Consider the following 144,179-nt stretch of genomic DNA (forward strand, 5'->3'; position numbering starts at 1 on the left):
ATCATGTTTCAATTGTGCTTTAAACAGAAACATTCATATCGGATGCGCTTTCTCGTGTCAAATAACCTATTGTTGATGTTATTTGCCCAAGCTTTCTGCTTATATGGTAATAAAACTTTACAAATGCACTTGTGATGGTGGCTTGTATAAATTTCTAATTTTAGTAAAACGCATGTTCATTCTGTCAACAGATTTTTCTATTATCGGTTATCGATTATTGATTATTGATACTCATCGAAAACATTCCGATACAATACCAATCTAAGAACATGGCCAGGCATATGAAGTACGTTTGTGTGAAATGTCAAAAATAATCAGCCAAGCTATTAGGGAGTCCATAGTGACACACACTCTATGCGCTATATATATATATAGAGAGAGAGAGAGAAAGAGAGAGAAAGAGAGAGAGGAAGAGAGAGAAGGGGTGATATTGCTTTTTAAAATGATATGAACCTAATTTCTTTCACTTACCTATGAATAAAAATTGCTCAAGGAAATTTGCAAAAGTGTAGCCCAAAATATAAGTCCGCTCATCTCCTCGCTAGATGGTTTAAACCACTAGCAATTCTAAAAATTTAGCTATCGAGGAATATGACTTTCCGAACTATTTTCCAAACAGTATTTCCTTTTTACTTAATTCTTTATTGTCTTATATTTATCTTTATTTTTTTTTATGCATCCATTTAAAAAGATTTTTCTTCTTCTCTGTGGATTTGAAATGTTTCCTTGCCTTTTATCCACCAAATCGCAAGTTTTAGGTAATTTTTTTCTTCAATTTCTCTAGCCTAATCTTTTTTTCTATTCCGTTTCTATTAACATATTCCTTCGAGGAAGATTCTCATCATCCGTTTTCTATTTATTTTGTAGCTTATTTGCAATACTTTTACCAGCTTAGCTTTATTTATCCTTTTTTTTTTCTGATTTCGCCAACTTTTGTATTTATATTTTTGCAACTTTTACAAAAATATATTTTCGCAATATTCAATCTTCCGGTTTATATTTGATAATTTTCGAGCTATTCAGTTAGTTAGCTTTTTTAAATATTGTTGCTATAGTTATTATTTTAACCCGATAGTCGCAATCTCTGTCCTCCCAATCTTATCATCGTCAACATAATGATTATTCCACCAACCATGAAATAAATCGATGTCAAATATCGAATTATTGCTGCTACCATAATGTCGGCTATATATTCCATCATCGTCATCATCATAATCATACCATCGAATTCTTTTATTTTAATGTATATTAAATGTACAACTTGTGTCAACGTATTTATCTTATTTCTTCTATACTTTTATCTCACGTATATTTTTCTTTTATTTCTTTCTGTTTGTCACAAAAACATACATCACAAACATGAACACAGAAATCAAACAAAAAATTATAAATAAATTGACGACTAACATCACCATTTTTTAATCGCATTTTTTTCTTCTCATCAATTGTTTTACATTTTTCGTTTCATTCTTCGATTTTTTTCATTCCTCTCTCTCCATCCTTTTTTGTAAGATTTTTTTAATATTATTTTCTCCCATTCCTGCCCTCAACATCGTCATATACCACTTATTATAGCCCAACCAATTCCAGTGATGTGTTGTTTTATTTTGTTTTAGCGTAATATCAAGGAATTATCCAAATCGTGAAACTTAAACTTGCTCGTCTGCAGCTAGGCCGGATTTTTATCTGGTCATTGAACCGGTACCGGGATTGTATGCACTCATATTCATTGCTGATTATTCCCCTTGACTTACTTCACGTCACTCAGATAGAGGGAGCCACTTTAACAAGAATCCGGCCAAATGCCCCTTTGTTGCTGACAACTGAAATTGCAGAAAAAAAAAAACGAAAGTAAAAAAAAAAAATGAATACAAATAATGGATAAAAAAATTAAGATGAATCAAAACCGACACGAAGAAAAAAAGTTGATAAAGCATAAAAATAAAATGCAAATATGACTGTAAGAAAAAAACTGTTAAAGTAAATAAAATAGACAAAAAAATCGTTATTCTTATAGTGACATCCACGAGTGCGTCGCGAGCAACTACATTTCCTGTTTTGCTTTTATGTCAGTCAATACGTAATTATATACCTGTCAATGCATATTAATGCGTATGTTTGGTTTGAGTTAGTTGGTTTACATCATTTCAACCTAGTTTGCTTCGTTTATTACAGAAATTCAATACCTATATATAGAAATTTATAAAATCCTTTCGCTATTTTCCATTTAAAACAATTTAAAACATTTGAATTCGATTATTTAAGCATTATTTTAGTTCCATATGAAAAATATTAGCATAAATATCATAAGTAAAAAGCAAAATTATATCAGATTGTTTTTATTAATTTTGCTTCGTATTAAACATTTGATTTCATAAATAAACACTTTCTTATATCTTGTGCTGTAAAATCCAAATTTAACAATTATTTTTATTAAATTTGTAAATTTTCAATATTTTTTTAATATAAAATAGTAAAAATGAAAAATAACGAAAGCGTATATGTGAAGCAAGTGATGAGAGATTAGCTTTACAAACAAGTACATGAGGAGCAGTTTCGTATTTTTCATGATACTCATAACACCATATAAGTTCTTGGTTTTTACTGCTCCTCTTCTTCCGTTTCGCCCGCATAATATATAGTCGGAAAAAGTTGAAATGTTAGAAAACATGATTAGTTTCTTATATATATATATATATATATATATATATATATATATATATATATATATGCTTTAAATCTCGTTAAAATCAGATATAAATATTTGAAAATTAAAAGGATTTTGAATGGGCCACGTAAATATTCGACACATAGATCATCTATATAGCTATAAAAACAGAGATGTGTGTGCCACAGACGATTTCTGATTGGTTAATCCAATAATCACATCTCCTAAAAAACTATGGTTCCTACGTTCTTAAATTTACCATAAAATATTATGCTCTTATTTATTGTCCATCTTGGAAGGGTCTATTTTTTCCTAACTTGCCATTTACAAACTACAAAATTACTAAACTTACACCAGCCATCACACTCCAACCTCCGACACCACGTCCGCCATTCTGGCGCTAGCCGCACACACGTACACACAACACAAAAACAAACGCTGTCCTCCAAAGGACAGACTATTAGTACTACTACCCAGCATCATCATCATCATTGGCGGTCACTCGTGTCCGAGTAAGACTGTCCTCCGTTGTGGCTTCTGTGGGTCCTCAGGTGAGCATAGAGCCCAATCCTAGACCCAATTTGTCTTGTGCAATTTGGGCAGATAAAGGTAGTGATGGTGGGGTGGGGTTGGGTGTGTCTGGTTAATAATCTGTCCTTTCTGTGCTTGCGTTTATCCTCAGCAGCTTGATTTAGGTCACTACTATAAAGCGCAGCACCTTTGTGGACAGCGCTCCTCCATGCCAACCTGTTCCCAGCCACGTCCTCCCATGTATCAAGGTCCATGTGAAACCGCTTTAGATTTGCTTTGATGTTGTCCTTATAGCTCATCTTTTGGCCACCCTGGGCACGCTTTCCCTCAACAAGCTGAGAGTAGAAAATCTGTTTTGGGAGGCGGAGATCCGGCATTCGGACAACATGGCCAGTCCATCTGAGCTGGCGTTGAGCAACAGTAGCGGTGATAGTGGGAATGTCAGCCTCACTCAGGACGCTGGTGTTGGTGCGTCGGTCCTTCCAACTAATTCTGAGGATTTTTCGGAGGCATCTTTGGTGGTACGTCTCCAGGGTTTTTACGTGCCTCCTGTATGTGGTCCAAGTCTCCGATCCATAGAGAAGAGTGGGCAGCAAGACAGCTTTATATACCATGATTTTGGTCTTTGCCAGAAGGTCACGGTTCTCAAATACTCTCTTCCTTAGTCTTGAGAAAGCCCCACTGGCACAGCTGAGACGGTGTTGTATTTCATCATCTATGTTGGCTTTTGATGATAGGATGCTGCCTAGGTATGGGAAGTGGTCCACATTTTCCAGTCTAGCGTTGTCGATGGAGATGTTTGGGGGTGAGACTGGAGTACTGTTTGGTGGTGATTGATGGAGGATTTGGGTTTTTTTATATTAATTGTTAGTCCTAGCTGTTTGTACGCCCTCGTGAAGGCAACCAGTGTACACTGTAGGTCCTCTTCTGAGAGGGCTACAAGGGCGTTATCGTCTGCATACTGTAGCTCCATAATGGATATGGTGTTCGTTCGACCTTTGGCCCTAAATCTGTTGATGTTAAAAAGTCGCCCGTCAGTTCTGTACATAATCCGAACTCCATGGGGAAGATGTTTGTCCGTGAGATGGAGGATAGCAGTAATGAAGATGGAGAACAGGGTTGGGGCAATGACACATCCCTGTTTCACTCCCGTGTCAACCCTGAAGGGCTCTGTTTCATCTCCACTACTACTGAGGACTGTAGCTGACATATTGTCATGTAGCAGTCTCAGTACCCGAATGTACCTCTCTGGGTATCCAAACCTTGCAAGAACCAGCCAAAGGGCTTGACGGTTCACAGAGTCAAAGGCTTTAGTAAGGTCTATAAAAGCCATGTATAATGGTAAATTTTGCTCCCTGCACTTTTCTTGGAGTTGAGGAGCAGTGAAGATCATGTCCATCGTGCCTCTATTTGGTCGAACACCACTTTGGGACTCGGGAAGGATGGTTTCTGCAAGGGGTGTAAGCCTGTTGGCCAAAACCCGATCTAGGGCTTTCCCTGTGGTAGAGAGGAGAGAAATGCCCCCTCCCTGGATCGCCACCTTGTCGTGGTGGAGAACCTTGTGTGTTCCGATGAACCTGAGAGCGATGCCGTCCGGAGCCTAGGCTTCTGGTAGGGCCACCCATGGCGGTAAGGTTGAAGGGGAGGTTCCAGACAAAGAGTGATCCAAAAGACCTCAACGGCTTATGCGGCGGATGATGACAATAATGACACAACGGCACTGAAGGCGGATGAAGGCTGCAACAGAAGAGAGTCTCCAGTCGTCGTGGTTCTCCATGCCATTGGAATCAGGCCCTCCTCTGCCAAGGGGCCGTGTGGTGGCTGCAGGCGCATCAGTCTCCCCACGTTAAAAGACATCACGCGCAGGCGTTCTCCCGAAAGGGAACACATCCTACTCTACATCATGGATGGAAAAGTCTTGTGACAGTTTTAGTCATTAAGCTCCCGGACTGAGGCAGAGAGAGCTCTCCCTTAATTCCCGGATAGAAAATGTCCTGTGGCGACCAGGAAGTGGTGACGGGAGCAGGAGAGTGTAGTCTGGCAGCTCCTAGCTGCAACCTGGCACATAGGCGGTGGGTGCCAGATTCAGTCGCTAACCTCACGGACCGAGGCAGAAAGAGTTTTTCGGCAGCTGCATCCATGACTGAGCAGCCCTGTTTAGGATCCACTCTGCTCACCCCAGTAGGGGAGGAGGGTTAGAAAAAGTACCCCTAAAAATAGCCTGCCTCAAAAAAACCCGTCTGGACTACCGCATCCAGAGGGATCACCACCACGCGGTCGGAAAAAGAAAGAAAACTTATGCCTATATTTTGGAACCTGGAATGTGAGGACCCTCATGGACAACAAAACAAGTGATCGACCCGAAAGAAGAACTGCCATTATCTCAAGAGAGCTAAGGAGGTTCCAGATTGACATAGCTGCGCTCTCTGAAACCCGACTGGCTGACGACGGGCAGCTGAGGGAGGAGAAAGGCGGGTACACCTTCTTTTGGAAAGGAAGGCCTGCAGAAGAGCCGCGTATCCATGGCGTGGGCTTTGCTATAAAGAACAGCCTCATCCGCCACCTCAATGAGCCCCCTGTTGGCATCAACGAACGTCTAATGACCATGCGCCTGATGCTTGCGGGCAGCCAAATGGCCACTGTGATTAGTGCGTATGCTCCAACACTTGATGCACATGATGAAATAAAGGAGACCTTTTATGCTGACCTTGACACCATTTTATCCGGGGCCCCCAAGGGGGACAAGATAATCCTACTTGGGGATTTCAATGCCAGAGTGGGACGAGACCATCAGCACTGGAGAGGAACGCTTGGAAGAGAAGGAGTTGGGAACATTAACTCAAATGGTACACTCCTACTGACAAAGTGCTCAGAACATAACCTGATCATCACGAACACACTTTTCCGACAAAAAAACGCATTCAAAACATCATGGATGCACCCTCGAAGTAAAATCAGGCACCTCATTGACTATGTCATTGTCCGTGCCAAACACCGCTGTGATGTGCTGAACACCAGGGCAATGACCAGTACAGACAATTGTTGGACCGACCACCGTCTTATTCGCTCCATCATGTCTATCCATTTAATGCGGAAGCAAAGGATGCAAAAAAGACAGAGCCGACCAAAGCTCAACATCGAGCAGCTGGGCGATATCACCTACCAACAACACCTCCAGGCGGCTCTTAGCGCGGACCTGCCCAAGCAGTATCCGCATGATGCTGAAGAGCACTGGGACAAGCTGTCTTCTGCCATCATGGACTCCAGTATAAGCATCCTAGGGCAGAAAAAGCGGAAACATCAGGATTGGTACGATAAAAACGATACTGAAATCCAACAGCTTATAGACACCAAGAGGCAAAATTTTATCACCTGGCAGAATAACATCAATTGCAAGGTTAAAAGAGCTGCCCATGCCAAGGCTAAAGCGGCTGTCCAATCGACAGTCAGGAAGCTGAAGAACCTCTGGTGGATGAAGAAGGCTCAGGAGATCCAGCAGTTTGCTGACTCTGGGGACACCAGAAGATTCTTTGAAGCCACAAAAGTGGTATACGGCCCCAGCTACCGTTCTCTGACCCCCCTTCGGTCTAAGGATGGGCTCACGCTGCTGAAAGGAAAGGGAGAAATAACAAATAGATGGAAAGAGCATTACGAGGATCTTCTGAACAGGGACACCACTCCAGAGATGGAGGCCCTTGAAAAACTCCCCCAACAGCCCATAATTGAGAGCATGGGAGAACCACCCAGTCTGGAAGAGGTGCGGGATGCAATTAGGAAGATGAAAAACAATAAGGCGGCTGGTTCTGATGGCATCCCAGCAGAAATCCTGAAGAAAGGCGGGCCTGATCTTCTCAGACACATCCATGCCCTGCTGCTCAAAATATGGGAACAAGAGAAAATCCCTGCACAACTTAGAGATGCCCTAGTGGTCTCCATCTTTAAGAAGGGAGACAAGGCAAACTGTGGGAACTACCGGGGCATTTCTCTCCTCTCTACTACCCAGCACACACGCACACACGCACACATACACACGTTCACTACCATCCTTGTGTACGTCACGTTGTTATGGCAACCAAGCCCGTTCCCGTTTATCCATTCATTTGCTTATACTTTCTTTTACTACATTTTTTATTTATTTTTTTATTTATTAAAGGTAAGAGAGTAATTCGGGTATGCATACTAAACTGTTAACCGTTAGTTTGCGTGTTCGATCCTGATCGATTCTACTTTTTTTTTAAATTCTATTTGTTTATTGAATCCTATTCGAAGCGGGGAGGGGCTATACCTTTTCCTTCCACCTCCCCCAAAGGGTGGGTTCCTAACGGAAGGGCGTCCGATCCTCCACCCACCTACGGGCAAGCAGTGGGAACTGGCCACCATCCTCCCACCAAAAGGGGAAGCCTGGCATTTTCTCACCCGAAAGGGGGGAGCTTGGCAGTTTCTCCCCCCAAAGGAGGGAGCCGGTGTCCCCCCAAGGGTTGGGGGCGAAGAGGCCAGGAAGAGGTGACTTTTTTCTTTGAGGGGGGGAGAAGCCTCCAGGCACCCTCCTCCCTGAAGGTGGGGTTGGGAATTATCTCTCCCTGAAGGGGGGAGGCCGGCACCAAGCATGTAAATCCAGAGGGGTGACTTTTTTTGTTACCATTCGGAGTGGGAAGGGGGCCGATCACCCAGGCAACGCCGGGTAACCCCTGCTAGTAACATATAGATTTGAAACCACTTCCATTGCCTTCTCCAGAGAATTTTATACGTGTGATTTAAATGCTATGCAAATATGATTTACTAGGATGTAGGTAGATAGATAGATTTCGAACATCCCATTTATAAATACATTGTTCATGTATCTTGTATGCCATAGTTTCGTTTTGCGTGTTACTGATGCGCATAACTGATAGATTTAAGTCACCAGTAAAACTAAAAATTAAATCCAAAACTAAGAAGGAAATGGATACGTTATTATTATTGGCGGATTTGGAAACTTTTTTCCTTTCTTATTTCATTTATTAAAATTTATTTAAAAAAAGATTTGCCATTTTTAAAAAATTATATTTATTTTTGTTTACTAAAACTATTCTTAATTCCATTAACATCATTATTTACAGCAGATAGACATTCAAAACATCATCTAAAACTGGAATATGCCATTTTTAAGTAGAACAGATATATAGGCACCGCCAAAACTGGGGGGGCAGGTCAGTACTTTTTGACGGACCGTCTTTTTAAAAATCTACCAAAAATCAGGTAATTATCCGATCAATACGAAATTTTCAGCGATTATTAGGAGAAGAATGAACTTTATAACAGTGTACTTATTTTTCATAAACGATATTTATATATATATTTTTTTTTGCTTACAAAACCCCCCCTTGTTTTGAAGTGGGAACAAATATGCTTAAAATAATCATCTGAAACTGAAATCAACATATTGTGTTGTTGTAAGGGACAGAATTATAGATTTAAAAAAAAAAAAAAAAAAAAAATTGTTTGCATACCTTATTTTGACGTCTGAATATCAGAACTTCGATTGTGTTTAATTATCCCGCTTTTGAGTTTTGAAGTGTGAAATTCGGTGAATATGTTAAGTAAAATAATTAATTTAAGTTAAGCAAAAAAAAAAAAAAAATTTTTTAATATTTATACGAAAAAAGCTATTTTAAAATTTTTGATAAATAAATTAACAATTTTTTTTTAGCGAGCCGAATAATGCATGACCATTATTAAACAGGGCATGCTTTGAATAATCGATACCAAAAAAAAAAATTCGATAAATATTGTGCCCTTTGTGTTAAAAATAGCATCATTTTTTTCGATCCCGTTTGAAAACGTTTGCCGCCTTTCGACTACGGTGGACCAAACGCGCTGAAATAATTTTTTTTTATTCAGCTTTAAATTGCCCCCCCCCATTTTGGGGAGCCTGCCCCCCACACACATACACATTAAAAACCAAACGCATACAAATGGTCACCCATCTGGTACTGGCCAGCCTCAGCTTAATAATACATTGAAATTTTCGTCACTGAAAAATAAGTTTTTTTTGGCCTGTTTGGTCTTCCATAGTTTTCTCATCATCAAAAGAAAACGTAAACAGATTCGATCTGAACTCTACGTAAACGCGAAATATTTGGTTACCTATATGAATAAGTGGAATTATTTGAAATTCAGGTACTTATATTATAATATTTTTGCATATTCTCTTAGAAAATCATCCTAAATCTTAGTTAGACAATAAATAAATTAATTAATTATTTCAAAAACCCTTTTTTTTAAATATTTAAGTACGTTTTTTGTGCAAGACAAAAAATGTCAATTGTTAACTTTTTGGGAAAATTTAACATTTAAAATTGAATTAAAAATAGTAGGAAAAGTTTTACATTATTCTGTTTTCTATATGATAAAATTCAGGGTTTTATCTTTCTGGAAAAAAAAAGTTACTCAGAAATAATGGATTTTAATAAATGTAATTTCGTTTTAAAAAACAACAACAACTTGATTTTGCGGCCATTTTTGGCGGTGCCTACAGATATACGTATGGCATCCCCTATAATATCACAGGAAATAAAGTGTTTTATAAAACTTTTAAAACATTAATCTTTAATGTAAGATTTATGAGTTAAATTTCTTTAAGTAGGATTTATGAGTTAAATGTCCTTATTGATAATTGTCTTTACCTTATTTTTTTCATTAGCTCCTTTGGCGTGTGATCTCTTTGTAAAAAGGGTAGTGAGTTTCGATAGAGGTATAATACTATTTCGTTCTTGAAATGAACAAGCTGAATAATATCGGTGACATAAAATATATAAGATACTAGCTGGCCGCGTGGCGTTGCCCGGTTGTAGAATACGCTTAAACATTATATTTTAATTTATGCAGATTGTGTATGTATTATTATAGAATCAATCCTCTATTGATTATTATATATTACGAGGAATAATTTGGCTGGCGGACTTATCCGCAAAATACAAACAAAAAGTAAAAAAAAAAATTATGATAGTCCTTCATGTTTGTTTACAATACCACGTCAGCTGATATTTGAGATTGACGATGAATGCCATGGAAAAATCACTTCTGATTAATGTTTAGTTTTAAAATATGCGAACAAAAATAATTTGCGCTGATTTTAAATGATAGCTCTTCTTTAATCCTAAATTGAACTCATTGATAAGAAAAATAAACATACCCGAGCTTGAAGAGGGGATCATTCAATCTGTAGTCGAATGCTCTACCACTGAGCTATATTTCTAGATGACAATAAATCTCTTTATTTTAATAAAAAATTATTTGCTCCGAGCGTATTATTTCCCTTGGCCGGTGTAACATAAAATATTTCCCTGTAAAAAATCTTAAAATAAGAAATAAGATGGACTATATTTAAGATCGGATTTTTTTTTTCGATTTTCGATATTTATCGGGTGAATGTCTGTATAAAACATATCTAAGAACACTGTCAGATATATAAATTATTTTTTGTGCGAAATTTGCAAAAGATAGGCTCAGCCGTTTCAGGACATCACACACAAAGAGATTTTTATATAATAGTAGATATTTTAATTCACATTAATAGTTTCTATTGCTATTCATTTATTTATTAATGAGTGGTGTAAATCTCATTAAGATCAGATAATTCTCTAATTGTGGGTGTTTTTGTTGCTTTTTCAATCAGAAGTATATATTTTAGAGAGTTAAGGAGTTAATTAGCTAGACTTTCGATTGCTGTCTCTAACGATATATATATATTTATTATATACAATCTCTCACATTCTGAAAATCCTATCATAAGTTGCTCGCTTCGTTAGCATTGCTGGATGGCATCGTCCTTTCGAGTTAAAATTCCTACTTGTGAGACATCAGCTTGGGGTTCTTAGCTGGTTAGATGACCGCGTCCCTTGTTGAGACGAAGTAGGTTCATTTCACAGTCGGATTTCGGCGCGGTTTGCTTGATCTGTGTTGGTTAATTGAAATTCTTGTGTGCAGGGCGTTTGCTCAGTTTGTAGAGTGCTTGCCTTGCATGCAAGAGGCTCGGGTTTCGAATCCTGAGTTCGAATGTGTCTAACTGATGAGCCCAAATGAGGGAGAAACTCGAGTCTTGGACTTCCGGTTCTTTGACTGTCATGGCTCTTGTGGGCTGCGACGTTGTTTGGCTGTGGAATTCATTATATACAATCTCTCACATTCTGAAAATCCTATCATAAGTTGCTCGCTTGGTTAGCATTGCTGGATGGCATCGTCCTTTCGAGTTAAAGTTGTTTGGCTGTGGAATTTATTATATATATATATATATATATATATATATATATATACTTGACTAGAAGTTTATAATACCCAACGGTGTCCAATTGGGCAATCACACAGACACCTTTGTGTGAACGTGTACATAAGTATAAATCTGCATTCATATTAGTATGGACTTGAATAGAAATATGACTAAAACGAATATAAAATATTTTCATGTATTATCTATATATTAATACGCTTATCCAACGTCCAGTGTCACAAAAAATCATCATCGCAAACTTTAATTAATGAGAAACGAATTACCTCCCGCATTCATGCATGGTTTGGCGATTATTTTACTAAGAATATAATCCCAGGCTTTATACCTTCCTTTTTATTAGAGTAGATGGGGGATAGGAGAGTAGGGGGTAAACCTCCGGTGATGACGTCATTCCTCTTCACATTATGGTGGTAGGTGTGTTACGACTTGAGGTTATCTACACATGACTTGACGATTGTTTTAATGACAATATCCCCCTTCCTCTTTATTAGAGTAGATGGGTGATAGGGGAGCAGACAGGGAGGTAAACTTCTGGTGATGATTTCCTTTCTCTTCAAATTATTATGTTAGGTTATTAGTACACTTACATTTACTTTTATATGTAACCTTCGATAAAAATTGGAGTCTAAAGAGGGCGAAATATGCGAAAGATACAATCAGTTGCACTTTTCGCTTATTGTTTTTGGCAAAATGACATTTTACCGTTATTTATGATTTCTTAGCATCATATTTTGTAATTACATCACATTATTATATTTTCCACGGCTACGTCGGGACACGGTTCTTGCTAATTTCTTCGTAGTATTTTTTTTTTTTTACTTTCTACGTATTTTTTATTAAAATTATCAACTGTTTGCTTTAAAAATTCGTTAATATCTTATGTGTGCTTTCTAGTATTTGTTTTAACGGGTCGCTTCATATTTGTCTTTGTTTTGGCGTATTTCTCATTTTTCGTCCGAAATGTTAGTCTAAGCAATGATATTAATGTTATATAGTTTCAAATTGTAGCCTTGAATTAAAATGTTTCCATGTCTGAAAGTTTTCTCGTTATATCCCGTTTTCAGAGTTGGGTCATACATGAATGAAAACACATAATCATACATCTGCTTATCCTTCCTAAAATGTGTTCAAACTCTAATTTCTGAGATCTTTCCAACTGTTCAAAAAAGTCATTTCATGCATCAAACCAGTACTGTTAAATACAAATGAGTTTTATTAGCATTGGTCTTAGTTTCAAATCACTGACTTGTGGAATGAGGAGACGGAGACAAACAATCACTGTTAAGTAATATCTTATCAGCACATTTTTAAAACTAGGTGTTCACACTTCTGGTGCTTCTAAGATCTTCTGATTTCTCTCACTGACACTCTTTTTTGGGTCATGTAATGTCACCTCAGTTTCTGTCAATAATGTTAACCCTGAATTCAGCAAGTTGACCCTGATTCAACTCTCATTACCTGTTATTTTGAACAAATTTTTATAATATCGGGTTTAATCGACCGATATTTAACAGTGCAATAGTGAATGTGCCGTAGTTACTGACGCGCACTACGGACTCATAGTGTTAGGGCTTAGTTAAATATTTCATCTTGCCTATAAAAACATTGGAAAACGTTATGCCATGCCTTCTCTGAATACTTTATTCAATAATAAAGCTACAGAAACCAATGCCTACACATGAACAAAACTTCTGTAGAAATTATCCGGATACACATTAATTTCATCCACACTGATTAGATATGCCAAATGCGAAATAATAATAGCACTTGAACTTTTATGGTGAACATTTTTTATTCATGTTGCATATTCAATAGACTGTCAAAACATGAACATCACTTCTATGCAATGTATATATTAAACATCTGCTCTATTTATTTAATTAAACTAACCTTTGTGTATACGTATGTATACAGACATAAGCAATATCTTATATATCATGCATAAGTAATTCTCTTCTTATTTTATGTGCCATTATAGCTTTCAAACCCATATGATCTGTTTTGACTGCTATATTTATTGATATGTGTTCATTTGTTCGCTTGAATAGATGTTGCATTTTTTTTTGGGGGGGGGGAATAACAGCTTCTAAAACATTCTTCCACGCAAGAAGTTGGATGCATCTACTTTCGCTAAAAACCAATTCACCGAGAATATTTTTTTATAGTCATTAGATAGTTGTAGCTCCGTAATTATTTTATTTTCTATACTATTCTCTCTTGCTTTCTCTGCGATTTTAGTCTGAATACGTCCCATAATAATGACCGGAATTGTAGTCCTTACCGAAAACAAAGAAATGTTTACAATATAGGTCGGGCGGTTATGAATTCTATAACGCAAAATAAAAAATAGCAATGTAATATATTAATATTTACTTTCCAGGAATACCCAACAATAGCTGCTCGATAATCGCTTGGCTTATTACAACAAGATAATTCAATTTTCTTTATTTTTCCTCTTTTTTAAGCATTATTTTACATATTTATTTTTTTTATTTGCGGGTTGTTTCCTCATCTTCATGGTTGTTGTTTTACGACGTTTCGACCAACTATTCCTCTGGTGGTTAACCGCTACGGAATAGGAATACTGAACCTCTTAACTGTATCATCAGTAATTACTGCCTTCCAAAGTGGTTGTCGTCTTATCGCGTTTTGGGCCAACTACTTCTCTGGCGGGTTTTGGGTAGGTTTTAAACCGCTATCTTCAGATAATACACACCTGGAACAGTAGAGATTCATAGCCACAGGCCCCGAAGGTGAGACGACAACTACTATGGAAAGCAATAATCACTAAGGATACAGTTAAGAAATTCAGCATTCTTATCCTGCCGTGGTTAACTATTTGACAAAGTCCAGAGGAATAGTTGGTCAAAACGTCGTGTAACAACAATTATGAAAACGATGATAACAATAAAGACGAGGATAACAATGAAGACGCAAATAAATAAATATACACATTCCTCATCGTAAAAGAATTTCAATAATAAAATATTATTTCATGTATAATTACCAACTTAACTGCCCAATAAAAACCTATTGTAACGTATTATGACATTAAAATAACCACAAAGCTATGTAAAACTTCAATAAAAAAAATAGAGTAGAACCATTGGTTTTCGTATCTTGGGAATTTTATCTTCTAAGAGGCGTTTTTTTTACGTAAATCTTCTAATTCGTTCCAGGCTCTATGAAAACACTCATTCAATTTTATAATAAGGGTAAACAAGAATGAAGTAGTGCCAAATAGTACTTACGCCGTCAATACCTTTACTTGCTATTTATTTATTTTTTTACTTTCTTTGATATCCAAATATAATTTCTATTTAATAAAAAACGACTGAGAGAGATATGACATAATTTTCAATCGCTATTTAAATCTTTTTCATAAGGTTATGATCTTAATCAAATGTATGCACACGCAGGTGCGAAGACAAAAAAAAGAGTCAAAATGAAATGGATAATTTACTTTCTTACAGATAATTTGCAATTTCTAAGAAAACAATAATAATCTCCTTTGTCCCCACAAGATTCTCAGTTGGTATACGATAAAAATTAAAACAGATAATTCTCACACATCGACTGACACGTTTTTATCCTTTTATAGGTTGAAATATTTACTTTCATTTTATCATATTATAGGTTAACACAGTTTCTTGAATTTTATAATTTCACGTTTCCTATCTTTTTCTAATTTATAGTTTGACACTGTTACTTTCTTTTTATAATCTTATAGATTGGCACGTTCTCTTTCTTTTTGTCATTTTATAGGTGACACGCTTTCTTTCTTTTTATAATTTTATAGGTTTTTTTTACTATTTCTGCCTTTTTATAATCTAATAGGTTATCACTGATTCTTTCTTTTTATAAGTTCATAGGTTGACACGTTTTCTTGCATTTTATAATTTTATAAGTTTACACGTTTTCTTTCTTATAATAATAGTGGACACGTTTTCTTGCATTTTATAATTTTATAGGTTGACACTATCGTTTTCTTTTTATAATTTTACACGTCGACACTCTTGTTTACTTTTTTTTTATTTTATAGGTTGGAATTTTTTTTTTGTATTTTTATAAGTTTTTTAGTTTAGCACGTTTTCTTTCGTTTTATAATTTTATAGGTTAACACGTTTTCTTCCATTTTATAATTTTATAAGTTTACATGTTATAATTCCAGAGGTGGACACGTTTTCTGTATTTTTCTAATTATATAGGTTGACGCGTTCTCTTGCATTTTATAATTTATAGGTTGATACGCTTTATATCTTTTTTTAAATTTAATTTTTAAATTTAAATTTATTTTTTTTTACTTATTTACATATATAATTCATATCTTACGCCTATAACGCAATTTTAACTGCTTGCTGAATATTATAAGGCTAATCTAATGCCTAGATAAGATAGATAACATACATATTTCATTTGGAAAGTTAATAACAATGTATGTTAGTAAATGGAATGCTATTTTGATTGAAATATAACTTAGCATAGCGCATCTAACATGATTAATATTATTTCATTATCAAAATACTTCCTTAAAACAGGTTAAAATTAGAGAGTATTTATTTACTTTAGATTACGGCTACATAACATCGAAATAATGGTTCTCGTCGGATTATTAAGGTTAAGCAGCGTTCAGTTGTGTGAGTGCTTAGATAGTAAAGAGCTTAAAGATTTTAGGCACCATAGTTGGGAAATGAAAATGGATGTAACATCACTTTCTCAAATACTATTAGGAAGTACAGGGTGGAAATCATTTTTCTTTTTCTTTTCTTTTTTTTGCAGACAATCTACTAGTTGGCCAGTTATGTACAAATCTCAAGAGCGATAGGAGCCTTCCATCATGTCTGAAAGTGACACAATATTTAACGAGCAAGATCAAAGATAGCCGCCCTACATTTCATTCTGTCTATCGATCCAAGTTATGACAACAGGAACATTGCTAGCTCCCTCAAAATGCAAATCTGGATAACAGAAATGTGTTTCCAGTCACGGTTCTGGTGTTTGGTGTGGTTTCAAGTGAGGGCCACATCATACCACCTCACATCTTCAAAGTCGGCTTGAAAGTCATCACTAAAGTGTACTTGGATGTGCTGAAGAGTGTGGCGATCCTCTGGTTCAAACAACTGGCCACTGGTAGATCTTGGTTGTGGCAGCAAGACTCGATGCCGGCCACTCGTCTAGGAGACCTAGGCTTGGCTTCAGAAGGAGTGCTACAACTTTGTATCCTTCTCTCACTTTCCCTCTCCTTCCGCGACCTGAACCCGTTAGACTACTTCGTTTTGTCATATGTCGAGAACATCAATAACAGAACCCTACTACAACACCAAAGCCCTTGATCGTTGCCATTCGCCGAGTATTCGCCGGACTCCTGCCGGTGTTTGTGGAAAAGTCATGCTCCCAGTTCCGGACACGTATCGAGACTGTAGATTGAGACTGAAGGCCGCTACATTGAATAGATTACAGCTCTACTACATAATCAAGTTACTTTAATTGTTTCTTTCATTAACAGTCTTAAAATAAAGTTGTGGGTGTTCATTTCTTTAAGGGGACAATGTTATCGTTCCTCTGTAAGTAAAACCACCTTTTTCTTTCTAGAAAGGTATGAAATAAGAAGATATATGGGGCTATAAAATCTGGCAGAGCAACTATTGTAGAAAAGAGTAAACTTTGAAACTATTGCTGCTAATGGCTTCCTTGGATTTCTCATTGTCAGTTAATTGGAGCAATATCAAATAAGAAATGCGTTTGGTTATTGTGCAATCATTTTTAATATTAACTTCCATAGTTGACCGAACGCATTCAGAGTTTATCCAAGAAACCATGTATAAGGATAAAAACAGCACTGCATAAGAAAGAATCATTATTTATTACACGGAAAAAATGCAATCTTTATAAAATCATCGCAAATGTTTCTGACTTACAATTAAAAGGAAAACAAACGAAACGACTAAAAATATTTGGTAACTAGCATGGCACCCAGCTTTGTCCGGTCGTAAAATACACAAGCATATTATATTCAAATTAATACAGATTTCTGATTTTTATAAACAGAAATACTGTGCGTATTAAATGTAACGTTAAATTTAATAAAGAAAATGAAGTAAAAACTAAATAAAACTGAGATGTGCATGCGAGTATTGTTTTTTATTAAAAAAAATTCACTTCTTGTAAGTAAAAAAAAAAACACTCGAGCCGAGATCCATACCAAAATCTAAAGACAGTGAATCAAATATGATAACCATTAGGACAGTTCGGCACGATATTTAAAAAGTGTTTTCAAAGCTACTTACTCTTCACATAAGTAGTCTGTCATGTGAACGATTCAAGCATACGTATTCGTGAAACAGTTAATAAACAGATAAAAATTCGATGACCCTTCACGTAACAACTTTTTAATTTTGACCTCTTAGCTGGCATTTTTTTGTTTATTTTGGGGGGGGGGAGGAATGACAACAGATTATAAAGTTTTCTACATATCTGAATACCCTATATACCAAATTTCAAGTACGTAGATAAAAAATTCGTTTATATCGGTTTAGAATTGTCCTTACACACATTCTCACTTTTATAACTTTATATATAGATTGTTACTTTGGAAGATAAAACAGTTTTAATCAGGACTTATTTAGGCAATTTCATCAATTACGTCTTTGTCGAAACAGAATTTTTATATATTATTTAATTTGAATTCATTATTGAGATGAGTATTATTTATCAATTTATTTATTTATTGCGGGCCATTGTCCTCATCTTTCTTAGATATTGTTTCACAACGTTTCGGCTAACTATTCCTCTGGCCTTCGGCAGGTGGTAACCGCGACGGGATATGAATTCCCAATCTCCTAACTGCATTCTCATCAATTAGTGGCATCCATAGTTGTTGTTGTCTCAACACGTTTCGGCCAAGTAAGCCTCTTATAGGCTTTGGATAGGATTGGAACCACTATCTTCAGACAATTCTTACCTTGAACCGTATAGATTCAACGTCTCTAACAACTGCGCCACGGGCCTTGAAGAGGCGATCAAGGTTGGATTTTTTGGTCTTATAAATCCACGTTTATTTTTATCTGATCTTTCATGGTCGGGTCCGTAGCGAATGGTATATATATATTATTTAAATTAGAATTCATTATTAAGATGAGTATTATTTATTTATTTATTTATTTATTTATTGCGAACTATTATCCTCATCTTTCTTAGATGTTGTTTCACGAAGTTTCGGCCAACTATTCCTCTGGCCTTCGTCAGGTGGTAACCGCGATGGGATAGGAACTCCGAATCTCCTAACTGCATTCTCAGCAATTACTGTCATCCATAGCTGTTGTTGTCTCACCAGGTTTTGGCCAAGTAAGCCTCTGGCCAGCTTTGGGTAGGATTGAAACCACTATCTTTAGACAATTCTCACCTTGGATTTATAAGACGTGGATTTATAAGACCAAAAACTCCAACCTTGATCGGCCTTCGGAGCCCATGGCGCAGTTGATAGAGACGTTGAATCTCTACGGTTCCAGCTTACCTGGCCAAAAATGGTGAAACGACAACAACTATGGAAGACAGTAATTGCTAAGAATGTAGTTAGAAGATTCGGAGTTCCTATCCCGTCGCGGTTAACACCTGATGAAGGAATAGTTGGCCGAAACGTCGTGAAACAACATCTAAGAAAGATGAAGATAATAGTCCGCAATAACTAAATAAATTAAGAAGAGTTTTTATATGAAGTTATAATACCTCACGTTCTGTTAAATTTCATTATCCAAAGTAATAAAAAAGACAGAACGGAAATCAAAGAAAAAGACACGAAATTTCGGTCAAACGAGTCAAATACATTTAAAAGATTTTCTCAAATGAAATGAACATCCACGTGAAAAGAAAGATGAAAGGAATGGTCTTAACTATTTGTAGCATAAGTTACTAACAGTTTTAACGTTTACCAGTAGTAAATGCCATCCTCCATCTTTCGATCCGCTCTGCTCGGCTACTTTTCATAGTAACAACCAATGTTGGTGATAATTATTTTTTTTAATGATGGCCAAGTTTATTATTGTTTAGTTACCAGGAATTTTTACACATCATTATTGCTCACTGGTAATAAGATCTGGTGTTATTGAGAGATTGAGTGTCAATAAACTTAATTTTTCTAAAACTCTTCGCCTCGAAAACTGTTGCCAATAAAGTTGATTATCATAAGATTTCATAGGTCATTGATTTCTTACTGCACACGACTGTTATTATTATTATTATTATTATTATTATTATTATTATTATTATTATTATTATTATTATTATTATTATTATCTATATATTAATACGATAGCGTGTGTGTTCTTTTGTGCGTCACGTTTACCGGCAAATTTGATTGGTTGAGATTTAATTCCTGAATATACATTAATTACAGAATACACTTACGTACGCTTCAGTCAGCATTCTATTAGCGTGTTCTCACCGTTATATATTTTTTGATTCTATAAAATTTAGGGTTTTATCTTTCAAAAGTTGTTAAGAAATAATTGATTTTAAGTTATTCCGTAATAAAAAAAAAAACGATAACACAAATCTCTCAGCCGGCGGGGACAAAAATTGAGGAGTTATTTGTTTTGTTTTTTTTTTCATTGTTTATTTTTTTTACATTTATTTATTGAGAGAGAGAGCGAGAAAGAGACGCTGATGGCTTCGTTCATTAAAATATTATTGCTGCTACTACAACTAATTGCTATTACATGTAAACAAAAGGCAATATGCTTATCTGTTATGGAACCGTGAACTTACCAACACGTTATTAGCGAAACAAAACTGGATTTGTACATAAAATATTTTTTATAAAAGGATGAAATCTAATATATATATATATATATATATATATATATATATATATATATACATATCATATATATATATACAATAAATGATAGTTCTTTTTCTAAATAAATTATTTTTATTACAACATTGTTTTAACAAAAATAGTTTCATGAAAAATATTTTAATCTTCACCGCTACATTTGTTTTTAATTCTATAAAATTTAGGGTTTCATCTGTCAAAAGTTGTTAAGAAATAATTGATTTTAAGTTATTTCGCAATAAAAAACGAGAACACAAACCTCTCGACCGGCGGGAAGAAAAATTGGGCAGATATTTGGTTTTTGTTTTTCATTGTTTATTTTTTTACATTTGTTTATTGAGAGAGAGAAAGGGGATAGAGAGACGCTGATGTCTTCGTTAATTAAAATATTATTGCTACTTATTGCTATTTATATGTAAGCAAAAACCAAGAAGCCTATCTGTTATGAAACCTCGAACTTAGCGACACGTTATTAAATGACAGTTCTTTTTTCTAAATAAATTATGTGTATTAAAACATTGTTTTAACTAAAATAGTTTAATGAAAAACTGTTTTTGGTACATAAAATATTTTAATCTATATATTAATACGATTGCGTGTTTGTTATTTTCTGTATTAGATTTATTTTTTTTTCTTCCGGGTGTCTGTCGTTTAATTGTTGTACCTCTCCATTTCTTGTAATAAATAATTTTACCAATAATTCTTCATCAGTTTGGGTTTCAGTTTCGATTATAGCTGAAAGAACTCGTTATATATATATATATATATATATATATATATATATATATATATATATATATATATATATATATATATATATATATACATTCTTTTTTTCTTCATGAATTTTGGTTTCGGTTTCGATTCAAGCTGATGCACCCAAGCCATATGGATATATTTTTCCTTTTGAAATCACAAGCTTACAATATATAAGAATGGATCGAAAATTGACTCTTAGACTAATATATACGAAATCTGAATAAATTAAAATATTACATTTAAGCATCTTTTACGACCAGAATATGCCGGGCATCCATGCTAGCTTGGATATATACTTCTGCAGTTTTAACAAAATAACTGCAATAATATCAGGGTGTCTCCATTTACGCTGAACAACCACAAAAATGCCAACATCAATATATTACATATGAAAGAGTCCACTGTGGAATTTCCACAGGTCCCGCTAGTCTATATATTAATACGATAGTGTGTGTGTTCTTTTGTGTCACGCTCACATACGGGTCGTTTAATTATGAAATTCCATTAAAACAACAAAAAAATTAGTGTCGCTGTTGAGGCAAAGCTAATAAAAATGATTTGTTCTTCTTGGCCTGTTGGCCGTTCCTCAGATGCTACATTTCAATTTCTTCTCTCTCAGTGGAGGAGAAATCCGTTACGACTAAGACCATTTTTTGTTCCTTTTCTTCACGTTAAAAACGACCCTGCTGTCTAAATCTGTCCCGTGGGGAAGCATTGTAAATAGGTACTATATTTAATGTAACAAAGTTTTAATATTAATAAAGGGATTTCCGATTTAATTACAAAATGCCATGGAAATATACCTTCTGATTAATTATAAAATGCACTGGAAATGTATCTTCTGATTAATTATAAGATGCCCTGAAAAATATCCCTTCTGATTTTTTTTTGCTTACTTGCCTTCCCACGAGGGCAGAGTTTGACATGAGGTCGGTTACAAATTTGGGAGACATTACTTTATTTAATGTATATTTATAACAGTGGGGTGGGGAATATGAAGTCAGCCTCGGAAACGGATGAAACAGTTTACTATTCAGAAATTACATTATTTCACGTATATTTTTAGCAGTAGGTTGGAGATATAAAGTCAGTCCCAGAAATGGCTGAAACATTTTACGATTTAAACATTACTTTATATTATGGATATTTTTAATAGTGGGGTGGCGGACATGAAGTCAGTCTCGGGTTTGAATAAGATAAGTGCAAATATATACTAGCAGAAAGCGTCGCCCGGTATTGAATGATATAGGTGGAAAACATATAGTAGGAGAACACCCAGTTTCGCCCGGGATTGAATGAGATAGGTGAAAGATATATACTAGCAGAATATGTGGTGTCACCCGATATTGGATATGATAGGTGCAACATATATACTATGAGAATACCCAAAATTGATTGATATGTTTGTAATGAAATAATCAGCCCAGGCAATATATCAAGGTTACTATTTAAGTAAGAGGGGCAACATGGTGGGTTAAAGTTTTGAAAATTATTGTCGAAATTAGTAATATATCCAAAATTATGAAAAATGATTAAATGTGAGTTTATTGATTGGTGTGTTTGTAATGAAATAATCAGCCCAGACAATATATCAAAGTTATTATGTTAGTAAGAGAGGGTGATAAGGACGGTTTAAATTATGAAAAATGATTTTCGAATTTATTAAAATATCCAAGAATTATGAAAAATTATAATATGTGATTTAATGCATTAGTGTGTTTGCAATGAAATAATCAGACAAGACAATATATAAAAGTTATTATTTTAGTAAAGGGGGCGATAATGTGGGTTAAAATGATGAAAAATGATTGTCGAAATTAGTAATATATCCAAGAATTATGAAAAATGATACAATGTGAGTTAATTGATTGGTGTGTTTGAAATGAAATTGTCAACCCAGATTATATATCGAAGTTATTATTTAAGTAGTGGGTTGTTAATACTGTGGGTTAAATATATTAAAAGTGATTGTCGAAATTAGTAACATAATCGAGAATTATAAAAATTGATAGAATGTGAGTTAATAAATAGTTGCGTTTTTTTATAAAATAATCAGGCCAGACGATATATAAAAGTTATTTTTTAATAAAAAAAGGGGGGATAAGTATGGTTTAAATTATAAAAAATGATTGTCGAAATTAGGAACATTATCAAGAATTACAAAAAATGATAAAATGTGAGTTAATTGATTAGTGTGTTTATAAAAAAAATAATCAGCTCAGACAATATATCAAAGTAATTATGTTATTTAGAGAGGGCGATAAGGATGGTTTAAATTATAAAAAAATGATTGTCGAAATTAGTTACATATCCAAGAATCATGAAAAATAATATGTGATTTAATTCATTAGTGTGTTTGCAATGAAATAATCAGACCAGACAATATATAAAAGTTATTATTTTAGTTACTAAAAGGCGATGATGTCGGTGAAAATGATAAAAAATTATTATAGAAATTCGTAACATATCCACGAATTATAAAAAATTATGAAATGTGAGTTAATTGATTGGTGGGTGTAATGAAAAAATCAGGCCAGATAATATATCAAAGCTATTATTTTAGTAAGGGTTTAAGCTATAAGGTGTGTTTAACTTATAAAAAATGATTGTCGAAATTAGTAACATATCCAAGAATTATGAAAAACGATAAAATGTGAGTTAATTGATTGGTGTGTTTGTAATAAAATAATCTACCTAGACAATATATTAAAGCTATTATTTTAGTAAGGTGTGCGATATGTTAAGTTTAAATGATGACAAATTCTTGTCGAAATTAGTAACATATCCAATAATTATGAAAAATTATGAAATGTGAATTAATTGATAGTTATGTTTTTTATGAAATAATCAGCCCTTACAATATATCAAATCTTTTATTTTAGTAAGGGGAGAGGCGATATGTGGGTTAAAATTATGATAAATTATTGTCGAACATAGTAAAATATTCAATAATTATGAAAAATAGTGAAATTTGAGTTAATTGACGAGTGTGTTTATAATGAAATAATCAGCCAGGGAAATATATCAAAGTTATTATTTTAGCAAAGGGGTGGTGCAGTTTTAATAAAAGGGCTAGAATAATATGATTGTGCCTTCCTCCATGCTGAACAGAACACCCACAGAATGCCGAGCAACAATATATTACATATGAAAAATGTCGCTGTGGAATTTCCACAGGTCCCGCTAGTTATTATTATTATTATTATTATTATTATTATTATTATTATTATGATTATTAGTAGTAGTAGTAGTAGTAGTAGTAGTAGTAGTAGTAGCAGCAGTAGTAGTAGTAGTATTGGCTCACAAGGATCTTTCACAGAAGTCATCAGAGACCTCTTCTTGAAACCGGCCTGTGGTGTTGCCTGGAAGCTGAGTGACAACAAGTCTCTCTAGATTTCCAGTACTCTCCACCTCTTTCGATAGTATTTGAAAATAACTTTTGCATTATCGCAACAGCTGCTTTCCATTGATTTCTTATTTGCAGCAGCTATCGGTCTTCACAGGAATTTGAGTGTCAATAAGCCTCCCCAAGGTCACAATTCTCTTTGTACTTATCTAGCGGAGATCTAGTCAGTGCTCTCTCCTCGGTCTTTCCCTTTTCCTTGACTCTACTTGGCTGTTTGGTCTCTTTTCTTTTTTTTTTGAGGGGGGGGGGCAGTGATGTGGTAATGGGGGACGGGGTGGGGTTAGAGAACTTATAGATATGTGGCTTTAATGTTCTTGGTTCTATATTTCGTTTCATGTTTTGCCTCTGCAGCAGTTTTTCTGGTCTGCGCTCGTTGCTTATATGTGTTAGTCTCCACATTGGAAAGTTTTTCATTAAGATTTCAGCTGTTTTCATTATTGGTGTTCGTTGTATTTCTCCAGTCATTCCTTTGATTCCAATTTCTACCATTTTTTTTTCAAAGTTTTTCGGTATTGTTCCTAGTTCTCCTACTATTATAAGTATTATTTTGATTTTCTTCATTTTCCATATCCGTTTCAGTTCTCTGGCTAGCTCTGTGTATTTGCTTCGTTTCTCCTTTCTTGGATATTCATCCTATGGTCGGCTGGAACCGCAAAGTCGGTGATTTGACAGGATTTTTCTTTCTTGTTAATTATTACGACATCCGGTCTTCTTGCTTGAATGGTTTTATCAGTTTGTATGCCCAGGTCCCATAGGATTTATTTGGATTTTCGTTTTCAAGTACTGTTGCCGGCTGATGTTTGTACCACTTGTCTGTGCGTTCGAGATGCAGTTGTTTCCATTATTCCTTCCCACCGTCGTGCCTGTTCTTGTATTCATTTTGGGCCAGCTTGCTGCATTCACTTACTATATGGTCTATCGTTTCGTCTCTTTGTCCACAGAGTCTGCATTTGCTGTTTTCTTGTGCTCTGTCCATTTTTGCTTTGATGTGGTTGGTTCTTATCGAGTTATCTTGCTCTGCGGTTATTAGGGATTCAATTTCTGGGCTTATGTGTCCTTTTCGCATCCATGTCCAAGTGTTTTCGTTATTTTTATCTCTTGTCATCCTTATGAATCTTCCATGTAGTTGTTTTTCTTCCCATTTTTCTTTTCTCGTTTTATCCTGTATCTCTCTGTTTTCTCTTTTATCAATTTTTTCCGTGTCTCTCGCTACCATAATTATCCTTTCTGTGTTTTGCTTTATGTGTTTTTCTAATTCTTTTTTTGTGTAATGCACACAGTCCTCTATACAAATTAGTTCTCTTCCTCCTTCTTTCCTTTTCACGTAGAGTCGGTCACCGTCGTCATTTGGGTGCAGTGCATTGTGCATGGTCATGAGGTTCCTGGTATTCTGGTCGAGCTGTCTCAGTTCTTCTTTTCATTCACCCTATGAATGGTTACTAGTGTGATACTGCCCATGTGTTTATACCTTTTATTAGGTTTCTGCTGTACAATTTTGTTTCTAGAAGTTTTTTTTTGTTATCCTGAGGTATTTTTTCCGATTCGTTCTTTCATTTCTGTGGCTTTGATGGTGTCTGCTTCTATAAGTCCCAAGTATTTATATGTGTCTTGGGCCTTCATCTCCGTTTTGTAAAGTATTCCCATACCTTCTGTTGTTTCCCTTTTTCTCTTTCTTATAACTAGTAATGCACACTTTTCAATACCAAACTCGATTTGGATATCCTGGCTGAAGATACTGGTAGTATTTATTAGTGTCTCTAGATCATTTTCGGTCCTTGTAAAAAAAGTTTCAGGTCGTCCATGTACATCAGGTGGTTTATTTTTTCTTCTGTATTAGAGAACTTTATCCAGCTTGGCACTTTCTCAGTATATTGTTCAGGGGCATCATGGATATGATGAACAGCAATGGTGATAGTGACTCTCCTTGGAAGATGCCTCTTTGTATGTTCATTTCTGTTATGTGTTGTTAATTAGCTGTTAATTCCAGTCTCCATGCTCTCATTGATTTTTTTTCACGTTGCTGATCCTGCTTGCATGTTATTATCCAAACTTGCGGGATCCCATCGTATGCCTTTTTCTAGTCGATCCACGCCATGGCTAAATTTTTTCTTTCTTTTTCCTACTTTAGGATAATTTGATCTATGCATAGCAGATCATGTGCTCCTCTTTTACCTTTCTGGCATCCTTTTCGTTCCTTTGGAAGAATCCCACGATTATTCAGGGAGTAGTAGATTTGTCTCCTCAGGTGTTCTGTCAGTATTTTCCAAATAGTGGGTAAGCACGTGATAGGCCTATAGTTGCTGGGGGCGGTGCCTTTCTCTTTGTCTTTCTGTATCAGTGTAGTTCTGCCTTTTGTCATCCAGTCTTGTACGTTTGTTTCCTATATACATCTTCTCATATTTTGGGCTAGTTTTTCATGTAGGGTTGAAAATGTTTTGAACCAGTATGCATGTATCCCGTCGTGTCCTGATCCTCTCCGGTTTGCCATTTTTCCATATGGTTTTCTTTATGGTTTCCTTGCTGATTTCATTCAATGTTCCTTCTTCGATTTGTTGTAGCTCTTCTTCCATGTACTTCAGCCATTCGGCATTTCTGTTGTGTTCCTGTCGTTCTTCCCATATCTTACTTCAATAGAGTTTATTATTATTATTATTACTATTATTATTATTATTATTATTATTATTATTATTATTATTATTATTATTTATGTTATTTATGTTATTATTATTAGAAATATAATTATAACCGGCCCGCTGATAATATTAATCACTTAGATTCTAATATATAATGTATTAAGAGGTTTATAGCTAATAAGTATAGCATATTCTATAGGTAAATTGGGTGGGATCATCTTTTAGGACAAAAGCAATATTATGCAGAAATGAAGTCGACTTATGACATAAACACGTTTTTCGCACTAATGTATCACTGTGTTACACGGACTGTCAGACGTCCAGTCTAAAAATGTGGTTAACGCTCATATGAAAATCGTCTACTCTACACCCATAAGCATCTCTAGAAGTGCATAATCAATTATCACCCTCGATAAAATATTTATCAAAAGACTATTTTCAAATAACCAGGTTTCTATCACCATAAGACACGAAAAATCAAAATGGATTTTTGATTTTTGGCAAGCATTAATGAACATTTCTAAATAAAAAAAATATATAAAGAATATTGAATCATTGACATGAATAGAATCGTTAGAATGGGATGTTTGCCATAGAGATTTATGAATAATATGATTTTCAATGTCTATTTTTGCTGTCAGTGATGAATATTGATAGATCTAAAGAGGTTATACATGAACGAATACAGATTAAAATAAGCTGTTTGTATCTTCGGCAGATTCTCTGTTAATCATTTTAGTTTCAGTGTCCAGTTTCATATAAAATGATCCATTACAGGTTCATATGATTTATAATTCACTGATGTACGCCTCTGTCTGGATATTGTTTATCATCTAATCCTTCATTAATGCGCTGAGAACGATCAATTGTGTACTCATTCGTTTTTTACAAAAATATGTGAATTATAGCGACATTTAACATTTTTGAACTATTTTCCTTATCAACATCGTTTCTCTTAATATTACTGTAAATGCTCGTGGACAGAACGGAATTACTCGACATCATAGAATGTCATTTTGTTTTGTTTAATTCAACGTTATATAATATTACATTATACGTTATATATATATATATATATATATATATATATATATATATATATATACAATGCGTATCAAATTATTAATGAGGTTATATTTTTTAAATATTTAAGGAACGAGTGAATAAAATCCATGAAACTTTGAAAAAGTGCTTACAATACTATTCAGCTACACCAGTCAAAAAATAAAAGTATTTAAAGCAGTATTAGCGAAACTATGGAAGAAGATAGGAATATCTGTTGATTCCAGTGTGTCAAGTTATTAATGAGGTTGAGAAAAAAAACACAATATACCTATAATTTATTGATTGAAATAATTTTCAAACATTAAATGAACTTTAAAAAATGCTTAGAACACAATAACTACATAGCAATTTCTACATTGATATAATTAGTAAGGTATATGCGACCCTTTTTTATAAATGACTTGTAAAAGACGTTGGTCCACAAAATTAGTCAAATTTGTGATTTCGTCAACAGTTATTTCTCGCGATACTTCTTGGAGAATATCCCACAACTCATTTTGCTCTTAAATTGGCGTCCACCTGCAGAGAAGCGTCGCTTCATGATATTCCAAAGATTCTCAATTGGGTTAAAATCTGGTGAATTCGCAGGCAACTCCATTTTCCGTAGCCCAGAGAACCCCAGTTGTTGCAAATACTCTTTGCTTTTATTTGCTGCATGCGAGAGAGAATTATCCTGCATAAAAAATAATGTTTCTTCTGTACGTCAACCTTTGCTTCTTCAACCATGCTTCCAAGTGCTTCTTTCAGAAAAGCTATGTAAGCATTTGACGCCATTTTCCCGCCTTCTGGGACTGTCCATGGGCCAACTAAAGTATTTCCGATAATCCCAGCCAATATCATTATCCAACTACCATCTTGTTGGCGCCTAAAACGCTGATGAAGACTCATCCCTTGCTCCAGCCATCTGGGCCATCAAGAGTGCCACGCACTTCATCCCTGAACAAAATTTTGGAAAAATTCGTTTTCATTTTGTCCTCTTCCCATTTCAACCGATGTTGTATGTGATGTTGCTTTAATGGAGGTTTTGTAACATGCTTCACAGTGTTTGCTACTTCTTTCACAAAGCGACATCGAGTACTTTTTGAGGCATTCCTCAATCCAGCTTATTTAAAGACTTCTCGACTTGTCTGCCCAGGGTTCTTAATAACTTCATGTTAAATTTGGAGTAGAGAACGGCGTGAAACAACTCTAGTTTTACCTTTATCAGCTCTCTTATGCATCTTTGTAGGGTCCTTGACAATGTTCTTTACAGTTTGATTGTACCTTCCGATCATTTTCGATATTTCAAGGGTAGTTTTACCTTTTGCTAACTGTTCTGTAATAGTACTCTTTTCAGAACTACTCAAACCACCTTTACGGCCCATTTTATTGACGAAACAACAAACTGCCTTGTTAATAATTTGACACACCTCAAATATCGTGGATTCAGCAATTACGATGACTATTCGTTTATATTGCGCGGAACAGTACGAAAATTTTACAATACGCGCAGCTCAGTATTGCCAACGTTTCCGAAACTTTTGATACAAAACTACGGGTAAGTTTCTGAAACTGGTAAAAAAATGTTATCTCGTTAATAATTTGACACGCAGAATATATATATATATATATATATATATATATATATATATATATATATATATATATATATTGCATTTAAAATGAAATCATAGATTGCATTAAAGGATACATGAAATACATTATTTTTCAACATAAACAAGAGAAAAATATATGATGGATGAGGGAGAAGGAAAGGGCGGAGAGGAGGGCGGAAAATGAGAGCAGAGGAAAGAAAGATCGAGCGGGTGAAAGATATAGATTTTAATATAAAAATGTTACACACCCTACATAACTCCTGTTTTGTATTTTAATAGCCCAGGGTAACGTCAGGTAACACTGCCGTCCTTATGTAAGACAAATATCTAACTATCATAGTATATAGTAGTTCTGTTTATATTGAGACGGGCACGTAATCTTTATTATAATAGCACTATCAAATATATTCCCTGTTCACTCACATAATTTTATTTGCTTCGATGCATATTCTTATTAAGTTTGAGTAAATAATAATGTAAATTTATTTTTTAATCTCAGTTAAAGTATTTATAAAAAGAAAATCACTTCTTTTCAGTAAAAATTTTTAAAATTGATCAGAAAAAGTTTTGCGACAACAAAGCAAAATTGCGTAAATTTTTGTGTCTCATTTTTTTAGGATATAAATCTAAGCGTAACATGTTGCATGATTGTTTATTTGTTTTTGTCCTAATATTTATTTTTTCAAACATATTTTAGAAAATCTCGTCTGAGATAGTTTTCTTTCAGAATAAATTTCTTCAAAAATAGTGTTAAGATTCATTGGAGAAGGTACGACCGGATACGGTTAAAATGCATTTACGTAAAGTCATTTTACATCATTTGCAGCTTAATTTAATAGCAAACATGTTAAACATGTTCACCCTGAACTTCAGAATTATAGCATTCGCCTTAAGAGTATTCTAAGAGGTGGGGGCATACTTATTTTTAAAAGAGGTCTCTGATGGGAATGTGATTTCTCTCAGAACTCTCTCAACTCAGTTATATGAAATCTAACTCTCCTTTAAATCAGAGTAAAAAGATTAACGACATGGTTAGATTTTTCTCCTACAATAATTGGATCTTAATTCAAAACAGAAAAAAAATATTTGTATGCCAATAACTTTAAACAATTAAGATTTGCTTTCTAGTTTTTCGCTATAATAATGTTTTTTATTACATTTTGAGAAGTTAGCAGTGCAAACCTTTTTGATCTGTAATGAAATCACCGAGCGAGCATGTCGCATCTATTCATGTGTATTTGTTTAACAATTCATCTTAGCGTTTAATTTTACTGCGTAATCATCAGAGCATCTTCGCACATATAGTAGAATAGTAGACGCACTTTCCTGTCATATTGTGCGGTGTTTTGCCAATCTGTTCACGATTTGCAAAAAGAAAAGGCTTAACATCGCTGCTGAACTGATTAAATACAGGTTTTTTGTTTGTTTGTTTTTTGATTGGGAATTTTTTCCTAAAATGCTCGGTATACATTAGGATCTCTTCTGGTGATGTAAGAAAACCAGCGCTTTTTTTTTCTTTGCATCGTTGATACTGTCATTTCAAAATGCAACTGTTTTTGTTTGTTTGTTTTTTGTTTTGTTTTGCTTATTCTACAGAGATCAAGATGGGACATATAACAAAATTAACTCAATTCTTAAAGTGCGCGTACATTTTGTTTTCTACGTTGATATCTACTAATGAAGTTTAATACCACAAATTAAAAATGTTCTTAGTCCATCACTTATATTTATTGTTCAATGTATTTTTCACATAGTTTTACCAAGTTGATGAGGTTTTCATAATATTGAAGTATTGCATAGTTCTACTTGGGTTCGAAATATGTTCTCCGACAAATATTCTAGCCAGTACTTGTTTTGTTTCTGATTATTTTAGATGAGCATTAGTGAATCGTATTATTTGGATTCTTCACTGTTTTCGTCTTGAATGGCATTTGCACAACGTTTCGACCATCTCCATCTTGTCGAACTGTCGAACTTGTTGCTTTTACTCGATGTTGGTGGGATAATATATACAGTAATAAGTAAACAATAACAATAATATATATATGTATATATATATATATATATAGAGAGAGAGAGAGAGAGAGAGAGATACGTATATGTATATATATGTATATGTACAGATATATGTATGCATATATATACATATATATATACATATATATATATATATATATATATATATATATATATATAGTAATAATAATTAGTAATAATAGCGATATTTACAATTTACAACTAGATATCAAATAGGTTTAAGGATCTCAAAATTCCTACTAGAACTATCCGCAAGTATGCGCGGCACAGAATACTTGAAAAAATCAATTGTAAAAGTTATATTTTCATGAAAGCTTAGTGTGGTTGACCGGAAAATATAATTTTGAATTACTTCGGACCTTTATTCAGCTATGGCTGACAGAACGAGAGCATGCTATCTCCGTGAAGTAAATGATTGATTTCGTTTGAAAATCCATCCAGAATACGTAGTTTGACAAAATAAACCTGAAGAAAGTTGGAGGTTACATTGACCGAAAGGTTGTGAAAATGACACTCAAGATGAGTGCAATAGTTTAAAAAATCCAAATAAGACATATTTATTATTTGCGTTAAATAACCGTTTCTTTCTCTAGTGCAGTCAAATAATCATCATTATTTATAGTTTAGAAAAGCAAATTCCATTCCGGTTGTATTTTGTTAGACGCATTGTATTCCGATATGTTTTGTATTCTGCTCGCCTTTTCCCACACATTGCGAGTTTGCGCAGAAATTTTCTATTTGCTTGAGAAGTTAAATTTCTATAATCGTTCTGATCATTTTCCACAAAACCATTCCTTTTAAGAATTAGCTCCGTTCTGCCTGAAGGGAAACTATGGATTTCTAGGAATATTTAGCAAGAGACAAGGGGTAGAAAAAGAATACTGTTAAGTGGTAACTATAGAGAAAGGAAGCGAGAGAGAACGAGTAATATAGAACGAGAGAGAGGGAGGTATGAATGAGAGGAGTGAAATCACCGATTGCAACACGTTTGTCGATTGTGGGAACGTCTGTTATCTCTTATCTTTCTTCCTTGTTGCGCAGGATCAACAGGTTCCGGATATAAAGCCGATCGTTCATACTTGATTGGCCAAAGGAGCCATATGACAAATGAATATGGAAGGGACTGATGGGGGGATAATCAAGGGAGCTTGCACTAAAACGACCAGACGGCATAGACACGCACACGTATATACACATGCATACATGCATACATGAACATATAACCGTGTATCTGTAGAAATCTACTTAAAACACATATCCACAAGAACGTATACATACACATGCGCACAAACACACGCATGAGTAAAACCGTGCACGCATACAGGCAAACACGTGTGCATGTATACGGCTACGCACTTCTGCAAGTACCCTCCCCCATAAACACGCTTAGAGACTCAGAGTCACATTTATGCACACATACATATTTTACATACAGACGAACTCGTATGCATACGGTACAGATATAGACCTGTAGATTGTAACTACAACATACAACATACAAAATACAACATACAAAATACAACATACATACATACATACATGCATACATACATACATACATACATGCATAGAAATATGGAAATGCACATACATACATGGATGTTCACAATACACACACACTTAATATTCTTAAACGATAACATATAAGTACTTCATTCATGAAGTCGTAAACTAAAGAAAGACTCGCACGCATGTCGTCACTCATACATATATGTAAACTGCAGCCCTTCAACTAAATTCTTATAAATCCCGGAAGAATGAAATCAGCTTTGTACTTATTTCGACATGCATTTAGAAATGCGGGGTTTGTGCCTTTTATCTTTGGTACCAGCAATGTTAAGCGCAAAAGCAAATTAATTTCATGGTCATAATTCCATTATTTGAATGCTGATACCAAACCTATTTTGGCATTCTTTCCAGCCATGGTGAAACTTATTTAGCATCACATAGTAAACCATTATACTATATTCAGGGCCATATTGAATTTTACATTATAGCACACACTTCCTTTTTTAAACAGTAGAATTGAGTTAATTCGCCTTATGAACACAGCGTCCGAATCAAACTCCCATTTACTCTATTTGGAACTTATATTGTAGGAAAAACTTTGAATCTATATAGGTTAAATGGCTGCTGAGTCTAAAATAGTTTTATGTCATAATTTTTTTCGATAGGAGTTGTGTTAGCTATTGCACAACCTTTGAATAGGCCACAAAAAAAAACGAAAAATTACCAATTTTAAAGAAGAGATATCATGATTAATAAAGAAATTTCATTGAATCATTTATTCAATTATTATCAATTAGTCAATTATCATTCGCTTCACCATTATTTAGTCAAACGTATATGCATATGTGTATCAATCTTGACTCAAGTATTTAGTCTACGGGCCTATCGATTTTCTTTTAAAAATATTTTTTTAAAATCTTATTCAAAATCGTAATTTATTAAATGTTTAGATTTTTGTATGAACTGATTACATGTTCAGTTTAAGAAAATATACTTGTTTCATGCCATTGCAGCTGAAAAGAGCCTGGCCAGCCCTCGCTCGCCATGACTGGCTGAAACTTGTTTTCAAACGTGTAAGTAAATAGTGTATGTGTAAAAATATTATTAGTGAGCAATTTTATATAAATACTGAGAGTATTTTTTAAATATTTATCATGTAAACGGAATTACTAATACATATCTAGTAATCTCTCTCTCATATATATATATATATATATATATATATATATATATATATATATATATATATATATAGAGAGAGAGAGAGAGAGAGAGAGAGAGAGAGGCAGACAGACAGACAGACAGACAGACAGACAGACAGACAGAGGAAGAGAGAGCATGTGTCTTTAGACAGCATTTTTTTATTCGCACAAACATTATTAAACATAACAGAAACCCACTGCTTGATTCTTGGAATTGGTGTTTAGATTTTAAAAGAACTAATGAATATTCCATAAGTGTCACGAGTACTTTTGATTCTTCGTCGAATTGTCTAAAATAAAATAAATGAAAAACGTCTAAAGAATTAATTTAAAAAAAACAAGCGTATATAATATTGTTGAACGAAAAAATAAACAGTTATAGTTCCAGAATAATATACATATATATATGTATATATATATGTATATATATATGTATATATATATATATATATATTCAAGTTGTTTGCATATGTATAGATATGCACACATGAACACAGGCATATAAGCATACACCCATATACATATATATCCAAGCACTTAACCGGTTTCAAGTTGGAGTTTTCCTTCTCGTAGATGAATGACCGATCATGGCTGACGAGTTCCATCTATCCTTGCTAGTATACCCATAGTTGGGGGCTGGTTCGTGGGCACCAGAGTATATCCATACGCCGATAGGTCTGCATGCAGCATGTCTGAGGGCCAGCTTCCTCTAAGTCCCTTGTGTTCCAGCCTGGGGCCGCGAGGTACCCAAATTCTCGTGTGTTGCCATTCTGAGGCAACATATAGGACTTGGCTGTTGCTAGAGACGACGACGACGACGACGACGACGATGATGATGATGATGATGCATTTCACACATTATTTTAAAAATGAATAAGCATATATATCCGACGAAGACTAAATTCCCCAGGCTTGCGTTGAAAACGTTTGGAATTTTTTTTGTCTTGGATTTATATGTATATGTGTGTATGTGTATATGTATATGTATGTGCATGTTTTTTTGTTGTTGTTTTTTACATGGATTTCACCACATATCAAGGACCAATGGCCACTCGGGGATAAGGGTTATTGTGTGTACAGTAATCAATGGGATTGGAGAATTGATAAGGTGTCATTACTTAGGGGGGCGGTTCATCAGGAATTTGTTTGTGTTGGGCTTGAAGACATCCAGGTTGAAGTCGGGAGGGAAACAAGCAAGCGTAACAGAGTTCCACAGGCGTGCAGTTCTAAGAAAGAAGCTTTGTTCATGGAATCCACGTTTTGATTTAGGAACAGATAAGGAGTGGGGAAAATTATTGACGGTGGTTTCAGCTAGTCGGGTGTTTTTTGAAAAAGATTGGCGAGGGGGGACCAGAGAATGGAGCTCAGACGAGCACTTGCCATGGAAATAACGATAGAACAAAGACAAGCTCGCTACATCTCTTCTGTGGAAAAGAGGTTGCAGGGAAGAGAAAAGGGCATCCCCCACCAAGCCACGAAGTCTATTTTGTACTCTGTCAAGGCAGGATAGGCTGTTTTTAGAAGCTACTGCCAGATGTGGCACCAGTACTCCATCCTTGGACGGACTTGGATTTTATATAGATAGAGAATTGCATCAGTAGTGAGATATCTTCTGGAGCGGTAGAAGGATCCCACCATTTTCCCAGCGACCTTGGCCACAGACTTGATGTATGTGTTCCATTTAAGATCAGGAGTAAAGGTCAAACCCAGAAGCTTATCAAAACATGGGGCCTCCCCTAGATGAGAGCCATCCATTTCAATTGATGCCAGATGGGGATCAGAGCGTTTATGATGTAGAGATAGGAGCTTGGTCTTAGATGCATTAAATGTAACCAGCCAGCTCTTTCCCCCACTGTACCACGCGCTCAAGATCAGAGGAGAGAGAATCAGAGAGAACATCATCATTTTCGACCTTTGATGTGTTGCCATAGATGGTCGTGTCATCAGCATAGCTGTCAACGAATGATTTTAGTACATTGATGTAGATCAGGAAGAGAGTTGGCCCAGTATGGACCCTTGAGGGACTCCAGCATTAATACTGTGGGCCTCTGATTTCTGCCCACCAACCACTACTCTTATGAGCCTATCAGGGAGAAAAGGTTTAATGATCGAGAAAACATTTCCAGTTATACCATAGCTGGAAATCTTGTGTAGTAGGCCTTTATGCCAAACCTTATCAAAGGCCTTTGATATGTCAAGAGCAATTGCCCTAGAAATGAAGCCTTTGTCGAGAGATTCGCTAATCCTATGAGATATAACCGTTAGCACATCTGTGGTAGATCTAGCAGAACGGAAACCATATTGCGTGTCGCTAAGAAGGTTATTTCTGCTGAGGTGGTTGACTACTTCTCTATTTATTGTGTATTCCAGCAACTTACTCATGGTCTGTACTGAGAGGGAGATGACTTATCACCTGAATTCTTAAATACAGGGAATACTGATTAGGTTTTCCAGGGTGTTGGGAAGCACTTCTCCTTAAGGCAACGCTTAAACAGTTTGGTAAGTATGGGGGCAAGTTCTGGTTGTAATTTTTTTAACACTATAATTGGAATACCGTGAGGACCAGTTGCTTTACTGGAGTCAAGGTTCTTGATTAGCTTGGCGACCTCACGCACAGATATTTGTATGTTGCATAGCGTGTTGTCTGTTATAGGAGGGAATACGGGGAGTTGATGGCCTTCGTCGCACAGGGTAGAATTTGCCGCAAAGTTTTTGGCAAATAGTCTGGCCTTGTCGGATGCTGTCGAGATGACCTCTGGTCCATTGATAATGGTTGGGATAGAACGCACACTTCTGTTCAGGATCCTATTTGCTATTTGCCAGAACTGGTGGGAACCAAGCCGCTGATCAGCTACTTTGGATTTAACGGATTGAGCATATAGTTAGTTCTCTTGCATTTTTTATTACTCTTTTACAGTGGTTACTGGCGGCTCTGAAAGAAGCTTTAGTTTCAGTGCATCTATTACGTTGGTAGCTATGGAAAAAGTGATTTTTGTGTGTGATGGCAGCAGCACATTCAGGGGAGAACCATGGCTGGCTGTTAGGTTTTTTGTCGGAATTTTTTTGATGGTATGAATTGGTCTATGCCTACAAGTAACCATGCGGTCAGATATGATACTATAGAGGACACATCTTTTTTAAACATGGAATGGAGGTAGATTAGATATGAATGTACGGAAGCTATCCCAGTCCGCCATAGAGTATCGGTATGTGTACATGCATACGCAAACAACTTGAACCTCTAGGAGAAATGTATCCACAGTTTTTGTTAAGATATGCACCTAATAGACGGAAAACTCTGATGTAAAACCTGAGGTATATTGTTCACTGTATCTGTGGCAAACATCTGCACTAATACTTTGTTATCATTATTTCCAAAAAGTTGGGTTGATGCTTTCGCAACTTAAAACAAATCATTGTATGGTAGTTTCTCAACTAAACAATTTTTTTCGGTTTCAGTCTCAATCTCATTTGATCAAGTCTGTTGGCGAAAGAGCAAAGGTGACGGGAACACATTTACTCACAATATCCAGAGGTAAAAAGCAACGAATATAAAAATATATAATTATATAATTATATATTAAATTTGCCCTTGTTTTATGTCGTCACATTCGTTTGTGTGGTTTTAAGCTTGATTGGGATTAGTAAGTATGATATTCTAGCAATTAGATATACTGGTTTGTGTTTGTGCTGGTTTATCTGTTTTGTGGTATTTCTCTTTTCGAATTGAAATGCGGAAATTACTGAACTAAATATTGAATTATAAACGACTCACTGAAATAGAATTGATATTCCGTCTTTATTTGGAAAAGTGCCTTTAAATTTATGGAATTTATTTCAAAAAGAATCATTTACTTTAGGGGTAAGTGTATTTATCTTTGTAATCAAGTCTCGTAAATTATTTAAAAGGAACATGGTTTAATTGAATATAATGACAAGTTTTATGTAATATTCCAAGTTTTGATACAAACATAGAGACGCCAAACTAACTTTATAGCAAGTATAGATATCGCGTAGCAAAATAATAGACAAATTGTCCTTGTAAATTTGTCCTTTTGCATTTTTTTTTAATAATTTGGCCGGAAGCTATTTTAGTATTCGATGAAAACAATGAAATGAAAAAGATACAATTTAGAAGACGTTTTATTGGAATGCTAATCAGAGCTGACAATCAATCAGTTTTGAAAGCAGAGATTGATATCTCGATTCCGTTTCGTTGGCTAATTTCCCACGTTCATCAATGGAAATGGTCGCTTGTGTTCGGGTTGAGGTCTCCACGTGGTCTGGCTAAAATTTAACGATCACTTTGAGAGAAGGACATCAAAAGCAAAAAAGGTCGCAATTTATAGCGACCACATGTCAAAACCCACCCTTTACAGAAAAAAAAAATGACTGCCGAATGCTGGAGATAAAGAATTATGCCGAAAGTTTAATACACGCTATCCCTCCTCTCATAGAAAACCAGGATATATAATGTTGTCGCTTATAAACAATATTTGAGATTTCGACATTGTTCAAAGAAGCCGATTTCAAAAAGGAAATTTATTATAACATATAAAGATAAAAAGGGATAAGTATTTTAAACAGATGATATATAATCTATTATTCATTAGTCTATATTTTACCCTACTCCGGTTTTGTAGACACACACATGCATAGGCTGCAATGTAATGGCTTTCTGCTAAAATTAATCTCCCGGTTTTCACAATAGCATTCTCACTGGCAGATTCAAAAGTTAAAACAAGTAAATGAAATTCCTTTCAACCCCTTTCGGGAGGGGGGTCTCTAAAATCAATTTATTCATTGTCTATCCTTTCTGCGTTTTCTTCTTTTTCTGTATTTAAAAAAAAAAAAATTATTCAATTTTCACCCCAAACAAGGCACAGTGCCACTTTGAAGCAGAGGGCTACTTTCAGTGACTTAATTAGCAAGGGCATTATGAATGGAGATGAGTAGAAAGATGTTTGTTCACATTACACTTGAACTTTTGCATATCAGTACAGTTGGGAAAGCAGAATCCCGGAAGGGAGTTCTAAAGACCTGCAGTTCTGGGGAAGAAACTATTGGAGTAAAAGGCTTTCTTGCACATAGGGATCTCTACTGTAAAGGGATGAGACTTAGTAGCTTGTCGGGTTTGTCGGGAGTAGTTACGTCGAGGGGATACAAGTGTTTGCAGTTCGTCAGAGCATTCACCATTCACCTGTATTCTCTTTTTCTGCTTTTGTCAACTATCTCCCATTCCTTATTCGTTTGGAATGCTATTTCCGATATGAAGATACCATTTTATTTGTTAAAGATGTTTTTCTGAAAACGGGATATAATATAATAATATACTAAAACATAATATAACTCAAATAGTCTTTAGTACATAAATAGATTTTCTAGCCATTTCTTTTTTAGCATTATATCAAATATGTTTCCTTTCTTTCTAAATACCTACCCTCTTACAACTGTTCGTGTCATGCTGTCTAATAGTCTTTGGCATAGAAATGTTTATGATTATCAGTAGTAGTCGTAATTATAATAAGACTACCAGTAGCAGTATCAAACATATTGCATCTTAAGGGTGCGTTATGCCAAGTTTGGTCTCTTATGTTTTGTGCTTATGGTTTTAATTTTAGCAGTAGTAGTTAAATTTTTATTATTATTATTATTATTATTATTATTTTATTATTATTATTTTATTATTTTATTATTATTATTATTATTATTATTATTATTATTATTATTATTATTATTATTATTATTACACTAATACTACCGATATAATACTAATAATCACTTTTGTGTGATATAAATCAAATCTTCACATTATCCGAATTTATTTCGAAACAACTTTTTTAACAGTCATGGAAAAAAATGCAAAAGCCATATTTTCTTCGAGTAAAAACGTAGAATAAAAATGTAATTTTAACTACTATTTGTAAAAAATACCGCCATGTTTGTATCGAATGTTTCTACTATAAAACGTTGATGGTTGCTAAAATTTGAAAACACCATTGATTATGAATTCTCATAAGTTCGGAAACGAAGCTGTAACCCGGAAATATCTACTCAAGAACGTGTCAAAGACTGATGGTAAGTGCTTACCAATATGTACATAATTAAGAAAAACGCGCTTCCGTCGTTCGATAAAAACGACTTCAGGTTCAAGAAATGCCTATTTATGGATTTAAGCATTCTTATGTCTGCAGTCTCTTTAAACTCCTGTTTGATGTTTAATAGACGCATGGCGAATCAAACGTTACGCTACGTTCCCTTTACACAGCGATGGTTTTATCTTATTGACGATAATTCTACTGCTTAACGAGACGAGTGATTTGACTATGTCCTATAAGGACTTTATTAAGCAAAAGTAAAACGCTTTTATCTTCTCTTCTTCTCTTCTCTTCTATTCTTTTCTTTCTATCTGCTATCTTCTATCTTCTCTTCTCTTCTCTTCTATCTACTCTTCTTCTATCTATCTATATAAATAAAATGAAGTCATTTTCCGCTCTGAGTTTGACCTTACTAGGATTAAAACTCAAGACATTTCATGTAAATGTAATATGCACAAACTGCGGCACATTATATGAGGTGTGTTATAGGCCTATTACCTCTACATTTGCTAGATAATCGTAAATTTCTATATTTTTTCGGGCGAGAGTTCACTGCCAAAACCTGTAAGAATCAATGGAAGTTGTAAAATCTTTTCTCTCTATTTAATTCCTCCTTTGCCTGCTCCCCATTTACACCGCCGCTTCATCTTTCACGAGGAACCAAAAACGAACGCACACCGATTTCGGGTTTTGCATTTGCATACAAAAACTGAAATGCTTCCTATTGCAAAAAACGCACCACGCCTAATTATACATTGCTTATTTACACTTTATTTCGAAACATTACTACACTAGGAAAAAAAAAGGTTCTCTCCTTTTCTGAGTGATTCCTTTTCTTTTCCTTTTTTTTTTTCATTAACATATAATATATCGTTTCCTTTACATTTAGTTTCGTTTCGTTTCGTTCCGTTCAATGCTTTCTTTTTCTGTCCCCATTTCTCCGATTACAGAGTTAAATATTATTTTCCCCGTTATCGCAGTATAACATGTAAAATGTCAAATTTTCACGTAAAGCGATTACGAACATATCAATCTCGATTACTAACAAATCATTTTATGAGGGCTTTAAAATATTTACCAACTCGGATCGAGAAATACTACATTTAATAATGTAAACAATGCAATTCTATATGCATCTCTAAAAACCTCAGTGTCGTTTTACTGCGTTTTGTATGCTTTAATACCGTTTCTTTCATGTTCCCATTTTTCCGATTTCATTGCGATTGTTACCATCGTTACGCTATAAGTCCTAGCAAAATGAATTTCATTATCGATGCTATTTTTTGCACAAACAAGGTGCAATATTTACTACATTACCTTAGGACTTTACTAATTATCTTTGAATTATACCAAGAAAACTTAGATTTATCGCTAACTGGATTTTTACATTGGATTTAGTGAACTTCTACATTGAACTGCATTGGTAAGCTCGCTGTAAATTGCGTGGACAAATTATAATTTTAAAACAAGAATTTCGTTATGCAAGCAACATCGGATTTTTATAAAATACTTGTTTCTTTCTTTTTCTTACAAATACTTTTTTGGATACGTTTTTTTTTTTCTTATAAAAGCAAATTGGAAAGGTCAACAACAAATACATTTTACTGGGTGGGTTGTTTTTTTTCATTTTTTTATTCTTTGTTTTAACTGCAATCGTTCTCCAGTTAATACTGTTTTATTTTTTTTTATTTCATGCTTCGGCCATAACTTTTTCCTTGGCCCCACGTGTGCACAGACTTTCTTTCACTTACGGGAAATTTGGTCCTTAATCTTTCAATTCCTATTTCAGTCACCTAAATTACTTAGTGTGACAGGAGTTTAGGAATTTACTGCCAAACCTAATTATTATTATAATGAAATATTATGAATATTATTAAACTATGTTAGGCAACATTTGCATAGAATGAAATGCTTTACAGTTGTGGTAAAAATGCAATGGAAATCAACTTTTCTTTCCTTTTTCAATTCGGTACATTGTTACATTATGCCAAACTCATCGTTCAAATTACACATGTCAACTTCATTAGGTTTTCGGGGACGCTGACAAGATTAGGGGTGTCTATTCCGAACACCGTTCTTATCATAGGGAGGTTTGTGGTGTCTATTTCGAGACCCGTTTCATTGGAAAAATGACATGACATATTCATCATGGTTTAAACTGGGCGAGCGCAATTTGACAACCAAATAAAAGAATAAAAGCAACATTGGATTTTTATGAAATAGTTTTCTTTTTTTTTGTGTTTTTTTTTCCGAACAAATAAATATTTGGAAACGTTAATTTGAATTAATACAACTTTGAAAGGTCAACAACAAATTAATTTAAATGATTGTTGTTTTCTTTTTTAATGGGGAAGTGGGTTGTTTTTTTTATTTATTTATTGTTTTAACGGCAATCGTTCTACAGTTTAAATTTAACCAGGATTTGCACAAAAGGTGCGTCAAATAAAATGGCATCTCCAATTTCGGCAATAAAGTGTAGAAGCAGCGTTATTCTTTGCATTGTATTCGTTGGGGGGCACAATTTAAAAAAAAACTTTCCCTTACTGTCACCTATTTACACTGTTAATATAAAGCATTCATCTTTTCTTTTTATAATAAAAAAATCCGTTTGCAAAAAGAAACGTTTACTGCCAATTTTCTTTTTAAAAAAAAGTGTAACTTTTTCTGAAAAAAAAGCGTTCCCTTAACAATTTATGGTATAAAAATAATCTTTTTGGGAGGAAAAAAATTGCAGAAAATATTAAAAGTAAATAAACAATAAAAAATGTTATTTTTCTTGAGGAATGTGTTCCATTTTAACAAACTGAATCACAACAACGCGTGGCCGGGTACAGCTAGTTAAAAATCAATAAAAACACAGAAAAAAGAAGGAATCCATTCTTAAAATGTCTTCATTTAATCTGCACATTGAACGATGGAAAAACTATTTTTAAATTAACTAACAGACCGACAAAAATGCTATTGCAAACGAACTTTACTTTTTTTCTGCGACTATAGACATAAATCCTAGGCACATATTCAAATCTGTAGTCACAACTGACAGCAATGCGCAAACGACTTAGCACTCTAATTTATAAAACATGTGATTCTTAAAGATGTACCCGTAACCAGCTGGGTCACAACCACTCGAATGATTATTTTACTTTGAATTCATTCGAAAATTCATTAACTTGACATATCTTTAAAATATTTTTCATGTGTTACTAAAAAAGCCACTACTTCTATTATAATCCTTCGTCTCAGTGTTCACTTTCTTCTTCTCTTTCTTTGTTCTTCTTTTTCTTCCTCTTTTTTCTTCTTCTTCTTCTCCTGATTTTTATTATTATTATTATTATTATTATTATTATTATTATTATTATTACGTCTTCCTGGATTTCCACCAGTCTCGACAAAATCATTGCAAATTACTGTCCATTATTTCAACATCTGTTCAACATCTGCTTACCATTCAATTTTTGCTAGTAGTGACTGTTCATATTGTCTGAGATGTGTGCGAAAATAAATCTCCCCAGACTCCTAATACACTCCCGAACACATCTAGTGTAGGTCCTGTTGGTGCTACCTCACCCTAATAATTTTATTCCCTTTGACACTCACGAAAGTTTTGTATGTACTTACTGGAGCATGTGCCACCATGTGCTTGTGTATATGATTGTTAATTTTGTGTGTTCTTATGTGGAGGTTAGGGTTAGGGTTAGGGTTATGTGGAGGTAGATTGATTGGATTTATTGCAGTTTTCACATCCTTGATGCCGTTTGACGCTTTTTCTATGTGTGTTTAGCTTTTCTTATTTTAAATCATAACTAGCGTGTTACTGTTCGTGAGTTATTTTATTCAAGGATTTTCAAAATTTTGGCTGTTGTCGTCATTACCATTCTTTGCATTTATTCCATTTTTCCTTTTTCCCAGATTTTTCGGAACTGTTCTTAGTTCTCTTACAATTATTGATATTATATTGCTTTTCTTAATGCCTCATATTCTTTTTCTGAAAGTCCCATGTATTTGCTTCCTTGTATTTGCGTCTATGTTTTAACCCTAAGTAAATACATTGGGATGGCGAAATCTACTATTTGTCATTTATTTCTCCGTTCGTTTCTCCTAAATCTGTTTGTATCTGTATGTCTCAGAGTATTTTATGATATTCATTTCCAATAAAGTCTTCGTTTTCTCTTTGTACCATTTGTTCGAATATTCAAAATGTCAATAGTCTGCATCGTTTCCAGTGTATTGCCTTAGTTACGCAGTCATGTCTCTATCTTTTTTTTTATTCTTTTGGGGATAATTTACTGCACTCGCCCATTATGTGTTTATATTTACTGTTTTCCTCGCAGTTGTATATTTTAATAAACTACACAATAAGTGCCAGACTTCGTATATACGTAGAGCCACTATTAAATAAATCAATATGATTTTCATAAAGTACTAACCTTCAAATGGCATATGCCAAAATTTGATCTCGAACAGATTATTATTTTTACAATTACAATTACTTAAATAAAACTACTGTTGCAGATTTTAAAAGCAATGGCAAAATCTGAAATTTCCCGTGTGGATAAAGCATTACTTCTTGCTGTGTAAACACAGTTCAAACAAGGCAATGGCTTGATAAGTGATATTCTTACTCAACTTATTGAAAAAGAAATGTTAAGCGGTGATACGCTGAATTTAGATTGATGTTTGTGTATATCTTTCTATCAAAATTGCTTAAGTATTCATTCGCTTTCTTAAGTTTCTACAACATAATTTTTTAAAGATTTATTTTTGTTCTCTTTTCCAATCTTTTTTAAAAATTCTAATTGATTTAAAGATAGCTGAACCCATGATTCCAAGATATTTATAAGTACAAAGTACCCTATCTCCTCTTCTCTTAGTTAAATAAAACTAAAATATATTTGCGCATCTATTTCGTGTTATAAAATTATATAGAAAAATAAAGAACTAAACGTAAATCAACTTACATTAGATATTATAATGGATTAAAATTTATTGACACACACTACAGAGTGATAGACCCAACTTCAAAATCAACTACTACTATTAATGATATTACGAGAGAAATTACCTGGTGAAAATAAAAGAAAACTATTTAAAAGATCATGAATATAGATATTAAAAGTTATTATATGAGACAGCGAACAGTTAAAAAAAACAACAAATAATTATATGATATTTACAAAAAATATTCTATAAAAATAGTATAAATATATTGCAATATGCATGAAGAGCAATACAGGAAAATATTATCTATATATCTGTTATTATATATAAGGAACTTTGTATGTGTGCATGTGAATGAGTCGGTGATTTCCTTATAGGCTCGGAAACGGCAGTTCTGATTATTTTGAAATTTCACACAATTGTACTTTATGTGTGTTGAGGGTGTTCTTACGTAGATTTTGTATCAAAATGCACCCGATAAGTATCGATAATCGAAAAATTCTGATTAAAAAAATTCCGATTTTCATCAAAATTAACACTTTTATAAAACCTAACATCACAAGTTGTTGTGTCGTCGAACAACAGTGAAAATAAGAACAATCAAGTCGAAGTTCGGTTAAGGAACAAGTGTATTAACAATAATGTACAAAGTTAGGAAAGCGTGTATATCTGCTGGGCACTCGGGTAGCAGTTTAAGTGCAGTCGCATCTCTTTTACTGGTGTTGGAATCACTAGCGCTATTTATAGTGCTAATCGGTGTAAATTCCTCTGTTCAAGGAAGGCCGGTATGACGTTCCCCTTTGAAAATATCCCGTCTGAGATTAATAACGTTTTTGTTTTTGGTTCACCCTAATCAATTCTGTTGATATTCGTTTTCTGTTTGATCTTCTGTTTTCAGGAGCTGCCTCTGGTATGGGTACCTGAAAAGTATCAAACACTCTGTCCATGATGTCCTCCTCGGTCGATATGGTTACCTCACTGTTCCAGTATCTTTTCCGAATTTGGTTAGTGTGACATTTGTGCACGGAGTCTGGTCCCTTAATCATTTAGACCATATTGCCTATTTGTTTCTCAACAATGCCGAACTCCCAGAAAGTCTTATTATTTTTGTGAATCTTGTAGAAGACACTTTCGCCAACTTTATACCATTTTCTTTTGTTTTTTATCGGATTTTTAGGTTTGGCCTATACTGGTTTGGTTACAACTTGTGAAAAATCAATCTAACCTTGCGTCCGAACATAACGTCAGCAGGTGTCTTCGACATTTCGATGTTTGCATTGGAAGTGACTATGTAGACTTGTAAAAACTGTTGTATTGACTTATCCGTCGGCGACCCACTAGCTTTTTTGGGAGCTCTCTGGAATGTGTCAACGAATTCTCTGCTTGTCCATTACTTCTTGGGTGGTATGGCGGAATAATTATATGCTCGATTAGAAGATCCTCGCAAAAACGTTTAAATTCGGTAGACGTAAATTGCGTTCCAAAGTCTGTAACAATGCAGTATGCTACTCCAAACCTAGCAAATAGTTTATACAGGAAGTTGATAGTTACCTCGGGTGTGAAATTCTTACATTTTAATACTTCCGGCCATTTAGATAGGTTGTCTACAACAATGAGATAGTAGAATCCATCTAGCGGTCCTGCAAAATCTAAATGAATCCTATACCAAGGTCGGTCGGGTTTTGCCCACGATCCGAATTGGGTCGGAGGGGCTTTCATAACTAATGAGCATCCTCTACACTTCCTGGGTTTTACTTCTATGTCCTTATCCATGTTTGGCCGATAAACGAAAGAGCGCATAAGGCTTTTCATTCTTGATATACATAGATGTCCTACATGGAATTCCTTGAGCATTCTTTTCTGTAATGTCCCAGGAATTACGAGCCTGTCGCTATATAATAGGACGTTATCGCAAATTGAATAAATTTCTTCATCCATTTCGTTATTGTTGATCCTTTCTTTCGTGCATATAATCAATTCGTCCATCTCTGCCTTAATCTCATCAAACGTTCCTCGAAGTTCTCTAATTGTGTAACATAACGTATTTTTTTACTTAAACTTCCGCTTGAATGGCTGCTATTCCTATATCTTCCAATGGTTCTGTCTGCTTAGGTATTAACCTCGATAACCCGTCTGCATGACCACATTCTTTAGATGGTACATGCTCCATTTGAAAATTGTAATTCAGAAGTATGGTACCCCATCTTTGGAGTCTATTCGCCGTATGTTGTGGTAGTCCCTTTTTCGATCCAAAAATCGTTAATAATGGTTTGTGGTCTATTTGTAACAGAAATTGCCTATCGTGCAGGAAACGATGAAAATTCTTTACCGCAAATATAATGCTTAGCGCCTCTTTTTCAATTTGTGAATAGTTCTTTTCGGCTGGCAAAAGTGATCGGGATGAATGTGTTATGGGTTTCACTTTTCCATCATCCATTTTGTGTAAAATGCATGCTCCTATGCAATAGGAGCTGGCATCGCTTGCGACTATAATTTCACACTTGGGACTATAATGTGCCAGAAGCAAGTAAGATGTTACAGTCTCTTTAATTTCTCGAAATGCTTCTTCGCACTCTTGCGTCCAGACCCATTTTTGGTCTTTCTTTAACAGTTAATTTAAAGGCGACCTTAGTTTACGCATATTTGGCACAAATACATTGTAGTAATTTGCCAAAACTAAGAAACTTTGTAAAGACAATATTTTCTGGGGCAAGCATATTCTTTATTGTACTCAATCTATCTGGATTTGTCCCAAGTATTTTATTTTCTCCATGAAAAATGTACATTTTTCCTGTTTTACTTTAAATCCATAATCCTGGATCCTTTTGAATACTTGGTTTACATGAGCTTTGCGTTGTTCTTTGCTAGCGCTTTTCATTAACACGTCGTCCAGGTACCCTACTGCGGTATCCAACTCATTTAACATAATGTCCATAATTTGCTGAAAAATCGCAGGGGCGACTTTGACCCCCAAAAGGAAGTCGGTTAAACTTGTACAATCCCTTATGGGTATTAATACATAGCAGCTTTGAAACATTCCTCATCGACTGGAACTTGTAAGTACACGTCACTGAGGTCGATTTTAGAAAAATATTTCCCTCCACTCAGTTTCGAAATATATCTTCAGGGTTCAGAAGAGGATAATGGTGATCTTGTAATGCCCTGTTTAAGCCTCTCACGAAGTCGGCGCAAGCCCAAATCTCCTTAATCTTCTTTTTGATGTAAACCGTTGGTGCAGCCCACTCACTGTGATCAATTTTTCCGATTACATCCATGTTTTCGAGTCTTTCTAATTCACCGTCTATCTGTTCTATAGCGGCATATAGAATATTTCTTTTCTTTCTGAACACTGGCTGTTCAGTTACTTTTATGTCAAATTTTGCTACCGCTTTTGTACACCTTCCCAAACCGCCTGAAAATACGTCTGAGAAATTCTCTTTTAACTCCCTCTTAAGTTTTTCTGCCTCCACATTCGAATCCTCAACCTTTTGGCAAAATGAGCATAAAGGCAGATCCCATAGTCTAAACTTTTCGAACAGATCAGTTCCAAAGAGGCTATTTGATTTTCGCATTACAAAAAGTTCTTGGTTTTTCGGCCCTGTTCTGGAAAAAGATATTCGTTAATAATTCTCCTTCGAAGGTAATTTTTCGCCACTGACGCTTCTCGCCGTTTTATGTGATTTAATCATAGTGGGTCTCCCAATCCTCTTCCATGTCTGTACATTAATAATGGAAATATCAGACCCACTATCAAGCTGTAGTCTTACTGTCTTTTTAAACATTTTGACCTATACATATTTCCGGATATTTTGTTCATCAGGTTCAATTTTCGTAAGTTTAATGGATGTCTTTCTACCAGATTTTTTTCTACAATGCGATGCTTTATGCCCTTTCTGGTACCAGTTATCACATTGTTTGAATTTATAGAGACATTCATTTTACCAATGTTTATTTCCACCCATCCAACATGGTCCAGGTGGATCTTTTCCCTGTTTCTTTCTCTGCTTATTTTTTTAAGTCGAATTTTTCTTTTGATGAATCTTTTTAATATGCGACACTCAAATTTCATCTGTGTCACGACTGTCTTGTTTCCACGCAATAAACCGTTCACAGTCTTCCGCTAAGTTTTGTAGTTTTAAATTCGGTTCGTTTTCGAGTTTATTTAAAGCACGACGCCTGATTTCAGCGTCTTTATTTAAGACCAGCCCTTGCACAAATATTAAACATTTAAAATTATCTACTGATAATTCCTCCAGTTTAAAATCGTCGCAATGCTTGTTCACTATACTTGCATAAGTAGTGTAGTCGTCTTTCTCTCTTCTAGTAGCATTCATGCATTTATATCGGCCATGGAAAAGAGACGTTTTTACAGAAAACAGTTCTGTAAGTAGCGTAACTGTTTCTTGGAAGTTCAACTCACTGGTCTATTTTTTGGGAAAATAAAATTCACGAACTTTGTATGCTCGGCTGTTCCCAATTTCCTTAACAAAAGCCTAACTTTTTGTCGCGTCTGACCAGGTACTACAATCCGATATAAAAATATCCTCATATTGTCTATAGTACTGGACGAAAGTGACATCGTCTTCTGGATTATAATTGCAATTTTCAATTATGGCCCACACAGCTGTTTGAGAAAATGCGTTATGATTATCGTCCGCTTTAGTTAACTGTGTCGCCTCCAGAATTTTTCTTTGTTCCTCCTGTGTTTTCATCAATATTTCCTCGAAGTGTTTCTGTTGTTGAAGCATTTTTTTCAAATGCTTGTTTAAATCTCTCTTCTCTTTCTACTTGTTGAATTTTCTGCTTTTGCAACGCGAGATTTTGCTCTGTCTGGAATTGGAACAATTCCAACAGTTAATCTTTGAATTTCAAATCCATCATAGGAATTCAGTTTACAATTTACGCTTGTATTAAAGAAATATTCCTTAGTAAAAAAAAATATACCAAGTTTTCTTTCCCAATTCTTTCGTTTGAACAACAACAGTTTAGCAGTCCTTTTGTAAGTTAATTTGTTGAACGCTATATTTCTAGTCTTACTAGAAACAATACAGCGAAATAACATTGGTTTAACATTTTGTATTTGCACGTGTTTTTATGTAGCAAAAATAAAATCCGTTGCTTTAAATATCCGACGAATTCGTATGGGACACTTTTAGTTTTTTTGTTGGTTTTTTTTTGTTTGTTTTTTCTGCCCTCTTTGCCTTTTGCAAAAAAATGACTTGATTCTTTACGTGTTTGCTAAGCACAAATGACCTACGCGAATAATTATTTTTCACGGTCTGTCTCTTTTTCTCTTGACAAAGTCAACCGTGTTTTCTTTTTTTTTTTCAAATCCCAGATGTTATCGAAATAACTATAAGCTTGCACGGTATTTGCTAGTTGGTTTTGGACATTTAACTTTGCAGAAGAAAATTCTTACCGTAGGAAAAATGGCTTCTGGTAAAGAAAAATAAACCCTTTTTCCCTTTCTAAAACATTCGGTAAGTGTGTTCAATTATTGAATAATTGTCAACATTCGCGTTTTTCGCTGTAGATTTTGGTAGCAAGTTTTTTTGTTCCGTCGCCAAATTACTATTGTAGTAATTAATTCGCTGTTAATCCTTGCGTATCCAATATCTGTTGACATGAAGGAGGTGTTTTGCCGTAAAGATTTTACGAATCTTTATTTCAATCACTTTTGGTGATTCTCTGCAGTGATGGTTGTTTCGATTCCTTATCGCCAATCTGTTGTGTCGTAGAACAACAGTGAAAATAAGAACAATCAAGTCGAGGTTCGGTTAAGGAACAAGTGTATTAACAATAATGTACAAAGATAGAAAAACGTCTATATCTGCTGGGCACTCGGCTAGCAGTTGAAGTGCAGTCGCATCTCTCTCACCGGTGTTGGAGTTACTAGCGCTATTTATAGCGCTAATCGGTGTAAATTCCTCTGTTCAAGGAAGGTCGATGTAACACAAGTGCATTTGAGAAAATTTATCACCGCACAAGCATAAAGGCCTTATCTGTAAACTCAACTGCAGATTCTTTTATAAGACAGGAGTGCGTCTGAAATGAATAGTTTTGTTTAGAGCACAATTGTACCATAATACTTGACTTTTATACGTTTATATTTAATTTAAGTAATTTAATGTAACACTAATTTCAGAAAATTAAAAATTTGTGCTTTGAAAAGGTAGGGGAACGTTCGAAATTAATGTTTCTGTTTAGAACATGATATGTATAACTAAAAGCCAGTTATTCATTGAAAATGCAAGTAGAAACGTGTATGGTCAGCATTAGAATATTTATGGATGATTAGTATTCAACTTTTAGTGGCTTTGCTATATACGTTCACAATCCCTTATAAGTATTTATCAGGTCGGTACAAAAGTTTTTGCCGATTTAAAATTCCATCTAGAACAAGAAAAGCCCTTTGTTTTTGAACAGCTTTATCTATAACAATATCGACCTTTGCTCTCTATAACTTTATTTCATCTGTCAATGAGCTTATGAATGCCTCTCTTGTAAAATTCATTAGGTTTTGATGTGAAATATAAATCTAACTCATGTTCCATATCCTCTTACCTAAAGCCATCCTAACTGCTTTGTAATTCTCGAAATAAGTGAGAATGTGAGCGAGATAGGCCAGAAAAATGGTAGGATGGGGTAAGATTTCCCAACTAAATTCGCTTGAAAGATATTTGGTCAGAATCGCAGTGAGAAAACGAAAATTATGAGGTTGGAAGATGACTTTTTTATGGTGAAATTCGTTTTCGTGTATAAAAACATGAATGATTTAAGTTTTTTTTTAATGAAATATTATTCAATCATCATGGTGATATATTTAATAATAACGCAATGCATGAAATAATATACAATGGTTTTAAATACCTCGAAATGTTTTGCACCGACTTCGTGGATTAAATTGTTTTGAAGCGTTGTAAAATTTTGCTTGGTATATGAAATCTCAAAATGAAATTTTAATACAGTTCACAATACCAGATTTTTGCAACAAATTAAATTGTATTAAATTGTAAAATGTTGGAATAATTAAACAAATTATTAATTTCATAAGATAAAAATGAAAATAATCTAATGATTGGTGACGTTCATTTACTAAATATTGATTGACTTAATAGTATAACCCTAACCCAAACTCAACTGATTAGCTATTCTTAACGCAGATATAATTTTATCCTGCTTTAATGTTATATATAGTTTACTGCTGCACAGAAAAGGAACTGACAAATTAAGTTTGATTAGACATTCCGATAATATTGATCCGAATCATTCTGAGACTATAGTCGTGGTTTGTCGAATATACTCAGACGTCCAGGAATAGATGACAACGAGTAAATGCCATTGGGAAAGCACACACTGTATAATATTAACTTCTGCGAAGGTTCAGGCGTCTCTCAGAAGAATCGCCGGACGGTCTCCTCTTGACAAATTTAATATCCCCACGAAGGACTATGATTGAATTCAACCGTATTCATGCAAATTTTACACCAAATATTCATTTGTGTATAATTTTATTCGACTTGAATAATTATTCTAATTTTCGTGCTCTCATTTCTTTCTGTTGTTCTCTTCACACATGTACACACACGTGTGTGCGTGTGTGTATATGTGTGAAGAATGTGTGTGTACATGTGTGAAGAATGTGTGTGTGTACATCTGTTGCTCTCTTCACACACACACACACACACGTGTGTGCGTGTGTGTGTGTGTGTGTGTGTGTGCGTGTATGTGTGTGTGTGTGAAGAGAACAACAGAAAGAAATGAGAACACGAAAATTGCTGGCCCGTTGTCATAACTTTGATCGGTAGAGAACAAGAGTTGTACAGCGGCGCATCTCCAATTTCGCTCGTTGAACATTGTGTCACTTTCAGACATGATAGAAAGCCCCTATCGGTCTTGGGATTTGTACACAACTGGCCAACTAGTAGATGGTCTTCAAAAAAAAGCAAACAAAAATAAAACAGTTTTCATCAAACAGAAATATAATCACGTCATGTTTACTAGGGCAAGAATTTTATCGTCCCACTCTGTAGAATGTGTATGCGCGTGTATATGCTTGAGAGAGAGAGAGAGAGAGAGAGAGAGAGAAAGAGAGAGAGAACGAGAAAGCTAGAAATAGAGAGAAATAAAAGTAAAGGAATATATATGTGCACATACACACACTTTTCGTGTTCTCATTTCTTTCTGTTGTTCTCTTCACACATACACGCACACACACATACACACGCACACACACACATACGCACACACACATACACACACACGTATGTGTGTGCGTGTATGTGTGAAGAGAACAACAGAAAAACAATGAGAACACGAAAAATGTGTGTATGAGCACATATATATTCCTTTACTTTTATTTCTCTCTATTTCCAGCTTTCTCGTTCTCTCTCTCTTTCTCTCTCTCTCTCTTTCTCTCTCTCTCTCTCTCTCTCTCTCTCTCTCTCAAGCATATACACGCGCATACACATTCTACAGAGTGGAACGATAAAATTCTTGCCCTAGTAAACACGACGTGATTATATTTCTGTTTGATGAAAACTGTTTTATTTTTGTTTGCTTTTTTTTTTTTTTGCAGACCATCTACTAGTTGGCCAGTTGTGTACAAATCCCAAGATCGATAGGGGATTTCTATCATGTCTGAAAGTGAAACAATGTTCACCGAGCGAGACCGGAGATGCGCCGCTGTACAACTCTTGTTCTCTACCGATCAAAGTTATGACAACAGGACTATTGTCAGCACTCTCTTAAATGAAAATTCGGACGGTTCAACGCTTGAGGGCACAACTCAACACATCGGCCGACCCTTTCGAGGTGGTGAAGCGGACGCCCAATACCGAAGACACCGTCAGGAAGACCCGGACAAAGGAGTTCATCGAAAAGGTCCAGGTAATATTTGATGAATTTTACCAGCGGCGTATTCGGCAAATTGCTAAAAATGTAGGCGTCTCGTCCACAACTGTGAATGCATTTGTGACGGAGGACATGACTGAGAAGACAATGAACTTCAGGCTAATCAAGTCCGTCAGGTTGCTCAAAAAACTTATGCATCCCAAGAAGCCAAACATGCTATGTTTTTTTGTTTTTATTTTTTGTTGTTTTTTTTTTTTCAGATAAAATAATCTTCTGCCAGGTCCAGGTGCACAACAACCACAACCATCGCTGGATTGGCACGTATAACAGGATGCTCCCAGGATGATGAAAACAAAGATTTCGGGCACAGTTATGGTCTTTGGTGTGGTTTCAAGCAAGGGCCATATCTTGCCCCCTCCCATCTTCGAAGTTGGCTTGAAAGGCAACACTAAAGTATGCTTGGATGTGCTGAAGAGTGTGGTGATCACCTGGTGCAATCAGGTGGCCGCTGGCAGACTCTGGTTGTGGCAGCAAGACTCGACGCCGGCCCACAAGTCTAAAGGGACCAAGGCTTGGTTTCATAAAGAGTCGTAAAACTTTTTACCTTTCTCCTACTTGTCCGATCCACACCCGACCTGAATGCGCTAGACTACTTCGTTTTGTCATACCTCGAGAACATCAATAACATGACTTCCCACAACACCAACGTCAGCCTGATCGGCGCCGTCTGACGAGTATTCGTCGAGCTTGCGCCGGCGCTTTTAGAAAAGGCATGCCCTCTGTTTCGAACCCTTATCGAGACGGTGATTGAGGCTAAAGGTGGCTACATCAAACAGCTCTACTACTTCTTCAATAAAGTTTTTAAATAAAACTGTAGTTGTTTTCTTTAGGGCGACAATTTTATCGTTCCACCCTGTAGATAACCCGCGTCCAAAAATGGATAAGATTTCTTTCCTCAACAGAAAAGTTTCGCACTATGTATGGCCCTTTTCCTAGGTTAAAATGAAAATATAGTTAATTCAATTTTTTTATCAAAATATATTTTATAATTTTACCTTGAAAAAATGTCTACAATTTAAAACGTATGTTTCAGGGGGGGGGTCTTAAGAAATTACAATACAATCCTTAATTGGTGTGTAGTGTCAGGGAACTAAATGTAAGTAAATTCTGTAATATTTGAAATTTTAAATGATATACTGACCCTTAAAACACATTAATGTACAAAAAAACTAAAATTTAGACCTATGTTTATTATTCATTGTCTAATACCGTTTGTAAAATTTTTTAAAATATCGTAGATATCTAAAATTTCATGAAGACCTTTAACCTAGTTTTATCGCAGTTTCAGAAATTCCAACTAAAATGAATACAGTCTACAGTACGATCCCTTGCATCTTACACATACGTTCTAAATTTCATAATGATCGATTCATTATTTTAGGAGTGATTTCTACATTTATCGATGTCAAATTAGGTGTGTGTGTGTGTGTGTGCGCGCGCGTGCGTTTATATATTTTATGTATAGGCTTCACCTCTAAACTGATTAACTGAGCATTATGAATTTTGGAAAACTGCTGTTAGACGTAAAAGTGTGTAATGTGAACTATTTTTAGTTTGATTTCGCTTATTCAAAGGAGCTAAGACAGGGTGAAATCCCTTCCTGAAATCTAAAATATCTCTGATTCCTGGAATTATTTTACAATAGGTATTAGGCGTCAATTAATAAATCTACACAAAATTTTCGTTTTTATTTTAACTGCCTAGGGTGGGTATATTTCTAGTGTATGTTCATGAGAAATATGACATTATTTCTAGTTATGCAGACAACTCTCCATTGTGTTGTGTTTGACTTTGTTTTTTATGAACAGACATGAAATTTTCAGTATAATAAACAACATATTTTTTTAAAATATGACTTTGTCTCGGTTACGACGAAACACTAACATATATTGTATAAATATGACGTTATATATTTAAGTACTGTTACGGAGTTTGGTTAGCAGATAGGAACTAATTACCTATTACAATAATATGTAATATACCGAGAGATATGACGTAGTTTCGGTTATAAACACGCACTAAATTTGCATTTATAATGATAAGAGAGCAAGTGCATTTGTTCTTTAATCTATGGCCTTTCTTTCACTTGGACGACGTTCGTCCGTTTTTTATAGAATTTAATTTACTTTTTTTTAAGCTCAAAACTTTCCTGAATATTTCTGTTTCTTTTCCTTCATTTGAATAACGTTTATTTGGTTATCTTTACGATTACTGTTTCCACGTCACTTTTGGTTGCTTCTCTCCGTATTATTATCTCTGCGTTGTTATCTCCATGAATGTTTTTAATAATAACGTCATTATTTAGAAAACTCTTTCTGAACATAGAAAGTTGCCTTTCTTTACCTCTTCTGTACTTGTAACATATCTGGTGATAACGGTGGAAAGCGAGTACATGAAGTAGTTAAATATGCAATTTACACAGCTAAGCTTGAAGAATTTTAAAATATACAGTTTTGACACAAATGAATACAAATTAAATATTTGAAACAAAGAATGGAATTTACAAACAATAAAAATAAACACTACCAACACCGGCTGATCTAAAACGTCGAAAGGGATCAAAATTTAAAGGGCAAAGGTCACAGCTATATGTAACGACCGAATCGAATTAGAGAGAGAGTTGGGAAGTGAATGACGGAATATTCAATCATGTAAAGCTTAGCCAGGAAAACTTAGCAGTGCGTCCGCAATCCCGATGGCGTTAGAAAACTGTAACAAAAGTTGTACCTGTTTTTGTTTGCCATCTTTACTTTACCATCATTGTCCAATATTGAAGCAGTTAATACGTGCAAATATATACAGCCACGTACGCTCCAATATTGAGTATTTAGATGAGTACTCTTTGGAAGTTTGAGAATTTAATGTAAGAATTCCCTTCTCGAACTTCTCAATACCACACATATATACCTGTGTGCATGAGTGTATATAATAAATTTTTTTATGAACGTATATTATGTACATGTATTACAAATATGTATAATTGTCCTTACTTTTCCTTGTTAACAACATATTATCCTATTTACTAGACTTTTTCTTCTGCAGTCAATTTGAAATATACATATCTATCTATCTATCTATCTATCTATCTATCTATCTATCTATATATATATATATATATATATATATATATATATATATATATGATAAGCAGTTTGCTATTGATAGCATATTTTGATTTCAATTTAAATATTTTAGCCATTTATAACGTGTATATTAGTATGCTTATCATTTTAGACGAAAGCCCACACACTTGCATAAATGTACATAGATTATAACCAAGTATTTCAGTCACTTATGGTTTCAAAGCTACGTGACAGAATAGTACCGAATATGGCATATAGTGTGCACGAGATGCTGGGTGTATCATTTAGATTACAAGTGATAATATTCACATCAATGGTACTGCTAATACAATATAGGCATAAGCTCGTAAACGATCTGACAGAATTATAGCAAATCTGATGCACTGCTTTATCTGACGTATTATGAAGAGATAATACAATTAACGACGCTATTTTTAATACGATTACTAATATTATTATTACTACTAGTAGTAGTAGTACTACTACTACTACTAATAATAATAATAATGATGATGATGATAATAATAATAATAATAATAATAATAATAATAATAATAATAATAATAATAATATTTTTAAAAAAAGCTTCCATTTCCAAGACATTCTTTAGATTTAGAGCAATTAATATTAAATCATTTTGCTCTAGAAGATGAATAAAGCGCTTTTATTAGTTTTAAGCGATTACTTATTGTTTTAGAACGTTGCCGGAACATTCTTAAAATAAGAGAATGGCCCGAAAATGATTGTCATTTCACGGTTAATTTATATACGAGACTAATCTCCTACTCTAAATTTAAAAATATTTTTTGTTTAGACAAATTTTCGAAGGTGTTTACACATAATCACCTAAAATGTAGAATTTCATTTAGGGGTGATTATGCTGAAGATGTTAATGTACAAATTTGCCGTTATCATTAGTAGCATTGCGATTATTTTTATTTGTCTTATTTTTAATTTACAGTGAAACTAATTTACTAAAGATTTGTAATATTGAGAAGTAATAATCGACCTATTCTTTACAATAAGAATAAAGGCATGAATAGAGGGAATGCATAGAATAGTTGATAAAACCTACCTAAGTTAAGAATAGTTATCTAAATGGTAACATTATTATTTAGAAAGTTATAGTAAATATTGGGTGGGCGCTTAGCTAACTGTCTGTTCTTATGGCGTCGTCTTATTTTGCACACCAATCTTTGACTATTTTCAATTATTTATCAAAGAATTTAAGTAGCATGTAATTAGCTAACGAACGATTAATGCAAATCATCTTTGTATTTAAAAAAAATGAATTGATTTTTAGTTTTCTCATTATTTTAAATTAATTATTTAAGAAAAATTGCTTAAAATGTTTGTTCGTTTTAGGGGCATTTTTATGCTTGCAACATATATGCTGAGAATACATGGTGTTTTACAGCAATTTAAAAATTTAAAGAAAAGCAATGAACCGCTAGTTAAATATTCATAAATTTTTGAAGTAATGGAATCAAAAATTTAGAACAGAATAGGTAATTGTATGGGGATCGGGGGAAAAATTGGAATTGTTCCATTTGTAATATACAGAGTGACCCACTTAAAAGTAACCCAGAAAATGTAGTAGAGAGGATGAACATTCTTTTATTGTTTAAATTATCTGTAGCATTGTTTAAATTACGTGTAGATGTTATAAAAGATGTTGGAAGTGCTCCCCGTTGACATCCATGCATTTATGGGGACGATTAACAACGTTTGCAGATACTGCTGTGGATCTTCTCTGTTGATTTTTCTGATAGCGTTGGCAATGTTCTCCTTTAGTTGGTCTAGATTGTGAGGATTATTTACATAAACCTTTTGTTTTAAAGTCCCCCAAAGATAAAAATCACATGATGACAAGTCCGTGTTTGCTTATTGTTCTCTCTTCCGTAAACAAGTCATGTATTCGTGTTAGTGATCTGTGAGACGTGTGGTATGTAGCGCCATCATGTTGGAAAAAAAATGCATTTTGTCTTTTGGTATCAATTGGTCGTTGGAGAAAGATTAGAGAGATATCGGACTACATTTAAGTGGGCTGCTTAATCTGAAAAAAAAACTTGATTAGAGAAAGATTAGAGAGATCGGCCTACTTTTAAGTGGATCATCCTGTATATATATATATATATATATATATATATATATATATATATATATGTGTGTGTGTGTGTGTGTGTGTGTGTGTGTGTGTGAGAGAGAGAGAGAGAGAGATAAGTGTGTGCGAAAGAGAGAAATTGTCATTTGTTATACATAAATAGAGAGGATTTGAATGTCCATTAGACATTGTCTTCGAGATGTTTTGTACAGAGGTTTGTCAGGAGAACCTAGCATATGGATACTTCCCCAACTTGTGAAACATGGCCAGATCAAAGTAGCATAGTATTCGAAGTAATATTCACTCGTTGTGGCTTATACTACGATATAGTACACCTTCTCCAAGACCAGATGAAGGCAGTTGGGGAGAGGAAAATTAATACTCTTACTTTTTATTAACTCAACTTTTGAAATGTAAATGATACTTTAGTTGCACACTCGGATATATATATATATATATATATATATATATATATATATATATATATATATATATATATATATATATATATATATAAAACTAAAATTACCTCATAACGATGTATGTAACCCACTTTCCGGTTTATGACCTGCGCACTGAAATATTAACGTTATTATTTCGAAATTATTATTTAACATGGGAAGAGTGGGGTTTGAAATAAATTAAACGTAATACAGAAATGAACTATGTAAAAAAAAGCAGACAGTATTAACAATTGTTTATTTGGATAATTTAAACGCGAAAAAAAAGAACAATTGAGACGCTAAAATATTGACGTTATTATTTCGAAATTATTATTTAACATGGGAAGAGTGGGGTTTAAACTAAACAAAAAACAAAAGAACATTTGGGACGCTGATTAACGTTATTATTTCGAAATTATTATTTAACATGGAAAGAGTGAGGTTTAAAATAATTTAAACGTAATACAGAAATGAATGATGTAAAAAAAAAGCAGATATATCAAAATTTGAATTTAACTTTAAGTATTATGGTATCTGTTCAGTACACATTTACCTATAAGTATGGCAAACAAGTTATAATTCAATGGCTGTAAATTATTTAAAAAAAAAAATCAATTAAAATTAACAGAAAGACTCATAGAAATCTATCTATATTCTTTTTTCATTTTAATATACTTTCATAGAAATGTTTCTGTTATGTCAAAAAAAGAACTATTTTCTTTACGTCACAAGTGTCACGCTCATACATGAATTCCATAGCTAATATAACATACTGACCCAACAGGTCAGGGTAGTATATATATATATATATATATATATATATATATATATATATATATATATATATATATATATTTTATATATATATATATATATACATATATTGTGTGTGTGTGCTGTTTACTTGTTTTTGTTAGTGATACTTTTTTAATGAATTCAATTATTTATACGAAAGTGCAGTTTACCTAAATGCGAGTTGGGAATAATTTCCCCTTTAATCAATTTGTAGTCTCAAATGGGGAGCGGTATATGTATTGTTTTAAAAATATAATTATCCACTGACGTGTTTCGTCTACGACTCATCTGATGAATCGTACACGACGAGACACGTGTCATGCGATAATTATATTTTAAAAACAATATATATATATATATATATATATATATATATATATATATATATATATATATATATATATATATATATATAACTCAAATCGTCTGGTTTAAGTGTTGAAACTGTCCATCTGGTTTACGACTTCCGATTTGAATAATTCTGTGCGTGCGTAAATAAATAAAAACGAAGCCATAAATATCGTTTTTAATCGGATATTTGCAGAGTGTGTTCTTTCTTATTTTATGTATTTTGAATAGATTAATGCATTTTATTTTTCTGCACTCCTTACACAAACAAAACGAATATAAATAAATAATGCCGAAAATAATTTTTATAAATTGATTTGGTTACAAATAAATAAAATCATTCACTTTAAATGATTTTTTTTTTTACATTTCAAATAATAAAACGCACAAATACTCTATCGGCATTATACGAATTGTTCTTTTCCTTATTTCATTTTTCCTTTTCTGTATATTATTTTTTAAGAATTCTAATATTAACAAAACGATATAAAACCCAAGAAAATAGAAAACAATGTACGTTTATAGCGTCCCAAATTTTGGAAACGATTATTTCGATTGTATTTTCATTACAAGTATAAATCGTTTGCAAACAAAAAATCAAAACAAATGTTTTTCTAATGTAAAACAAACAAACAAACAAACAAAAAGAACTACTTGTTCAATTTACATTTCTTCAAAAGATATTTGATATTTTCCAACCTGACCCAGCGTAGTTTGTCTCCTAAAATAAATCAAAATCTACATTTTTTGCTAATACATTTCAACGGTATTTAAAGATAATATAAAATAATTGTTTCTTTCAATTAATAAAAATTTAAAATTTTATGAGGATCACTTTCCTACATAAATTTAACGTAAAATGATCACACACTTCTTGACCATTCAGCTGTGAAAAAGACATGTAATCATTCGATTTTTTTCAATTTCAGTGGTGGGGTGGGAGAGCAAAACAGGAAACATGGTGGAGGGTCATAAGTGCCAAACATTTTTTAAATTCGTAGAAACACTTCAAAACGTGTAAGGGGAGACTTTTCATTTTTGTTTTTAAGATTTGACTTTAAATAATCCACATCTTCAGTTTCTAGCGAATAAATGTTCCCACGTTGACATCAAACTGTGCACTTATTGTCTCTATAGACATACAACGGTTCTTATTCATGAAATTCTTTATTTGGTCAATCAACTCTGGTGTTCTGACTTCGTTTCTCCTCCCACACCTCTCATCATCTTTTACAGACTCCTGGCCTTCCTTGAATCTTTTAAGTCACTTAAAAAACGACGCTTCATTCATGCATGGTTGTCCAAAATTATTCTGAAGCATTCCATACGTTTCTGTCACATTTTTCCAAGTTTAAAAAAGAATCTTATTTTGGATCCTTCTTTTAAAATGTCTTCAGGAGCTGGTTAAATTTTTGAAATTTACCAGCTATGACAATCAGGCTTTATAGGATGTATTCCAATTAATGCTGTTCCTGTTCAATTGAATGTGAAATCATAAGATTGGTCAGTCATCTTATAAGATGCATAGCAATAACATACTGTCTTCTCAAGAGTTTACGACAATTTTAAATGCTTGTAGAAAAAAGTCTGGAAACTTTGACAGCGCCTCGTACATATACAATATAGAATTTTATAGTTCAGTGTTAAGTTTACAACAGATATTATAGACATGTTTATGTATATGTAAGTTTATTAGTGTGGGTGTGTGTATAATTTATTAAACTATATCATTTTTAATGAAAAGCGAATTCACAAACTAGCGAAAAAAAAAACTGATGTCTTTTATTTGCCTCAAACTCTATTCAATAACAATGTAAGCAAATTAAATCTCACCCCGGAATAAACTTGTCGTTCATTTCAAAGAATGTTCGTTCTTAGTTTAAACGCATTAGATTAGCAGTCAAAAAGTATAGTAAGAAATCCCTGTTCATCTTCAGTTATCTTGTCACAAACTCAAGTCTCAATCAGTTTCTTTATTTTTTCTTAATTCGTTTTTCATGTTTTGCATTTCTGTTTTTAAAGACAGAATGTCAAAAATTATTGACGTTCAACATTTTTCATACTAACCTGATCATATGATAGAAAACACTTTCGTTATAGTTTTCAGTTTTGAAGTCGATAATTATAGCCGTTCGAGACAATGCAGGCCTTTAAAATACAGGGAATGAAATCACTGAATTATGAATAATGTTTTGCAAATGTATCCTGTGTATCAAAAACTGCTTTACTTCTTTACATGTGCGAGTGTGCCATTCGATGTGGCAATATGTGGCTGCCTATTTTCTTACTTTAATCTGGTTTAAATTTATTAAAATTTATTTAAATCTACCGTGAGAGAACGTATTGTTATCATTCTTAAGTCAGTAATTCTTTGCCCAATTTGAGGTTTCTTGATAATGGACAAAAACATATCTTTAATTTGATTGGCCCAATTTCTATTAAGCCTCTCTCTCTCACACAGACTTCATGTTTCTAATCTCAGTCTTTTCTATTATTATTACTATTATTATTATTATTATTAGTAGTAGTAGTAGTAGTAGTAGTGGTAGTATTGTTATTATTGTTGTTGTTATTACTATTGTTATTATTATCATTATTATCATTATTATTATCATTATCATTATTATTATTGTTGTTGTTATTGCCATTACTACTACTACTACTACTATTATTATCATTATTATTATTATTGCTTTTGTTGTTATTGTTATTGTTATTGACATTATTATTACTACTACTATTATTATCATTATTATTGTTGTTGTTGTTATTGTTATTGTTATTGACATTATTACTACTACTATTATTATTATTATTATTATTACTGTTGCTATTGTTATTGACATTATTATTATTACTACTACTACTACTACCACTATTATTATTATTGTTGTTGTTATTGTTATTGTCATTACTACTTCTACTACTACTACTATTATTATCATTATTATTGTTGTTGTTGTTGTTATTGTTATTGTTATTGACATTATTACTACTACTTATACTATTATTATTATTATTATTTTTGTTGTTATTGTTATTGAGATTATTATTACTACTACTACTATTATTATTATTATTGTTGTTGTTGTTTTTATTATTATTGTTATTGACATTACTACTACTACTACTACTACTATTATTATTATTGTTGTTGTTGTTGTTATTATTATTGACATTATTATTACTACTACTACTACTATTATTATTATTATTATTTTTATTGTTGTTGTTATTGTTATTGACATTATTATTACTACTACTACTACTATTATTATTATTATTATTATTATTATTATTATTATTATTATTATTATTGCACGTATACTTCAAATTTCTCGAGTTTATTCTCTGCTCCCTTTATTATAGGTTGCAGTTGGTCGAGGAGTATTCACAAATTCGTGGTTTTATAACTCTTCAAAATACAGATTCTCATTCCAGTAGCCGCTTGCCAAGAACTGCAGGCTTGTGGAACTCTCTTCTTACTCACTGTCTTCCTCAGACCAATCTTTTAAGACTGAAGTTAATCTCATATATTTGAAATAATCATTTTTTTTTTAACTTTTTATATCGTTCCTGAAGCGACTTCTATTTAAAAGCAAACTTGCATTGTGTATTTTACACTCTATTAACCTTTCTCCAGTTCATCTGTTTAAAAGCATATAAATCGTGTTAGGATTCTTTAACGCCGAAATAAAACGCGTATTGTAAATGAGTCAACGTATACTATGAATTGAATGCATGTTGCGATATTATACATACCTGTGAGTAATTGGAAGTTCATACCGCTCTCGACAGAATTACTACTCAATTAACCATACGAGATCTATTTGGATTTGAAATTGATATAACCTCCTGGGCCGGGACACTATTTTAAGGCATGTGAGAGTCAGAATGGATGTAAGGAACAGGGTTAAACCGTTCTGGTTCACTAATTAATGGTGAGATGGCAATGTTTTACTATCTGTGAGATGAAAATAGGGAAGCTAAACATGCTAACACATATCTTTCAAATTTGTCCGATGAGAGACATAGCAAAACGAGATAATCTTTCATCGTGCTTATGTATTAACTGCCAATTCACGTGCAGACAGAACTAATGCCATACCACTATGACACGATTATCGTTTGTTCTGATTGGTTAGTAAAATGATAAAAGATGTTCAAAAAGTAGTTAATATCAGCGAAGAAACGAATACAAAGTGGAAGAGAGAACGATACTGATTACTTAAGCATCATTCTCTCTTTCTCATTTCCTCCTCTGCGCACTTTTTCTTTATGTAAGAAAGTAGGATTATTTTTACGTTACTCGCTTTAAAATGTACTCTTTTATGTCACAACAGGCATATTGTACTTGATGCGAAAGAAGTCACTGTGATAGAAGCTAGATTTATAGGGAACGACTTTTGCGAGGAGTTTTACATTACATTTTAAATTTCGCTGATTGGCACGGTTGGAGAATGAGGAAGAAAATTCTTAATGTTAGTAATTTATCGAAAGAATCAATCAGAATAGAAAGTCTCCGGCATCTAGAGCGCTCTACAATTAAATCTGAGTTTTTATTGTTAGTTGAGTCAATAGAAGGTTAGGGTTAGCTGTATCACATTTACCAATAATGTTATCCCTATCTTTTTAATTAAAAAATTTAAATAATAAAGAAAATATAACAAAGATGTTGTTTCTGTAACCAATACTACGTCACAAATCTAAAATATCATTTATATCCTCACATATGTATTTTAAAATATTGAGAACATCTATACGCGTTCCATGTGTTTGGACTTCAACAATAAACCAAGAAAATATTAATTGAAGTTCAACTGAATCTTATTTACAGATAGACTAAAACCTAGAATATTTTTAGACAAGTATGGTTGATCTAGATCGAACTGAAAAGCAATTAATTGTCACAAATCAGACACAAAGTTGGTATTTTTCGTAGAAGTGAGTCTCCAAAAAAATATCATTAATTGTTGAGAATAGGGTAGAATGACTAAACATTAGTATCCTGGTAGGATAAAAAGCAAAATAATTTTCATAAAAATCAGGCCTCGTCCAATATCGGACAATAGTTGATAACGTTTGTATGGATATTCTATACTAAAAGAAACAGTTGCATTATTCCAAACTTCACTTGAGTTTAGCAAGAAGTACAGTATGATTAAAACAGAGATATATAACCGCGAAAAATATCTCGGTGTGTCTTCGCTATGGCAACGTCTCTGGAAAGGCGGTTACGTCCTGGCACGGCACAACAGCAGTCCAGTTTTTAAACACAATATGACAAAATCGTTTACGGGGAGAGTGACATGGTGTATCCGTGTCGTAAGAACGTTTATGAAACACCTACTATGTCATGAGCACGACAACCAGCTTCAAGGAAGAATAAACGATGAAACACTAGTAACACAGAAAGAATTGTGTCATGTTTTTCTTTCTCCTAGTTACATCATCCAAACTTTCTCTACCCTACGATTTAATACCTAGTACATAGTAAATGAAAGATATATGAATACATAATTATTCTATTAATTCGCTTACCTTTTATCTCGTCTCAAGACCTCAAGCAATTGCGTTCACGTATATACTAATACTAGGTTTAAACGAATCCTTCTAACTATGGGTAGCTTAACAACTGGAACTCATTAAATTGTTTCCAAAGGGAATTGTGTTTCAGCATTAAATATCCGGGAACGCTTGATATGTTGTTAAACATAATCAATCAACCGAGATTAATTAAATGTGATCATTGTCATTTGATATTAAATAAGCTAAAAGAGTTAATAGATTGTCGAGTAAATAAATAAATTAATCAACCAATCGTTTTCAATTGTTTCTGCGTTTGAACATTAAGGGTTTATACGCTGTAAAACAAATAAATTAACCTTATTCTTTATTGGGATTAAACTTAAAATTTGTTTGCATGGATTTAAAAATTGAAAAAATGTCATTTACATCGAATATCAAAAGTTGTTTAGTTGGGTAAAGTTTTACATGACGAATAATTTTCGTGAGTCACCCTATTCCAGAAGCAAACAACACAATGTTAGGTAGGTAGTTTTTGTTTTACGGCATATAAACCTTTTTCGGGTTATTTATTATTCACCATCGGATATAATTTTAGGTCATATCCAGGACCAACAACACAATGTTAGTAACATTTAATCATTGCTCGCAAATGATTTCTATTCACGAATATAAAAACGGGCGTTCTTTTGTTTTATTTACTCTTGTTCGCTTCAAAAAAGGCATATTGCCTCTTTAATATAAGGAATCACAAATTGAGAACATGTCTATGGGGAACAGTGTGAGGAGATGTGTGATATGTTTATATTACATTTAAACTTCTGCACGTTAATACAAACAGAGAAACAGGAAACAAAGATGAACTTTGAAAGTCTAGCAGTTCGAAGTAAAAAAAACTGTTAGCGTAGAAGGTTTTCCGACATCTAGAAATCTCTGCAGTGAAGGTGTATGATTTTGCTGTTAGACGGGCTTGGTTGGTGTATTTACATCGAGAGTTTACAAGTGCAATGAGTTCATCAGAAAACATTTCATTAATATACTTGTACAACAGACGCGGGGAAGCAACATTGCGGCGATAGAATGTGGGTTAGAACTTAGTTGCTAGTGCTTGACCTATTAGATTAGGAACTCTTTTTGGACTCTGTCTAAAAGAGAGAAAGACTAGGGGTCCATGCACCAGCAAAGATGTGGTAATAATACTCAACGCATGGGCTAATATCGACTTGGTAGAAATACAGGATATACTCAGACGTGAGTAATTTTCTACGACCCTTACCCTAACCCTAACCCTAACACCTGGTTGCACCAGGGGATAACCACACTTCAACATATCCAGGTACACTTTGGTGTTGACTTTCAAGCCGACTTCGAAGATGTGAGGTGGTATGATATAGCCCTCACTTAAAATCACACTAAAGACCATAACCGTGGCCGGAAGCTTTGTTTTCATTATCTTGTGCACTACCGTGTTATTTGTGGCAATCCAGCGATGCATTTTGAGGATGCTGGCAATGGTCCTGTTGTCATAACTGTAGACTCGGTAGAAAGCATGAATTGTACAACTCGCTCGCTGAACATTGTGTCATTTTCAGATATGATAGAAGGCTCCTATCGCTTTTGGGATTAGTACACAACTGGTCTTCAACAAAGAATGAAAATCGGTTTTCATCAAAGGAAACCGAATTGTTTCGTCTTTCTGGGGCGAAAATTTTGTCGTTCCACCCTGTATGATCCCATTTAACTTCGGATTGAAGGTCGATTTAAAATTTTTCTGCCATCACCTTAGATATGTGTACATACGTTTTTTCTTGATGCCTATTATTCAGCGTTGTATCATCAGCATTATGCAACGTTGTCCCTTTCTTCCGATATTCCGATACATGCGTGTGTTATCCAAGGAGACACAGCACATAAAAGATACCCACTTGGCACGTGCGTCTCTACAAACGTAAAAGTTAAAATGTTGAATATTAAAAGCATTGTCCATGTACTTTTTAGAAGACGTAACATACCATCTTAATTATGACATTGTTTCGCTGCTCGGTTTTTCTTTATTCGTTAATTTAAATGAAAGAAAAAAACAATCTTTATATCGACATGCTATTTATGCTCTCGACTTCAGACAATCAATCTGCTTTGTAAAGGCAATTCGCTGTTGCACGCAAAAGTGTGTTGGTTTCTCTTTTAATGTACGATTTTCTCTTCTGTGTGTCTTCAGCCAACTCTGTTACGTATAAATAACTGCATGATAAATAGAAACCGATGAATGCTACACATATAGCTGTCGAGGAATATATTTAATAGTTGCACCCTCTACGTCATTGCATTGTGTACAGCGATAGTAACAAAGAATCGCCAGGGTGAAGTGTTCAATAGTGATTCTAGAATGTCGCTTTTCATGATGTGTCGACATCATATAAATTGTTTTTAAAGACAGTTTATGCAAAGAGTCTTTTACCTTTGACAGTTTCTCTCCAAGAATTGTCTCTCTTGTGACGCGATCGTTTCCATGTTCAGCATCACCAATGGCATGAAAGAGGGAGAATACCCAGCCTAACAAAAAATGGCGAGTATTCTAGAATTTTGTGTCGAATAAAGTAATACTTTATTCTTACACGTCTTTGTGCACTGAGTACGTGAAAATATTATGCCACTTTAAGCTTAAGCATATGAAAAAAATGACCATTCACGTGCTGAAAACGAATATATAAGTAGAAATTAAAATTATAACAATCGACACATTTCCCCTGTATAAAAAAGGTCATATATTTGCATAACTTAAAATCATAAAACGGAATGTGTAGCAACATAAAAAGTAATTCCACAATTCCTATAGATTATGTGAATAGCGTTTTTTTTTTAGGCGGGCAGTTTGAATTTTATTGTGTAAACAACATGCATCAGTGATTTGTTTCCTTCTGGCTTCTTTCTAATTAAAGATATCTTGTTCTTTTTTATAACAACACTTGTAAGCGTTATTAATACCAAACAGCAACGATTTAATAGGGCTTTAACCATCCTATTATTTACAATATACATGCATACATGTATTATACCGCCAACCCACCCTTCGGGAGTCAGCAACTATACAAAAACCGGGTAGCTATATCTCTCTCACTGTCTCTCTCTCTCTCTCTCTCTCTCTCTCTCTCTCTCTCTCTCTCTCTCTGTCGATTCACTAAAATAAAATAAAAACCTATGTGCTCATTTACTACGTCTCCTTATCAGTCAGTGATGCATGTCCCTGCACACGTATTTCTAACTCGACGTCCAATGGAAAATTCCACTTTGTACTTAATGTTGACGTTACGTGAAAATCGCCAACCTTTTCCCTATTTTTGTTCACTCGCATCTAAGCATTGCTACATATTTTAAGATGAATTTTTATTCGTAAGTATTCTCTCCCGCAAAAAGTGGTCGATATACTTAAAGAAGAACGTGTCGCTTGGGGGAGGTCAAGCAAATAAAGAAAGTAGATTGATTTCATAGGCCAATTTTTCATACGGCTGCAAATTTATATTTACAATGCTTGGTCGAGCATTATCATGCGGAATTTTTCTCTGTTAATCTTAGACGGACACGTAGTCTACAGTTTTTTATGTACACAGCCGACTTACTGACAATACTTCCTTGTTCGTGGTGCTGGGGTGAATTAGTGCTACTTTTTTATTACCATAAGCTTAAATGACTTTAGTTCCTCGGCCTTCCTTTTTCCAGACGGCCGTGATTCTAATACAATTTATACTTCTGATGTATCATATCTTCTTTTGTAGCTATACATATCAGGTGTAAGTAGGTTAACATATGTCCGTAATAAACTGCATAAATACGTGTTTCATAGTAATTTATGAATTCGAATTCATATTTTGTCAAAATAATCACATGTTAAAGTATCCTTCTTTACAAATGAATTATGTTATTTTTTGTGACATTCTCTTTTTTTAAATATTGTTAAATTGTAACATTGTATATTGAATACAATCAAAATAGTCAAAATAGTTACAGTGTAATATGTGTGTTCCCTTGGAAAATAGAAATAAAAGCTCTATTATATTTTGCTGTGTTTGTCTGTCTGTTCGGAAATTTCATTTAAAGCAAAGCGTTATACTAAGAGCAAACATAACGATTCATGAGAACTTTGATGGTGATATAAATTTTGTTTTAGAGAGTTTTATACAATTCTGGTTACATCCATATTTTTATTTCAAAATATTTTATCAAAAACTTTTAAATTGAAAATTATATAAACGAAACAAAAATTAAGAATGAAAAAATAAAAATATTGAAGTTACCGAAGAAACGGGGATTACATAATGATTCTTTTTCATTTTCGAGAGACATCGAGCGTATTTACTTGTATGGTATACCATACAAGCAAATACGCTCGATAATTTCTTTATTTAACATTGACAATTAGCTAATAATTATTATTATTTTCCTTTTCTTTTCACATGTCCCCCTTTCTGTACGGCTTATATGTAGTAAATGTCCCGAAGCAAAGTGTTTGGTAACATAACAGACGAACAGGATGACTAAAAGGTGTATGTCGTTTTTATTGTCGTGTGTCTACAAGATCTATGGTGCTTAGAAAATCCTAAGAAGTTAAATTGTGTCACAACACTTCACTGAGCACAACTAGCATTTTACATTTGACGTAAACGTGTATTCACGCTTTATTATTATTATTATTATTATTATTATTATTATTATTAATAATAATAATAATAATAATAATGATAATGTTTTTGTTATAAACGACGTTTATATACTTGACCTGACAATAATCAATATTATAAGAATAAAATAATCTCTTCTATTCCCAACGCTCTTCTTTTTCTTACAATTGATAGAGTACAGTTTAGTAGGGTGTGGGAGAAAGAAATTGCAAGCATTATAATCAGGTGATTTATGTCACCTTTCTGATAGAACAATCCCATTGGACGAAGGCACCAAAAGCCATGGGATTACGCCACAACAATGCGTCTTGCTCGCAACCTCCGACGCATTAGTGGAGCACCGCTTATGACAAGTACAATTCACGTTCAGCAGTTATCTCCCTTCCCGTACGAAGACACTTGACGAACTGTCAGCTTGGATCGAGGCCGGCGTTCTCGCGAGAAATAATCGCAATAAAAGGTCATTAGATGAAGACGTCTTCTTTCGATTGACTTTGTTATTCTTGTCTATAACGGAACTTTTCCACGGTGTCGGGCAGGTCGTATTAACCCGTGAAACAGAAAAACTGAAGTAATTCTGCTGTTAACTTCACAACATTAATACTCTCATTGGAATCTTAGTTTGTAGAGGTGCAGGTGATTTAGGTAGATCGAATTTTGAACTACATTATTAATAAATGCAATATGATGCTTTGTAACTTGTAGTTACTTCAAATTTTACAATTCAATGGAATTTTGTATTATTTAAGTTATTCAGACTATTGTTCTCGTCTTGAGCATTATTCTCACAATGTTCTTTCCATCAGCCACGATCAGGGTAGAAGTCTTCAGTAATTCGCAATGATATTCTTAGTGTCGCTCGCACCGAAGATTGAACTTTGCTCCGCCAGAAGAGTATCACTTAGGAATGGATTTTACCGAGTACTTTATCTGTTACACAACGATGCTACTCCCGTGGATAAAATATGTGGGTTCCCTTCGAAATTCCATATACATTCCTGAGTTTGACAGAAATATTCCTGAGTTCGACCTAAAGGTTATCGGAGATTACATCAGCCAAAACGTTGTTAAAATAACACTGAAATTAAGAACTGTAGTTCTAATGACCGAAATGATCCAAATTATCAACCCTTAGCTCATCTTCTGGCAAAAGCATCATCTGCATTCGCGCCGGACATACATGTACATACATTATATACAGTAGAATCACTTGACAGGCCGATTCTCGTTAGATCACCGAAGTTAAGCAGCGTTGAGTCTGGCCAGTTCCAGGCGCCCCATATAGGAGCTCGGCGAAACTTCTAGCAGCTTCTATATCTCAAATGACCTCCCACTATCCTGACCATGGTCTGCTGCTGGATCAGGTTGTTACGGACACGAGAATGACGAAAGCTCTGCGCAGACATACTTCACATAAAAAAAGCTCCCACCCCGTGTCATCTATCATCTTTGGAAGATTAGATGGTCCTCGTCAGTCTGACGAATGAATAGACACAACATAACGAGTAAAGACGATATTTTACTTTATATTATTTTAATTATAACTTGAAAATCATAAAAACTGAAACATTTAAGATTTATGTCTGGAAACAGGGTTATATCGGGGTTCTCATTCTAGTAATCTATATATTTTTGAATAAAAAAATATGTTATTAACATGTTATGTTTATAAGTTCTTGGGAAATTTAGCAGTTTCTGTTTAATAAAATAATGCACTTTCCTATTGCATGTACTTCGTCTAATTAAAAAGGAAATTGCTGTGTTTTTCATAAATTTTGGATAGAATTCTGGCTCTACAATGACGCATGCTAACGCGACCTGAAACTGACAGGCATCCTCCCGGGCAGCTGGGAGCGGCTGGCAGATGATCGCGACACCTAACGGAATGCTATACGATAGGGTGTGAGGAGAGGAGAACATTAATATGGTACTAGAGGACAGGAGACGATGCAGAAAACAACGCCAAAAAGACTGCAGACCCCAGCATTCTATTCTCCTTTCCTGTACCTATGCGGCAGAGATTACCATTCCTGAATAGGGCTCCAGAGCCGAAGAGGCGCAAAGACAATCCGCTAAAACACCAAAATGCACGTCATTATCTTTCAAAAGAGAAGATTGTTAACTTACATTCACTCAAATGATAATGACATTGAAGGATTTGGTGCAAGTCCTGATTTCATAAAACCCTAGCTACTAGAAATGTACCGAAGTTTATTTAAAAAAGAAAGCATTTAATGAGCCTTCTAGTAATATATGCCTTTCTTTCCCAAAATACATCGTGCAATTCTAATCATTTTAATTACTACACAGATGTGAGATAATGTAACCGTGTGTTATATTATGTCAAACCAAAATCTAAACAAATGTCAGATGACTTGAAAAAAAAACAAATTTACCATCAAAATTCACAAATGTATTAGTTCATATTCTCACATTCTTCTTTTCTTAAAGTTGTGAACATTTGAATATAAATATCACACACATACACTTTCTTTACATCCTCTCTCTTTCTCTCTTTTTGTATGCGTGGCTGTTTCTCAAGCAACAAAACTCATTTCGCATTATTGCACCAGATTCGTTCACGTTTCCAGCTATTCAATATTCATTTTGTGGTGGTCTTATCATTTTCCCCATATATGGATTTAGAAGTGCTCCCAGTCTGTTGCGTTTAAATGTACTGTTTTTTTTTTATCTTTCTTCTATTTATGTATTCGTAGATTTGGATTTCATTGTTTTCAAAAATATTCTTTTGTTTTATTGTTGCGATTTACGGTTGTATCTTACTTCTTTTGCTTCAGATCTTCACGGTTCTTGTTTATTATTATTTGTCATTTATATTTTCTGACATATTCTATCGTGTTGTTTAATTTATATTTCTTTAGTTTTCATTTTGTAGATTTCATTTAGTTTCCCAGCCTAGTTTTCCATTATTATTAATTTCCTATTATTATTAATTTGCCATTATTATTATTATTATTATTTCACACATCAGGATTTCTCACATAGGTCATTATAAGAGATTGCTCATCGACAAAGACCGGAGGTGTTTCCTAGAGTCTGTGTGACAATAGGTCACCCAAGATTTCCAGTAATCCTCACCTTTTTCGACGAGCTTTGCAAATAAATTTGCGTTATCGCAACAGCCGCTTACCATTGATTTCTCGCTGACAATGACCGTGGTCTTCACTTGAATTTGAATGGAAATAAGCTTTCTTAACACCCTAACTCACTTCGCACTAATCCAGTGAAGATCTGGTAAGTACTTTCTCGGTCTTTCCGTCCTCCGTGATCCTTCAACTATTTGATCTATTGCCAGACGATATTGGCACTATACTTTTTTCAATTTTTTCCTTTTGGCGGATGAGACGAGGAATATGAGTAAGGGGAGGTAAGGGAGATTGGAAGTGAAAGGGGATGGGAAAGAGAAGGGGATTGGAAGGTAACGAGATGGGAAGGGGGAATGTGAAGGGGAAGATGGAAAGGGAGTAGTACAAATTCGCAGCTTCTGTTTTCTTGATTTTCCTTTTGTTTTACTTCTTTTGTCATTTTTGTAGATTAAGTTCCGAAATCGAGGGTTTTCTTTAAGATTGCGCTGTTTTTAACATTACTGTCCGATGCATAGACTGAGCATATTCCGATTTCCATGTTATCTGGGACTATTCCTAATTTTCTATACAATCTTCTGGATCCATATTTCTTTTAGTTCTCTGGCAAGTTCAACATATTTGTCTCGTTTTGCTATCTCTTTGCTCCTCAGGCTGTGGTTTACTGGGACGGCAAAATCTACAATTTGACAGGTTCTTTCTTTCTTGTTAATCATTATGCCATCCGACCTTCTAACTTAGACGGGTTTATCTATTTGTATCTTCATATCCCAAAGGATTTTGTGGTTTTCATTTTCCAGTATATTCTCCGGCTTGTGTTTCTACCATTTGTCTGCATGTTCGAGATGCAATCGTCTACGTAACCTACAGTGCACTGCCTTTCCCATGCGGTTGTGTCTGCCTTGTATTCTTCTTTGGCTAATTTGCTGCATTCGTTTATTATGTGGTTCATCATTTCGTCTTCTTTCCACAAAGTATACATTTACTGTTTTGCTGTATTTTATCTATTTTAGCTTTAATGTGATTCGTTCTAATCGCGTAGTCATGTGAAGTTTTCGATAGAGATTATGTTTCTCTGTCCATGTGTCCTTTCCTTAGCTATGTTCAAGTGTTTACGTGATTCTCGTCTTTTGTCATTCTTAGGAATTGTCCATGAAACGCTTTTTCTTCCCACTTTTCTTTTCTTGTTTGTGGCTTTGGTGATCAATTTGGCTTATGTACTTTTCCATGTATTTTATTATTATCTATATATTATTATAAGTATTCACTTCGGCCGTTATCATGCTGTGTATCCCTAAAAAAGGAAAGTGGAATATTCCAAATAAACCTTGTCACCGCTTGAAAAAACAAACAAAAAAGTTGTTGTCGCTCTTAAGGCAAAGATAATAAAATGATTTGTTCTCTTTGGCCTTTTGGCCAAAATCAAAGTGTAGTATCTGTTCTTCAGATGTTACATTTCAATTTATTGTTCTCTCTCAGTTGAGGAGAAATCCTCATGATTGAGACAATTTGTGTTTCTTTTCTCTGCGTTAAAAAAACAACCCTGGTGTCTAAATCTGTACCGTGGGGAAGCATTGTAAATAGGTACTATATTTAATGTAACAAAATTTTTATATTACAAAATTAACTGGGAAAGGGAATTTCAGATGTAATTATAAGATTCCCTGGAAATGTCCATTCTTATTAATTATAAGATGCCTTGGAAAATGTCTGATTATATTTTTTGTTTACTTGCCTCCACGTGAGGGCTAAGTTAAACATGAGGTTGGTTTTAAATTTGGAGGTAAACTAACTCCCCAAAAGGGGCACTCTGGTCAGTTAGAGAAATAAAACTTTTATCAGTAATTAAGGATTTCTCCTCCATTAACCGAGACCAAAAATGAGGGGGATTAAAGTCACTGGAATGCTTCGACTGATACTACACTCAGAAATTAATTTGGAAGTAATGGTTGCGTAATCCTAACCGTGTTAATGTTTTTATGTATTAATTTCGAACAGCTATTGAAACAGTTTATGATTTAAACATTACTTCATTTCAAGTATATTTTTAACAATGGGGTGGGTGATATGAAGTTAGCCCCGAAAATGGCTGAAACCGTTTACGCATTAAACATTACTTGATCCGCTGTATATGTTTAACAGTGGGGTGGGGGATATTAAATCAGTCCCGGAAATGGCTAAAACAGTTTACGATTTAAACATTACAGTATTTCATGTATTATTTTAACAGTGGGGTGGGGATATGAAATCAGTCCCGGAAATGGCTAAAACAGTTTACGATTTAGACATTACTTTATTTCATGTATATTTTTAACAGTGGTTTGGGGATATAAAGTCAGTCCAGGACATGGCTGAAACAGTTTACGATTTAAACATTACTTTATTTCATGTATATTTTTAACAATGGGGTGGAGGACATGAAGTCAGTCCCGGGAATAGATATATACTAGCAGAATCCCCAGCGTCGCTCAGGATTGAATGCGCTAGGTGGAAAACTTATTGTAGCAGAATCCCCAGCGTCGTGTTTGTAATGAAATAATCAGTCCAGACAACATATAAAAGTTATCATTTTAGTAAGGGGAGGCAATAATGTGGTTTAAAATTATGAAAAATGATTGTCGAAATTAATAACATATCCAAGAGTCATGAAAAATGATAAAATGTGAGTTAATTGATTGATGTGTTAGTAATGAAAAAATCAGCCAAGGCAATATATCAAAGTTATCATTTTAGTAAGGGGAAGGGCGATATAATTTTAACAAAAGGATTAGAATAATATGATGGTGTTTTCATTCATGCTGAACGCCCACAGAATGCCCAGCATCAATATACTACGTATGAAAAATGCCGCTATGGAATTTCCAAAGGTCCCGCTTGTTGTTGTTATTATTATTATTATTATTATTATTATTATTATTATTATTATTATTATTTACTCGTAAAAATGTGTACATTTGTGCGTGGTCATAGTCGTCGTCGTCGCCGTGGAAAACTGCATGGCATTATTTTGGGACTATTTGAACTAATACGAAAGACAAGAAAAGAGAAGCGTCTGTTTCTCTCCGGAGAGGCTTTCCGTATGGAAAGGATTTGTTTATTTTATTTACTCGTAGAGGCGTGTAAATTTGTGCCTCAACCATCTACTGTTTATGGATGATTTGCAAATATTCGGTAGAAATGAAAAGGAAATAGAGAGACTGGTAAACTTGTAGGGGCATACTCAGAAGACATTGGGATGGAGTTTGGGATTAGTAAATGCGCGGTGCTGGTGATGAAAAGAGGAGTAAAGGTTCATTCGAATGGAATAGTGCTGCCAAATCGAGAAATCATAAAAGAAATAGAAGATACAGGGTATAAGTATTTGGGAGTGTTGGAGGGTGTAGGCATAATGAACAGAGAAATGAAAGAAAAAGTCAGGAAGGAGTATCTTAGAAGAGTGAAACTAATTGCAAAGTCGAAACTGTATGGAGGAAACCTAATAAAAGCAGTAAATGCACGGCCACTGTTTTGAGATACAGTGCGGAAAATTTAGAATAGTCTGACAAGGATTTGCATGCGATAGATATCAAAACAAGAAACGTTTTAGCAATGTTTGGTATATTTCACATTCAAAGTAGCGTAGCAAGGCAGTATCAAAAGAGGAAAAACAGTGGAAGAGGATTGAAAAGGTTAAAAGATTGTGCTAGAACCGAGGAGATGTCGTTGAAGGAGCATGTGGTTAGAAGTAAGGAATAGACGATTAAGGTTGTGGCCAATGAAATGGAGGCATGTGAGACCAAGGCTGATTATGTGAAACGTATGGATAGAAAAAGGGCAGAGGAACTGGTTAGGAAGAAAATGCATGGAAGGTTCTTCCAGGATATAGCAGAAGTGACTGATGAAAGATCATGGCAATAGCTTAGAGCTGGGTATCTCGCTAAGAGTAGTGAAGCTTTTGTTTGTGCAGCACAAGAGCAGGCATTAGGAACACGATTGTTCAAAAAAGTGGTTCTAGGAGAGGAAGTTGCTGTGGAATGCCGGTTTTTGGTAAGACATCAAAGCCAATTGTGCACTTTGCAGCAGGATGTAGTGGACTGGGCCAGAGAGAGTATCGCAAAAGACACGATCGCATGGAACTCCGGATATATTGGGAGGTGTGTAAGAGGGTTGGGGTGAAGTGTGCTGGAAAATGGTTTGAGGAGGTACCTGTTGAAGTGAGAACAAGTGAGGATGGCAAGGTAGAGGTATGGTGGGACAAAAGTATCATAACGACCAAGCACTTGGAACATAATTGTCCGGATTTCGTCGTCATTGACAAGGTCTCAAAAAAATTGGAAGATTGTAGACTTTTCAGTATTCTGGGACAGGAATATGAGAGAGAAGGAGAATGAGAAGTGGAGCAATTATGCTCCATTGGCCTTGGAGATAAGGCGTATACGCGGTGTTAAAACACAAATAATCCCGGTCGTAGTTGGTACACTAGGAGTAGTATCAAGTCGTATGCACAATTGAAAAAACTACAAATTCCCGATGTTTTAGGTGGCTTTCAAACCTCTGCAATTGTAAGTACCACCAACATCCTTAGAAAAACCCTTGATCTTTGAAGCTGCTGATTTGGAGCCGGGATTGAGGGAAATCCTCTGGAAATGAATCCCCTCCCTTTCCAGAGAGACGTTGCTAAACGAAATCAGAATTATTATTATTATTATTATTATTATTATTATTATTATTATTATTATTATTATTATTGTTCTTGTTTTTGTCATTTTTATTATTATGCATTTTGAGTTCTCATACCATATCTATTGATTTCTTCATGATAAAACGCCATGGATTTTCCCTGAAAGTGATAACAAATCTTCGCGATATTTCAATACTCATTCTTTTATTTCTGTTGTACCTCACTTCGTGATTTCTTCTTGATAACAACGGGTGTTTTCCCTGGAAAATATATGATAGCATTGCATTAAATTTCACATAAAACCAATTGGATGCTGAATGTAATAATATTATGAATATTAATGATGCTGCTTTAATAAACATCAAGAATCCTCTCTACTAAAAATATTACTTCGAACTGTTTGATGCTAGTAATACATATTTCATCAATATAAACGTATATACATGTTTATAAATCGAGAAATAAGAATTAATTTCAATATTATTCCTTAACCAAATAAAAAAGCTCTATACAATCAAATAGGAAATAAAGCTTTTTATAGAAGAACGCAATTTTAGACCATAAATTATAATTTACTAGAAATTATTGTTCGACAGTATATTCAAAAAGAAATATTAAGATTTCCTTAATACGCGGAGTTTCAAAGAATGTGTTCTTGTCATCATAGGAAAGACATTAGCAAATTATTATATTGAAACTATGAACTTGCTGGTACTGGCATAAATTGAAACTGCATTATACGAAAACTAAGCTTATATGCAAAACAGTTAATGTAAACCGACATCTCACCCATCTCCCCTAAACACAGTCCCAAATAATAGCCTCTATATGCAATATGCCGTGTTTGGATTGAAATTGAATAAAATAAAATAAAAAAGAAAAAGGAAAACGCTTTGCATAATCTTTATGTTGCCACTCTGAAGGGATGATGCAAAACAGTTTGTGGATAATATATAGTATTTAAGATAGTTATAAGAAGTTTTCAACTTTAGCGTCGTAGGTTGTTATGCACTATCTGTATTTATGCGCTTGTCTCAATATACATAAAACTGAATTATTTTTCATTTCCCTTTATAATTCTTTATATCTTAGAAGTTGAATAACGGAACTAATTATCACTTAATATACTGATTATTGCGTAAACACGAAATATTGCTGTCTGGAGGTAAAATAAATAATTAATTATAAAATTATATATATATATATATATATATATATATATATATATATATATATATATATATATATATATATATATATATATATATATATATATATATATATAATAAAACATCACAGGAGAAATATTGCCTTCAATATCGTAACAATTAACTTCAGTAAATTATATAGCGTTACTCCGTAGGAGATCTAATATCCATTACATTAATTAATGACTAATCCTAATCATAATCAACCACTGTACCGAGGAGGAAAAACTTTTAAAAAAAATACTACAACCTGAAGTAATATTACATGAACGAAAAAGAAATACAGATTTCTAACATCATCTGGCACATCCAAATGTCAGTAAATAATCTTTGCATTTATTTTATTACCTTAAAATAAGCTATGCGTATGTAATCATGAAAATCAAACTAAATATGTGAACCACACAAGTGACTTTAACCTGTAGAACTTGACCTTTTTTTATATATTAGATGTATTTGTTTTAGTTTTGTCTCCTCAAACAACCAGGAGATCTTATATCCAAATTGAAACCTCCATTTAAAAAAGAATGACTTTACAAGCATTTACAAGTTGCCTTAAATAAAATATAAATGAGTTGCCTTTGTCTTTCTGTTGATCCGGTAAACACAGCCTTATTCCATGATCAAACGTCACGTTCTCGACTATAATATTACCAGGAATCCAATACTGGTATTAATTTTGTATCATGGAACTTGATAATAATAGACTTAAACTGTGTACGTTTCGGACATTCATAAACTGTCAAGGTTTAGAAGGTAAAATAGGAAGTAAAATACTAATACGGGGTTCATGGCAAAGAGAAAGAACACATGAAGTTCATTAATTTGAGAAAATCGCTGGTGATGCCTATTCTGAATCTGTGTTATCGATTTTCTTTGGGTATTAAGTAAGACTAATAATACCAAACCAACAGTGACAATAGGAGTGTAAGCATAGAATGTACATAAGTGAAACCAACACACCCTTTTTAGGTTGTATAGTTACACAGAAAGATCAAAATCAGTGTGAGCAAAGAATGTCTAGAAGGTATGGTTGGAGGGTGCGAGAATATGGTTGATAACGTACGTTCATAAAATTTCAGATAAATTACGTAAGTAAACAATGTATAGTGGAGAAAGTCGCCTTGAAAACAGTTAATCTCTGGTACTTCCGTGTAAGACATTCGCCGAAACAACTCATCTTTCTGTTACAACTGCAAAGAAATGTATATTTTACCGCTCTATACGAAATCTTCATAACAAATTTATTTCCGCTAACTTTCGCCCTGTGAAACATCATACCACAAGATTGCTTCCCAGTAAGCTACAACATGGTCTTCTTCAAATCCAATGTTGTTAAATACATAAAACAACTCCATAAGGAATCCAATTATGTTCATACCACTCGTTATTTACTATCGTTTCATAATAATTTTAAATCACTCAAATGACAATCTCAAATGGCTTTTAGCCTTCATATATGTGGTGATTCATTTGTTAAAAAACAGACATGATAGATCGTATTCTTTAGTACGTGAAAAAAAGTTTGATGAATTAACCTGATGCATTACGTAAATGGTTATCTACACTTTATTTCAACCGCATATGACTGTTAAGTAATATGTAACGCTATGCCACTCCCATAGCATTGTTTTGCAAGTGGCATTTTCTTCCTTACCACAGCAGGAAAGTTTGATATAAGGTCAAAAGGTGGAAGAGAGAGGTCAGCACCCCTGAAGAAGAAGAAGCACTCTTGCTTATTAAAAATTGTCCTGCAGCCCTGTCGGAAATAAAGTTACTCCCCTCAAAATAACAGAAGTAACGCTTGGGAGGATGAACCTCCTTGAACTACACAAGACATCAACCGTTCCTCCGTCAATAGGGAAAAGGTAATTTCAAAAATGCCTATTTACCCTGTTGGCTTTGGGGCCGATAGGTTTAGCTATAACAATCCGAAGTTCGTAAACTTGTATGACCTCTTGGAAACATCTTCATTTAAAAAATCGAATTTTCCAAACACCATTTAAAATATCACTTGAATATCATTTTTAAATTGCCGTTTTCAAAATATAATTTTCCTCTGCTTCCATTTGAGACATTTTTCATTATCAAATTGTCAATTTGAAATTCATGATTTTAATGTATGTTCATCCTTAATTTTCCGCGTCTATTTCAAACTAATCGGTTGCGGCGAGAGATGGACATGTTTTCAGAACGTGTGTAGCAACAGGCTCGTTCAGACCTCACCCATCCCTTCCACAACAATATATTAGGAATGGTCTTAATATTCAATGGGACGTTATGCACCATTCATACGCGTCGAACCAAGAGAAAAATATTGAAAAGATCAAGGAAACCACGAGGGAAGGGCTGCAATATTTAATGGCTCGTCAAAGGGCCGCGTATATTTATACCATGCCATATAAATAAACCGCACATAACTACAGCAAATGGATTCAAGCACCACTATCATAAACAGAAACAACGACACTTGTAATAATAACGAATTATATAAATAGCAAAAGGAACAACAATAGAAAACAGAAAATAAGGAAATTTATGACAATGGTATACTCTATAAATAACGTCACTCTATATATAATGTATCCAAGAAAATTTTAACCGTTTTTTAATATATCGAAATTCTTTGTTCGAAAAGAAACGGGACTGCGTGCGCTACGCGAACTATGGACGAAAGAGAATGATCTGGTTCTGCCATCATGTATCCTTTCATTTACACTTATGAAAACCTTTTTCGACCACAGATAACCATTAATAACACCATATTTGAGAACTTATTGTTCAAACTTCTCGGATGTATGTTCACTAGCAACATGAATTGGAACAAATACAATGATGACATTACAAAGGATACTCTAAAGAAGGTGGACTCTTTCTACAGTGCTATAAAATCACTTATACCTTAGAGTATCTTGCATCGATATAAAGTAACCATTAGCGCATGAATGTCGTATTAGTGCCACATCTATTATTATTATTATTATTATTGTTATTGCCACATCTATTATTATTATTGCCACATCTATTATTATTATTATTATTATTATTATTGCCACATCTATTATTATTATTATTATTATTATTATTATTATTGCCACATATATTATTATTATTATTATTATTATTGCCACATCTATTATTATTATTATTATTATTATTGTTATTGCCACATCTATTATTATTATTTCCACATCTATTATTATTATTATTATTATTATTATTACTATTATTATTATTGTTATTATTATTATTATTATTGCCACATCTATTATTATTATTATTTCCACATCTATTATTATTATTATTATTATTATTATTATTATTATCATCATTATTATTATTATTATTATTATTGCCACATCTATTATTATTATTATTTCCACATCTATTATTATTATTATTATTATTATTATTATTATTATTATTATTATTATTATTATTGCCACATCTATTATTATTATTATTGACTCACAGGGAGCTTTCACACAAGTCAACAAACGATCGGTTTGGAGACCTGTGGTGTTCTCTGGAAGCTGAGTGACAACAAGTCTCCCCAGACGTCCCGCTCTCTCCACTTCCTTCGATAGCACTTGCAGATAAATCTGCGTCATCGCAGCCTCATACAATTGATTTCTCGCTGGTAGTGGCCATTGGTTTATACTGGAATTTGAGTGGCACTAAGCCTCCCCACGATCCCAGTTCTCTTCGTGCTTGTCCAGCGGAGGTCTGGCCAGCGCTCTCTTCTCGGTCTTTCCATCCTCCTTGACCCTTCTCGGATCTTTGGTATCTATGGGGGGCGGTGATGAGACAATGGGACGAATGCATGATGGTGGTGTAGAACTTGTTGATATGCAGCCTCGGCGTTCTTCATTCCCTGTAATGCTTCTTTGTTATATTGTCTTGTGTTATTCCCCACATACTAGGGTTTTTCTTAATATTTCAGCCGTTTTCTTTATCGTTAGGCGTTGTATTTTTGTAGTTATTCCTCTGATTCCAATTTCTGCCATTCTTTTTTCAAAGTTTTTCGGAATTGTTCCTAGTTCTCCTACTATTACCGGTACTATTTTGATTTTCTTCGTCATCCAAATCCCTTTTAACTCTCTGATTATCTCTGTGTATTTGCTTCGTTTTTCCTTTTCTTTCATACTCACCCTGTGGTCAACTGGGACAGAAAAGTCTACGAATTGACAAGATTTTTCTTTCTTGTTAATTATTACGACATCTGGTCTTCTTGCCTGGATGGGTTTGTCCGTCTGTATGTAGGATTTTGTGATTCTCGTTTTCGAGTGCTGTTGCGGGTTTATGCTTGTACCATTTGTCTGTACGCTCAAAATGCAGTCGTTTGCATAATTCCCAGTGCACCGCCCTCCCCACTTGGTCATGCCTGTTTTTGTATTCCATTTGGGCCAGTTTGCTGCATTCATTTACTATATGGTTCATCTTTCTGTCCACATCGTCTGCATTTGCTGTTTTCTTGTGTTTTATCGATCCTTGCTTTGATATGGTTGGTTCTTATCGAGTTATCTTGTGCTGCAGTTATTAGAGATTCAGTTTCACGGTTTATATGTCCTTTCCGCATCCATGTCCAGGTGTTTTCGTTATTCTCATCTTTTGTCATTCTTATGAATCTTCCGTGGAGTTATTTCTCTTCCCATTTCTCTTTTCTCGTTTTGTCGTTTGTCTCTCTGTTTTCTGTTTTGTTGTTTTTTTCGGTGTCTCTCGCTGCCATAATTATCCTTTCAGTGTTTTGCATTATGTATTTTTCTAGTTATTTTTTCGTATCCTTCGCACAGTCTTCTGTACAGATCAGTCCTCTCCCGCCCCTTTCCTTTTCACGTAGAGTCTGTCAGTATCGTCCTTTGGGTGTAGTGCATTATACATGGTCATGAGTTTCCTGGTTTTCTGGTCGAACTGTCTCAGTTCTTCTTTTGTCCATCCTATAAACGGTCCAAAGTATCTTACTAACGATACTGCCCATGTATTTATACCTTTTATTAGGTTTCTGCTATATAATTTCGTTTCCAGGAGATTTTTGTTCTCCTGAGGTATTCCTTTCTAATTTTCTCTTTCATTTCTGTTGCTCTGATGGTGTCCGCTTCCAGAATTCCCAAGTATTTATAGTCGTCTTGTTTCCTTAGTGCCCTCATTTCTGTTTGTTTGGTAGTTCCATGCCTTCTGTAGTTTCCAGTTTTCACTTTCTTATAACTAGTTGTGCGCACATTTCCATTCCAAATTCCATCTGGATATCTTGGCTGAAGATTCTGGTAGTTTTGATTAGTGTCTATAGCTCTTTTTCGGTCCTTGCAAAAAGTTTCATATCGTCCATGTACATCAGGTGGTTCATTTTTTTCCTGTGTATTGGAGAACTTGTATCCGGCTTGGCACTTTCTCAGAATACTGTTCAAGGGCATCATGGCTATGATGAACAGTAGCGGTGATAGTGAGTCTCCTTGAAAGATTCCTCTTTGTATGTTAATTTCTGTTATGTGTTGTCAATCTACTGTCAATTCCAGTCATGTTTTCATTGCATTTTCTATTACATTAGTGATCCCGCTTAGTATTTTATACATTTTTAGGCATTCTATTATCCATGCTTGGGGGATCCTGTCGTATGCTTTTTTGTAGTCGATCCATGCCATGACTAAATTCGTTCTCCTCCTTTTTACCTCCTTTAGGATCTTTTGATCTATATATAACAAGTCATGTGTTCCTCTTTTTCCTTTTTGGCATCCTTTCTGCTCCTCGGGTATGAGTCGACGGTTATTCAGGGAGTGGTATATTTGTTCCCTCAGTTGCGCTGTCAGTATCTTCCACATAGTTGGTAAGCACGTGATTGACCTATAGTTGCTAGGGACGGTTCTTTTCTCTGTGTCCTTCTGTAGCAGTGTGGTTCTGCCTTTTGTCATCCATTATCTGGTACGCTTGCTTCCTGTATACATTTTCTCAGGTTTGGGCTAGTCTTTCATGTAAGGTTGTGAATTTTTTGAACCAGTATGCATGTATCCCGTCGTACCCTGGTGCTCTCCAGTTTGCCATTTTTCCTATGGTTTTCTTTAGGATTTCCTTGTTGATTTCATTCACTGTTCCTTCTATTTGTTCTAATTCTTCTTTTATGTCTTTCAGCCATTCGACATTTCTATTGTGATCTTGTAGCTCTTCCCATATTTTACTCCAGTAGAGTTTTGTTTCTGTCGGATTTGGTTGTTCTATTTTTGTGTTTCTTCCGTTCACATTTTGGTAGAATTGGCTTTCATTAGTTTCAAATGCTTTGTTTGGTTTGCATTGTTCAGATTTATATCTATATCGTCTCAATCTCGCTTCTTTTGCTTTACATTTCCAATATTCCGTTTTCTCCACATTGCTTTCTTCCTGTTGATTTTTTTTGCTTCTTTTTTATGTTTGTGTATTTGGGTTTCTAGTCCCATCAAGGTTTTGTCGGTCCGCTTGTCCCCGGTTGTTTTTCTGATTTGAGATTCATACTTACCATTTTGGCGCCCGCGTAAATTAGGTTGTTTAAGTCTGTGATTGTATTTGCTGGGATATGTGGGAGGAGCTTGTTAACCTTCTCTGTATTATTATTATTATTATTATTATTATTATTATTATTATTATTATTATTGCCACATCTATTATTATTATTATTATTATTATTATTGCCACATCTACTATTATTATTAATATTATTATTATTATTATTATTATAGCCACATCTATTATTATTATTATAGCAACATCTATTATTATTATTATTATTATTATTATTGCCACATCTATTATTATCATTATTATTATTATTGTCACATCTACTATTATTATTATTATTATTATTATTATTATTATTATTATTATAGCCACATCTATTATTATTATAGCAACATCTATTATTATTATTATTATTATTATTATTATTATTGCCACATCTATTATTATCATTATTATTATTATTATTGCCACATCTACTACTATTATTATTATTATTATTATTATTATTATTATTATTATTATTATTATTATTATAGCCATATCTATTATTATTATTACTATAGCAACATCTATTATTATTATTATTATTATTATTATTATAGCTATATATTTTATTATTATTATTATAGCCACATCTATTATTATTATTATAGCAACATCTATTATTATTATTATTATTATTATATCCACATCTATTATTATTATTAATATTATAGCAACATCTATTATTATTATTATTTTATTATTATTATTATTATTATTATTATTATTATTATTATAGCAACATCTATTATTATTATTATTATTGCCACATCTATTATTATTATTACTGACACATCTATTATCATTATTATTATTATAATTATTATTATTGACACATCTATTATTATTATTATTATTATTATTATTATTGACACATCTATTATTATTATTATTATTATTATTATTATTATTATTATTATTATCATTATTATTATTATTATTATTATAGCAACATCTATTATTATTATTATTATTGCCACATCTATTATTATTATTATTATTATTATTATCATTATCATTATTATTATTATTATTATTATTATTATCATTATTATTATTATTATAACGTTAAAGCTGGCATACGAAGGATGACAAACTGGAAGGAACCTGGTCCAGATGGAGTTATGGGCTTCTGGTTTAAACAGTTCCAGTGCCTTTATCCACCTATAGCTAGGGTTGGAGAGTCGGGAGATCTCCCTGAAGTGCTTGTGAAGGGAAGAACAACACTGATTAGGAAAGATCCTACAAAAGGAACAGATGCCAATAATTATAGACCAATTACATGTCTGCCAATGATGCGGAGAAAATTTATGAACATCTAGAGAGTAATGGTGTTTTTCATGACGAACAAAATTGGTGCCGGAAAGGCTCGATAGGTACTAAAGAGCAACTACTAATTGATAAAGCAATAATGCAGGATGCGAAGAAGAAGAAGAAAAATCTGAGCGTAGCATGGATCGATTACAGAAAGGCTTATGACATGGTTCCTCATTCATGGATACGTGAAATACTATAATGTATGATGAAGGTTGCTGAGATTGTGGTAGGGCTTTTGGAGAAAAGTATGGCTCGATGGAAAACGGTGCTGACAGCAAACAGAGAGGAGATGGGGCAGGTTGGCATTAAACGTGGGATATTTCAAGGAGATTCGTTATCGCCACTTCTTTTTGTAATGATGCCACTGAGCACCCTCTTTAAGAGAGAAAAACTGGGGTATATCTTTGGATCTGGCGACAGACGCCTCAACCATCTACTGTTTATGGATGATTTGCAAATATTCGATAGAAATGAAAATGACATGGAAAGTCTGGTAGAACTTGTGGGGACATACTCAGAAGACATTGGGATGGAGTTTGGGATTAGTAAATGTGTGGTGCTGGTGATGAAAAGAGGAGTAAAGGTTCATTCGAATGGAATAGTGCTTCCAAATGGAGAAATCATGACAGAAATAGAAGATACAGGATATAAGCATTTAGGAATGCTGGAGGGTGTAGGCATCATGAACAGAGAAATGAAAAAAAAAGTCAGGAAGGAGTATCTTAGAAGAGTGAAACTAATTGCAAAGCCGAAACTATGGAGGAAACCTAATGAAAGCAGTAAATGCATGGCCAGTGTTTTGAGATACAGTGCGGGAATTTTAGAATGGTCTGACAAGGATTTGCATGCTATGGATATAAAAACAAGAAAAGTTTTAGCAATGTTTGGTATATTTCACATTCGAAGTAGCGTAGCAAGGCTGTATCAAAAGAGGAAAAACAGTGGAAGAGGATTGAAAAGGTTAAAAGATTGTGTTAGAACCGAGGAGATGTCATTGAAGGAGCATGTGGTTAGAAGTGGGGAGTAGACGATTAAGGATGTGGCCAATTAAATGGAGGTATATGAGACCAAGGCTGATTATGTGAAACGTATGGATAGAAAAAGGGCAGAGGAACTGGCTAGGAAGAAAATGCATGGAAGGTTCTTCCAGGATATAGCAGAAGTGACTGATCATGGCAATAGCTTAGAGCTGGATATCTCGCTAAGAGTAGTGAAGCTTTTGTTTGTGCAGCACAAGAGCAGGCATTAGAAACACGATTGTTCAAAAAAGTGGTTTTACGAGAGGATGTTGCTGCAGAATACTAGATTTGTGGTAAGACCTCAGAATCAATTGCGCACCTTGCAGCAGGGTGTGGTGGACTGGCCCAGAGAGACTACCGCAAAAGACACGATCGCATGGGACTCCGGATATATTGGGAGGTGTGTAAGAGGGTTGGGGTGAAGTGTGCTGGAAGATGGCTTGAGGACGTGCCTGATGAAGTAAGAACAAGTGAGGATGGTAATGTAGAGGTATGGTGGAACAAAAGTATCATAACGACCAAGCACTTGGAACATAATCGTCCGGATTTCGTCGTCATTGACAAGGTCTCAAAAAACTGGCAGATTGTATTCTTCTCAGTAACCTGGGACATGAATATGAGAGAGAAGGAGAATGAGAAGTGGAACAATTATGCTCAATTGGCCTGGGAGATAAGGCGTATACACGAGGTTAAAACACAAATAATCCCGGTCGTAGTTGGTACACTAGGAGTAGTATCAAGTCGTCTAGAAGGACAATTGAAAAAACTACAAATCTCCTGTGCAATTATAGGTACCACCAACATCCTTAGGAAAACCCTTGATCTTTGAAGCTTCTGGTTTGAAGCCGGGATTAAGTGAAATCCTTTGGAAATGAATCCCATCCCTTTCCAGAGAGACATTCATAAGTGAAATCAGAATTATTATTGCCACATCTATTATTATTATTATTATTATTATTATTATTATTATTATTATTATTATTATTATTATTATTATTGTCACATCTATTATTATTATTATTATTATTATTATTATTATTGCCACATCTATTATTATTATTATTATTATTATTATTGCCACATCTATTATTATTATTATTATTATTATTATTATTATTGCCACATCTATTATTATTATTATTATTATTATTATTATTATTGCCACATCTATTATTATTTTATTATTATTATTATTATTATTATTATTGTTCTTACATCTATTATTATTATTATTATTATTATTATTATTATTATTATTGCCACATCTAGGCTAATGCAATTATCACCATTGCAATTTCTTTAAAAAAGTGTCTTCAATCTATTAAGTCAAGAATTATCAACCAAACCTTAACCATTGTTTCATAGCAATAATATCATATGTCCGTGTCTGTTTTACAAGTACTTTAAGGGAATGTCTCTCACGAATTCATTGCATTGTTCCCCCTCCACGTACCTACAAACCCGTTAGCAGCAAAACCCAACTCCTTTTCTGTATAGCTCCCTAAGTTTCGGGAAATTTTCCACTTAAAAGTTTCTTCCATCGGACTGTTACGCTTTGGAATTCCCTTCGTTTTTTTTAAATTGTTTCACTGACCGTACCAACATGCAGAAGTTTGAATATAATGACAGCAGACATCCCGCTCATCTCCTCATATAGTCTCCAGTAGACAGGGTCTCAAATAGTTACCCCTAAGTTGAAATATGCCTTGTTTGAGGTGAACAAGAAAAAAAAAAACTATGTTAATATTGTAATTTTAGCTCTAAAAACAATTAAATGCTTTTAATTATACCTATTTAATTACTGAATCAACACTTATCAAGGCCAAAGCCTACTCAATAATAAAGATTAATTAAGTGAATTATTAAGAAAATGATGAAGAATATTATGAGGCGATTGAGTATAATGAATTGATATAATGAGAAAGGAAGCAGTTCCGTATTAATATGTTCCAGAAGTGAAAATTCTTAGAAAAGAGCCTCTGTTTATAGAAATTCCACCAGATTCTAGCGACACGGAAAAAGAAAGTGGAAGATCATTTCAAATGTGGTAACGAGACGACTTCTTGCTGTACATGATTTTAAAAGAGGAATCAGGTACTGTAGAAATGTCTCTTTTGCAATGCAGTGGCTTTAAACAACGTAAACCTGCTATGAGAATTTGGCAATTCCTAGCCGAGAAGAACGTCGCCGTAGTTTAACAGTCTCACACTCACCTAATACTGATCAATGTCATTTTTTATTTGTTCCAAGCTCAAAGCGACCCGTTTGGAAGTCATCGGAGACACCAGTAGGGCCTTTATAATAAAGCTGGCGTGAATGAGAAGAGAATTTTTCAAGCAAGTATAGAATCGTGTCAGCGAAGGATGGTAAAGTATATTAGCCTTATGAGAAAATTACTTTGTTTCTTTTTTTTGGAATTGAAATAAATTGTTTTTGACATCAGTACGTTTACTTTACAGACAAACTTATTAATGTGAGAATTAAGATGGTTGATAGAAATAACAAATAGAATAAAACAACGGAACTATCTACGGAAAGAGAGAGCAAAAATAACGCATTACCATAAACTACTTGCCTGCTAAATACAACATTGTCAAGTCCAATGTCCAAAGATAGTTGTCGAGCCGTCTTTTTAAACAATCAAATTTTGGCCATTCAAATCATTAATTTCAATCTTTTTATAATATTTTCATCATTCAACTGGCAATTTAATTATCTCTTACTTTTAAGTGACTTTTGACCTTGGTAGATCATGACTCATTAGTATGAAATGCCAATGGATAAATTTTTTACTATGAATAAATTATGCAAGTGTCCATAATAATGTTCATATCACGTGAGCTGACGTCACGCAATGCATGATTGTTCATTGATTTGAAATCGTCGGTTCACCGAATATCATTACTTAACACTAATAAGCAGGATACATGTTATTTAAATAGAAGAAAACATTAAATACAGAACCACATGAAGGAGATATATCGACTGAACGTAGGATACTATTGGCGTTCATATTAAAAATAATCAAAAGATAAAAATGTAAACATAAGCAAAGGCTTATAATCTCGCGAAGTACATAGAAATACTCAAACGTCTGTTCCTCTTTGTAAAAGATTCACAGCAAAAACTTATTTTCTACTATTACTGAATATAATTATTATTTCTTTTTCCGTGTGCATAACATAATTTTCATTCCAAAAACTTAAATATATGGAACACGTCACTACAGGATTTTTTCCGTGCAAACTACATGGTAATTTTCAATTCGTATATATATATATATATATATATATATACCGTGCAGATTCTCGAGTTTTACAATATTCAAGAACGTCGGAGATCACATCAACCGAAACATTGTGATATTAACACAAAATGAGAACAATAATCCAAACAATCGAAATAATCAAAATCATCAATTAAAAAAAAAAAAAGAAAAAAAAACTCCGAAGTAATCGTAGGAGTTTCCATGAGAATGTATAGATTTGAAGAAAACTCGAAACTAGCATCACTAACATAGTAAATTGTATAATAACCCAATTGCCTGTGAGGATAGATGAAATGACAAGAAAATGTGGAAATATTGATAATAATTAAAACATCTGAGTGTCCGTTAAGTGTTTGTTTTCCATCTTGTGTTTAGCGTGCGAGGAGAAAATGGTGTTTAAGGTGCAGCAATGCAGCATCTCCCTCCCCACAATGCATCGCTCGTTTCTGACTATTGATAGCAAGGTATAAGGATCTGCTTGACAACTTTACAACTTATTAGCCATTCGATAATGACCTTTTGTTGGCCAAAGCCGACCGCATTTCGCTAGTTTATAGCGACGCAGCTTCGCCGAACCCGAGTTGAATACTAGGCTGCTATGATTTAGCGCGATCCCGTCAGCCCTCGCATCTAATTCATCGCCAGGCGGAGTGGGGTGACGTTAGGGGCATACAGGAGAGGACGGGTTGCCCGCACTAATATTACGTCATTAATTCTTACACCTGGACAACATTTTCCTACCTCTCATCCAACTCCCCCTCCTTCACACACGCACACTCTCTCTCTATTTCTCTTCGATTAAATCTTCTCTCACTTCCCCATCTCATCCTACCCATATTTTCTTTACTTTCCTCTCCCTCATTTCCAATCCTAATTCAAACGTCTTTAAGAGATTGCGTCATAACGGCCACTGTATAAGAGGCAGTGATTCTCGCTAACCCGTCGTTTCGACGTAGGCGCCCTGGGTGATCGTTTCCGTTCGGTTTACGTAAATCACTGTCATACGCCATTGTAGATCAAATGTCACTCTGCATAACAGCCGACAGCCAGTTTCGGCAGGCAACTGTTTGATTTTACTGCCATGAAGGCATGTCGACTCGAAGAATGGTGAACAATTTACAAACTTACCCCCACTTAACCACCACCTGTTCCCGTCGCGTTTCTTTTGCTTAGTCGTTGCATATTAGCAGAATTTAACGAACTAAATACGTAAATAAATTAATGAGAGACTCATTTCTATCGATGTGTTTCGATTTCGTTAGGCATATTTTATGAGCCATGTCACCTTTTCGGACAAACAGAAAATACCGAACTGTCATGTCATGATCTTATTTATAACAATAATTGTCGCTTAGTCTAAAGCAATCATTACCAACACTACGTCGGGTGATCACTAACTAATGTATTGAGTTCGGTTCTAACTCACTGATCATCCAAATTGCAGATGAATCAGCAAAAAATGGCTCTTTTTTCTCAATTTTAGGTAAATTTTGCTTAAATACTGCATTTTCACATCATTAAATTTACATATCCATAGATATACGGTCAAATAGCACACATTTTAAAAAAATAATAATATACACTTAATTACAGATTACTGTAAGTCACCGTTTTGTTTATTGTATCCGTTACACATGTTTTGGACGTTTTAAGAAGTATGATTAATATATTGTTTAACATATGGTGTCCTTTTATGTTCCTATTAGAAAGTAGGAATTTTCGGCAATCTTATGATATTTATCCTTCAAATATGAAAAGCAAAAACATGATAGACACAAAAGAGTCAACTTAAAATTAGTATAGACTAGATTTTTTTCTTGCGTTAATTTCTTTTATCCGTGTAAAATTGAAAGTACATTATGTACTACTTAAACACTTATAATAATATACTAGCATACCCGTTTCTCGGCGTTGCCCAGAAAAGACATTAATTCCAGAAATCCCATGCTCTACTTTGAACGATCCAGTAATAACACATGTAATATTTCAATAAACAATAAGACGAGGATATTCAATGAAGTTAAACGCCGAACGAAAGAGACACACATAAAGACATGCGTGTGTTGCCTTCAACAACAGAGACCCGTTATTTAGTTAAAAACACTATTAAGTAAAATAAAGTTATTTAGTATATACGTTTGGTCTTCATTCTTCGAATTCCACCTTCCATGTGTATGTGTTCATCTATCTGTTCAACGGATCGTCCGGTGGTTTGATTCTGTTTCTTAAAATGAACAAACTTCATTCCGAAAACACATATAGACTGCTGGCAGTTTAAAGGAGTTGTTTGTAAGAATGTATGTTCTTTCAAGACGTGGAGAGAAAAGAAGTGTATTCCTTACAAAGGTAGATAGTCTAAAATTATTTTCTTCCTTATAAAATATAAACTACAATTTTCTTTTTTGTTTAACTACGAATTTGTCGACTGGTGTGTTCGTTCAAAGTTGGCCCAAATTTCTACATAGTTGACAAAAGTCTGCTCTGTGGCTCAACCCGACACAAACTATCCGAAAAACATTCTTTCAATACTAAAACGGTTGAACACATGATCTAAGTTCCTACGTCATAAACACTTGAAACTAGCTTGTTTAATCCTTGAAATTTATTTCCTGACTCGTCGGATAAACTGAATATATTTCGTTCACTGCAATGCTCTACTGAACATGCACCTAAATGACAAGCTCTCTAAATTTGTAATAGCAAAGTTAATTTCAATCCACCGTCTAAGGCCACAATATATAACACATTTTCCTCTCTTATCTAAAAAATCAATCCCAAAATTTTCCACGCCCATTCGCACGACTAGGTAAGACCTCATCAAACGCCCATTCGCACGACTAGGTAAGACCTCATCAAACTTATTGAGTTGGTTATCTCTTTTACCTCATTAATTTTTTTCATCCAGCCGATGGTTCTTCATCGACGTACAAGATATTTCTCCTGGGATGTAACTACAACTCTATTTACGATCGATAGCGGCTCTGTTTGCCACTCCATGTAATTATTTAAGTACGAGGCTTCCTTCGACCTCACCTCACCGCATAATCTTTCAATCACATCATTTGTCATACCAGAGTGCTATTATTTCAATGCTCTATGGGACATCTGCATATGATCATTCAATGCACAAGTACACGCGTTCTTCAAATTCATCAATATACAACCGATTGCATTGTAGTATAAATTACAGGTAATACTGTGATATTAGTGGAACAAGAACGGGAATCCCACGAATTCCAAATAAAACACCGTTCTTTACTACTGGTTAATTCTGGGCCCTAGTTCTGGACATTGTAGCTTTCTCGGCATAAATTTCCGAAAAAAACATCACAATTTCATCTTACTCCCAACCCACTTCATCGAAAACAAACTCAAGGCTTTATTCGTCGATGAAGGTTATTTCTAACACTTACACCGGAACACATCGGATCACTAAACCGGATGCACATACTCTCATTTTCAGTTACGCCATCATCTTTAATTGTACCCCAACATGGACTCCTTTGACATATAACTCCCAAACTTATTCCGAGACCCAAAAACTACATTTTCGAAGCAGCAAAACAACTCTAGTTTATTACACCATTGTTGGATCCTATCTATTATGTTAAGGAGTGGAGGGTGTCCTAGCGCACAGATCAATCAACATGCGCAATCCGAAAATAGAATAACATTTCACAACTTAATTTTAATATTCATACAAACTGTAGCACCCCTGACGTTCCATTAATTCATAAATGAACATAATTCTGTTATCCATCTTCCGTCTACCTTTCCGTATGGGGAGAGATCCCATGGACTTTGTCCAAGTTGGTAACTGAACCCCATTCTTTCTTTGGATTTTATACTGTCTGGACATAAAATAACTCGTTGGATCTCTAGAACCGCTTCATACTATTTAATATTCATATCACTTTGGCTCCTTTCAGCTGCCTATGCGATGAAAAATGTGGGTTTCTATCAAAACACTTAGCCCCAAAGCCATGTTTTCACAAATCCAAATTCGACTTCAAAAACAATGGTTTATGACTAATGGAAAAATGACTGGAAAAAAATTAATTACCACCAGTAATCATTTCATCATATTGAATACATCTAAACTTAAATTCCTACTTTGCTAATCTATTATTTCATTTCCAATGGACATTTATTAGTATGTTTTATATTAGTCTTTTTAATTATCCGAACACGAAAAAAACATTTGAATCAATAACTAGTTGCTCACCTGTGATGACACTTGACGAATAATTAATATTATCAAATCTTTCTGGGAGAAGAAGAAAATCAACGTTCTACATCAAAACAACAAGATAAATGCAAGTGTGTTTTTGTTTTTGCGAATCGCAAAAACAAAAATAAAATAACATCTACGTAAATCGCGATATATCCTAACAGCCGTGCGAGATGGTCCAGTAGTAAGAATTTAGGCTTCTTACCATGAGGTCCCATTTCGAATCTCGTTAGATTCAGCCACTCTGATGTCATAGACGATGAAATACGTGTCAGTGGATAATAATATTTTAAAAACTATATATATACCGCTCCCTATTTGGGGGTACCGAATTGGTTAAAGGGAAAACTATTCCCAACTTGCATTAGGTAAAAATGTACTTTCGTATAAATCAGTGAATTCATGAAAACGTAGCGCAAAAACAAATAATATATATATATATATATATATATATATATATATATATATATATATATATATATGCGATTAAAGCTACGTTAATCAAAATTAGGCCTGTTTGTAATCATACGACATGCAAGTTAAACTATTCCGTATTTTAAGGGATGAGTAACCTTTTAATTTTTTTTTACATGGGGTTCACCATTATCAAGGCCCGAAGGCCACTCAGGGATAAGGGTTATTGCATGTACAGTAATCAATGAGATAGTATTGTAGTAATCATTAGTATTGGGTGGTTAGATAGAGTGTCTTACTTAAGGGGGCGGTTTGTCAGGAGTTTGTTTATGTTGGACTTGAAGACGTCCAAGTTGTTGTCAGATGGGAAACAGGCAAGCCGCAGAGAGTTCCACTGACGTGCAGTTCTAAGAAAGAAGCTTTGCTCATGGAATCTACGTTTGGATTTAGGCACAGATAAAGAGATAAATTGTTCTAATCTGCCATAATTTGCGATCTACTCATTAACTTGTCACTTATGACGTTTCTATATGTTACTTTCACCCTCTCTCACTCTACAATGTTTGATTACTCGTTCGTATTTTATACAATGTCGTTCCTTTTTTTCTCTTACCATGTCTTTATATAAATAAGTTGATAATAAAACTAACAATAAATCATAAGATTGGAATAGTTTATTCTAAACAATGTGGAACATCACCAAAACTATTAATTAATCAATACTATCCATGATCCATGAGAAAAAATAGAGGAGTCGGCTGATAATTATTTGGGATTTAGTTAGTTATTTTATAAAATTTAAGTGACTTGGCAACTCACTTAATATTGATTTAAATAATCCAACCTGATTCTAGTGATTAAAATGATCATATTTTTACTAGCCATTATGCTAGTAATTAAAATAGGCTGCTCGTTTATTTTATTTTAATTATCTGTTTATATATATATATATATATATATATATATATAAAGCTCTATCTGAAAGGGTATTTAACACTGTGTGTGCAAGATTTTTTAATCAAGTGCGGTTGTTGCTAGCGCAACTCTTTCTTCAATATAAACTATTGCCCCGCTCGCAACCTTTTCAGGACACATTAAGTGTTTCTAGAGATAGAAGAAAACCAATAACGATGCATGTGCAGTGCGCATATCGTCTGTGTCTTATGTGCCTATCTGCTTGCATGGCGGCATATAGCACTAGAAGAGATAAGATATGAATAACTGCTCTTTTCGCATGGCTAATTACTTATTCTCATCAAGTGACAATAACTGTCAATATTTGTGACTAACACGTGACAATGTGCCTTTGTACCTTCGATCAAGGCGAAAAACGGACATCAACGTGGTTTGCGATATCGTTATAATTTCTCAGCGTTCATTCCACGAACCTTCTTTTCTGTTTTTGCTTGATTGGTAACTCTATGTTTTGCCATCTTTTTAGCACGAATATCATCCTACCAAGAAAACATGATGACAATATGTAAACTAACTAGTTCCCATATCCTGATTACAATAATACACCATATAAATTTCCTCGGAATGAATGAAGCTTGCCGTGTGCTCTTCGTCCCATTACTCAACCCCTTATTTCCATTTTCATTTCTGTATTATTTATTTATATATTTTTCGATTTCAAGCACCATGTTAAATAAAATAACCTAAACGGTTACATTTAATGCTGCTAAAACTAAACAATTACAAGAAATATTATTAACCAAAAGTAGCCATGAGTAATATCGTACCTGAGAGCTCATCCTTCAAGCTCCTCAGGTGACATTCACAAGCAACATGAATGTAAACAAATAGATTGACGACATTGTGAAGGCTGCTGCAAAGAAAGAGGATTCCATTCTACCATGCTAGAAAAGTACTCACACCTAAGAGTATTTTGTCTCCTTTAAAAGCAGGCATGTAGTATTGTTACCGCATTTGGATTGGTGTATCAACCACTAGTTTCTCCCTCTAAGACAAAAGAAAAAAAGTCTCCAATTTAATAGATCCCGTATAAGTTCCAATCCCTGACCCATCACTGAAACGTAGCATCCCTGTATTTGTTTTATAAGTACTTTAATGGGGTGTGCTTTGATTAACTCATTACACTTGAACATTCTAGTCCGACAAACCTCAAAAGCAGCAAACTTCGCTCCTTCACTGTAGAGGTTTCTAGATTCTAATAGTTTTTCTCCCGGACTTCTAAAGTTAGGAACTGTTATCCTGTTTCCTGCTTCCCTGATTTTACTGAAATACAGAAGTTAAAATGTAATGTGAACAGCTATTTCGCTCATCTCCTCATATAGTCCTCTGTAGATATGCCTCAAATAGTAGCTGCTAACGTCCAAGTGACAATATGTTTTCTTTATTATTATTATTTACGGATGGTCGAAGTAAAAAATATCTGAATATTATAGTAAAACGTAAAGTAAACATGCTACTATTGTATACCTCGTAAAATTTTATTCAAGAAAAGTTGTTTGATCTTAGTATAAAACTTTCCATTGCATCCCGAAAGAGAACGAGGTGGGGACTGACAGAGACACGAAAAAGAGTGTGTTTACTTTTATTTTAGAAATTAGCGTTCGTTCTTTTCCTTTGCAAATAACTTGTTGAATGGTAATTTATCAAAATAACATATTAGTCTAGGAGGCGTTATCTTAACTTCCCATGTTTAACGTAACCTCGTTTGTAATGTTTTATTTCGCCTTTTGTAGTAGGTGGATTGCATGGAAGAACAGATGATGATGTACGAGGCTAAATATTATATATATATATATATATATATATATATATATATATATATATACATTATCTACAGATCAGTTTAGTTCCGTAATGAGTTCATCAGTCGAAATCAGAAGGTTCTGTCTGAATCTTTTCGATATTAGATTTAAAAGTATATTCACAATATTTAACTTATGTATGTACATCTCATGTTTTTCTTATACATCTATGTACATCGTTTGTTATAGTTAAAAAACGAAAAAGTTCATCTCTAGCTCCATATTTTTATACGTTATACAATCCAGATTCTAAAGTGTTGAAGTTACTCTTCAAAAGATCCATTAATAATTTCCTAGAGATTAACTATTTTATATGAAAATAGTAGTCGTGCAGAGCATTGAAGGTTAAAACAATGCAATTTCAGATAGGACTTTTGTTAAATGTTGAGACATTATGTTGAACAAAGATGGCGGCGTAGTTTAGATCAGATCCTGAGTGTAATTGGCAGTAACCAAAATGGCGGTCAAGAATCAAATGCGGTCCGTGACGTAGTTAACGGCGAACTGATTGAATCCAAAATTTGACAATTTTACAGTAACTTTGGAAGGTTTTCATTGGTTGGTTAGCACAGTCGGTGGTTATAAAAAAAGATTGGCAAATTCATTGGTCTCATACCCCCCATTAAGAGTCAAAAACAGTTTACAACCTTTTTCATCTCAAATGGCGAAATCTTTACACACTCTTCATTCACGATTTGATGAAATAACATATCAGTGCAATATTTGAAAATATTTTACACGTTTTTAAACATAAAAGAATGTTTTTGTTCCTTTTTCGATAGAACAATAAAGCTAGAATTCAAAATGTCTGATGTGTTTATGAAATAAAATGAGTGTTTTTATTTTATAATAAATATTATGTACACACTTTGGTTAGCTATATGATGTAAAATACCTAATTTTGATCTCAATTCAAGTTCTGTTTAGTTAAAATAAGTTTGTTGATTCAAGGAGATAACGTGTAAAAGCAGTTGCTTTGTTTGAGTCAGTTTTCGATGAGTGCTGATTCAACAATTTTATGCTGAGAGTTATTTAAAACTAGCCTATATTGGTCCCTGCGTTTCCCGGGAAATCAGATTGAGAGACAAAATCCCTTTGCTAAAGTCTAGCCTAGAATTAATGATAAATGATATTACGTGAAAATGATATCAGCCATATTAATACGAAGATAAATAATAAAATAAAATTAATACGACTAATATTATTAATAGTAATAATATTAATAATAGAAGTAATTATAAAAAGAAATAATTAATATATAATAATACTGAGAAAAATATAATAGAAATAATAATAATAATGATACAACTAATACAACAGTACGAAGCATAAAAATTATAAGAATAATTTTTAATATAATACTGACAATATTAAAAAAATAATAAAAATTAGACTAAAAAAAATATTAATATTACTACTACTTCTAATTACAATAATAATGATAAATACAATTATAATATAAAATATGAAGAATGGTAGTAAATAAAAATTGCAGTATTAGTAAAACATGTTAACATTAACATCAATACTAAAATCACAAACAACAACAATAAAAACAGAAAATAACAACAGCCATCACAATAGAAATACTACTATTTATAATAATAATGATGACGATAATAATTATAATGATGCATAACGAAATATGAATTGAAGACGATGTAAGGACAAAGTAGGTTAAGGATATAAAATATTTCCTATTCTGAGTCGTTTAAACTTTGGTATGTGATAATTGTTGGGTGAAATTGGCCATGATAAGAATATTTTATGCCGTAAACTGTGTAAGCTGAAATAATATAGTTAGAAAGACGTTCTTAACATGATGGAGTGGAAGCTGTTTACGATATCTCTGTATTAAATTGATAGATGATAGTATGGAATGAACTTTGAAAAAACGAGTTCGTATTTTAAACTAGTAACATTTGAAATGAATAAAACCTAATTATTCGTTAGAATAAATACAAATATAAGTACGAACCTTGATATTTTTTAAAGAATAAAATATTAGTTGCTGGTTCAGGATTAAAACCCAATGTTTACAATTATTACAATGCTTACAATTATTACAATGTTTACAATTATTACAATATTTACAATTATTACAATGTTTACAATTATTACAATGTTTACAATTATTACAATATTTACAATTATTTAAATATTTACAATTATTTAAATATTTACAATTATTTAAATATTTACAATTATTACAATGTTTACAATTGTTACAATGTTTACAATTATTTCAATATTTACAATTATTACAATATTTACAATTATTACAATGTTTACAATTATTAGAATGTTTACAATTATTACAATATTTACAATTATTATAATATTTACAATTATTATAATATTTACAATTATTACAATATTTACAATTATTACAATGTTTACAATTATTACAACATTTACAATTATTACAATGTTTATAATTATTATAATGTTTACAATTATTACAATATTTACAATTATTACAACATTTACAATTATTACAATATTTACAATTATTACAATGTTTACAATTATTATACTGTTTACAATTATTACAATGTTTACAATTATTACAATATTTACAATTATTATGATGTTTACAATTATTACAATGTTTACAATTATTAGAATGTTTACAATTATTATAATATTTACAATTATTACAATGTTTACAATTATTACAATACTTACAATTATTACAACATTTACAATTATTACAATGTTTACAATTATTACAACATTTACAATTATTACAATATTTACAATTATTACAATGTTTACAATTATTATACTGTTTACAATTATTACAATGTTTACAATTATTACAATATTTACAATTATTATGATGTTTACAATTATTACAATGTTTACAATTATTAGAATGTTTACAATTATTATAATATTTACAATTATTACAATGTTTACAATTATTACAATACTTACAATTATTACAATATTTACAATTATTACAATGTTTACAACTATTACAATATTTACAATTATTACAATGTTTACAATTATTACAACATTTACAATTATTACAATGGTTACAATTATTTCAATATTTACAATTATTATGTTTACAATTATTACAATGTTTACACTTATTATAATATTTACAATTATTACAATGGTTACAATAATTATAATGTTTAAAATTATTACAATATTTACAATTATTATGTTTACAATTATTACAATGGCTACAATTATTACAATCCTTACAATTATTACAATGGTTACAATTATTACAATGTTTACAATTATTACAATGTTTACAATTATTACAATGGTTATAATTATTGCAATTTTTACAATTGTTACAATATTTACAATTATTAAATTGTAAGGTACATAATATTTTTTAAAAGACCGATCTGTACTTAGCAAAAATAACTTTTGAAATCAATAAAATCTAATGTTATGTTTTTAAATATGAAAATATTAGTAGGAGCCTTGATAATGTTAAGATAAAATGTCCTTTTCTACTTTTTTAGTTTGGTCGCTTTTAGCGTCCTAAATTTTCATTTTATAAATAACTTCATCCTTTATATTCTTCAATGAATATGTAAATTATTATAATTCTTATATATATATATATATATATATATATATATATATATATATATATATATATATATATATTGTTGTGAATACGCCTACTAATTAACATAGGTGGGTGAGTGAGATGTATAAAGGTAGCAATCACCAATACCGGGGGAGTCCGGCAACGACCGTCAAATAGGCAAGACGCTTATGCTGCCTCCAGTATGATATGCAACACGCTAGCTGCCGGAATATCTCCAACTGAAGTAGATCTGAAGACATGAAAATATATATATAACTTTTCTTCCTAATATATTATTGTATACCTTTACTTTCCGTGTTCTTGTTAATTATTTGTGCAGACACAACAGTGGCAGCGGGAATTCTAAAAAGACTTACGCGGGATAAAATCCACTATTAAACACAACACACATATATATATTAGAATTATTATATATATATATATATATATATATATGTGTGTGTGTGTGTGTGTGTGTGTGTGTGTGTGTTTTCTATGTTCAGTACGTCAATACATGTGAATATTAAAAGACAGAAGCAAAATGTATTATGTGTTTTTATACAATAAAAATTGTTTTTGGAACGGCACATTGACTAACGTCATGTTGTTTGCCGGTGTCCAAAGAAAGACATTTTACCACTTATATTGTCCGTAGTGTAAAAATGCAATCGTAAGGGAGCATTCCGTATTTATGCATGATATGTGTAATGGTACGGAATGAAAAGATAAACCCTAACAGTGCAACTAATGGTAGAAAAGTTGCCGTTCTCTTTTAGGCGTGTAACAGTAGATATTTTAAAGAGGGTGAAATCACCTGAAACCTTATCAAGTTAAATATTTTTATGGAGAGTCACTCTTATCGGATATAATACAGGTATTTACTATATTGAATAAAAACGACTAATAATCTCTGTCAAATATTCGGCACTGACTGGCACGTCTTATGACTATATTGAATTTATATGTGACATCTTCATTCAATTATGATTTTTTCTAGGCGGGAAAATTGTTTTCAATTTTATTAATTACTATCGGGACCTGTGGAAATTCCACAGGGGACTCATTTCTATGTAATATATTGATGTTGGTATTCTGTAGATGTTCAGTGTAAATGGAGATGCTCTGATATTATTGTAGTTTTTTTATTTAAACTACAAAAGTATTTATCTAAGCAAGCACGAACGCCCGACAAAGCCCGGTCGTAAAGTACGCTTAAATATGATATTTTAGTTCTTGCAGATTTCGTATATATTAGTGAAAAGTTAATGTTCTATTGATTTTTATATATTATAAAGTTGCGATTTCAAAAATAACAAATATATCCATATGACTTGGGTGCATTAGCTTGAATCGAAACCGAAATAAAACTTATGTGTATACATATAACTTGAGTTTATTCAACCATAATCAGAACCGAAACCAAAACTTATGAAGAATTCTTGATAAAATTATTTAAGACAAGAAATAGAAGAACATAACAATTAAATGGCTCGGATGTAAGCCTGAGGCAGAAAATAACACACATGCTATTTTATTAATATATAGATAGATGAAGTGCATTTAAACGATATTTTTATTATCTGTGGTGTGAAATAGCGAACCTCGAAATACATCCCTATCCATGTTAGTACCTATTTTGCACAAGACATAAACACATACATTCCATTTCATAAGCACAAATATCTTGAATTCGTACGAATATGGAACGATCGTAAAAAATCTTTTCGCGTCATAATCGCAACATTGTTTTTTTTTATTCTAACGTCAATGGTCGTTATGAAAATTCTAGACTACCCGTGACACGTTGGGTCAGTATGTTATATTAGCTGTGGAATTTATGTATGAGCGTGACACTTGTGACGTAAATAAAATAGTTTTTTTTTTACATAACAGAAACATTTCTATTGAAAGTTAATTAAAATGAAAAAAGAATATAGATAGATTTCTATGAGTCGTTCTGTTTATTATAATTGATTATTTTTGAAAAAAAATTACAGTTACTGAATTATAAGTGGTTGGCCATACTTATAGGTAAATGTGCACTGAACAGATACCATAATACTTGTTATAGTTAAATTCAAATTTTGATATATCTGCCTTCTTTTACATCGTTCATTTCTGTATTATGTTGAAGTTATTTAAAACCCCACTCTTCCCATATTAAATAATAATTTCGAAATAATAACGTTAATATTTATGCGTCTCAATTGTTCTTTGTTTTTGTTTTTTGTTTTTTTCGCGTTTAAATTATCCAAATAAACAACTGTTAATACTGTCTGCTTTTTTTCTTACATCGTTCATTTTTGTATTGCGTTTAAGTTATTTTAAACCCCGCTCTTCCCATGTTAAATAATAATTTCGAAATAATAACATTAATATTTCAGTGCGCAGGTCATGCGCGCATGCACAACCGGATGTCGTAAACCGCAAAGTGGGTTACATGCATTGTTAAAAGGTCATTTGAGTTTTTTTAATTATATAGATTTATTTCATGTCATCAACGTATTACATATTTTAAATTCTAGCAGCTATATTTCGTTAAAAAACAGAAGAAAAATATTACAAATGAAAAAATACTTTCAAACATTGTACTTGTATTTTTCTTCAAATCAATCGAGGAAGTATTATAAATAATTTTGTTTTTGACTTTTTCATTTCTATCATTTTTTAATAGTATTTCCGTAATGTTCAGAATACATATATGTGTAGGTGTGTGTCATTCTCTGTTTATTCGCCCACTCGAAGAGCTCATATACAAAGTGGTTCTTCCGTCGATTTCAAAGCGCTTCATTTGAGATTTCACCGAAAGACAAATATTGGCCTCTTGGTCCGAAAACATACACATCTGCGACTTGTCTAGCCTCCAAAGAAACTCCACCCCTACATAAAATTGTTTCTCTTTTCCAGTGTTTTCCCCCTCTCTATTCTGAGTCTTTCTCCACGGCTTCCTGTTTCTACTTCGCTCACCCCTGACACCCCCTCATTTTCCTACAAGCAGCACCAAAAAGTGGCCGTCAGAACGTCTCAATATAAAACACTACCCTGAACGGCTCAACTATAACGGACAACTTTACGCGTCAAAGAGTCGCTGATAGTTTCAAACTGAGAGCGACGTTGACGCAGTCACTTTGTACTTAAGTCGAAGCTTTCGGAGATCTTCAATGGATTTCGCGGATTACAAACTGACGCACAACACGAAATGTGTGAACAATGTTTCCAGTTTGTTTGTTTTTTATTTTTTATTTGGTTTGTTGTTTTTTTCTTGATTTTTTTCATTTTATATTCTTTGCTTTTGATTCTTAGAAATATCCTAACTTCTGAACAGATATATATGCATATACGATATATATATATATATATATATATATATATATATATATATATATATATATATATATATATATATATATATATATTCTTGCACAAATAGTCGTACTGGTATACTTACATAATATGTTAGAATTATTTATATTATATATATCCACATTGCATAACAGACAGTTATATTAATATTATACGGCATAATTCACGTTGACACACCGGTTCTCGTTAGATCACTAAAGTTAAGCAGTTTTTAGCCCGGTCAGTGCAAAAAAAAAAGGAACCAATTGGGAATTCTGTGGTGCTGCTCCATTTGCCTCAACATATTTTTCAGTCGTCTAGCACTTCTCCTTGTCACTGGACTCAAGCAATGGTGACTCAAGCGAGGTGTGGTTGGTAATTGCGCAACTTTTGCCGTACAATTACACGCTCAGCTATCCTTAAAGAGAGTATCCATTAACACACACACATACACACACACACACACACACGCACACACACACATACACACACTAACTATATCCGATGGTGAGGCCCCAGCTTGCGCGCTTTGGGGAATGTGGAGCCACACTTAATTGCCATTGCTCCCAGGTCCATTCTAATGGTTAAATAGAAACCGACTTGAAAAAAAAATATATTCTATTAAATTTTTTTCTTCAAAATCACTGTATTCGGCTTTAAATAACCTGAAAAGGGTTGATATGCCGTAAAACAAAAACAACTTACTATATATATATATATATATATATATATATATATATATATATATACAGTTATTTTTCTAGCTTTGATCTAAATTTGTAAAATTAGTATGGAACATGTATATTAAGCCTTAAAAAGTCGATCATAATGAAACATTTTATTTATTTCAAGTCTTTGAAATACATAAAATAGACTAATTCATTAAGCATAGTTTCTTTTCTAAAACTGCTCGTCTGTTGAAAGCAGTCACGCAGAGTTTCTTTCAAGCTTACTATAAAAGAACTTTTTAAATGCATAAAATAGACTTGTATTGCATTAGGAAAATTTCGTTCCTAGAGCTATCCGTCTATTGAACACAATATCATGGTACTCTTTTCCAACTTAATACGACATGGTCGTTTTTAAGTCCAATCTAAGCATGTACTTTTTCAGTCGTCCTCTAATCAAATCCTACCCAATTTCTACCACTACCAATCATTATAGAGATGTATAACGCTTGTCTTCGAGTGGCCTCTGAGTTTATGAAAGCCGTGACTTCTAGTAAAATAAAAATCTATTAAGACTATTGCGTATTTACTTGTTACTATCTGAAACAAACAACCGCATACAATTCATAAAAGAATTTGATTTTTTTTTATTAAAAACGTTGCTTTTGAACTATTTATATAAACTAACAGGGACACCGGGCGGTGTCCGGGATTGAATGAGGATCAACAATTGTTCCAATCTCCTATACTTTTATTGTCATCAAAATCAATGAAATTGCCTCTTCTTCTATCAAATGGATTGATTGCCTGCCCGAGTTAGGAAACCCCCGCAGTGTACCAGGAAGAAGCCTCAAATGCTTCCTCGCAGTAATTTGGTACTTAAGACATTGTTATCTACATTGCACTGTAGATAATCTGCTGTTGATTTTATATCGGTTTAATTGTGCTCTAAAAAGAAGTATTCATTTCAAACGCGTTCCTTTCTTATAAAAAAGTTACTGTTGATTTTATAGTATTGGCCTTTCTGCTTGTGAGGCGATAAAATTTCTCAAATGCACTTGTGATGTTAGGTTGTATAATAGTGTTAATTTTGGTCAAAATCGAACCTTTTTCTTAAATCGAATTTTTTCGATTATCGATTTTTGATAGCTATCGGGCACATTCCGATACATAACCTACGTAATTACAATTCCAGACAAGTACCTTCCTTTAAAATTTTAAAAAAATCGGCCAAACTATTTCCGAGTCCATAATGAATGAACTCTCACATACACACACACATACAAAGTTCATTATATATATATATAAACCATTTTTACGTAGCACAGCTATTTATAAAAGTGTATTCTATTATGTCTTTAAATATGAGTGATAAAATTCATCTTCTAAATACAACAAAAAATAATGGAAGTTATTAGGCAAGGAAATGTGCATATTAAAGATAGTCGAAAATAGTGATGGGACGATTCCAATATTTTTCCAGATTCCGATACAATTACCGATTTCGATTCCGATTCTTTATAAATCTCTAAATATTTAACTATAGAGTTGTTATTTTCCTCGATGTTTGTAAAAAAAAAAAAAAATTTTGCTAATTCCTACCCTCTGATGAGAAGGAAAGCATTTCTTCGAAACTCCGCGGATTAAGGACTATCCATTTATCTAGTGTTTCCTTTTCAGATTAAATATGTTTTTAACTCATTTCAAAGTGTTTTTAACATATTGTATTAACTGTTTGCTCATATTATAAGCTCTGTTTCCTATTTGGTTTTATCGAGCTTTTATATCTGGCTGAGATAATTTTATAAATATTAATTCTTTAATATTTATAATTTACTTTAATTTTACCATCTTGGATCATTTTGGTAAATTCAATTGTAATTTTCATTTCATATATATATATATATATATATATATATATATATATATATATATATATATATATATATATATATAATTGCATCAAGTTGGTTTCTCAAATATTTATCCAACGAAACACCGGTGTTTATAAAATTATTCATAATAACAATTAGAAATTTGTTATTGTATAATTTTCTTCATACACTCCTTTTTTGCTACATATGTGCATACGTCTGTTTAATATGATTTACGTTTGTATATGTTTGATATGATTTACAGCGTCATCAGGCATTTTTGCTACATCAAGCATACGTCCATTGTTATTTAAAGCATTTCAACTCTAGTTGAGATTAGCAGCCTGATAACGCTGGATTTCGAAAGAAGTCATAACTGAAGCATGTATGTATATATGTAACCAATAATGTTTGTATAAACAAAAAAAATTATACAACACACACACACACACACACACACACACACACACATATATATATATATATATATATATATATATATATATATATATAGTAAGTTATAAAATATATACGGCGATTATGCTACACTGAATATAGCTACATTGAATATTCTGCGTGTCATCCACTCTAAGACTCTTCAGCCTTATGCGCGAATTTTTTGGTTGTTTGTCGTTTTTATATACGCATCTTCTATTCAGTTTTTAGTTAGCCAATCATCTTTCTAGTATCCACGGCGCCCTTCCTATCAGCCAATGAGCATGCAATTATCGGACAAAGGCCTATTTGACCTCTGGTTGACCTGTTCCTTTGTGTGTACTCTATTTAGCCTGGATATCTAGTTTCTTGACCTGTTTTAAATCTAGGTTAGGGTTTTTTATGTTAGTTTATATATAAATATATATATATATGCATACATATATGCACATATATATGCATATATATACATATATATATATATGTGATCGTTTATGTATATTCATGTTTATTTAATTTATTTATTTGTTTATTTTTTGTTAGTTTTAAAACTATTTTGTATCGCTATCGTAGAGTAAATTTTATCTTGTGAACACAGCTGTTTGCTATTTCTCTTCTACAGTATAATAGATGTTGGGGTCCTTTAAAGTACAGGATAGCAAATTTTTCATGAAGGCATAACCTACATTGGTCGTCTAGGTAGCTTGTCTTTTTATTTTCCATTCGACTACCGGCGAATGTCCGCTTTCCTTGAGTTCCCAGTATTTATTTGCTACCGTTGTTTTCATACGGTGTTTTTCATTGTTTAATGTACTTTTGTGGCTTAATCGCCATATATATTTTATAACTTACTAACTAACTCTACCTACGTATTGAGCACTTTTGAATAAATACTTAAAGTTTACGCATAAATTTATACTTTCGTATATTAATTTTATGTGAGTAAATTAAGTAGTTATATATATATATATATATATATATATATATATATATATATATATATATATATAACATATTGTAATTGCATTAAATTCACACTGAAATATTTTTTATGACCGGACTGAGTTATGCTGCAAAAATATAACTTAAATATTCTGATTTAAAAATTTATGCAAACCTCGCATATCTTACTAAGTTTCTGTCTATTACTGTCAATCTCTATTGCTATGTCACTGAATCGCCCTCCCTCCTTCCTTTCATATATTGTATACCTCTCATCCTCTATTTATTTGTGCATGATTTTATGTATATATATATATGCATGCGTTTATTAACACTCAAAGGTAATGAAACTAACTATAACACAAAAGATACGAATCCTCGATTATGAGCAATAGGGAATGTCAGTACAACTAACTACTAGTATTCCAACTATAACTGATGTAAAATGAGTGCAGGAGAAATAGAACACAGGAAGCGATTAATTTTGGATTTCATTTTTTACTTTTTAAATTTATATTGCTATGCAAACTCGCGTTTTATTTTTCAAACAATCTAGCCTGAGCTCAATAAGTAATCCAACCGTCTCTATATTTTATACATATATACATGTTTGCGTTAGTACTGACACATTTTCAGAAGATTTACCGGCGTCTGAGATGCGCCCTCTGTTTTTATAGAACTCCTCTTTTTCGTCAACCACTTCTATTCTCCTCAGACCAAATCAGCTCGATGTATGCAAATGAAAACATAATTAGATTTAAATCGATCCACATCTGATTTAGTGTAATAAAACAATTTCGTTAAAACGTTAACATATTGATCTAGGCCGTATGCAATAATAATACTTTATTACTGTATTTTTTATACTGATTATGGTATTGGACATTTTTTAAAGGCAATACATTCCGCTTATCAAATGTACAATAAATTCATCACGTGAGAGAGCTGACTGTAATCTAATCAATTATATACGTGACGTAATATATTACGCTATAAACTTGCTATTTACTTGTTTATAGGATTCGATGTTTGAAAGCCTAAATAAATGAATTATTTAAAATATTTAAATTGCATACGAGACTTCTTTTCTATGCTCTGATGATTGTTTTTAAACGTCAAAAAAATTACAGTTAATAAATACATAAATCGTCCACAGTGATTTATCATGTACGTAAGATATGTAAATAATATTACTTTACAATCTTTTGTGCTTGAAAAGCTAGAATAGAACATTTTTTTAAAGGTGGGGAAAAGCATAACTTACTTGGCTAGTGTGTGCGCGTGCTTCAAGGTGTCGGTCCTGTAAACAAAAACCAAAATGAAAGAAAGCTTAAAATGGCCACACTCAGTTGGTTTTATGGTTGACGGTCACGTGAGCATCGAAAACCGTCGCAGTTTATATGCACATGAAACAGGTGAATAAAAAAAGGACGTGAAGCGAACAGGGAACTAGTTGAAAAATATGTGTCACGTACGTAATTGTATGCAATTCATTGAAAACGTGTCGATTTGGGAGTTGGATGTTTTGACCACGGAGAGTAAAGTTTTGGAGGTGAAAGTTTTGACAGCAATGTGTCAAATTTACCCGAGAAATTGTAAGTTTAACCATATTAAAAGCGCATGCTGTAAATGAGGAAATAACATGCAACAGCATCAAACATCAAAAGCAGTAGCTGATAAAATCGATCATAATATCAAAATCGTCTAAAACGGCTTTGAAACTCAACCTTTTTATCTTGGCACCAAAACATACTCTATGGTATTCTTGTAATTGACCTTTCTCTGTTGACTATGGTATGTTGCTTCTCCTGTGCAGTTTCTAGGAGGTCTACTTTCTCAGGTTTTACCGTCTCCCTTTGAGAGAGTCTTGGTTTATTGCTAATTGCCGGGGTATGCCGTTGAGCTGCTCGGTCAATATGCCAGAATGCTGCTCCTTAGAGCATTCGTTTTCAATCCCACATTTAGACGCTAGTCCCTTATCTTCATGTTCTGGGAGAAATATACATACCCAAGATTGAAAAAGGTTCATAATTTCGTATTTCCCGAGTGTTCAGTTCCGAATGTATTAGGTTGCTGCAAAAACAATATCGTTTTCTCACATATGTTACTTTTTTATATAATTTCTTAATCAATTCATTGATATATATTGCCATGTTGTAATATCATTTTGAAGTGTGTTTTTTTCTCTATCGAACCATGTTATTCGTTACCGTTCTCAATCTTTAATTTATTGTTTGCAGGCCCTTCGACAGCATAGAAAAAATTCAAATCCGCACGATTTTCTTGTTCCAGTTCAAACTAGACCGAAAAGTTGCCGAGACAGCTTGTGATATCAATGATGCGTTTAGGTCAGAAACGACTAACGAACGTGTGGCACAACGGTGGTTCAAGAAATTTCGCAATTAAATTAATGGGGAGCCGCGAAAATAAAGACGATCGCAGTCGGCTTACTGCGGTTGATAACCGACATTTGAAAGCCTTAACTGAAGCCTATCCTCACAAAACCAAACGAGAAGTTGCTATTGAACTCAAGGTCAACCACTAAACAGTTGTTCGCCATTTAAAGCAAATAGGGAAGTCAAAAAATTGAATAAATGGGTGCCGCATGAATTGAACGATAATAAAAATAAGCGTCGTTTTGAAGTGTCTTCTATGTTTCTTCTGTGCAAATAAACGACCCATTTCTTGAGCGGATTATGACGTGTGATGAGAAATGGATCCTCTACGACAACCGGCGACATTCGGTACAGTGGTTGGATGCCGGAGAAGCTTCACAACACTTTCCAAAGCCGAAATTGCAAAAACAAAAGGTTATGGTGACTCTTTGGTCGTCTGCGGCCGGTTGTATCCATCACAGCTTCATGATTCTGGGCGAAAATATTACGGCGGAGAAGTACTGTCGACAAGTTGACAAAATGCACCAGAAGCTCCAATGTATGTGCCCGAGATTGGTCAATATGACAGGACTAATTCTCCTCCATGACAATGCTCGCCCGCATGTTTCACAATTAACCCTGCAGAAATTGAACGAATTGGGTTACGAGGCTCTTCCTCATCCGCCATATTCACCGGACCTCTCGTCCACCGATTATTACTTTTTCAAGCATCTCGAAAACTTCCTGCGCGAAAAATGCTTTAAAAGCCGAGATAATGCCGAATCGACCTTCAATGACTTCATCAGTTCCAGAACTTTGAATTTCTATGCTAATGGGATACATAAACTTATTTCTCGTTGGCAAAAATGTGTTGATTATAATGGTTCTTATTTCGATTAATAAAGTTTATGATGAAAGGAGTTATGATCTTTTGAAGTTGAACATCAAAAACGACATTATTTTTACATTAACCTAATATCAAACGGCACAAACAGAATTATTGCGTTATCTCCCCTAAACATTTGGCAAACTAAATAAAACTATATGGAGCAGAGTAAAAAAAAAAATCCTGTGCTTAGAAACAGAGAAGCTATAATGCACTTGTGGTTCTAATAGCCATATATCTTTCTGAGACTTTTGCGTTAAAGACAGAGAATAAACGCCTGTTATCTGCGTTCAACCCTGAGAATAATAATCGGTAAAACTAGTTTCTGTTTCCAAATTGTATCGTTAATATTTGCAAGAAAAGAATATACGTTCAACAAAGCAGTCCTAGATAATAAAAAAAACTTGTGACAGGCTTCTTTTGCTCACGGCAAAAAGAGTTACACCGAACAATATAAAAGGTATATGTATTCAATATGGAATGTATGTGCATTCTATATGATCATATAATAATCATGGCAGAATACACATAAAGAAGATTGGAATGCACAACAGCTGAAACGTTATTAGCATAACACCCAAGATAATAATAAGTGTTCGAAACACAAAAAGAATAGAAATACCAAATATTCTTTATTTAAAGTTCATCATCAATTACAAAACAATTAGCAAATAATATAGTGACATAACTTTGTCTAAAAACTAACTTTTTGTCATAGTGCTTATTTTTATGAATTACATGAGCCTTTCTTTTCACTACAAATACCATGAGTACATCACTCACGACGTTAAGCCAATCCCAATTAGCAAAGTTACGGTTTTTACATCGGCAGAACAAAGTCTGGGCAGTTATTGAAATAGCTTTTTCCTTGTGTGTGAAGTATGACTTACTTTGGTCTTGTGCAAAACCTTATCAGCGGAGGTAAAACATAACAGTAATTTGGTGTGACTAGTAATATTAGTAAAACATGCTTTATATGTGAAATGCTTTACACGTAAAATATTAAAATTTAACAAAGCATCTATCTTAAGTTTTACATTAAATAAGTGTCGAAGAAAATGCATAGAAAAGCTTTTTTTTTTTCTACAAACAGACCATAGATATTAAATAAAATATCAATTGATAATAATTTAATTAGGATTAAAGTGTAAAGTATCAAGTGTTGGCTTGTATGCACTGGTAAAGCTTACGTAAGTCGTCGGGTTCGATTTGAATGATTGTTGGACATTTTTTAAATATGGTTTCCATTCAAACTAATGCGCAACTCGTATTATTGTAAAAAGTAGAATGTTTAGTAGTTTATTAGCATTCATTTGAAATATTTATTCTTTCAACCTTGATTGAGGTTACAGACAAAAATCTAGAGTGGTTTTGACCTTTGAGCCAATGACCTAAATTTATTTTCCTTAACTAGAATTTTGTTTGATTACTGCATAATTATGTTTAGCTACAGAGCGAAAAACTGCAATTGCTATTGGAAATACTCTGTCGCTGTATCCCGTGGACTGTGATGAATATACGCAGCGATCTGTCAAATATATGAGTTATCCAATGAAAGTGAGTCTTAGAAAAGAAAAGTATGAAATGGTTATGTACTCAGATTTGTTTGAATACACAGAGTGTAATTGCGGTATTCCAATATATAATACAAATAATGGTGCTAAAGAAGAACGTGTCCCACAATTTTTCCACTGTACGTATGTGTTAGTGGTAGTAGATCTGAATGTGAGAATGAACATCTCTTACTTTCTTTATGTATAAATTGAATAGTGATCAGGACTAAATATTAAAACTGAGGTAATTAATCAAAAGGAAAAATATTTTCTAACAATATAGACCAATATGTTAAGGAAATCAATAACTAAATAGACTTATAAGTGTATATTTTGTTACTAAATCCATAAAGCATCAATGTAACAGAAACCTAGGTTATATTTGTACATAAACTAGCAGGTTGCCCGGCATTGCCCGGTCGTAAAATAGCCTAAGTATTATATTTTGATTAATGCAGATGTCATATTTATTATTATAGTAGCAGGACCCGTTAACTGGCGTTGCTCGGTGTTGTCATACGCCCATCCCCGTGTAAAAAAAATAAAGTACTTCTGTTGTTGTTGAATTTGTTGTTTTTATTGTTGTAGTATCCCAACCAAAAAAATCCTCACGTTAAGAACGGCTTTCAAAAATGGACACCACCAACCACCCTCTGTTAAGAATGGCTTTTGGAATAAACACCTCCTTTTGTGAGTTGGGGAGTAGTTGGTCATTTTATGTATTTTTGACAGAAATATATGTAACAGCAAAAAGAAAAAGGTTTTTTAACGTATTTGCATTTAAACATAATTAAAAGTATCCTTCATATATACATAAAACAAACTACAATTGCATTTAGTTTGTGACCTACGTGGGTTTATAAATAGAAGCAAAATATGTCATATTAGTTATTACCCTCGCGAGCTCGCATTTTGAAAAAAAGAAGTTAAAAGCTTAAGCAACCTCCTGTGGAAAAGTGCAAATAGCATCTAGTACCGTGTTGAGCAAACAAAAAAAAGGAAACAAAAAAATTACCGGCAATGCCAAGGTTCGAACGCGGAACATAAAGTGGCAAAGTAGGCGAAAAAAAAGTAAAAACTTTTGTCGCATTGGCTACGATGACGCTTTTTAATGCGTGAATGAATTAGTAGCCCAAATAAAACTGTAACACGCCTGATCTCTCTCTTTCTTTTTCTCTTTCTCTTTCTTTTTCTCTTTCTTTTTCTCTCAATCTCTCTCAATCTCTCTCACTCTCTGTACATCTAAGTTTCTATATGTCCCTCCTTCCCATTTTCTCTCTGTCTCTCTCTCTCTCTTTCTCTATCTCATATATATATATATATATATATATATATATATATATATATAAAAGATAATCGATTTTCGCTTTTTTTTTAAATAAATAATTGCCTTATTTTCGTTTTGTCAATTTAATAAATTGTTTAAGTAAAATTAGTCTAATATACTTGTTTGTTAGATTAAATTCATATGCACCAAGTTATGAACATAGCGAAGAACACGTGACTTTTGTTTTGTTCATAAGCATAAATAGTTACGTGTAATTGGTGTATTTATTATCGAAAAATGATAATCGGCAGTAAACTTTTTTCAAGAGTAAACACGTTATAAGCGGGAATTGTTAGATGAAAGTACTGTAATTTATAAATGAAGGAAAAAGTTACATTTACGTAATTTCTATAAATAGTTACAAATCTAAAAACAGAAAAAAAGTATATTATGTTCGTGCAGTTGATGTAATCAACTGTTTACGTCAAATGCGTTTAATATAATTTTGTGTAAGATAAAATTCATATATACCACGTAAAGAAAGTAAACTAAAAGAATTAACACGTGATGTACGTTTTATTGATAATCACAAATTGTTACGTGCAATTACAGTATTTAATCTCAAAAAAAGTATAAGTGGCATTGAACGCTTTTTCTAGTAAAAAATGTTTTAAGCGTAACAGTGTTAAATTTTTCGTAGTTCTTTTAAAGAAAAAAGAAAAATGTCGTATTACTTATCAATAAATAATATTAAAAAAACTATATTATATTATTTGTTTAGTATATTTTATCAAGTGTTTACGTCAAGATCGACTAATATAATTAATTGTAACACTCTGTTGCTTCACGTTTTATTCCTCATCATAAAGTGGTAGGTGTAGTAACAATATTTATTTGTATACCTTTTTATAGAAAACGTATAATTGGCAATCAGCTTTTTTTTCTAGTGACAACACGTTTGAAGCGTTCATTGTTAGATGAAAGTACCGGAGGTTATGATTGCAAGTAAATGTTTTAGTTTGTCGTATATGTTTTAAATAAGTAGTTATTTAAAAAAAAAAAAAACAACTATGTTATGGTCGTGTAGTTTGATTACACTAGTTTGTCGTAGGTCTTGTAAATAATTAGTTATAAATAAAAAATCTATGTCGTATGTTTTATCAATAAATAGAAAAAAGAAGAAAACTAATATTTCGTTTAGTTTAATTTACGCGGATAATAGTAAAACTATATAAAAAAAAACACATGTCGTATATTCTAAGAAGAAAAGTACCCCCCCCACAAAAAAAGCAATATTGTGGTTGTTTAGTTTATCGAATCCAGTGTTTACATAAAATTCGGCGAATATAATATTTGGTGTAAACTGTACCCCCCAGCAAAAAACATAACACATGTCGGAGGAGGGAGAGATCATTAATTTGGGAATTTGGAGAAGGAAAGGTTATGGTATGTGTGCAAGTGTAGAAGCCAGGAAATTACGGTGATATTCTACATATGACCCAAATGCAAAACACCTCCCGGTGTCGAATGGGAGCGGGAGTTGTGCTTTTTATTTAGAGGGACAAATAACAGCTACTCTCAGTGTATATCTTTGCGATCGTGATGATGTCACTCCTAAGATTAAATCTCGGGTTTTATTATAACAAATGAATGCGTCAAAAATGTCGTTCTATAGTTACATAAGATAGAGGTTGATAGTGTAGACAGAGTAAATTTGTATGTGGTATCTGTTGTTATAAACCTACAATATTTTGGTCCAGAGGGGAAAGCCTGCGACGGTTATATATATATATATATATATATATATATATATATATATATATATATATATAGATAGATAGATATACATATATATATATACGTGTGTGTGTAAGTAGGGATATATTGGACCCAACATATAGTAATGATTTAAAAAGTTTTTAAAAATGACTCGTGCACCACCGAGAATCGAAACCAAAACGTTTAGCTTACGATTTACGTTTTCTTTTGACGTTAATGTCTGAGCTACGAAGACATATTTGTTGTGAAGCTAAAAATTAAAACATTAACCAATAGCTATTATGTTACGCATGCATATTCGCAATGCCATCGTGCGACCTTCATCTAAAAAATTTCATTTCTTTAATTTTCACACTTCCGCACGGATGTTCCCTGGCTAAAACACAAATATAAAGTTTTGCATGTGTTCGAATACCCTATATAATAATGTTCATGTCTGTAGACCAAAAACTGACAAAGGAGTTTGGTAGGAACATTTTTAAAACTTATATACATATAAATAAACAAATATATATATATATATATATATATATATATATATATAAAAGGTTTGTGTTTACGCAAATATTACGCAAGTATGAATCATGTAGAATGTCTGCATGAATATAATTACATTTTATAGTTAACTTAAGATAATCATCCTAAAAGAAAACCGAAAAAAAATTAATAGAGAATTGATTTAAATGAATGTTTAAAAGAATATGCAAATTAGCTAGATCTTTTGCTAGTGAATGCAATTCCACGACCCGTATATAACAAAGTTGTATTTTCTTTTTAAATAAATAGAAAGAAAGGTTTTTAATATGTATATCAATGCACGTACAAAAAAAGGCAAATTTATAGAAGTATAGATAGATAGATAGATATGGAAAGGTTACTCGCGTATATATATATATATATATATATATATATATATATATATGATGGACTCTCCCGTCGATTTCGACGTATGAGGTTCGGCCAACCCATATTTCTAAACCTCATTTATGCTTTTGCCTCTGATGACTTTTTAGTCCAGCAAGGGACTTGCAGACAAGGCCACAAATAGAACATGACAGACAAACACACGCTTATATATATATATATATATATATATATAAGCGTGTGTTTGTCTGTCTGTGCGTGTTTGTGCGGTTAATGCCTAGTTAGCACTTGGTGTATACACGCACTTTACATGCTTTTGTATTTATCAATGTGTTAAACATTACAGTCAAGATTTAACGATTTGACACGACAAATGACAATGTCGCTCTTGGCTGCCTCATCCTTTATTTTACACAAACGCACACCTACATGTCGCCATTCTATTATTATTACTACCCCATATTCCTTCCCATTGTTCTCCCCTTCTAAAGAAGTTCTCCTACATTTGTTGACAAACTGATCTATTCGACGGTTGTTCCAAGTTTATATCCTCTCTCCCTCCGTCTTTCTCTTCCAAGTTATGCCCCCATCCCTGACCCCACCATATAGTCTGACTTGCTTTTCATCACATCATCAAGACGTCAGCATAAGTTTGTTGGTTCTGTCCCAAATCCGCTCTCCTTTTGAAAAATCTTCCTTCCTTTTAAGCACTTCGTGGAAATCTTTTCAACTTTAACGATTCCAGAGATGGTGCTAAAGAAAACAGCAGATAAAACAATGCAAACGACTCACTCAAAGCGTGAAGGAACAAACACTCACACGTACACATACATAGAGACGCGCGCACACACACACACACGCACACACATGTGTGTGTGTGTGTGTGTGTGTGTGTGTGTGTGTGTGTGTGTGTGTGTGTGTGTGTGTGTGTGTGTGCATGTGCTTGTGTGTGGAGCTATAATATTTTAAATGAAGTGGTAACAATAATTTTTAAACCTACAGACATGTTTTTCGAAGTTAAGAAAATTATAAAAATAACAAAAAAAACATATATTGGTGTATATTTATGCATTTGACAGTTCAATATAGGAGACATCAATGAGGATAAAGGTTATGGGTGATCTTCCTAGCATTTCGAAGCCTAATACTTCTCATCAGAATAGAAGGAAGGAGCTAGGTTACATAGATGAGGAATGTGACCAATAGTCTGGATTTGGTTCAGTAAGTCAACGTTTAAATGCGTGGGATATAAGGGAGATAATAAAAGGACGATAGCAAAGAGATCTAGGTGTTTCATAGTGTAAGAGTGGGGATATATTATTACTATTATTATTCTTATTATTATTAATGATAATAATAATTATTATTATAACTATTATTATTAATTATTATAATAATAATAATAATGGAAATAATAATAATGATAATAATAATGATAACAACAACAATAATAATAATAACAATAATGACAATAATAATAAAATGGTAATAATAATGACAATAAAATAATAATAATAATAATAATAATAATAATAATAATAATAATAATAATAATAATAATAATAATCCAAAAACAATTTAATTATAAAATTCTATGTGAGGGTCTAATTTCGGGGGCCATAAGTATAGCTAGGTAGAAAAGTATTATTAGTAGTAGTAGTAGTAGTAGTAGTAGTAGTAGTAGTAGTATGCGGTTCAGCTTGGCATTATATGAATGTTTGAACAATAGGAGATTAGAGGGTTATTTGCCGAGGTTATCGAGATGGGTTGTTGGAGTATGGTGATGCTTAGATTAGGATCTTGGGTTTCAATTTGGCTCATGTCGGCTAGTAGAATTGTGTTAGATAAGACAGTGTGTTACGCTGGGGGGAGTAAATCAGTAACTCTGCAGGAATAAATAACACTTAAATGCATGCAGTCGATGTTTAGTGAGCAGTTTTCAGGTAATTGCTTGTTGCAGTTAGCATAGTTATGGGTTGAATTGTTATTTAAATAAGCTGGGTACTTCTAATTTTTATTATTAATGTTTGTTATAGTTTGGGCTAAGTTAGTCAAGGAGTGATACGACATTGTAGCCTTCTCTCACTGCCCCCCTCGCCCGACCTGAACCTGCTGGACTACTACCTTTGCTAATACGTCGATAGCATCATCAACACGACCTCCCACAACACTAAAGCTAGCCTTATCACCGCCATCTGCCATCTCTAATTTACACATTTTGATGTTCATAACGAAAAGTTTGCAGGGCATACATGTTCGCAACAAGTTTTTGATTGGGTATTGGGTATTTGGTTGAGTACTTTTATATGCATAATCACACAATTATTGCTTTTTCTTTTGAATAAATTCGCTTTTGTATGAAAGCACTTATTTAATCAAAATATAACTCATCGGAATTAATAATCAAATAATGAAAATAAATCTTATTTATTGAAATATTTACACTTATGGTAACGTAACACACTGTGTCTTATCTAACACAATTTTACTAGCCGACATGAGCCAAATTGAAACCCAAGATCCTAATCTAAGCATCACCATACTCCAACAATCCATCTCCATAACCTCGGCAAATAACCCTCTAATCTCCTATTGTTCAAACATTCATATAATGCCAAACTGAACCGCATACTACTACTACTTCTACTACTACTACTACTACTACTACTACTACTACTTTTCTACCTAGCTATACTTATGGCCCCCGAAATTAGACCCTCACATAGAATTTCATAATTAAATTCAATAAATAAATTGATGATGTCTTCTTTACTGTTAAACCTTCCAAATATAAAACACATAATTCTCAAATATATACACACACAATTATGTATATATACATTAGTGATGGGACGATTCCAATATTTTCCCTGATTCCGATACAATTGCCGATTCCGTACTAAATTCCTGATTACGATACAATTACGGATTTTGATTATGATTCTTTAGAAATATATAACAATAGAATCGTTATTTATTCGCGATTAAAATGAAAACATAATATTCAGATAGTTTCTCAAATGTAAAAATACGGTTTTACTGGTAGTTCAAAATCAATAAATATTTATTATTTTATCTTTACTCGAAGCAGTGTCATATTTTGCTTTAAACAAAATCAAATAAAATAAACAATTAAATGGATCGTTTTTTGGCATCGGAAAACAAGCTCAAATTTCTCCGATTTCCATGCTGATACTGATATCTCCAAAATTTTCGATATTTCTGATATCATATTCCGATTCCAATCAATCGTCGAAACACTGATATATATATATATATATATATATATATATATGTGTGTGTGTGTGTGTGTGTGTGTGTGTGTGTGTATGTATGTATGTATGTATGTATATATATATGTATATATATATATATATAATATACTAGCATATATATATACTATATATTTACAAGGGCCCGACACTTTGAAAAAAGTATTTCAAGGTGGTTACTAGTGCCAAACAACTTTTGAGATTGTATGTACGTAGTTGAGGAGTGAAAATCCACTACTAGTGTAATCATTTTTTTTAATTTGGCTTTGATGATTTTAGTTTTTCGTGATTTTTGCGAAAACTTGCGCGACACTATTTTTCGGGCATGATAAAAATTCTTATTCTATGTTCATGTATATATTGCTGTATGCAAATTCTCTGCTTGTAAACTTACCTTTCATCATTAGAATCAATTATTTTTTTCCATTCTACTGGCAAACAATTAAGTTTAATGAGGTAAATGCATTCAAAAGAAGTCGTTTGTGGTTCACGGAAGAAGCGGGAAGATAGCCTCAGAATCAAAAGGATCGCCATGGATTTGAAGCTGTCGAAATCAACGGTCGAATACATGCTGAAGACAAACTCTGAGCGGAAAAAGAAGAGAGGACGGAAAAGATCAATTGGCACGAGGACTGAAAGGAGAATAAAGAGGACTGTGACACGGCTTTTGACATTTGGAGAAAAAGTTACAGCAAGAAAATTGAAGGAGAAATGTGAATTCGATGTAAACGTCCGAACAGTACAAAGAACGCTGCATAGGATTGGTTTGAAGTATGCAAAGGCTAAGAAAAAATTACGCTAACAAAGAAATACAAAGGAGCAAGACCGGAGAGTGCTAAAAGGTGGTTAAAAAAGCATGTTGACAGGTTATATTTACTGATGAGGAGCGTTTCAAGTTTGATGGGCCCGATGGATTGTGTTCTTGGTCGAGAAGGAGTGAGCCTTTTGTACTGAACAGCCCACAGATGGGAGGAGGAGGAGTTTGGGGTATGATCTTTGCTAATGGAATTATATGGTTGGAGTGGCTGAAAGAACGACAGACCAGCGAATGCTACAAACAGTTGCTGGACGAGAAAGCCCAACCAAGGATAAGAAGAGAGATAGAGAATGAGTTCGTTCCACAGCAAGACAATTGCAACATCCATGTATCAAAACTCATGAAAGAATGGATGGCTAAAGTGAATATAACTACTTTGGAATGGCCTGCAAAAAGCCCAGATCTAAATTTAATGAAAAATGTTTGAGAAATGCTTGCGCAACTTGACGATGATGGATCTGAAATAACGAAAGAGGCTCAACTATTGGAAAAAAACAACTAATAGAAACACGTAGAGATGTTATTGTGCATATGTTTGATCAAGAGAGATTTATAAAAGTTATTGAGAAAGAAATGTGACATTACAGACTATTTACAGTTTTTCAACAATGTCCGAAAAATAATGTCGCGTGTGTTTTGTAAAAAATGATGAAAATTTAATATTTTTCCATCATCTAATCGATTTTCTTCAACTTTTATGGCAGGTATTTACACACAAATATATTGATTATTATATTGTACCCAATATACAGCGATGATTTAAAGTTAAAATACTTAGATATGACTTGCGTGCCATCAACTTGAATCAAAACCAAAAGCTTTAGCTCTGCAGCGATATGCTGATCTAAGCACACATACATATCAAAGCTGCAAAAATTAACGCAGTTAAACATATAAATGTATATTTGCGCATGCATTTATGATGCACATTCAGTTAGCTTACGTTTTTTTTTCAATTTGGACTTTGCTGCTATAAATCAAATCTAAATTGTTCCACAGCTCTGAATAACCAAAAAATTAAGCCTTTAGACCTAAAATTGACAGAGTAATTTGGTAAAGACCATTTAACACACGCACACATAGAGGAGGTTTTATATATATACATATATATATGTATATATATATATATATATATAATATATACATATATATATATACAGAGAGAGAGACAGAGAGAGAAAAAGAGAGGGAGATAAAGAGAATGAGAGTTGGATGGAGACAGACTTACTGATAAGCGTGAGAAACGGCTTTGAGGATCACCTCAAATTTTATGTATGCACACATACAGTGCATGATGCCTTAACAAATAGAGCTGCATAGTCCTTAAAAATACGTATTTAATAATCAATTACCACGGTGCTACCCTCTTAGTGATCATAAGACAGCCTAGAAATTACTTGTTTGTTTTTCTACTTCCGTCTTCCTTTAAATTATTCGCAGACATTAACTACTGATTGCTAGATATAACCTCAAATTATACAACCTGAAAAGACTATCTTTTTTTTCTTTCGCTTACTTTTCATTTGTGTGTTATTGTTTTTTTGTCTTATTTTTCATTTTGAAATTTTAGAATACAGTTAGGGTTTGTGCTTCCCTTAATGTTTAATTCTTTTTGAAGGCTTTTTTACGTGAATTTATTTTTTTCTTTGCGGTCACTTTCAGAAAATAAATAATATTTTATTATAGAATATACCAAAATGCTAATGATTCTTTATCTATATGAAACGAGTTTACTATGTTTTGGTTTGAGAAACAATAGCAAAAGATGCGAAGCGATAACTTACTGAAAAAGTTAGATAATTATTATTATTTACAGTTTCAAAATTTCTTGGTTGATATAGCAACAAATATTTTATAAATGGGCGGTTTGATGGTGGATAAATTAATTAAAAATAATAATTAGTATTCATAAGTCCAATTCTTGCCCATAATCAAGAGGAAACGAGAAAGTTCAGACGATATTTTACTCGTATCGTTAATACATGTTTCGCTATAATAATAAATTAATCCTTATAAAATTAATGATTCATTAAAATACTGATACCTATTATTATTATTATTATTATTATTATTATTATTATTATTATTATTATTATTATTATTATATCAATGCATTTATTATGATAAAGTGAAACTACTAAACGAAAACTATTAAATCTGAACAGAATATAGGAATAAATAGAAAGCAAAAACCATTATTAATCAGTGCCTACATATGTTGTGGTGTCGTAACCTAATATTTGCCAATTAGATTGGAAATGTCCACGTAGTTATGCTGCATCAGTAGATGTGAGGAGGCATTTGACGCCATTTTTAAGAAGCCAAGTTAACAGCAAATATGGTAATTTACAGAAAAATTGTTAAAAGCAATTTCCAACAAATGCCACCAAAGAAACACATAATCTTCGCTTGAGATAGCGTATATACGTTAACGAATATTTGTAAATCTTTACATTAGCAATACTCTATCATAGAAGATAATTCCGATAATTCCAAGTACACTTTAAGAATATATGTGTGCATAAGTATATATATATATGTGTGTGTGTGCCCAAGCGCATATATATATATATATATATATATATATATATATATATATATATATATATATATATATATATATATATATATATATATAAACATATGTTTAAGGCTTTATCCTGGATTTGTCTCTTTTTTCTGTACAATGGAATTATGTGCAATGACAGTCTTTCCTAAAAATTCGTAAGATTGTATCCAGACCTTATTTCTAAAAATGTGCATAAAAATTATAAAACTTTGAATAAGTACGGCAAACATATTGCAAATATACACACCAGTCACTTCGTATTTTCTTAGCATTAAATATTAAATAAAATAAAATATTAAATAAATAAAATATTTTCGAAAAGTAAAGCCAAATAAATAAAAACGCAATAAAAGTTTGAAAAAAAAATGAATAGAAATGGCGACGTTGCGAAAAGAAACTTTAAAAACGGTAGAACCAGTCGCAGCAGCAGCGGCGGCACCAATAACTCGTCAAATAACAGTCAGATGGCATCAATCAGAAAAGGCGGTAAATATGACAGGAAACGCGTAGCAAATAGTGCTGGAGAAAAGAGTGGTGGTGGGAGACGAAGAAGTGAAGTGTCTTCGTTAATCCATTTAAGGCAGGCCGAGCCGTTGGTCTGGCTCTCGTTTTGCTACGACGAGAAATGCTCGTTGGTGTGGAAGAAGACACTATTCCTCCTTGTCAACTATTTTTACTTTTCAGATTTCTTGGTTTTTCCTACGCTCGTTTGTCCGTACGTTCCGATAATATTCAAAACCCAAAATGCGATTCCAGAAACAAATGTGATGCGTCTCTTCTCCCCAATTCTTCACAGAAACGAGCCGTAAAACCCACGTGATTACTATTTCCTTTTAACAGTTATTTATTCATCATGTGTCCATATATGCCTTCGTTATACATTTTAATTTAAACTTGCTCCTTCATCCCCTGACTATGTACACACATACCTATATATATATATATATATATATATATATATATATATATATATATATATATATATATATATATATGTATATGTATACTGTATTAACAAAACCAAGACTTCCAAAATAGATTTGATAGCAACCAAAAGTGTATTTCATTGTTAGTTACAATTGTTTCCAGACTAATTGGATAAATTCAAACATTATTGCGTTTGAAAATTTTCACATAACCAACCTCTCTTCAGATTTATTAAATAAAAAACACTTTAAAAATAGAACAATATATAAAGACATTACCCTTAAAAGAAATAAAACATGCGAAAACATTTATCCCGGACGCATCTTTGTCAGGAGCTTATTTAAATATTTATATTCAATAAGTCTGAAGAGAGGCTGGTTATGTGAAAATTTTCAAACGCAATAATGTTTGAATTTTTCAAATTAGTCTTAAAACAATTGTAACTAACAATGAAATACACTTTTGGTTGCTATCAATTCTTTTTTCGAAGTATTGGTTTTGTTAATACAGTATATCAATACTCAATTATGAAACATGATAATTTTGTAGTTTACAATTTTAGTCATCTCAGTTTGGCTTAAAATTAATTGGTATATGAAGATTTACTGAATCATACAAAACCAGTAAAAGTCGGTATATTACAAACAAGTATATATATATATATATATATGTGTGTGTGTGTGTGTGTGTGTGTGTGTGTGTGTGTGTGTGTGTGTGTATAATTAAATAGTTTACATGTATTGAACTAAAAAAACAATATTTTTCAAAAATGCCCAATATATTTGTAGAACTATTATAAGTGTAATTCTATAAACACCAGAAAACCCTACGCAGATTAATCAACGTTTCAAAATTCAAGAAATAAAAGGTGAGAAGTTCATCACCAGATCAATAAGAAAAAATAATGAATCAACCTCTTTATGCCATGGTATTTCGGAGCCTAACGCGTGTTTTCAGAAGAGGCCAAGTTTGTATATCTACAAACAAACTAACATAAGGACATTAGATTAGAAATGAGATATCGATAAACTATACGCAGGAAGGATGTCTATAGAATAAATAGAAAAAGATAGAAGAAAAGAGGATATATATATATATATATATATATATATATATATATATATAGAGAGAGAGAGAGAGAGAGAGAGAGAGATAAATACAGAGAAACACAAAAATACAGGAATAAACGTAAAATATATAGGTAAACAATAAAAAATAAAACTTTCAATGTTTTTAAAATATAAAACAAGAGAAGTACAAACATTAGAAAGTTGGCAAAGTAGACTTTGTGTAAAGTATCCAGCCGGTTGAAAAATATTCCAGTGTCACGAGATCGAGTACCCTTCATGACATCCTGCTGATCAACAATTCACTCTTTAGAATAAGATATGTATGTATGATTATAAATCAGTATTCAATAGATGGTATATATATAATACGCCTATTTAAAACGAGACAAGAACAATTCCGCAGGTATTCCATAAATACCATATATTCATGATCCACTGTCCTGTTTTAATAATAGTAACAGACTACCGGTCTTTAATAGGAGTATTTGACGAGAGATACATAATCTGTGTCTCATTAAAATAAAAGAGAAATTAATCAGGAATTTTTATGGTCCCTCACTGTCCAGAGAAGTTTTGAACAAGAGTTTTGATGTCATTTTTTTTCGCAATTTACTATCCACAATGAATTATCTTACATCCATTTTCTTCACAAATCCTTCTTCCGAATACACACATCTCTCGAACAAAATAAATGCCATGGTGGAAATAGCAACCTACCAAGTCATGACTGATTATAGAGACAATTTTACAGACCTGTCACCTGATCACATACATGCATAAGTTTGTGATGCACAACCCTCCATTTCGCTCGTGTACTAGAGGAGACTGAAGAACCAAATTGAAACTTACCAGTATAAAATGCTCGGCAATGAAGTCAGTAATCATCACTGCGGACCACCTAAACGCATTCAAATGTATTTTGCGATGTTTATTCTGTTTCTAACAGTGGTGACTGTGTACAGACCAGTTGATGACCGAGGAAGAAAAGAACTGGTGACGACTGGAGAGATAGTTGACATCCTGAAAAGACGAGAAAATTATTGACGCAGGCAAGGTTAGCTACCTGAAATGCAAGCTCAAGCTGGAGCAACCCTAAAAAAGTGCTAATAGCAATCAAAATCTAATATACCCCCTAGGAATCCCGAAGGGGGGGGGGGAAGATCCCTATCACGACAGATTCTTCAACATCGAATAAAACCGCACAACCACGCACGAAAGAATGTACTTGCGTGAAGTTGTGCAAAAACCAGCTAGTCTTAAGAATGAAATGTCTAGAGGGAGAGAGGCAGAAGCAACGTGCTGGTGCAAGATCTGGAAAAAAACGAAGGAGCAGGGCCAGGAGTCACACCACAGTGGCCAGATACTTGAAGCTGAAGGTTTTTTTTAAGCATGGAATCAAGAAAAAGAATCAAATGACCGCCTGCCAACAACAAGGACGCCTAGCAGAATTTCGACTAAGATATTTGTGAATTATTACATCTAGCTAGGCAAGCAAGCGTTTAAAATTCGTTGAAATATATAACCACAATTATAACCAGCATCGCATCCGAAAGTTTTGGTAATGTATTTTAACTTAAGTAATTTAAAGCTCTATCCGTTATTTATGATAGCGTTGTTATAGTTGAACTTTAAGTTACAATCCATCAGTTTCATAGAATGTTGATAATATTTAAATAAAATCCATCCTTTTCATACGTATTCGTCCTATTTGATAAAAAGATTCTCCTATTGTCGGATGAAATTAAAATTTTAACTAGTTGTTCGTTTCTTTCAAACAAACCATTTGAGTGAAACTAGGTATGATTAGTAACCCAATCTGGCACGGATAACATAGAAGACCTGCTCTTGTCATTTATTTGTTTAAGGAAAACAAATGGATGGCAAAGACGTTCTTTTTAATTTTAATGTTTATTTATTTATTTTAAATTAGTTTGGTTAGATTAAACGACCCAATAAATGAGCCAACTCGATAAGAATATAGCAATTTTATTAGATTTAATTATTTTTTTAAACACGCTTTTCAATGGCTGACTCGCAAATAGGAAAAGAGCGGGGACTATAAATTCTGCAAAAAGAACAGTAGCACAATTTTTTACAAGATGGCGACCTGTAGGATCGGATAACAGGTCGGAGATGGAGGTTCGTGCTAATCTGACTAGTAAGAACCCTGAAATCAGCAATGAAGACAGCAATCATCACTGAGGACCAACCTAAACTCATTCGACTGTATTTTGCAATACTCAAAAAGTTTGGAGAATAAACATTGTTTTATCTAAGCAAGAATTTTTCTAGTAGATTATCCATTCATTTTCTCGCAGCCAATAATAACTCAGAAAATTTACTTTATTTTTATTTGATCATAATTGAAAATTGGAACTGAGCCAAAATAAATGTAAAAGAACACTAAAAAAGTGTTAGTGGTCTTTTACATTTGTTCGTGACTTAGTTAGCCAGACAGTTGAGTAGTGACTACAAGATTCAATTAAATTTTGCATATGACTCATCACTGACACTTTAATATGTCATTATTTTATTTCTAAAACATATATTAATCGTATAATTTTCAATTATTTTCTGCCATTCTCACCAGCAAGTAGTATTTAATCATATAAATCTCTCTTGTCTCCCTCCTCTCTCTCTCTCTCTCTCTCTCTCTCTCTCTCATTCATGTATATGCCATGCCACGATGACCAGCTTCAATCCGTGTTTTTACCTTAAAAATCTTTCAGTGCACATTCTGTTTAAAACATCTGACAAAATTTGCTGCAGATGCAATTTACTCGGGAACTTGAGTAAATGGTCCTCCTATCGCCAAAAAACAAACAATAACAATTTACCGTGTCTAATAGCAAATATATATTTAAACGTGTGTGTATGATAAATTAATATATATATATATATATATATATATATATATATGTGTGTGTGTGTGTGTGTATGTGTGTACAATAAATTAATATATAAATGTGTGTGTATAATAAATTAATATATATATTTGTGTATAATAAATTAATATATATATATGTGTGTGTATAATAAATTAATATATATATATGTGTGTATAATAAATTAATATATATATATGTATAATAAATTAATATATATACAGTGATGATCATATTTATTGGCACGGTAAAATAAAAGTTAAATTTTGTCTAATAAATTCTAAAAAAGGGATTAAATTAAAGAAAATAACAAAGTATATTATGTATTTTTAACTGGCCTTTCCGATGCAGCAATCGGATTTTAGAAAAAATAAATAACAAAGGAACAACAAACATAATTGCAAAAAACCCTTGTTCAAAATTATTGGCACGATTGATTTAATAATCAATTGTATAGCCTTTGGCCTTGATTACCTTCCTCAGTCGCTTTTCATAGTTTACAACCAAGTTGTTGCACTCTTCAGTAGTAATTTTAGCCCACTCTTCCTGACAATAATCCTCCAATTGAATAAGATTCTTAGGCTTCCTTTGCATTACCCTCAATTTTAATGTTCTCCATAAATTTTCAATTGGATTAAGGTCTGGGCTTTGTGATGGCCACTCCAAAACATTAATATGATTGTCCTCAAGCCATTTTTTAGTCAGTTTAGCCGAATGCTTTGGGTCATTATCTTGCATGAACCACCAACGACGACCAAGTGAGAGCTCTTTAGCAGAGTCTTTCAGGTTTTCATCCAATATTTTAACATAATCTTCCTTTTTTATGCTACCTGTGACCTTAACAAGTCGCCCTGGTCCAGAGGCAGCAAAGGATCCCCAAAACATCAAACTGCCTCCACCGTGCTTCACTGTGGGTATGGTGTTCTTAGGCAGGAAAGCTTCGCCAGATTTTCTGTAAATATAAGACACTTTATTATGGCCAAATAACTCTATTTTCGTTTCGTCAGTCCATAGAACACGTTTCCAGAATGCAACATCTTTATCAATATGACGTTTTGCAAAGGCTAGCCTTGCTTTCAGGTGCATAGGCTTCAATAAGGGAGTCTTTCTCGGACGACATGCTTTTAAACCAGCTCTCTTCAAAACTCTACCAACTGTATGTCGAGATACATTCACTCCAGAGTTGCTCTGTTCATCAACAATCTCCCCAATCGAGATCCTTGGGTTTTGTTTTACTTGTCGAACAATTTTCCGTTCATCTTTTGGGGAAAGAATCCTTTTTCTCCCTCTACCCTCTAAACTCATAACGTGGCCTTGCGATTTGAACTTGTTTATTATGGCTCTAACAGTGGATTTGGGAAGGTTTAGCTTCTTTGAAATCTTATCATAGCCCTCCCCATTGGTATGGCATGCTACAACAAGCTTCCTGACGTCTTCGCTGTGTTCCTTAGTTTTAACCATGGCGATTGAAAATTATAATTTAGTCACTTATAATAGTTTAAATAAATCGCTATCTAAAAATTATCTGAAAAAAATTATTCACTGAATTAGCGTTAAACAAGCATAATATGGCTATAAAAAAGTTCAGAAAGCACGTAAACCGGAAATTGATTGATATTATACTGATACTAAAAGAAAAACAAAGCCGTGCCAATAATTTTGAACAAGGGTTTTTTGCAATTATGTTTGTTGTTCCTTTGTTATTTATTTTTTCTAAAATCCGATTGCTGCATCGGAAAGGCCAGTTAAAAATACATAATATACTTTGTTATTTTCTTTAATTTAATCCCTTTTTTAGAATTTATTAGACAAAATTTAACTTTTATTTTACCGTGCCAATAAATATGATCATCACTGTATGTGTGCATAATAAATTAATATATATGTGTGTGTGTATATAATAAATTAATGTTACTGTTGTAAAAGAAAAACAACTTTTGGGATTTTCACTTTTGTTAGTTTGATTTTTTTTCTTATAGTATTTTTTAGTCTTGTTTTGAAGCGGTTGAAGATTTTTTTTTCTCCCTAATACTCGTCTCTATTTATCTATTTGTCTTGCGCTGAGTGACTCTCTGAGAAGGCCCTAAAAATCAGGGGAGACGATTATTATGATTGGTTAGCTCATCATGGACCGTTTTTTGGTTTACTAATATTTTATGATTGATCCGTGATTTTAAAGCCTTAATTTACATATGAAATAGAGTCATTCATTCAAACCACAATATGTGAGGTAAGTACGATTCCAAAAAAAAAAAGGTGTATGAACAAACTGTTCCAGGTAGGTGGATCAGATGTAATAAGTTCACTTTATAACCTTCTTTAAAATCATAAATATAAAATTTTCATCTGTTGGACATTTCACCTTTTAAAATCATTATTGAAATGGTGTGTTACGAAATTATGGTTAAGTCTAATATGCATAATATTGATGCTAATAAATCGACATGGATACAAAGCTGTAGACGTGACAAAGTGTAATTTAACTCATAACTTGTACAAAATTTAATTACATTTGACAAGTAAAAAGATTGTGTTAATATTACAACTGTTAATTAAAAATAATTGAAATACATCATAATAGAAGAGAAGAAATAAAAAATAAAAAGGAAAAACATGATAAAAAGAAAACAAAGATGAAAGAAGACGTAAGAGAAAGAATACACACACACACACATCTCTCTATATATATAGATGTGTGTGTAAATAAATATTTATTTGCATGTTGGTCTGTTAGATGTTTTAAGACGATGCGAGTATGCTGTGTGGCTATAACCGTGTGCTATAATCGCTGCTCCGTAGAACATTCGAGTGCGTGGATCATCTAATTTTAGTCAAGTCGCTCTTCTTTGACAGAAGGTCGATTTTGGGCACTTAACAACTGAAAATCTGACAAATATTGGTCCGAAAACGTCAATGTCGCTGTTGCGATGTGAACAGGCAAAAGACGGTGACATAAGGTTTAAATCTTAAAAATCGCTTCTGAAAGAACACAAAATGGCGAAGTGGAAAGAGAAAAAAAGGAGGGAGGAGGGGGCATATAACCTGTGTAGTGTTGTTATAGAGAGGTTAATATAGAAATAAAAGAAAATCATCAGAAAGGGTGATGTGTCACATGAATAAAAAATGAGACATCACTCATATTCCAATGCTCTCTCTTCCTCCTTCCTTTCTTTTCTCTTCTTTTCATATGTAAACATATATATATATATATATATATATATATATATATATACTATGTATGTAAACATGTGCATGTATAAATATATATATATAAGAGAGAGAGAGGGGGGTGAAAGGAAAAGATATATATATATATATATATATATATATATATATATATATATATATATATATATATATATATATACTAGAATAATACTTAGTCTAGGACGAATAAAACTAATTTCCCAAACAAATAATTTTAATAACAGTTTTGTGCCCCCTATAAATATAAAATTATACCAACATTTTCGCCTATAAACATTATTCTAATTTTGATGAAATCTATTACATGATTTTTACTATTGAGAATTTAATCCTCAAGCTCAAGAAATGTACAGACATTCAGAGTATCTAGCTTAATTGATGTCTCATAATTATGAAGCAAATTCAATAAAAAATTTAAATATTGGATTTCGTTGAAAATTCCAGAGAAACATTCCATTTATTTTTCAATCGAACTTGCAGTCGAACTTTACTGTTTATTGCTTCTTTTGTGGTATCTATTTATTCTTCACCATCTATCCATGAATCTATCCAATCAGGACTGACACAACAGGAACAATCTACCCGCGTGGATTAAATAAAGGGTCAAGTTCGAAATTTCTGTAAGTCTCCGAGTTCCACAAGATATGTCCGTAAAAGTCCAGACGTTATATTGGCTGAAACTTTGGTAAAATTAACTAAGATAAGAATAGTCCTCCGAATAATATAAATAATACAACGACATGCCAAACTATAAACCTTGCTATTTTTTTAGAATCAAATTTTTTCTTATACTAAACTATATAGATGTATTCATAAGTATACCAAAAGAACATATCTATATTTAAAAAAATATACATTCTTAGTGCAACAAAAAAAAAAACACGAACGCTCAATAAAAAATAGTTAAAAACAAGTGATTAAAAACGAATGTGGAAGACATGATTAAAATTTTTCAAATCTTGTGAACGCTAAGATGCACATGGTTACGAACTAACAAACTCCACCGAAACATAACCTCTGGCTAGAATACTCAACAAAAAAGTGTATGTTTATATACTAGCTTATCATTGTGCACAGACTCTCGTCTGCTCATGTTCACAAGAAATGTTAAGAATATCGTACTCAGCTAGCAAAAAATCAGACTGATGATCTTATTGGTGATTTCGATATTTTTGTATAGTTATTTATCGTGGAACCTGAAAACAGATCTGAGTGTCGGGTCAGGCCATAGGAACGCGTTGCTTTTGTTAAAGGCTTGACATCTGTCACATGGATAATAACACCAACGAGGAAGTCTGGAGTCGGACACAACAAGCAATTGAGGTTTAAAAACACATCTTGTCTGCAGTAAAAAGATGCAAACTGAAGTAAAACAGGCCGATTAACAACTATTGCCAAAATAATATTGTAAAGAAAAGTGTAAAAAAGAGAGGTGGAATAGCAAACCACGAAACGGATGGAGAGCAATATATGGAAATGAACACGCATGAATCTGAACAGCACTCTAAAGAAGTCAAAGGGCTTAAATGAGTTGAAAGAGCTTTTCGACGGTCCAATTGGTCTTCATATGAACATTTTATTTTGTTTTTTTTCACTCGAAACAAGGCACAGTGGCACTAAGTCGTAAGGGGCTACTATTTGGGACTAGATTTGTAGGGATACTATGTAGGGAGTTGCGCAGCGAGATGCTGTTCCCATTACACTTGTACATCTACATGTCAGTACAGTCTGGGAAGCAGGGGCCTGGGAGGGAATTCCAAAGTTTAGCAGTTTCAGGGAAGAAATTATTTGAGTAGAAGTATTTAAGGTCTCTAGAGATATCTACAATACAGGGGTGGGATTTTGCTGCTTGTCGAGTTTGTCGGAGTGTCTATGTCGAGGGTGTACTAGCGCTTTGAGTACGTAAAAGCACTTTCCATTAAAATACTTGTAAAACAGACACAGACATGCCTCATTTCGGAGATCCGACAGAAGTTGGAATTTGGTTGATAGTGCAGGACTTATTAGATTCGTGACTCCTTTTTGAATCCTGTCTAGGAGCGAGACACTAGTGGCAGATGCACTAGCCCAGATGTGGTTACAATATTCCATGCATGGGTGAAACATGGCTTTGTAGAGATACAGGACACTCGCAAGTATGAGTAACTTTCTTGCATGGCAAAGAGAACCCATCTTCCTCCCGGAAGCATTGACAATTACCTCAATGTATTTTTTCCAATTCATAGGAGTCTGAGAGAAGTACTTTCAGGCAGTGTATCATTAGTCATGAAATCGATTGTTGAGAACAATTCTTGTAATTATTCAAGGAAATAAGCGAAGACGCGATTTGTGAAAGCGAGGAACACATCGTGTTCATATTATATAATTAATTCATTTTATTTGGCGGATATTTGTTCTAAAAAATTACTCTTTCTCTCTTTCTCTCTCTCTCTCTCTCTCTCTCTTACTCTCTCTCTCTCTCTTCCTCTTTCCTTCTCTCTCTCACTATCTATCTCTGTTTTACATTTTCGCCCTTTCTCACCCGCTTTCTTTCTCACAATCATAATTTCCTTTTCATGCATTCTCTTTCTTTTTTAGTCAGCTCTTTTTCTCTTGTTCGTTTTTTTTTTGTCTCACTCTCTCTCAGTTTCTCTCTGTCGCATTTTTACCCCCTCACATTCTCTATCTCTCTTCTTAATCGCCCGTTTGTTTCACATTGTAATGAAATTAGTCTTATGGATACTTTTGTAACCTAAAAAAGCGAATTTAGTGGATTCATTTATTCGGTTAGTTACATATTAATAACGGCGATAAAGGAATGAACTCGAAAAATCATCCAACTCTGGACAAAATAGAAGCTTGTGTTAAATTAATCGTATACAATGAAACATTTACAACGCACATTATCCTACATTGTTAAAGTACACTTAAAATGGCTGATATGCGTAAAAACAGACAAGACAACATATTTTCAATTTATTGCGTTTCATTTGTATTTAATATGTTCATCTCAAGTAAAATTAATTTTTACACTTTCATTCTCGACATAATACTCTTCTCTTTTCACTCTACTTCTCTCTCTCTCTCTCTCTCTCTCTCTCTCTCTCTCTCTCTCTCTCTCTCTCTCTCTGTTTCTTATACACACAGATATTATTTTCTCCTATTGCAACTGTTATTTCTCAGGTCGCTCCCTTATTCCACTACTCATCAACTCAGTGACTCCCTCGCGTTCGCCCCCCCCCCATTACTTACCCCCAAAGGCGACATTCTCGACCATTGCATGACATACAACCAACTGATTTACCAATACTTCAAGATTTCCTTCGAAGACACTCCATTTTGTTTCCGCAACCTTAGCGTCACTTTGTCTCAATTCTTTGATCCCGTTAACCAATTGATCAATAATACGAATAACAAAAGAATACACGAATTCAAATCGAACGAATAGCGCAGGAGATAAATAATAGAAACATGGTCAATGAGGTCAGTAGTTCAATCATACCTGTTGTCCATGTACCTTTCACTTACATCCGGTTCATGTCAGCTAAATATATTTGCCGATTTAATAAAACGTTGGTACCAATTGTCAACAGCTGAACATCGAACACATATCACAGTCATCATTAATGATTTGCAACGATGTGTATAATAGTCAACGAAAAGGCTTGATTAAATACATAAACTGAAATCTTCATACAAAAGTATGAATGGCTAAATCTGCGGTGTAAATCTGTTTACTGTTAATGCGAGTAACGCAATACCCTCATAGAAGCCTATGGACAGCCTTGCGGTAAAGATCGCTGTTAGCACACTGTTTTGTTTTCTACCGACACCATATTTGGAGCAATGTTAAGTGTTACCTCGTGGGCCAGGAGTTCACTCATCGGTCGAGTCATAGCAAAAGCACAAAAAATAGTGCTTAATATACCTTACTAAACACCCAAAGTTATAAAGTGAGGAAAAAGGAATAAATAGATTAAACCAGTCGATGAAGTGACGCTCTTCTTTACATCTAAATGAAATAACCAATGAAAAAAGGAGAGTTCACTTTATAACGGTCGAATAATTGATATTATAAGCACGTGGTTAAAAATAACGTAATTTGTTTTTCACTCATTGGGGCTGTTACGAGGGAGTATTTCTATAAAATAATAATAAAATCAATAAAACAGTTTAAAATGTGTGGTAACGTATTCTAAACAGCCCTAATGATCAAATCTCGAAAGTTTTAAATTCATGAGATAGTTTAAAGGCCAGAGTATAGTAATAGAAAGTTTAGAACAATTAGAAGTTTTAGAAGTATCTAGAAAGCCCCAGAGGTTTCTGCAATAATCTAGAATGGGTTAAGATGCCATATAAATAAAAGTGGAGAGGGAAACAGATCAGTTATTAGCTTGTACCTGTTAATATAACTCCGGTATCTGATTCATGGATAAGTCCAGACGAAAAACTCCAAAACACAAAAAAGGAAAATAAGTCTCTTCAACGCACAGAAAGTTGCAGAAAATGCCCTCTGGACTAGTGGTAAATACAATTTTGAAATATTCTCATTGCTTAAATTTTTAAAAGAAAAACAAAAAGAAATTTTATTGTCATTGAATTTCGTTGTTAATAGAGTGAATAGCCACTCGAAGACTGGTCTGTTAGCAGTTCTTAATTTTGACTACCTACCTTACCCTCGTAACACTCCACTTCCTCGTCCTAGTTTTCGTCCTCGAGTTTCAACAAGCCGTCTTTCCCTTTGTATTTGATAGTAGTAATCCAAAATAACTGTATCTTTGTTAACCGACTTTTTTTTTCGTTTGTTTTGTTATTGTTATAAATATTTGTGAACAACTTTATTTGTTTATTTTGTTATTGTTGGAAATAAAGGAAAATATCATTTTCCGAAAACCATATTTCATATCGTTCATATTTTTAATTGTTACACATTTGAACGTAACAGGACGTTTACTACCGTCATCCTTACTGTTAATTTCACGAACAATCCAAATAACGCAAATTATCAATTCCTCATTTCAAAAACCAATATATTAGATAATTATTGTGTGAATAAGTTAATTAATTTCAATACATTCAAGTAAAACGTACTAACAAGCAATACCAAAGTAAACTTTTAATACACACACTGAAATCATTTAAAATGTGAATAATGTGATGACTTACAAGTGTTTAATTTACCGAGGGTGAGACGGGGGGAATTAAAAGAACTCTCCTATTTATATATTTTCCTGTTACCCGTAACCGGGTGCCCGGGTTTGACATGTTATCTAGACATTCTTAAGTCTCGTCAAGTCTCGCGGAACGAGAAGGCGGAAGGTTTCTTCGGATTTTCAGACAGAAGACAATTCTGTTACATTCGTCCATATTACCATCTTGTTATTGTTACAAGAAAAGATTGCCTGCAAGCAAGGACGCCATTTCGTTACAATCTTTAAACGCCTTATCTTCTCCCCATTAATCGTTGGTAAGATAATTCCGATAATGATCAACTATTTTATTGTGTATTTGCTATGTAAACGATAAATTAACTGTTTTTATCTGTTAGTGTTAATAATAAGCATTATCTGTTCTATTTCTCGATTATCTTTTCTAACGAGTATTTGTAGACCCTACAAAGCTGAACAACATAATATAACCGATTTTTAATTAAGCGAGAGATAAATAACGTGGATAGCAAATTACGTTGCAGTTCGATTAGTAATTTTCTTAACACACTTATATTTTGATATTTTTCCCACAAAAGTTAAAGTTAAAATCTCATAACTGAAATTTAATTAAAGAGAGAATAAGATCCAAAATATATCTTTATCTCTTTCTATTTAATACGTCTTAATATGATAACTTCGAAAAATATAAAATGAAATGTTTCTCTCTTACAATTATATACGTTATGATGGGATTTATGTTATAACTCCACACATAATTAGTATATATTTTGGGAATACTGTTGGAGATCATGGAAACATATTTATATAATCGTAATTTCTGTAGAATATAGTTATTTTGTAGTTCTTATTGAAGAGTATTTAAAAACCAGAGCATTAAAGTTTTTCTAAATTCCTTCTCCCTGGCTATTCAATCCATTAAATTTTAATATTTAGCATATCCTACTAGTTGATTTATAGGTGATGAGTGTTAAAATATATTGGTATATTTCCTAGTTCATGAAATATTAGACAAAATTTGAAAAAAAGAGCATGAAAATGTCCTTTATTATAATAATAGGGCGGTAATATATATATATATATATATATATATATATATATATATATATATATATATACTACATATATATACTACATGTACATATGTATATGTGTATATATATGTATATGCAGTATATATAGACACACACACACACGCACACACACACACATATATATATATACATACATACATATATATATATATATATAGTGCTGGCAAAAAGAAAGTCCGCACTTGTAATTTAACTGTTTAAGCAATCTATACCTCATTTGATTCGCCTTTTATTCCTCTATAATTTTACCTGTTCATATTTTACTTTAATTGAAATATTCTAGTGTTCACGTCAATTTACAAAAATAACTTCAAATTGAGGAGGCAACAAGAAAACCCGCAGCAACTAATTCGCTTAAAACCAGCTTAAATTATCACCCCTAAATCAGTTTAAAATATCCACCAACAAGCAACAAAGCATCTCTAATCGTAATTGTCGTTGTTCAAGGTTATACTACGTAACATTTAGTCCATATGGCATGACTTTCTCTTAGTGATCGTAGGAGCACAGTAATCACCACTTTTCTGGTTTATCCAATTGAGAAATCGGCCGCAGATTGAAATGTGATGAGAAAACGGTACGGAAGACTGTGCAAAAGCACCAAAACACCGGCGGTGTTTGTGATGTCCCTAAATCTAGTCCCTAAATCTTGATAGCATTGTCTTCTAACAGTGCAATCTTGTTAAAAAGTGCTCTCTTTCTACTGTCAAGAACAGATTAAAGAACGAAAGCAAGTTCAATTGGTTAGGCAATGATGGTAGTCAATACGTCCGTTGGAGAAAAAACGAAGAATTTAACCCTAGGTCCTCAGTTACAGTGCTGCTGTGGTGAGGGTTCAGTTTTGGTGTGGGGCATTATTGATACCAATGGTCCAGGGCCTATAGTTCGCTTGCAAGGTCGAATTAATTCGACCACTCAGTGTTTGTGATGTAAATTATAATTTTAATGGAATATTCGAATATCTATGTATCTCAGATACTTCTGATAGCTTCAACTGAAGTTAAATAGAATAATAGCCCCAACAGACACATTATATGTAATAAATTCAACTCAATTTCCTCTACACACGGAACACGCTCACTTATCACGGAAAAAGAAAGCGACGACAATGACGGGCAAGTCATCGTTTGCGTCCTTCTGTCCTAGGAAAACGTTTATTACATTAAATAGTAAATCTGAATTTCGTCTTTGTTTCAATATGTTTTGTACCGATTTTTGTGTAAAATTTACATTTTGCTGAAAATCAATTTGTGACCCTTATGGCATTTTCGGTCGCGACCCACAGGTGTAATCCACTACTTCAGATTACGCCATATTCGCACGAGTCGCGAGAATTTTTCATTTAAATCATAAATGCCATAAGTAATCTTTAGAATAAACTACATATTTTTATAATGAAATTATGTTTCTGTGATTTATTTTATTTAAAGTTCGACGCCTCTAAAATATCTTTAACTGTGGTTAAATATTGGTTTCAAAGCAAAGAAAAACAAGTGTTTCTAAGAGAATTCAAAGCATATTTGGCATGTTTACTTTTATTTATTTATGTTTTTTTTTGGGGGGGGTCGAAACTGATATTGAATTACAATATGATATAACTTTTATAAGTTTATTTCTTTATAGCTTTATTACATATAGCTATAAGCTATAAAACATAAGTTTATTTCTTTAATAGCTATAAAACATAAGCTATAAAACATAAGTTTATTTCTTTAATAGCTATAAAACATAAGTTTATTTCTTAAAACATAAGTTTTCTTAAAACATAAGCTATAAAACATAAGTTTATTTCTTTAATAGCTATAAAACATAAGTTTATTTCTTAAAACATAAGTTTTCTTAAAACATAAGCTATAAAACATAAGTTTATTTTTTTAATAGCTATAAAACATAAGTTTATTTCTTAAAACATAAGTTTTCTTAAACATAAGCTATAAAACATAAGTTTATTTCTTTAATAGCTATAAAACATAAGTTTATTTCTTAAAACATAAGTTTTCGTAAAACATAAGCTATAAAACATAAGTTTATTTCTTTAATAGCTATAAAACATAAGTTTATTTCTTAAAACATAAGTTTTCGTAAAACATAAGCTATGAAACATAAGTTTATTTCTTTCATAGCTATAAAACATAAGTTTATTTCTTAAAACATAAGTTTTCTTAAAACATAAGCTATAAAACATAAGTTTATTTCTTTCATAGCTTTATTACATATAACTTTTATAAGTTTATTTCTTTATAGCTTTATTACATATCATGAAATAAACATTTAAAGCCTTGAATATTTGGCTTTATTTCCTTTAAGTTTGATTCATACAAGTTTTGATCTAAGTTATATAGAATACGAGCAAGGCCACCCGGCGTTGCTCGGGATCGTATAAGACAATGAGAAAATTTTGAACATACCTGTTTTTCTTAGGATAGAGGAATTATTTATGTCTATGTATCATTTGCCATTTTGAGCAAAAGAATATTTTACCTAGCCTAGGATGGGTATTACACAACATATGTATGAAATAATTGTACCTTCCCTAGGAAATTAAGATCACGTCTATGGAAAAAATTTCCTTACTTAGGGCGAGTAATGTATGACATATATTTAAAATAATTTACATAATTTTCTGTTGTGCTAACTTTTCTGTATGTTACAGGTAAGAGTTTGTTTTTACATCAGATTTCTGTAGTGAAGAAGCACATAGTTTTCTATTAAAAAGTCATACTACTCAAATATGATTTTCAGTTTTGATAAATTATGTACGCCACGGGTAAATTTTCTTCGTTTTTCATATGAGTACTATACTGTACAAGTACCTTATTTCCTCGGTAGGATAATATACAAGCACCTTATTTCTAATTAAAAAATCAAAGAACTCGGTACTTTTAAGTAATTTTCTGTTGTGCTAAATTTTTTATCCGTCTAGAGTAAAAATTTGTTTGATTTTTTTCATGTAGGTTCTATAGTGAAGAAGCACCTTATTTCTCATTTAAAAGTTATACTACTCGAATATGTAACGTGATTTTCGGTTTTAATAACTTTTATGCACGATTTTTTTTTGTTTTTCCATATGAGTACTATACTGCACAAGTATCTTATTTCTTTAGTAGGATAATGTAAAAGTACCTTATTTCTAATATATAGATGAAACTACTCGATGATTTTACATAATATTTTGTTTTGCTAACTTTTCCGCATGTCATAGTTGAGAGTTTGTTTTAAAATTAGAGTGCTATAGTGAAGAAGCGCCTTATTTCTAATATAAATGTCACACTACTCGAATATATTACATGATTTTCGGGTTTGATTACTTTTATGTACGTCAAAAGTAAGTTTTCCTTTGTTTTCCGTATAGGTACTATACTGTACAAGTACCTTATTTCCTGGGTAGGATACTGTACAAGTACCTTTTTTCTAAGATAAAAATGAAAGAACTCGATACTTTTATGAAATTTTCTGTTGTGCTAAATATTCTGTACGACAGGGATAAGAATGTGTTTATTGTTTCATATGCGTGCTATAGTGAAGAACCGCCTTATTTCTCATATTTAAGTCATAATACTTGAATATTTAACGTGGTTTTCGGCTTTAATAACTTATGTACGTCAGAGAAAATATTTTCTTTGTTTTTTCATCTGAGTACTATACTGCACAAGTACTTTATTACTTGGGTAGGATTTCTTGTACACA

Source organism: Euprymna scolopes, chromosome 9, assembly GCF_053919585.1.
Source record: "Euprymna scolopes isolate OS-2025 chromosome 9, ASM5391958v1, whole genome shotgun sequence".
NCBI classification, from domain to species: Eukaryota; Metazoa; Mollusca; class Cephalopoda; order Sepiida; family Sepiolidae; genus Euprymna; species Euprymna scolopes.